General features: G+C 43.0%; 2 protein-coding genes across 2 annotated transcripts; one reads left to right on the top strand and one right to left on the bottom strand.

The window, feature by feature from the left end:
* Window positions 1-1,159: 1,159 nt before the first annotated feature.
* TTI1 (TELO2 interacting protein 1) lies at window positions 1,160-51,836 on the bottom strand. The gene is made up of 8 exons (XM_033186389.1): window positions 51,772-51,836; window positions 29,720-32,062; window positions 24,396-24,596; window positions 20,855-21,003; window positions 17,086-17,226; window positions 14,928-15,132; window positions 14,557-14,644; window positions 1,160-1,790 (listed from the first exon to the last, which is right to left on the bottom strand). The coding sequence occupies exons 2-8, from the start codon at window positions 32,019-32,021 to the stop codon at window positions 1,607-1,609; spliced, it is 3,270 nt and encodes a 1,089-aa protein (XP_033042280.1). The 5' UTR covers window positions 32,022-32,062; window positions 51,772-51,836; the 3' UTR covers window positions 1,160-1,606.
* RPRD1B (regulation of nuclear pre-mRNA domain containing 1B) lies at window positions 51,836-112,379 on the top strand. Its single transcript, XM_033186390.1, has 7 exons — window positions 51,836-52,466; window positions 60,010-60,139; window positions 67,602-67,735; window positions 77,087-77,199; window positions 78,965-79,091; window positions 86,280-86,455; window positions 109,748-112,379. Exons 1-7 carry the CDS (start codon window positions 52,316-52,318, stop codon window positions 109,895-109,897), a joined length of 981 nt encoding a protein of 326 aa, XP_033042281.1. The 5' UTR covers window positions 51,836-52,315; the 3' UTR covers window positions 109,898-112,379.
* The last annotated feature ends 31,800 nt before the right edge of the window (window positions 112,380-144,179 follow it).

Raw genomic sequence — 144,179 nt, forward strand, 5'->3', positions numbered from 1 at the left:
CCTCCCGATGGAAGTACATACCACCACCTATGTTGGAGTGCCAAAAACAAAGCTAGAAGACCCAGACCTGATCACGACTCTTACTCTGCCTCCCAACGGCCAGGAAACACAGGTGATAGGAGGGGCCCATGAAATGACCTCCATAGGGATGCAATCAATAAATCCAGATGGTGGGAAACGCTATAGGAGAAATGACCATGTTTCCCCACTTACAAGGAAAATGAGAGAGAGGTGGAGGGGGAATCTACATATTAAAAGAGATTTATTTTTTATTTTTTATTTTTGAGACGGAATTTTGCTCTTGTTGCCCAGGCTAGAGTGCAACGGCATGGTCTTGGCTCACCGCAATCTCTGCCTCCCAGGTTCAAGCGATTCTCCTGCCTCAGCCTTCCTGAGTAGCTGGGATTACAGGCATGCACCACCACGCCCGGCTAATTTTGTATTTTAAGTAGAGATGGGGTTTCTCCATGTTGGTCAGGCCGGTCTTGAACTCCCGACCTCAGTTGATCTGCCCACCTCAGCCTCCCAAAGTGCTGGGATTACAGGCGTGAGCCACTGCGCCCGGCCTAAAAGAGATTTATTAGGGAACATACTGATACCAGCAACGTACATCACTTATTTGGATCCTGATCCAAACACACTGGGGAAATTCAGACACTGACAATATCTGACAATATTAAAGGCTCATTGTTAATTTGGTTAAGTGTGATAATGGTATTGTGGTTTACATTCAAAAAGTTTCAATGTAACATCTGGGATTGGCTTCAAAAAAATATGGGGTGTGGAGAGAGGTACATGGGCGGGGCACAGAGGAAGCAAGCCTGGCCATATGCTGACTGCCAGGGAAGTCGGGTTCATGGGGACATGGGACTTCATTACACTATTACCCACAGTAAAAAGTTAAAAAAAATTAACCTCCTGCTTAAAAAGTATCCAAAACTTTCTAATGAGTGTTTGCCTTTGGAGAGAGAAACCAGACAGCTGGGAAATGGGGAGGGGAGATTTACTCTTTACTGTTTTCTGTTTTGTACTGCTTGGATTTGGATTTTATACCATGGTTCTATGTTAACCATTCAAGAATATAAACTCATTAAAAAACAAAAAACAAAAAAACCCAAACCACCCAGTTTAAATAACAAACTTCAAAGTGAGCTCTTGATCATACTTTTCATCCAAGAAGTGTCTTTATTTCCGTTTGTTTCCCAAAGAACAGGTTAGGTACAACAAAATTAGTTCCATCTCATTATTTGAAGAGAGGGAGGTGTATGCAGACGGAGGGGAACTGACCTCGTGTGTGTGTGTCTGTGTGTGCATGTTACCTGTGAGGGAGCTGGGGCTATGGAGATGGTAGGCTAAGGAGTTAAACCCTTAGAGCCACCAGACAATGTCACTTGAAAACACAAGCTATGAAATATAAATAACAGTCAGCTACTTTCCTTCAGTCCATTTCTAAGCAGTCGTGTGATTGATCAATTTATAAATCGATTGGCTGACTAATTCACCTTCTCTGCTGCCACTGCCACCGCCTATGGCCAGGGTGGGGTCAGCCCAACTTCTGGCTGGCAGGGGAGGAGAGATTGGTGGCCTCTGTAGTGGGGGAGCAGGGTCACTGCAGCTCCGTGAGCAGGTGGAGCACGTTGGCCGTGTACAGGTTTTGCTGCCCGCTGGCCCCGCGCAGTTGCACGGGGTGGAGGCTGGGGTGGGGAGGTGTGAACTGCACGGGGCAGTAAAGCTCATTCAGGAGGAACCAGGTGGAGTCTGGGTCCACCTTCATCAAGTGGAGGAAGACGCTGTGGAGAGATGGAAAGGAGTGAGTAGAGGGTACAGGCGGGGAAGGTGGGGAGTGCTATAGCCCCAATCAGGAGGCTATTGACCGGGCTATTTGAGAAGAAACCGGTAACAATATCAAGTCACTTCAAATAGTAGAAATAACCCACTTGAATTCATAAGACAGGACCAGTAGGATGGTCCCAAAGCCCAACAGAAATACAGGTAACAGTTTCATATCCACTGACATACAGAAAACCAGTAATTAGTCTAAGCAGAACAGTATTGACAGCAAACAAGCTCTTGGCAAAGAAAGAGGCTGTGTTCCAGAGTGTAAAGCAGGAGTTTTCATAAAGAAGAAAAATGACAGAGTGTACCCTTTCTTAAAGGCTTTGCTCAGCTCACAGGCCCAGCCCAGGGTCAGGGGCAGGCCCAGGGCAGGGCTCCCTGTCCTGCTCGGGGGCCCTGAGCAAGCCTCATTATTATGGTCCTCCAGCATGGTGCTGAACTTGGCAGCTGGAGCCTTTCTGGCCGAGAGCCATGGATACTTGGTGGTGCGAACAGACACTCATGGCTCTTGTGTGAGGAGCCCGTTTCCTCACAGGGATCAGATCCACAGAATATGCTGTCTTTGGCAGGCTGGCAAAGGGCTCCTTTATTCTCCTGGGGCAGGAATGGCTAAGCCCTGCTCTGTAACCTTTGGCAGAGATAGAGCACTGATGTCCTCTGACACGTGACAGGGACAGAGCTCAAGGGCCCGCGCTACTGAATGCCACACAGCCACCGAGGGTGGTTTTTGTCTTAGTCTGAACTTTGGGGTCATAACCTGTGCCTCTTAGCTGCTCAAATACTATTTCTGAAAGATCAGTCATGTGCCCAGGGCCACTGTGTTGGGCAGTCCAAGGGTAAACTTCATACGCGGTGGCAATTCAGTCTGGCTTGGCAATCCCTGGAAGAATGGGGCCCTCCCACAGTGGGTGGGGCCTCCCAGCCAGTCTGCCCATCTCAGCTCAAAATTGCCTGCTCAGAGGCTGGGCTCCCCATGCCATTTTGTCCATACTACTGTGCCCCAGTCAGGCTGCCCCTTACTTTTCTCTTTTGGGACACCTTTCCCAGCACATATTGACTATTGATCATCTCCCTTACAACATAAGCTCCCCGAGGGCAGGGACCAGCGACCACATCTGTTCTACAGGTTGCTGTATTTCCAGCACCTGGAATGGCATGTGGTCAGCATCCAGTTAAGGTTGACTGAGCAGGTTCTCATTTCTCTTTTATCTTTTTTTCCCGTGCAATATGTCCATGTAACAATGAATGAGTTCTCATTTTAATGAGGACGTGGCGAGTTACTACATTGCACATGAATGGCTTTAGACGACACCCCTCTCTAGAATACTTAAAATTCTACAAAAGGATCTGAAGGAGGGGTTAAACTCTCACCATCAAGGAAGGAACAAGGAAGATTATTAACAGAATTCAAATTATCAGAGGCATCACCAACCATGTGGCTTTGGGAAGTTATTTAACTTGCCCTGTTTCAGCCTCCCCATTTCAAAAATGGGGGATGTACTTCACTCAGGCTTTTGCTGAGGTTTAAAGCACAGATCAAGCCCTACACAGTCTAGCACACGTGACCCTTATTTACCAATGAACAGTATGTAGTATCTATTTGATAAACCACATTTTATTCTTGGCAATTATTCTAAGGAGCCTCTTGCATACTGTTCAGCATTAAATAGGAACTTCAATGCCTGGTAAGTGGGAGTAAATTCTGGGTTTTAATTTCACTGATATGAAAGACCTGCACCCTCAGGGGATTTGGGTCTTACCATGAAGCCAGTCTTGATACCATCCTTAGGTGTAATGGACACACACTAAGGAGGCCAGGGAGGCAGTGGAGGAGTGGGGAGGGCGGACAAGGGCACTGAATTTGTTTTTTTTTTTTGAGACAGAGTCTTACTCTGTTGCCCAGGCTGGAGTGCAGTGGTGCGATCTGGGCTCACTGCACCTCCACCTCCCAGGTTCAAGCCATTCTCCTGCCTCAGCCTCCCGAGTAGCTGGGATTACAGGCGTCCATCACCATGCCCAGCTAATTTTTGTATTTTCAGTAGAGACGGGGTTTCACCATGTTGGCGAGGCTGGTCTCAAACTCCTGACCTCAGGTGATCAACCCTCCTCAGCCTCCCAAAGTATAGGATTACAGGTGTGAGCACCGGGCCCAGCCTACTGAATTTTTTTCTGGCCTGTTCTGTGCCCAAACAATTTTAGTTTCCTTTGCTTAGGATAATCTTGTGTTTATAACCTCCACAGTGGTTGCCGGAGAAGTGATTAGAATATTCTAATTCATCGTTTCCACTTCACCGCAGAAAGGAGATGAGGCCTGCGTGGGAGACAATTTTTGTTTAAAAATAAAAATATCTCTGATAATTAGAGTGGCAAGGGAAATTATGAAAAAATGTACCAAAACCGGTGAGCAGATTTCTATTTACACGTGACACAGTTGACAGTTTTCCCTGGTGCCAAAGACTGTTAGAATGCAAATGGTTTCATTTGATTTTTTTTCCCCTTTCAAGAGCTGGAACAATTTCTCAAGCTACAGCATGGCGCTCTCCCAGCTTCAAGGAATATTTTTATCTGGGCAACACCCAGCAAAGTGGTGCCACGCGACCCAGTTCAGTCATAGCTGCGCTCTGACTTACACAGCATGAAAACGCTGCAATGTTCATTTTCTGAGCTCTTTTTTAACATGCTAAATATGAATGTTGTATTCATTGGCAGGAAAGGAAAAGAAAATAAGGCACTCTCTTTGCCCTGCAAGATACCCACATAAAATATTAGCAGAAAAGCAAAGGGAAAACATGTGCAAAGTTCACCTTCTTTTATTAAGCAAGAGCCAAACTCTTGGAAGGATTGTTTTGGGTCTCATTTCTTTGCTCTTAAAGGGGCAGATGCCCCAGAATGGCAGGAATGCACGTTCCTTCTCTCACCTCTGTGGCTTGGAGCAAGTTATTTTGCCTCATGAACCTGTTTCCTCTTTCTCCAAAGATGATCACACCTGGCCCACTCTCCTCACAGGTTTGTTCTGAAGCTCTGAGGAGAGGGGGTGCAGGACAACACTTTGTAGTATATAACGAAAACAGTATTCCTTCTTTCCTTCCAGAGAGAGAGACAGAGAGTCTGAGGCATAATTATCACTACCAACCTTAGCAGCATCGCCATGCCATGGATAATTTTCAGACACCCTGAAAAGGGCAAAACATTTGTCTTTGGTTTCACCCATAACTTTCTCCATACTGACTTGGTGGCAGGGCGGGGCGGGGGGTCCCAGTTCTCAGTCAATGGTGTTCTAATTTTCCCCATTATTTTCAGGAGGAAACAGATGCAATATACTCTGTCCTCTGCATGCCTGAGGTGGGGAGCAAATGCCATGCCATGCAACCAGGTGGCTGGCAGGCGTAGCTGTGCTCTCCTCCCCGAGAGGCATACGGCCTGCTGAACTCTAAATGCGACAAATTCCAAACCTGCACCCTTCTTGGCTTTAAGCCCTCGGGAGCTGAGCCTGAGGCCCAGGAGGTGTGATCTAAGTGCTTAGCACAAGGCTTTGTTCCAAACTCTGGTGCCACTTTGTCCTGGGGCCAGTTCCTGCCCAGCCTTAGCTGGAAGAGGGACCCCGAGAGAGTGAACAGCTCAAAGCCAAAGATGGTGAAAACTCCTTTTACATAAGCCAAAGACAGAAGACAAAGACAGGACCTCTGCTTTGAAGTGACTGGGGTAACGGCCTGGAAAATGTTCCCAATACATCTTACAATGCGCCGGGATGGCTGTTGAACACACCAAATGGCCAGTTCCATCTTTTTTCAAACCCAAAGAGAAACACTTTTTTAAAAATGTATGTACACCATTTAACTCCTGAACAAAAATTTCTTTTCCTCCCCCAGGCCCAAATCAGTGGCTCCAGGGAGCACAGTTATCAAGAGATTATCTGGTCCCCAGAGTATCGGGAGGCACTCAGCTGTGCCGCATGCCTCCGAGTGTCCTGAGGCGACTGATTATCTCTCAATAACCTGTAGGGCCGTGTAGCTTAAATGGTAACTTGACTTTAAAAAATTTAGAACTCGCTGTTCGGCAGTTTCTAAGCAACCTGTTTCCATGGCAAAGAAGCCTGGTGTTTATACTGATTTTTCACTTAAAATGCGGTTTTATTGAATTTCACTCCATGCAGGCAGCCATTTGCCTGCACTTCAGCCCTATCTACAACTGACGGCTATCAGTAAGTACCTAATAAACTCCAGATGCCAAACCAGAAGCGGCTCCTTCCTTCATGATCAATATGGGGGTGCTCCTAGTGAGCAAGCTGGGGGCAAGGAGGTGGGAATGGGGAGGGAGGAAACCTGCTCCTGGAATCTGGTCAGCTGGGTTTAAGTCTTATCTCTTCATGGTTCATCAAACATTTACTAGAGCCTGGTCCAGCCCAGGCACTAACTGAGGTGCCTGTGGCACAAAGACAGAGGGACAAAAAAGGCTCTGCCCTCAGGGCTCCCTGTCTGCTGGGGTAGACGAAGGGATCACAGAGGCCCATGGCGCACTATGGCAAGGGCCATTCTAGAAGTGATGTGCGGGGTGGCACCAGGCATGGCTTCCTGAAAAGGGGCACGGCAAGTTGCTTCTCTGTAAAGAGCAGGTGGACCAGATCAGTTCTAAGATCCCTGGCAGCTCCAAGAGACCACGAGAGTTTTCAATCATGGGCACTGGATCCTTATCCACCCCCACCCTCCCAATATGGCAAAACCAAAAAGAAACCCCTCTGCTCTGCTGCAGGAGCGAATATTACAGAGTATGTTCCCACCATCTCTGTCTAGACAACATCTGCTCAAAGGGAGCTCTAGAAAACCACCAGCCAATGAAGGCCCAGTGAAGCTAAATAAACTGTAACTGAAATGCGCGGCTTCCTGCACTCCTGGGTGACACGCTATTCTTCCTCTGTCAATTACTTGCTTGAGGGATCTGCTGTTCTCCGTCTCTTTCTGGATTTATAAAATGCTCTCATGAGCCGTCAGGGTAAATGCCAGTGGTAAAGAACATGTGGCTTTGTGATCTGTTTGTTTGCTTATTTATTTGGGGCTTCTAAAGAAGTTACTCAGAAATGTCTCCTTAGGAACACGATACAGGCTCTATGTGGGCACCGCTAAATGCAGTGGGAAAGTAAGCTCACTTGCGGGAAAGCAGGCATATCCACTAAGTTATTTTGGTGTTCCCGTTGTTCCTTCTCTGGCAGCACAGCCTGCACACTCTCCTTCTCTCTGGCCATCTCTTCTCCCATCACTCTGTACATGCTGATGCTGCAAATGAGGCTGTGTGTTTCCTTTCAAACAAATGGATGCTCAGGGTGTCGCTGCGTCCTAGCCAGCAAGCAGTGGGGCTGTGTTTCTATACTCAGTAATGTACTCTAATGGGTCTCGGTTCATTGGTTAACCAGTATTTCAAGCCTGTCCCTTCTTGCTATTCAATTTAGCTATCTTTCCCTGCACGGAGGTTATTTTTTGTTTCTAAATGTTGGAAATGGAGGATTATGACTTGAAGCAACGATTTACTCTTCAAATAAATACTACCAATTACCTTTGCAGCTATACGTGCTTGTTAGACTTAACTATATTTACCTGTTCAAAACCATTCATCTATCGATCTAACACCAATATGCGTACTCACACAGAGACCCATATCAAAAATATTTAAATGCAACAAGGGCAGGCTTTAAAACCATAAACACTAGTAGAAGCAAATGATGCTAACCATACCCCTAAAGTGCCACAAGATAAAGTATCATAAATGCAGAGGAATGACTCCATTGCTTTGTGCATATTTAAAAGGATATGGCACTGAGAGGCCCAATCTGTTACAGACAATTCAAAAATAAGCCAGAACCTAGGAGGGTTTAAATCCCACTGGGGCGAGATTTAAAAGCGGCCTTTTCCATCTGGCCAGTTCTCCTGCCTCCAGGAACCCTGTAAGCCTAGATCCCACGACAGTGCTGTTGGGCACAGATTTCAAAGTGGCATTCTGTGCTGAGCACTGTGAGGGCTGACTTGGACCTTTCCCCCTGCTGGCTGCACTCTCGGGCCACATTCAGTTTCCTGCACCTCCCTGGAAGGTATGTACCCTTGAAGATACAGACATCTTCATAGCAGTCCACCTATCTTGCCCCCTCCTGCCTGAACTGTTTTCTTGTAACCTGTGCTTTGGCACTAAGCCAGCAGCCTCCACTCACGGATGTCTTCAGAAACAGCTCTAGGAAATGTACTTCTGTATTTACTGCAAGGACGTTGAGGATATTAGTCACAATAGTACCCAGTGTTCTTTTAAGATGACCCATGGAGAAATTTTCAAGCCTCAGTAATAAGGAAATCCATGCTTCTTTCTGAAAAGCTTTCTTTCCTTTTCTTTTTAAAAACTCTTATTCAGGTACTTCCTGTACCATTTTCCTCTTTGCTGTCTGTCAGTATGCACAGAGCCACTCTGAAAGCTCCTCTCTAGCAAGAGTGCAGGGCTCTAACTGTATTGTCTATATTAATCTCAGCTGGGTCTCATCTTGCTTTTGCTGTTATTTTTCCATTTAAAAAATTTCTTCGCTTCCTTCCTTATTTCTTTGTTGCAAACAATTTATAAGATGTTCCAAGTCATTTTTGGAATAAGAAATTTAAACAATGATTAACAACTACTATTTAGTGACTTTTACTCTGTGGTGGTATTATGTGCTACCTGACTTTACTGCATCCTTGTCGTCGTTGTAGTAGATGAAATAAGCAAAATAATATATATGTTCTTTTCAGTCTTATGGATGAGAAAACAGAGACTTTGAGAAGTGAATTAATTTGTCCAAAGCTATCTTGCTATTGAACAACAATGTGAGGCCTTGGTAGTTACCTTTGAAAATCTTCAACTCTCAACACAGCACTTGGCTCATCATAAGAGACCTAGTAAGAATATTTTAAAATACACACATACAATAAGACAATAGAGATCATCTCCCTGGCTACTTTACTCAGTACTGAGACAACATTTACTTCCGCGCCTCCGAGGTGTTCGAGAGGGATGACAGAGCCTGCAGAGTGAGGAAATGACTACCCTGTGGTCGACCACAGCCTCTGACGACCGAAACCCACTTTGTGCGGGCAGTGCTGCGACCAGACTCGATCTGTCATCGAGAGTGTTCTGTTTCCAACCTGGCACGGCATGTGCACTGTGCATACACACCCCACGCTTGGCTTTCCTACTGGGTGGTAAGATGGTTGACCCTGGCAGGTTATCAGTGACATGACAACACCAAGGAAGTAGGGACAGAATTGGCAGCATTGAATTTAAGTAGATTTAAGTAGCCCAGAGGTCCCTGCCTTCAGTTCTGAAACCCAGCAACCCACTTGGTTTGTAATCTGCCTGCCAGATGTTTCTTATCTTTGACACCATGAAATCAGGCCTATATATGCAGAGTGAACAGCTTCAGATCTGAGTGTATTTTTAGAACAATGGGACTCAGAAAGAAAAGCAGCAATGCCTGTCAAAAGATGGATAATAGGAAAGCTAACTACTTGGGTTTGGATTTGTCAACTATTAATCAAGTGTCAAAAGGAAAAAATATTAGGTGTGCCCTCATTTCCATGCTGGGTGCAATCCAAGGGGGAACAGCTTTGCAGTCCAAGCTCAGCCAAACTGCCCACACCATTTAAGGCTATGAGCTACTAATTTCAAGCTCAGCTGAACTAATGGATCACCTCTGTGGCTCCTCATCCGTTCAAATATAATAGGCTCATGTGTGGGTAAAGAGAGGAGTTGGGGCTCTGACGGGGATGAAATGGATGAGCCTGTGCCAGTCTGTGTTCGTCCAGGGTTTGAAGGCACCAGCTGGTTCTTTGATGGGTTGGGATCCTACTGCTAGAAAGAGAGCAGGGAAGTCAGTCAGTAAATGAACCTTCAAACCTGGTCCTGACTTCTGCAAACCGTGGTGGCACAATTAACATGAAAAAGATCTTTCGAGGTGAAATCCCCAGTTCAGATTTTAGTAAAGATGAAGCAGGCTTACAACTAGAAATTCTGTGGCCAGTGTCTATGTGTCTGTGTATAACATACACAGCATGCATCACCTATTTGGGAAATTTACATACAACGTACCCCACATAGGTGTGTACACAGATGTAAATATACCTTCAGAACATAAGCAGAGGGCAGAGGCCCCTATCTTGTTCCCTCTAATTCTAGTCCCTAGAACAGTACCTGGAGACTCCCTGAACATACTAATGTGATTCATCCACAAGGACCCTATGAGAATGAGGTTTTCATCACCCCCAGTTCACAGAGGAAGAAAATGAAATGAAGCTAAATCATTTGCTCAAGGTCACATGGCCCGTCAGATCTCAACCTCGGTTTGTCCAAACCAAGGCTGCTGCTTTTTCTCTCCCACACAATGGTGAGGCAGAGGGAGCTGGAATGGCAACCTCCCCAGCGCCCCATCGGGGCTACAGCAACAACAGCATCCAGGCGTCGTGTGGCCGGAAGGTTTACCAGCTGGTCACCACCTGCTGGCACCTGCATCCCTATCTGGGCTCTGGGGTTCGCAGATGGGGGTAAGACGAGGGGTGGAGGCCAAGCATCCTAAAAGCTTTGTTCCTCTATTATGAGACTTATTGGGCACTGTCTTCATCTTTTTTTCTTTTTCTTTTTTTTGAAACAGTGTCTCACTCTGTCACCCAGGCTGGAGTGCAGTGGTGTGATCACTGCTCACTATGGCCTCGACCTTCCAAGGCTCAGGGGAACCTCCTGCCTCAGCTTCCCAAGTAGCTGGGACAACAGGTGCACACCACTGCGCCCGGCTAATTTTTATATTTTCAGTAGAGACAGGGTTTCACCATGTTGCCCAGGCTGGTCTGGAGCTCCTGAGCCCAACTGATTCTCCCACCTCGGCTTCCCAAAGTGCTGGGATTATAAGTGTGAGCCTCAGCACATGGCCTAACTTCATCTTTTCAAAAATAGGTGTTGTCTAGTTTTGTTTCCTTTTAGCCGAGGGTAAAAAGGCTCATTGGATGATGTAAAACCTCACTGCAAAAGCCAGGGAATCTCAGAGTCTAAGAGATGGGCCCAAGGAGTATGGGTTTAATAGAGTTCAACTAGGCTAAGTACATGCATGGACTTCAAGGAAAAACAAATTTAGGATGTATGCTCTCTTTTCAAACTCCTTTCATGTACAGGAGGGAAAAGCTACATGGCCAGAAAGGCACAGAACCGAGAAGGCCCAGGGCACGCCAGGAGACATCTTGGAGGCCGAGAATTTCAATCAGCAAAGTTTGCCACTGCAGTCGGCCGAGATGGGGGCGTGGCTGATCTGACCTGTTGTCTGTAATCCAATGCCTACCCTCAGGGACACTGTCTTATTTTTAGCTCCTGGTATGCTAAGCCCTCCTCCCACACCGCAAATATGATTTGCACATTTGTTATCCATTGAAGTTACTTAACTAGAGGGACTTTGGGGGAGCTGGCTTTTTTTTTTTTTTTTTTTTGGCATTGCCAGTTAACAGTGACACCTGGTGGTAACACACAGCAAGGTCACACCCTGCCCTCACCTTCCTGCCCCTCCCCCATATCTCCCCCAGTTGGAAGATTTATGCCCCCTCCATACAAGGCACACTCACTAGATAAAAGCATTAAACTGGAATGGCATCTCTGTTCTTAGCATTTACAACCTCGGTTATATCAACCACCCCCTGATCAATTTCCATTTCTAGAGTTTACAGCCTGGATGTAAAAGCCTGCCACAAAGGCTATATTTAATATGACAAATTAAAAAAGCAAACACTGGTTTGGTCATTCTTTGGAGCCAGGAAAAGCAAACAGGAGCAAGGAAAAACCCAAGCGTGATGCACATAAAGAGGAACTCTCATGGGGCTGCTAAGTCTGCCTCCACCCAAACTCGATGAAGGTGCCCCCTTAGAGGTCCTAAGCCCACCTGCCAGAGGGGCCCACAGACATGGCTGCTCTACAGGGCCAGTGCATATCCATCTCCTTCTAGAATGCATAAGGCCTTGCACCAGCCTCCTGCCCTGAGAGGTTCCCTCACCAGCCCTCTGGCAGACAGGACAGCCATTTCCAAAGCAAGCTGGTCATCTACCCAGGGTCGGAAACTCACTACCTCTGGTCTTCTCTGGCTTTTCTGAATACTAAGCCAAGGTTCCCGCTTGGGCCCTTGCAAAGAACACAGTTTTCTCTTCTCCCACAAGGGTAAGCATGTGTAAGTGCGTCATTTGGACTGCGGTATGGAGAATACCTAGAGGGGCAGGAGTGGAAGTGGGACTGGTGGTGAGGTCTGTCGTTCTGGTGGGGATGATGGTGGCCTGGCCTGACCTAGTGGCTTGGAGGTGTCATTTTGAGAGAAGTCATTTTGAAAGCAATTTTCCAAGTGAGGTAGGCAGGCTTTACTTTTGGTCATGGATGTGGGGTGTGAAGGTCAGAGAAGAATTAAGAACAAACAAGGGGATGGATGGCAGGGCCATGTGCTGAGATGAGGACTCCACCTCATGCAGGGGACTTGGTTCCTCAGTACCAGTAGGTATGACTTTTCTTTGAGATGGAGTCTCACTCTGTTGCCCAGGCTGGAGTGCAGTGGCGCGACCTTGGCTCACTGCAACGTCCGCCTCCCAGGTTCAAGTGATTCTCCTGCCTCAGTTTCCCGAGTAGCTGGAATTACAGGTGCCTGCCACTACGCCAAGCTAACTTTTTGTATTTTTAGTAGAGACAGGGTTTCACCATGTTGGCCAGGCTGGTCTCGAACTCCTGACCTCGAGATCTGCCTGCCTCGGACTCCCATAGCGCTGGGATAACAGGCATGAGCCACCCACCGCACCCGACCGCCAGGTATGACTTTTCAATACTAAGTGGCCCAACCCCCCACCCCTCTCTCCATGCAGTAATGAGGCTCACAGAGAGACCAGGCTTCCTATTGTCTCAAGCTTCTTCTCCCACTTAAAGAGCTTATTAATTTTGGATCAAGGACAAGACTGATTTTTCTTCCCCCCCATTTCAAGTTAAGTTTGCAGGTGATATGTGTGAAGCAATCCACCTAGCTCTTCCTCCCGCTCCCTGCCCGTCAGGAGGGAGGCCATCTGACTCAGCCGCTGAACAGAATGTGCTGGAGCAAACAAAGGGAGCTGCAGTCAAGTAGTGGGGCTGCGTGTTCCTCCACCTGAGGCTCCCTGAACACCAGCTCAAGATTCAGCAAGGTCCAATTCCTGGTTTAATTGCTTTCAGCGGCAAAAAAGAGAATTAGAAATGAAAAGATAATGAATTGAGAATATTAGCTTATTTGATGGTTCTAAACTTGAAAGATGGGACGGGGTGGGTGTAGGAAAAGTAGAATGGAATGGGGAATGTGAAAATCAGACCTTTGTAACTCTTGGTTGTAACAGGCATCTAAATTATGTTCTTGAGTTGCACTTTAAATTACAGCACAATCAGCTCCAGGGGCACCGCCCAGGGAGGACTATTTTCACCCTAAGTTGATTCTCTACGGAATAAAAATGCCTGGGGACACAAGCTGGTTAGGATGCGCCCCTGTGCTCACGAAACTATGACTGATTCTGGGACTAAGGGATGTGACGGGAAAGGGACAGGAAGAAAAAAGGAAATGGGAAATCAAGAGTAAAAAACAGCAAAGGACAATAAATCAATTCAAGAAGATATTACCATCACTCCCACAGAGTGCAAGGTTTATAAGGGGCAAGCTGGTTCTCCTCACTGCACAGTCAGAGCAGCCTTTCCGCCCCTCAGGGAATGAGGTGACTCCTAACTCCCACCCCACTGAAGAGGATCAGGGATGTGCCTCGAGAAGCTAGGAAGAAGCAGGGATTCTGCTGCAGGCATGAAGCTGGTGAGGCTGAAGGAGCTGCAGGGCCCAGAGCAGCACACAGTGCCAGGCCCAGCTTTCGCCCCAGCAGCAGACATCCTGGGATGGCAGTTCCAAGATGCAGGCTGCTCCCGCCTGGAAGGAAAGCTAGTGGAAGAGGGGCAGAGTAGATTTTGAGTCTCACGTCTGGGGAATGCTGTTGTGCTCAGAGAGTTTCAACTCTTAGTCCTAAAGTAACCAGCAATAGCTTCTTCTCCTAGAGGTGATACAGCTTTTCTCAAATAAGCATGGTCAAACTCTTAGAAATTGGAAGCACCTAGTTTCAGAATCAGAAAAGGCCTTTTAAGCCATTAGTCTGGCAGCTCTTAATGTTCTTTGGGTCACAGATTCCTATTAGAACCTATGAATGGTTCCTATTAGAAAAAGGCACATGTGCACCTGCCTGCACACAAACAATTTTGCATGGCACTCGTGAGGGTTCATGGCACCAATGCCCATCTAAGACCTGCCATGGAGTCGACGTATGCCATATCAGGAACCCAGCACTTTCACTTTGCTGTTGAAGGAGCCAAGGCATGAAGAAGTGCCAGGCACCGGGTCTCCAGGCCTAGAAACAGATTCCCCTCCAACCCAGGAGGGTGCTGAGTCCTCTCTAGCACACCGTCTTTCTGCTTCTTGACCCTCTGGAATTGTTACTGACTTTGCAGCAGAGGAAAAGGTTACTGGCAAAGAGAAACACATCTAGTAAAAATACCATCTCTAGTGCTGGCACAGTTAAAGAAATTATCTTAACCTGGCAAGGAGAGAGAGAAAACAGCAGAGATGCCTCAACTCTGCTTGCCATTAGCAAATCATTTGTAATTTAGAACAAACGTAAAGGGATGCGGGTGATCAGGCAGACGTACCTCCTGGCAGCCTCTTGTAATTTCACGGGCTGTTTGGCGCTGAGGTAAATCAAGCAGGCATCAGCCACTTTATTCAGGTCACCCTCACCTGCAGAAAAGACAAACAAAACAAGCGTCAGCCCTCACACTTCATTTGGGACAAGCAGTGACCAACTGTGTCTGGAGAAACTGCAACAGCTAGGCAAGATGCCCTGGGCTCTCTACTCCATCCCGCCAAAGAACACATCAAGATAAACAGACAAATAGGCCAAAATAAGACGGAAGGAGGTACACAGAGGGGAGTGGAGGGGGGCACAACTGAGCAGAGGGCATGATGGCAGGGGTGAGACAGATGCTGAGTGTGTGTTCAGGTGGAACTGCCTGGTACCCACCTAGGTCCAGTCTCTCACAGAGGGGGCCCAGGCCCTGTAAGACAGCCAGCTGCAACTTGAAGGCCAGTGTGTGCGAGTAAACTGGTCCAGCCCTGGCACTGATGGGGGCCTGGGTAACTAGGGAGCCAGCCAGCTTTGGCAGGACATCTTTGCAGAACCGGCTGCGTAGAAAGTCGCCACACTTGCTTCCGAGAGTACGTAAAACCTGCAGAAACAGCCCCCAACCTGGTGAGTGAACATCGCCAATGCAGCAAGAGAACTAAAGAACACTTGGTAATTCGATTTCATCTAGGTCTCTGCTTGGAAAAAAAATAGAATTACTGCTGTTAATTCCTTGCCCATGGTTTGTGATTCTGACAGTTATGAATTTGGAGGTCTCTGCTCCCAAGGCATTGTTGCTTCTATCCATAAATACAGATTACACGGCGAATAATTCAAAGGAATCTTGGGTTGGATGAATAATATGATTAATATCTTGATTTCCCTCCCATTTTTGTTAAAAAAAAAAAGAAAAGAGAAGAGCTTAAAGCAGTTCACATAGATCATTTCTTGAATCTTCCTAACATCCCTTGAGAAAATACATACGCTTTTAACTGTAGCTAGCTTAGCAACCACGAACACTACGGCCCAGCTGCTGCCACATGCAGGCATCAGGAGGTGAGTGACTGGGCCAAGGTCCCTGGGCTGAACAAAGGCAGGGTCCCTGAAGTTGCAGCCGACTTGGTGTTCCTTCTGTTCAGCTGTACAACCTCTTATGCACATCACCCTCATTCTATCTTTCAGAACAGCTAGTTTCTTTGCATGTCTTGTTTTACACTTTCTCTAGCAGAACATATTGAAACGTTTTGCCCTGCCGCACAAGACTGAGTATACAGGATAATAGGAATTTCTTTAAAAATTGGTAAGCAAGGCATAACCAGTACAGAGTGTCTGCTGATTTTGCAGAGAACAAGGCTCTCATTTCAGGTCCCTCAGCTGAATGGCACAGCTTCTATAGACCTCGGTGTCATCATTATGTCTGTGCATGGGGAAAGCAGCCTCAGTTATCGTGCACACATCTTTTTTTTTTTTTTCATTTTTCTTTGCTTGCTATTATTTCAGACAACCTATTCTCACCAACCCCTCCCCCCACCCCCCAGTACATCTGGATAAGATTTAGCAATACCTACCTCCCTCCCCCTTAATCTTCCTCTTTTTTTGGCACACATACATACACAAGCACACGTGTCATTTTGTGAATTTCGTTTTGGGAAAAAAACACTAATTTTTAAATATTTTAATTTGGTCTAGTATATGCTGAAGAATTTACAGAAGATCAAACTACTTTGGTCAACTGTATCTGGTGCATTACCAGTTTCATTTTGTGTCCCTACACATCTTTTCTCTCTGCTTCATCTTACGCACCTTCTTCTAATTTACGGTAGCTTGTTGTGGTATGTATCTCTGTAGGTTGCCTTAAGGGCTTTTTAGAACAAGAAAGGATATAAATAAGCTAAAATATCCATGCTAATGTAAGCTAAACTAAGCCAGGGAGAATAATATATATACATACATATAGGACTTACATATATATAGGACTGTTAGCTTTTCAAAGCATTTCACCAAACAGTCCCATTTTATCCCTGACAACACTATGAGAAAGGTGGGCTAGGTGTTCCTAAGCCCAACACGAAAATGGGTGGTCCCGGGTTTTGCCAGCGTCACTCAGCTGGGCAGAGGACACCCGCTGCTATAACCTCGACCCCTTCACCTTGACTCCTGTGCAGTGCAAAGAACATGGAGTGAACTCACTGCTCTGGGTTCCTATCACTTACTAGCTGTTTGATTGTGAGAAAATTCCTTAACTTCTCTGAGCTTCTTTCTTCCTTTGCCAAAAGTAAAGTAATATACCTACCTTGCAAAGTGGTTTTAAGGAGACAAACTCCTGTGTGGAGGAGTGCTGAGCTTACAGCCTGGCCTTTTCATCTACTAGTTCATCTGCTTCAAATTCAAAAGGAGACTGTTACCTTCTTCTTTGTGCTTTTCTTATGTTTCTATACTTTCTTCACAGTATGTGACATTGCAATCGGGTGAAGAGAACCAATCCAAAAGGCCCCAGTGAGCTCTGCACCTACTAACTCTACCCTCACAACAGACACGGGGGATGCTGGTGCAGTACCTTGAAGGCTCTAAGCACTGCCAGGGGAGCATCCCGTGTGAGTCGGTGCACGAGTGAGGGCCAGGCCCGATGAGCCAAGGGAAGCAGCTGGTTCTTGTGGGACTGCAGAACAACCACACACAGATCCAGCACATCCAAGACCTGAAAGAGACATGATTTCAGCAGATGGTACAGGCTTGAAAACAGATACCCGGGATCAAGTCACCATTTTCAAAGAATAACGTTTAGAAATGTATTAATTGGATAATTGTTTTCTGAGTGCTGACTATATGCCAAGCACTAGCTAGGTACTGAGGGGACACACAGGGACAATATACACATTTCCTTGCCTTCACAGGGTTCATGGTCAGCTGGGGAAAGACCTTAATTAGATAACGCCTAAATGATGATTAGCAACTGGGACAAGAAGGAAAGTCAAAGGTGAAATGCAAAGAAACGAGGGGAAGGATCTAAACCACAGACTGTTGGGAAGTCTTCGCTGAGGAAGGAGCTTCTAAAAGAAGACACAAAGGATGAGTAGGAGTTAGTTCTGTGAAGATTCATGCAACTGGAAACCGTGATGAGGAAGACTCAGAGGTGGAACAGAGCTTTCATTAGAAGTGAGAGAAGGGCGGCGTGGAGCGTTACAGAGAAGAGGTAAAATGGGGACCAACTACAAAGGGGTTTGTTAGGAATTTTTTTATTTTGTACTAAGTGCAGTGAGGAGCCGTCAAAGCATTTTAAGCAGGAAAGTGACATGATACAATTCATGTTTTAGAAAGGTCATTCTGGCTGCTGAGTAAAGAGACTTGAAGTGGGAGAGAGTAACAGAGAGGCCCTTTAGGATCCACATGAGAGGAGCAAAGTGATGTGGCCACATGATGGCGGCAAAGGAGAGAAGTGAAAGCACTGGAGATCTGTTTTGGAGATGACATGGCTTAAATTGTTGAAAGACTGGATACTGGGGAGGGGAAGTGAGGGTTTTAAGAGAGCTGCTTCCGTTTGAGGGGTAGCAACTGAAGAGATGCACGTGCCACTGAATGAGATGGGGAGCACGCAGGAGGAGAAAGTTGAGTGGCTGGCTAAGGGAGACCAAGTTCTGTTACCACTACATGGAGAGGCCCAGCTGGCAGTTGAGGTACAGGCTAATCTCACCAGAAAGGGTTGGGCTACCCTGCATGTAAACTGAGTATCAGTTACCTTCCTTGTTTCCTGATCTCTTACATCTCAAACTCACTGAAAAGAGACGGCCTGCATCAGTGTCGCAGGGGTCAGTACAATGGTCAGCGCAGGCTTCCCTCCCACACAGACGGCCAACCTTCACAGGGCAAGGCACTCGTTAGTCAGCAAGACAGAGCGAAGCCAGCCAACACGAAGCAGTAAACCCTACTGGGTGCCTACTATGTGCTGGTCCACACTGAAACTGGAACAGAAGGGGCCCTGCCATTGAGGGTTGAATAGTTAGGCAAGGGAGTAAGAGAAAGCTCAGCTGCACAGCAGGGAGCAGGGGAGCAGAGTGGAAATGGCTGTGGTATCACTGACAGGCTTGGAATGTGAGCTCTGTTATTATTATTTTTTTTTTGAGACGGAGTCTTGCTCTGTTGCCCAGGCTGGAGTGCAGTGGCCGGATCTCAGCTCACTGCAAGCTCCGCCTCCTGGGTTTACGCCATTCTCCTGCCTCAGCCTCCCGAGTAGCTGGGACTACAGGCGCCCGCCACCTCGCCCGGCTAGTTTTTTTGTATTTTTTAGTAGAGACGGGGTTTCACCCTGTTAGCCAGGATGGTCTTGATCTCCCGACCTTGTGATCCGCCCGTCTCGGCCTCCCAAAGTGCTGGGATTACAGGCTTGAGCCACCGCGCCCAGCCGTGAGCTCTGTTATTAATGGGACAAGTTACACGACATTTCATTCACTCAAAGATGCACGTTTCCCCTCTGCCTGGAATGTTCTCTTTGCATCTTTGCAGGGCAGGTTCCTTCTCAGCCTTGAGAAATGTTACCACCTCAGAGAGGCCTTCCCCGATGACCTAGGCTAAATTAGAAGGTAAGCTCTGTCTTAGTCAGCAGGGTTTTGCACTGAGTAGGTTCCCAACACATACCTGCTGCATGGGTGAATTACTATTTTCTATCAAACAGAACCTGCCTCCTGGGCCTCTCCATGTAGTGGTAACAGAACTCGGTCTCCCCTAGCCGTTCAACTTTCTCCTCCTGCGTGCTCCCTGACAGTCTTTCTCCAATATGTATGAATCCATGTATTGCCTCTCTCCCCACAACAGACAGGGAGTTCTGTGAAGACGGGGATCGTGTCTGCATCATCTCCTCTACCTGACCTGCACTAGTCCTCAATAAGCATTTAGTACATGAATGAGTGTATGTGTCTTTTTTAATGCTGTTTTATATTTATAATCAACAACTCTGTGAGGTAGGTACCATCATCTTCATTTTACAGATGAAGATGCTGAGGCTCAAAATGGTGAATTAAGTTACTCAAGATCACATGGCTAATAAGAGGCAGAATCAGGATTTGAACTGACTCAGGTATGTAGGTCTGACTCCAACGCTGATGTTCTTAATAACTATGGTATGTATACAGCTGCTACAAATCCTCTACAAAAGAGAAGGTCTTAAAGGATATACAGGAGTATGTTGAAGGCATCAGCCAGGCACCCACATTAAAGCTGTGCAGGAAAAAAGTTAAGTGCTTGCTGAATGGAACAACAGATGAATGCTAAGAGCTGTCTCGGGAAGACTAAACAAACTCCACAAAACACAGATCCTGAGATTTGAGATAATCTGTGATCAGGGTTTCCTAGCCCATCACCCCTGAGCAAGGCAATGTACCCTCATCACTAACAGTGAGTCACTAAGGCAGTTGTGTTTCTTTCTTTTTTTTTGTTTTTGAGATAAAGTTTCGATCTTGTTGCTCAGGCTGGAGTGCAATGGCGAGATCTTGGTTCACCACAACCTCCGCCTCCTGGGATCAAGCGATTTTCCTGCCTCAGCAACCCAAGTAGCTGGGATTACAGGCATGAGCCACCACGCCCGGCTAATTTTGTATTTTTAGTAGGGACGGGGTTGCTCCATGTTGGTCAGGCTGGTCTCGAACTCCCAACTCAGGTAATCCGCTCGCCTTGGCCTCCCAAAGTGCTGGGATCACAGGCGTGAGCCCTGCACCCGGGTGACAGTTGTGTTTCTCACTCCTGCTTGGGGGTAGGGAGGAATGTTGTTTCCCTTTGGGTGTAAGATCTTCTCCAGGGTGATTCGGAAAGCCCTGGCCCCCACTTCTACCCCACCCCACTGTCCTGTTATTGCAGTCACTACTGTATACTTTCAGCCCTTGCTGATGGGGGTGCTGCTTGGCAAACTGCCAGCAAGTCAGGCTATATTAGGAAGTGTTCAGGTTTCCCCTAGGATGAAAACAGAAAGAGAGATAAGGGCTAGTGTCAGGCTTGGAAGAATGATCTCTTTAAAGTATTAAAACCTGCATCCTACATAGCTGAGAAAATAGTATCCTTTCCAAAGCACATGGCTTTCTTTTCTTCGGAGATTCAGTGAATCCCCAAAACTTGTGGTTTTTAACGCAGGAGATTCAGCTCCCTTTGGCATCGGAGCAGACACAGAAAGATGTAAAACTGTCACCCCACAGACAAATTCCTTTCGATGCTTTCTCTTGGCCACCACACATGGACTAGGAGATAAGGGGAGCTACGTGCTCATCCGTGTAGCCACTGCCAACCAGGCCACACCTTAGTCCTGCTGCTCTGGGAATGCAGAGAAGCAGCTGCGCACTGACCTTCAGGCGGATTTGCAGATTTTTATCTGACAACAAGTGGATGCAGCGTTCCATCACGTCCATGGCTATTTGGATGTGCAACGGCAGTGGTGGCTCCACATCTGGATGGGTGTCATTCTCGTCCACTTTGGGAGAGACTGACTGTTCCTCTGGAAAAAAAGCACAACTGGGGGCAGTGTTGTATGAGTGATAAAACAGAGATACCTAAATTTCTGTTCTTTATAAATTACTCAGTCTTAGGTATTTGGTTACAGCAGCACAAATGGACTGAGACACCTCCATGCAAGGGGGAATGATGGGTACAGAAACCATGGTATAGCCATATAATGGTATTTTATGAGGTCCCTATTTTTTTTTAGAGACAAGGCCTTGCTGTGTCCATGCTGGAGTGCAGTGGTGTGAACACAGCCCCCTGCAATCTCAAACTCATGGGGTCAAGTGATCTTCCCACCTCAGCCTCCTGAATGGCTAGGACTACAGGTGCATGTTACCATGCCCGCTTAATTTTTAAATTTTTTTTATAGAAATGGGGGTCTCACTATGTTGCCCAGACTGGTCTCCAATTCCTGGGCTCAAGCAATCCCCCTGCCGCGGCCTCTCAAAGTGCTGGGATTACAGGTATGAGCCACTACACCAGGCTTAGCATGGGTTTTAACGACAAGAGAAATGCTTATAAAATAATATTGTCTTAAAAAGACAAAAAGCACAACACAAAATTGCATATGCAGCATGAACACTACTACATATGTTTTTGCATGGGAGGAAGTACAGCAAAATATTAAAAGTGACTGGGTAATGAGATAACAGATGACTTAAATTTTTTCCCTGTGCCTTTGGTCTTTTCTAAATTTCCATTAATGAATATTTAAGATAAAAACAAGATATATGGGAGGTTGAGGCAGGCGGATCACTTGAGGTCAGCAGTTCAAGACCAGCCCGACCAACATGGCAAAACCACATCTGTACTAAATTATAAAAATTAGACGGGCATAGTGGCAGGCGCCTGTAATCTCAGCTACTTGGGAGGGTGAGGCGGGAGAATCGCTTGAACCCAGGAGGCAGAGGTTGCAATAAACTGAGATCGTGCCACTGCACTCCAGCCTGGGTAACAAGAGCAAAACTCCGTCTCAAAAAAAAAAAAAAAAAATGCAAAAAGATAGCAGGGTTTTCGTGTGGAGCCTTGAAGCTGGGACGTTCCATGGCTGGCCTCTGCTCTATCCTTCACTTTTTCGTCTCCTCTTGGTTCATCCTTTGATTAAAAGGGGTGCATGTCTGTCTTCTCCACCAGGCTGTAAGAACTTCTGATGGCCAGAATCAAACCTTACTTATCTTTGTAGGTGAGGTAATAAGGGCAGCTTGGTGTAGTTCACAGGGCATGGAGTTTGGTTAGAGGAGGTTGGATCAAGTCTTGCCTCTGCAACCTATTAGCAACTTCTTTCATCCTACATTACCTCATCTGGAAAAAAAAGGGATACAGCATGTATACCTCACAAGCTACTGAGAGCACTAAATGAGATATTACCAGCCATTATCATTCTCACTGCTTAGTGTGCTGTGTTGCATGAGATAGATGTAAGTTTGTAAATGGAAACATCACAAGATTTGAGAATTGCATGAAACCCAGGCCAAAATCCCTACCCTGAAAAATTTTCCTGATCTACTTACGGCCCCAGCCTCCTTCCAACCCTGATCACCAGCTGTGTTCATTTCCACTGAGCAGAGCACTGCTCCCTTAACTTTTTCCAATTTCAGTTCCCTCTGCTGGAAAGACAGACTCTTACAGTAGAGGCTGCACCTGTCTCTAACAGATGCTGAAAAGATAAATGAAAATGCATTTGTAGAATGCTTGGATTTCTTGGAGAAAGGAACCTCAGATATACAAGGTGCTTTTATGTGCTTAAAACAAAAAACTCACGTCAAGCCAGCACTGAGGCAAACATTCCTTAGAAAGCCAAATGTGTGGTGTGTACTTGATGAATGATAAGCATAAGGATGATAGGCCTGTGCTTTTTTCCCCAGAGGGGAATTTGTTGTTTGAAATTCACCTATTGCAGAATGTTATTTGAGGGATGTGGATTTTCCTGGTATTGGAAGACGGGTTTGACTCTTTCAGTCTGCTCTAAGTGAACATCAACTAACACTAGAAGATCCTAATCATGAAGGAATGGATTCACTGACAGTGCTCACATTTTAAACAAGAATGGCAAATCTGGATTACGAGGGATCAGAATGCCTCCACCGCTTCAGCATTTCCAGGTTTGGGTGAAGGGTGCAGTTCACGAAAAGGATTGGGTTGGCTCAAGAAACAAATCTGAGAAGAAAAAGCCTGATAGATTTCTGATCAGGAAACTCTGTTCTTGGGGAGAGCAATGACTCAACTCTGCATAAATCGTTATTTGGGTCCTGTGATGCTTCTCTGCTATTTAGGAGGCATTTGTTGCAGTGAGTTGCGTCGAGCTACTATTTCATGTTATTCTGCTGGAAGTACTGGCTTCGGTTCACCAGAATCTCACAGTGGAGATCACCAAAAGGAGGAAAAAAACAAAAAAAGGAAAAGAAAAGAAAAAGAAAAAGAAATCTGTTTTATTCCAACCTAACAAACTAATTTGGGACTCAGTTCGATTTAGGATGGTTCTGAGACCACCAAGCTCATTATGACTTGGCATTTTATATTTGCAGAGGAGATTCTAATAATTTATTAATCCTTCCGTGACCTGAAGCTCCAGATTGAGCTTGTGAATAAAACAACAGGCCAGAGCTTCAACTAGCCTGAACTCCCTTCTTTATCATATAAATTGGTAAGAAAAACACTGCAATCTCCTCCCACCAATAAACAAATGGACAAAGCATATGAATAGACAATGGGCATAAGGAAAAAACCTGTTAGGAAGGAAGCTTATAGAAAGACATTCAACCTTGCTGGTAATCGAAGAAATGCAAAGTAGCTAACAAGAACCATTTTTCACCTATTAATTTAGGAAGAAGTACAACTGGAAATAGCCAATGTTGGTAAGGCTGCAGTGAAACCAGTATTCATCCTGCACTGCCGAAGGAAAAGTATAAATTGACACAAACATTTTGAAAGGCAATTTGGCAAGCATTAAATTATGTTCACATCCTTGACCCAGAAATCCTACTTTTGGGAATTTAAAGAAATATGCAAAAAAAAAAAAAAAAAAAGTCACATGCACAGAATCATCTACTGCAGCACTATTTATTAGTGTTATTATTAAGCCAGAAGCAACCTAAATGTCCTACAGCAGAATGGACACTTAGTAACAGCTATTAAAGCATTAATTATCAAAATTCAACAGCAACAGAGTTGCTTATAAACAAACACAAAAAGGGTACACAGCTGCAACAGTTTTGCAACAGAAAAGAATGGAAAAAGATTACGCAAAACAGGGGAAGAGCTATGTTAGCCTGGTAAGGTTATGAGTGACTTTTCTTATTTCTACCCTTTCTGTAATGATGTTTCACCATTTTTACATTAATCTGTTTCAGAAAGAAAAAACCAGCTAAGCCAAAATAAACAAGTTACCTTCTTCATTATCAAAATCCGAGACATTTCCATCTGCCACATCCTTCTCTTTGAGGTAGTTCAGCAAAAACTGTTCGATGTCGTCAGCTGTGGTGGTGCTCTTCTCAAGAGTTGCTGGTCTTTGGTTCAAATGACTTCCCTCCTCTCCTAAACTTTGCTCTTGGAGGTGCCCGAGATTACCTGTGTCTGGGAACCACTGGGCTGTAAATAAAGTGTTACAATGATCACCTTGGCTATTAACAGCAGGCATGAGTACTTCATACACAGAATAAGCTCTTTGCCCTGACCTGCACAGCCCCCACATGATTCAGTCCTTGCCTGGCTCTCTGGCCTCCCAGTTGACCATTAACCCATCATTTTCCAGTTCCCCCAATGCAGCAAGCATTTTCCTGTTTCAGAACTCTTGCATATGCTGTTCTGTCTGGAATTCCTCCCATCTACTTCACATCTGGTTAGCTCCAAGTCACATCTCAGAACACATAGAACTTGCCCGATAAGGCCCTCCCTTGACTTTCCTGTTTAACTTAGGTCACTTACATGATATCTCATATAGCTCTCTGCTCTTTCCCTTCATATCAGTTCATCACAATATGTGATTATACATTTGCGTATCTATTTATTTGTGTGTCCTATTCAGTGTCTGAGTCTCCCATTAGACTCTATGTTCCATTGGTCACCACTGGAAATCCAATATGCCCAGTGTGGGATCCAGCATCTCCATTCCTTCAACCAAGTCAGCTCTAACTGCAAATCATTTTTGTATGTCAGAGTTCCACAAAGGCTCTTAGGAGAGTAATTTGATACTCTCTCAAAAATTTAAACATAAACCCTTTAAACCAGCATTTTTCCAGGAATTCATCCTATTGATATGCTGAGGCATGTCCAAAATGACCTACAAAGATATTGGGTGCTCAAAGTTTATGCAAAGGAAAAAATATACAAGACTGGCACACACATCCAAGTGACAAAATTCTGAGTACAGAATATACCACTCATTAGCAGAATACAGGCTTTACAGAGCCTTAAGGATGGATGGTCTCACACTGTATTTCTGACATAAAATGCTTCAGAAAGCTGGCTGTTTTCTCTCCAAAGTCTTCCCTATTCAGTGATGCTCAAATACTTCTGATAAGTTACCACAGAATAAACTTCAAACATCACTGGGTCCTGTGGTTTTCAAACTGTGCCTTGAGGAGCCTTAGGGCTTCACAGAAATGTCTTATGGATCACAACAGGGAGGGCACCAAGAGACAGTGGGCTACGGGCATGGGTTCCAGGGTCTCTATTCCTTCAACCAACTCAGCTCGAATTTCAATCATTTTTTTGTATATCAGGTTACCCCAAAAGCTTCATTTCAAAAAAGACTCTTAATACTTAAAGAATAAAACAACAACAACAAATCCCACAGCCTGAAAATCACTGCTCCGGTCCAGTACCCTCCTTTTGCAGACAGCTGGGAAAAAGACCCTGATAACCTTTAGCACTGCTAATCTTCTTTTTATCAAAGAGCATCTGCACAGAGCAAGAGCAGCAGCAGATGGGAGATGACAGGCAACTGGGGGTATCAGAGAGCAAATGTGTGAGGTGTGAGCCGGAGGCTCCTGAACCCAGGGATCCATTATGACATTCTTCAAATCGCATCCCCAGTTGTCTATCAGGTACTTAGTGCACTCTAAGGGATTGGTTCCCAAATAGTTAAAACCCGGACCCAGCATTTACACTGCTAAGACTAGACATGCTGCAAAGATTATTTCTAGATTCAAGGCTGGTGCCAGACATTAAAATGTCTTTGCTCACAAATGGCTTTTAAACATATGAAAAGCAGCTCAATCTCACTTTTAATGCAAATTAAAACTATAATAAGGTGCTATTTTTCTCCTATTGGATTAGCAAAGATCAAAAGCTTGGTAATATACAGTGTGGGTGAGGGCGTGGCAAAACTGGCACTCTCATACATTGCTGATGGAGTTTAAATTGGTACAACCTCTTAGAGAGCAATTTGATACTCTCTCAAAAATTTAAACGTTATATCCTTAAACGAGCATTTTCAGAAATTTATCCTATTGATAGACGGAGACATGTCCAAAATGACCTACAAAGATATTCAATGCAGCATTTTTTGTGGTGGCCAAAGACTGGAAATGACCAAAACATCTACCAAGAAAGGACTGGTTAAATACACTATGGTGCAGACACATGATGGAATACTATGCAGCCATAAAAAGAATGCACCACCCATGTACGGACGGACTTGCATATTCTCCAAGTTCTGTAGTACGTGACATAAACACTTATTTTCAAAGCTACCCTTTTTTTTCTTGTTATAAATAATCAGCCAACCAGCAGTTGGTATTAGCAGTAATTAACTGATGGTTCTTGCCCTTACCGTGGCACCTAATGCTTTTTTAGTCACTGCATGTGACACACTATGTTAATTATAACTCACTTTCCTAAAACTCTTACTGGGTTCTTCTAAGGCCTTTCCAAAGTTCTCTGAGAACACATTTCCACACCCATCTTAAAAGAGTGGCTGCCAGTTACGTAATTCGATGACAAACAGAAATGACAGCAAAAGGTGCTCCTCTGATTTATGAGTGACTATAACAACTCCACCTGAACACTAATTCCTGTTCAAAAAGCAAGTGTATTCTGGGTTATTTCAAATCTTTCAGGAAAGCTAGCTCTAAGTTTGCTTCTGTTCCAAGGAAGCCCCACACTCAATTTGAACCATCCAATTTTCCTTTCTGCAAGGGAGACCCTCTCCCTCCACCTCATTTTTTTTTTTTTTAAAAGCACTACAAAGCTACACGAGTCTTGACATTCCTCCTTCAGAGATGATCGAAGACATCAGCAATCTAAGGCAATTCAATTTTGAAGGCCCAAATTCAGATACTTCTTGAGAGACATATTTCACAGGGCTTTTCTTAAACTACTTATAGAAATTTCAAATTGAAACATAGCGTAGGTCCCTAAAGCAGTACAGGTGGGATATATTTGGCCCATGGAAGCCAGTCTTAGTCTGCATAAGCAACCTGCCAGTCCTTATGACGGCCTCCACAAGGGCAGATCCAGGTGGGTCTTATTCATGGCTGACTCCCCAGTGACTAGCCCACTACACAGGCTTCCAAGTGGCTGCAAAATAAAATCCAAACTCCTTCTCTTGGTCCATAAGGCCCTACCAGGATTTGTCCTTGCCCTTCTTTCCAACTTCATCTTGCAATACTCTCTACAATGGCCTCTTTTCCATTCTCCAAAGACCCATGCCCCTTCTTCCCTCTGGGCCTTCCCACCTGAATTTTTATTTCTATTTTTTTTTAGACAGTCTTACTCTGTCACCCAGGCTGGAGTGCAGCGGTGCAATCATGGCTCACTGCAGCCCTGACCTCCCTAGGCTCAGGTGATGTTTCTGCTTTTGCCTGCCAAGCAGCTGGAATTATAGGCATGTACTGTCACTCCCAACTCATTTTTTCCCATTTTTAGTAGAGACGAGGCCTTACTAGGTTGCCCAGGCTTGTCTTGAACTCCTGGGCTCAAGCAATCCACCCACCTCAGCCTCCCAAAGTGTTGGGATTACGGGCGTGAGCCATGGCACCTGGCCTAAATGTTCTTAAAAATAAAAAAAAACAACGTGACAGCCCCGTATGTGTCGATGGGCCCTTCTCATCCTTCAGGTCTCGGCTTTAGTGTTGCTTCCTCAGAGAGGCCCTCCCTGACCACTGAACTTATAGAAGCCTGCCTGTGCCTGTTACATCGAGGTGTTCATTTCCTTCACAGTGTTTATCAGAATCTGCAGTGAGCCTGTCTAATGATTTGTTTACTTGTTTATCATCTCTTGCAGTGGCAGGGAAATTCCATGAGTTTATTCATCTTGTTCTCTGCTCTATCTTCATTACTTAGCACAGTGTCTAACATATGGCAGGCACTCTTGAATGAATGAATGAAGGAAGAAAGGAACATTTATGCTAAACGCAAATGCTCATGCATGAATAAACAAACACTGGAAATGGCATTAGCTACAGGGCAGTGCAGTGTCCCTGCCCCAGTCACCTTCCATGAGAATGCTTCTTACAAGGTCTTGGCTTTTTCAACTGACAAAATGAGGCCAGTGACCATTCCACCTGCCTCAGAGCTATTAGCAATACTGAGATAAATACTGGAAATATGCTCTTTAAATAAAAGGGACCCAGCTATACAGCTTACTATTTTCTCATTGAAAGATTGACTATCCAGTTGAAGGATTCCTTTTCTTATAATTGAAGTCCAAAATTTTGCCATTCTTTTTTTTTTTTTTTTGAGATGGAGTCTTGCTCTGTTGCCCAGGCTGGAGCGCAGTGGCGCAATCTCAGCTCACTGCAAGCTCCACCTCCCAGGTTCAAGCCATTCTCCTGCCTCAGCCTCCCAAGTAGCTGGGACTACAGACGCCCACCACCATGTCCAACTAATTTTTTTTTTGTATTTTTTAGTAGAGACGGGGTTTCACTGTGTTAGCCAGGATAGTCTCAATCTCCTGACGTCGTGATCCGCCCGCCTTGGCCTCCCAAAGTGCTGGAATTACAAGCATGAGCCACCGCGCCCAGCCAATTTTTCCATTCTAATAGTAGCTAACATCTCTGGCAAGCACCCAATAGGATCAAAAGGAAGAAGAGAAACTCAAACCAACTCATACAATTAAAAGGTTAAAAGGAAGTTTCTAGACCTGCTCTGTCCAGTATGGTAGTCGTTAGCTACATGTGGCTATTAAAATTAAGTAAAATATAGAATTCAGTTCCTCAGGTGCACGAACCACATGTGTAGAGTGGTAACTATACTGGATAGAACAGATAAAGATTATTTCTATAATCACAGAAACTTCTCTGAGACAGTACTGTGCTAGACTATATGTGGACTGAATAATTCATGTTATATCTCTTCTTCATTAGCATAGATACTGCTAACGCTATGCATCATCAGAAGCAGTTTGATATACTGGAAAGAACAAAATTGTCATAAATCCTGATTTTATCATTTATTAATTGTGTGACTCTGGCTAAGTAGGATGTCACTGACCCTTAGTTTTTCTTATTTATAAAATAGAAATAATATTTACATTTAGTCTGCAGGGTTTACATCCCTGGCATAGAGCAGGAGCTCAATAAATGGTAGAGATTACTGAAAGTATAAAAGATAAACAGTGAAACTCCACCATAACCTATGGGACTGGAGAGACAATGATTCAAACGTCCTCCATAGCATCACCGCAAACAATGCAAAAAACGAGGCTAAGCAAACTAGGAGATTGAGTCCTGTCCCCCACACATCAGCATTAAAAAGGGCTCTCAATGTACCTAATGCTGCCATCAGAGCATGCAGAACACTGACAAAGGAAGCAGCTCTCTTATCATAAAATTGGTCCAGGGTGGCCAAGACATCTTGAACCACATCTGCCACCAAAGGAAGCAGGTTAGCATCTGAGTTCCGCAGCATGACTTCCAAGACCTTTGGGGTATGAGGGTGCAGAGACAGATGACGCAGATTTAAAGAGATCCCATTCACTAAATAGTCTGAATTTTGGTTGATCAGGTGCTGCAGGGAGTTGTAGCCACAAGCATGGCAAATATTCATCATGGTGCTGGCAGCCACCTGACTAATGAGTAGGGTTTGGTCTCCAGCCTTCTCCATTACCGGATAAAGGACTGACATCAAGAGCAAACAGAAGTCTTTTCCTAGTGCATATGCAAACTGGCCAATTCCTTCCAACTGAATGCATATTTGCCAGATGTTGCTGTTCATGGAGCAAATAGTGGGACTTGGCTTTGAGAAGGCTAGAAAAGATGTAACTTGGCAGGTGTGTTCACCAGACGTGATGGCCTGGAGGCCTGGGTGTTCTATCATCAGCTCTTCTCCCATTTCCTCAGTTTCGAGACAGGTAACCAAATACCAATTTTCTTGACTTGTGTATTCTTCAAGTATAGATGTCACAATCTCTCTCAGTTCCTCTGGGTTTGTTTCAATATGTTTTTCGTGAAGATTCTCAACCTCTAGCCCAGCAGCCCCTGTAACCAGTTCATTAAGGATCATGGCAGCTTGCTTCCGGTAAACCACGGATTGACGGTAAAGTTCCATAAAGTGATCCACAAGCAAATAAAGATTCCCATAATAACCAAGTAGCTGACAAACCTGCCTCAAGAGCATGAAGATCCTCTCATCAGTGAAGAAGTGGAAATATCTCCTCTGGATGTGGTTCCAAGGCTGTGTGGCTGAGGTCTTTGGAGAGGCATTCAGATCATCAGAGTTCCAACGCCGTTCCTCAACAATCTTGATGTCAGCCACGTCTAGCTCTAGAACTTGGATGAGTGCTTTGGAAAGGCGCTGGAGATGGGCCACAGAGTTGAGGACAAAGTTTATTTTTGGACCCAAGAGTTTCAGATAACCAAGTAACAAGGAAAGTGTAGAGAATTTGCCCTGGTCATCTTGGGAGTTCATTAGGCGAGGAAGAGATGTGGCAAGGGAATGCAGGCTTTCTGACAAGATGTCAGCAAGGGCTTTGTTGCCCACCACTACTTTTTGATCTGCAAAATGTCTCAGAACTTTATTGCACTGGGCTTGGACTTCAGGACTCTCATCATTTACTAGTCCCACTAAGGCCTTCAGAAGGGGACCAGCACATTCCACCAATGATTGACTGCACTTCAAAAGAAGGTCCTCCACAAGTTCTACCAGTTCCAGCCTCACCTTCCAGTGTGGGTGAACAGAAACACACTCAATTATCTTTTTAATAAGGATAGTCAGCTTGTTGCCAGTGTTTTTTACCCAATCTGCTTCCCTGTGAACCATCAGCTCCGCTACTCTGTGCTCAACTGCAGGCTTGGCTTGGACCTTTGAGATTCTTTTGAGCTGTTCATCAGCCATAATGAAGCTCACTGTCTTGTAAAAGATCTTTAGGGAAGATATGACAATGCTGTGACCTTGTTTAAAGTCTCCCGTGATAACCCTGGTCAGTGTAGTTGAGATTCCAGGTAAAAAAGAGGCAAACAAATCCCCCAGCTGCTTTTGTTCAAGTTCATCCAACGACCTTGGATGGTCCTGACAATCACACTGCAAGAGTAGAACCTGTAAACATTTTAAGGCAGCAATTTTAATTTGCTTTGATTTCTCCTGTTCTGCAAGGCCTAACAGCAAAGATATGGCAAATCCTAAACGTGGCAGAATGGAGGGCTCATAAAAAGTCAGAATGATGTCCCCATAAGCTGAGTGCATTAATGTGCTAAGTCCCTGGATCACAGCCAATTTCAACTCCTCAGACACTGCTGCAGGTTTTTGGGAGCTGGGTGAATACAGACAAGCAGAGAGTTCTGAAAAGAGTTCCTGGAGAAGTTCTTGTTCTTTCACACATGTTGAAGAAAGGACAAATGTGAGGCATTCCACCACACTCTGGATCAAACGCTCTCTTTTGGGACCTGGGGTCTTCAGGGTAAACCGCAGAGGGAAGAGGATGTACTGCTGAAGTTCCTGAAGGGCACTGTCACTCACAGCTTGTAGTCGAGTCTGCAGATGCTCCACATTCTCCACTGTCTGGGTCTTTGTGAGCTGAACACAGACTGGACGTAAGACACCAAAGGCCTCCTCAGGAGTATCAAAAACTGCCATTGTGCAGAAGCCTTCCCCTCACTGAGGAAACATCCTGCAGGCTGGAGGAAGGAAACTGTTCAGTAAAAATGTCAAGTTCAAAACAAGTATGAAATGAACTTGCATTCATTCATTCAACAGACATTTACCAAGGGTCTATGTGCCAGCCACTGCACTGGGCACTAGGGGTACAAAGAAACTAAGCCCCCTGTCTAGTGAGGGAAGTACATGTACAGTTACAATAAAGTATCTTCAGGATTAGGACAGGCCTAGGCTTCCAGTCCTGAGTGTGGAAGTCATATCCTGAGGAAGCCCGGATGGGTCTCACAAGAAAATTATGCTCGAGGCAAGACTTGAGGGAGGAAGGAATAGGAATCTGTGGACTATTTTCAGGAGTTTGGATTTTAACCTTCAGGATTTTGGATTTAAACCTTCAGGTTTCGGCGGGGCGTGGTGGCTCACACCTGTAATCCCAGCATTTTGGGAGGACGAGGTGGGCGGATCATGAGTTCAGGAGATCAAGACCATCCTTGATCTTTCTTGATGGTGAAACTCCGTCTCTACTAAAAATACAAAAAAATTAGCCAGGCATGGTGGCGGGTGCCTGTAGTCCCAGCTACTTGGGAGGCTGAGGCAGGAGAATGGCGTGAACCCGGGAGGCGGAGCTTGCAGTGAGCTGAGATCGCACCACTGCACTCCAGCCTGGGAGACAGTGAGACAACGTCTCAAAAAAAAAAAAAAAAAAACCCTTCAGGTTTCATCTTTTTAAAACTGAGGTATATGTACAGCTCAGTGAATTTTTGTCTAGGTATAGAACAATGTAACCACTACCCAAAGTAAGATACAGAATAAATCCAACAACCTAGAAGGCTCCCTCATGTCCTTTTGCAGTCAATTCCTATTTCGCCTGCCTGGAGGTAACCACTCTTCTGACTTCTATCACTACAGACATGTTTTGTCTGTTCCTGTCATTAAGAGGTTTAAAGCAAGGGGTGATATGGTCAACTCTATGCACTGAAAAGATCTCCCAGGAGCCTGTAATACGGGAGAAGGATCAGAACTGGGTGAGACTGACAGCAACATAAAGCGAAAGGGGCTACCCAGAGAGATGGGAAAACTGGGAGCACACACTATCACAGAACACAGAGGAGAAGACAGAGTCCAACAGAATGGAAAGACGGACAGCAGGCAGGCAAGCAGGCAAAGGAGAAAGGATTATAGGAAAGCAAAGAGCAACTCAATATCTGAGAGTCTGTCTTTTTTTTTGTGAAGAGAAATTCAAAGTCATGGGCTGACAGTGAACAAGGAGGAGGATAAACAGAGGGCTTGAGGAGAGAAATAAAAGTCTCAAATATTCCCTTTGGAGAAGCAGAGCATGCTGGGAAGACATAAAGTGTGGCCCAAGGGTACTGAGGACTGAGTTGAGTTGGAGACCATAAACGTGTATAACTGTAAAATGTCGGCACTGGATGGAGGCTTAGAGATCATCTAGTCTGGTGGTCTTGTGGTCTTTCTTTTTTCTGTACTTGCTGGGGGCTTTAGTAGAGGTAAGAAAGTGCTTGTGCTGCTTCTCTCTACCCCCAGTTCCATGAATGCTCCTGAACTCAGTGGCTATAGATTGGCAGGCAAGTTGTGCCCAGCAGGCATGAGCAAGGCCTGCTCAGTCCAGAGAGAGAAATAGATGGTGCCAAACTTCCCCTTGGAGGGGACTCTGATACGCTGGAGAGTCTAGCCTACTGAGCTCCCTGGAACCCTATGAGGAAGGGCACTGTCCATCTCTGTGTGGCTTCGTGGGGCTGTATCTCATGCTCTCTGTGGCCCCAAGAAGCTAGAGAAGGGAAGAAGCTTGACTCTTCCCTATCTCAGGCTAGAAAAATGCCACGCGTGGCAGCCACAAAACTTGGCTGGGGACTAATGACATCCCATGTGCACTGGCTCATACACTGATGAACCAGAGGCTGCTCTGCCACTTCCCTGCCTGAGATGCTGGTAGTTGGATGAAGAATTAGGAAGGAAGAGAACTGCTTAATGGGATCCAGCAGTCACGGGTAGAAAAAGCATTTCAGCACTCCTTGAGGTGGTGAATCTTAGATTAACAGAACCAGAAAAAGAGGCAGATAAGAATTTAAATAATAATAATAATAATATCAAGTTCAATTATGACACCAAAGACATCTCTTAGAATTAAAAGCATAATTTTCCACATGCAAAAAAGCTCCACTGATGAAATTTTTTAAAAGATAGTTAATTGCAGAAACCCAATTAGTGACCTAGAAGATCAAGTAGACCTATCTTACCCAAAGCAGGGATGCAGAGATGCAAACCGTGAGACTTGGAGGACAGATTTGGGAGAACCACCATGTAAGGGGTAATTTGAAAGGAGAAACATTTCCCTTAGCTGCAAAAAGATTTATCTGGAGACCTAAAACCCTGAAGGATACACACCTAACCACATTCTGGTAAAATCCCTTCACTCTAAATATGAAGAGAAAAATCACATATGCTTTGAGGAGGAAAGGACAAATAACATATAAAAGAAAAACAAATGGCTGTGAACTCCTCAGTGGCAACAATGGATGCTAGAAGACAGTGGAATAGCACCTACCTACTGCAAATAAAGGATGTGGCCCCCAAATGCCTCTGAAGATGTTCTTCTGTCAAGATGGAAGAACATGCAAGAGAGGGTATCAGCCACATATCCTACCAGAAGAAGATACTTACACTGCTGAGGAATGTTTTTTCTTTTAGTATGGAGAATTTTCTTCAAATACAATGTTTAAATGGAAGCCCAGTATACCAAACAGACAAAATCAGAGGGTGTCTTGTAAAATACAGGGTGAAGGCAATGGCCTAGGGCTCTCTGATCTTATCTCACTGTAGGAGTTTCAAGAAGATAACTTGGGGTCTGCCCCCAACAGGGTGGTGGTTCCTAAACTACATTCTCAGATTACATAACAAAAACCGTAGTAGAGCTAATGAAACGGGAATACACAGTATGTCTAACATTGACCTCATTGCTTTCTGCCATATTCCCTTGGTGATTTATAGTCAAGCTGGAAACCGTAGAATCTGTTTTCTTTCACCCCCTCTTAATCCCAGCATTCCCTACATTTCATCAATTCCACCCCTTTGACACCTTTCAAATCTGTTGATGATAACTGATGTGTTTAATATTGGGTCAACTCTCACAGTTTCCTCTCTGACCCTTTGGCTTGTTTCTTGCCCTCCTCGAATTCACATCTCACAATGACACTTAAGTAATCTTTCTAAAAGAAAAATCTGATCGCAATTCTCTAGGCTTAATTCTTAAACTGTTCTCCGTCCTGCACGAAGGGCAGATACTTCTAGGTAGAAACTATACCTAAGCATTACCATGGCATACAGGGCCTTCACCATCAGGCTTCTGCCTGTCTTGCCAACCTCATTTCTCACTGTTCTACCACTTGATCTCTAACCTGCAATCATGTAAAATTTATAAAACTTGCAATTTTCTAAACAGGTGGTGCTAGTTTACATTTGTCTCCTTTTTCCTACCCCTGTACACACTTCTATGACAGTATTTGGCATGCTGTATTATTTGTGTATATGTCTGTCCTACCTACTTTAGACTAGAGGCTCTGAGAGGGCAGGGGCAATCCTATATCTAGAAGCCAGAAGAGCATCTGGCACAAGGCAAGCCCTCAAAAACATCTGTACAGATTCCGCTTCCAAGTAGGCTATAGTATGGTTTGGCAGGCTAATGCTCCTGCCAAAGACTAGAAAAAGCCAAATAAATTACAAAAGTCATTTCTTAAAGCATCCAATACTTGTGGAAGCAACAAGGACTAGATGGACTAACAGACAGAATGTTCAGAGGGAATCAACAATCAATAGCTTGTGTGTGTGTGTGTGTGTGTGTGTGTGTGTGTGTGTGTATGCATGCGTGTGTGAGCCTTTGGTGCATTTGTTGATCCTGGATGTGGGCTCAGGATTAGGGTGTGGTTATCACTGGAGAAAGAGAAACCACAATGCTTTTAATGGTCACCTGGGGCTGGAGAGACAAAACTGCAGCCTTGAGGGACCTCAAAATACCCAACTTCTGGAAGAAGGCTGCTGCTGGAGACAAGCCAGTAGAGATTTTGGTATTCTTCAAAGCTAGGGTAACAAAACTGGAGATTTGACGGACTTGAAATACTTACTTGGTTGCAGTCTTCCTCAAGACATTTAGTCAATTTTGAAATGATGTGAAGTAGTGATAGGCTAAATAACTAAGTTGAAAATCTTAGGGGCAGAAGTGAACCTCCCAAAGGCTTTCATGTCTAAGGAGACAAACAGCCTATTAGGCTTTCAACTGAAAGCCCTGGAGGATCATACTCTAATAAGGATGAACCAAACTAAGTTTGAGGCTTACCAGGATTGCAACCCAACAGTGACCCAACTCAATCCCTGAAATAGGTCAGATTAGACTGAAGTATTTAGTTAACAAAAGAAAGGGGCAAACCTTGATGGAAGATATATGCAGCCGCCATGATTCTTCTATATAATGTTTGGTATATAATACGTTTTTTAAGCATGTGTGGAGGTAAATGCACATAGCTGGTAATCAGGAGAAAAAACAGACATTAGAAGCAGACCTGTGGATGGCCCAATTATTGAAGTTTAGTAGTCAAGAACTTTGAAATAACCAAGATTAATAAAGTCAAGAAACAGAGGAAAAGATGACCAAAGTAAATGAAAGGATAAATAATTTTACCACGGAATTGGCTGAAATCTATTTAAAAAAATCAAATGGATACTTTAGAACTGAGAACTACAGTATCTATAATTAAGAATTCAATATAAGATACTAACAGTAAATTGGACTCAGCAGGAGACATGATTAATGATTTGGAAGACAGGTCAACAAAAAATATTCAAACTCAATTAGAAAAATGAATAGTAAACACAGATAAGAACATAAAAGACATGTGGAATAAAAGACGTGAATAAATGAGTCTCAGAAGACAGCATAGAGCAGAAGCAATACTAAAATGTCCAAAACAAATTAAAGAGATCAACCCACAGATTTAAAAAACTCAGCAACCCAATTATTTGGCCAATATAAAGAAAAAAACACACAGATACCACAGTCAAACTGCTGAAAAACAAAAAGAGGAAAACCTTAAAAAGCAGTGAAGCAATAAAAATGACAGCTTCCTTCTCAAAAGGAAACGACACAATCCAGGAGTCAACAGAATGCTATCTTTAATGTACTGAAAGAAAATAACGCCCAATTTTTTTTTTTTTTTTTAAATCTATGGACTAGGGAACCAACTGTGAATTGTATAACCTATAAAAACCACCTCTTTCAATAAGGTAAGGCTGGGCCTGGGTGGCTCAGGCCTATAATCCCAGCACTTTGAGAAGCTGTGGTGGGTGGATCACTTGAGCCCAGGAGTTTGAAACCAACCTGAGCAACATGGTGAAACTCCATCTCTACAAAAAATACAAAATTTAGCTAGGTGTGGTAGTGTGCACTTATAGTCCCAGCTGCTAGGGAGGCTCAGTTGGAAGAATCGATTGAGCCTGGGAGGTTGAGGCTGCAGTGAGCTGTAATTGTGCCACTGCACTCTAGCCTCAGTGACAAAGTGAGCCCATCTTAAAAAAAAAAAAAAAGAAGGTGAAATTAAGATATTTACGACAAACAAAACCTGAGGGAATTCACTGCTATCAGGCAGCACTAAAAAAAAAACAATGTAAGAAAATAAACCTAGACAGAAGCATGGAACTGTAAGAGGGAATGAAGAAAATGAAATAGGTAAATATATAAAAAATGAACTGTACAAAACAATAATTATTACGTCTTCTGTAGTTTGTGCATATATAAAACTAAAATGCAAGACAACAATTATTGAAAAAGGTGGGGGGGAAGGAGTTAAGTGTCTAAGAGTCTAGTAGTATAATGAAGTGATAAAATAATCTGTATTAGACCGTAACATGTCAAGATGTTAAATGTATGTTGAAATCTGTAGAGTAAGCTCTAAAATAATTGTAAAAGAATACCTACCTAACAAGATTACAGGGCAGTAAAAAATGGGACACTATTTTTGATTAATCAAAGGGCAAAAATGCAAAAAAACAAAACAAAACTAGTGAGCCAAATTGAAAACAAAAAGTAAGATGGCAGAGAGAAGTCTGTAGTACAACCGAAACAGCGATTACATTTGTGCAGAGTTTGTCAACAGCAGCACTACTGACATTTTGGGTAGGATAATTACTTGTTGGTGGAGGGCTGTCTTGTGCATTGCAGGGCATTTAGCAGCATCCTTGGCCTCTGTATCTTGGCCATCCATCTATCTGCTGCCAGTAGCACTAGTCCAGGTGTAACAAACAAAAATGTCTCCAGACATTGCTAGATGTCCTGTCAAGGACAAAAACTGTCCCTGGATTTGGTACCATTGGTAGAGTCAGCATAATCCTAATCAAATCCCAGCAGGATTTTTGCAGAAACATAAGTCTAAAACTGATAGAGAAATGCAAAGGACCTAAAATAGAAAAGACAATCTTCAAAAAGAAGAATGCAGTTAGAGAACTTATACTAACTGATTTCAAGTTTACTATAAAGATATAATAATTAAAGGACAGTGTATACTTGGCATAAAGAAAAATGAACAGAACAGAGTTCAGAAATAGACCACACATAGAATAGAGAGTCCAGCTATAGACCTACACACCTGACACAGGTGACAGTAAAATGAAGGGGTGAAAACAATGGCCTTTTCAATTAAAGGTGCTATGTCACTTGGCTACTCATATGAAAAATATATATATATATATGTATATGTATCTTGATTCCATCACGTCATATTTAAATGTGAAATGTAAAACAATAAAGCTTTCCAAAGGAAACAGACAAAAACATCTTTGTGATCCTGGAGTAGGCAAAGATTTCTTAACTAGGACACAAAAAGAAAAAAACTGATAAATTGGACTACCTTAAAATTTAAGAATTTCTGTTCATCAAAAGACACTATTAAAGAGTGAAAAGGCAACTCATAAAGTGATGTAAGACACTTGCTATACATCTGACAAAACACTCATATCTATAATATACAAAAAATCTTTTAAAAATCATTTTAAAAAGGAAAGATAACCTAATAGAAACACAAAAAAGGACTTGAATAGACATATCACAAAAAAGGATAGCCAAATAGCCAATAAACATATGACAAGACTTTCAATATCATTAGTCAGGAAAATGCAATTTAAAACCACAATACAATACCATTACACATCCATGAGAAGAACTAAATTGAAAAAAGGGAACATACTAGGTGCTGGCAAGGATACAAAGCAACTAAAACTCTCATTGGATGCTGGTGGGAGTATAAATCAGTGCAGCTGGTACAGAAAACTCATTGGCAGTATCTATTATTTCAAAAGTGAATATATATATGCTCTATGATCTAGCAATTCCATTCTTTGATATATACCCAAGAGAAATGTATATATAAGCTTATCAAAAGATGTATTCTGGAATTCACTACACACAATCACCCTAAAATGAAAACTACCCCAATGCCTATCTATAGCAGAATGGATAAACTGTAGTATATTCTCTCAATGAAATACTATACAGATGAAGATTTACCACAAGCAGAGATCTTCAAAAGACTGGGTTATAGGCTCAGAAATATATAAACCAGCTTTCTCTAAGGAAGACAGCATAACACATTGCTACTTTGGCATAACACACTGCTACTCTGACATGACTATAAAAGGCAATCATATAGCTTTATGGGATGGCCATGAAATCACAGTTGTGTGACAATATGTCAATTACAGAAAGAATTGTTTAGAGATTTAGAGCCTTAGGAATCCTAGATTCTATTCCTATGAAATGCACCCTGATTACTTAGAGTGGTGCTACACCAAAGTTTGATGTTTATAACCAGTAGCAACAGGGGCATTCTGGTCCAGAAAGTTATACTGGGATGAGGCATTCAGAACAAACGGATTCTCTGGGTGAGTAGACAAAACCATCCAGAGCTCAGAGAGTGACTGAATAAACATGAATAAACATAAGCATGAGTAAACAGTTCTTGACTGCTAATGGACATCTAAACCCTTTCTAGTTTAGTGGCCCTCCGCTGTGGTCCTGGAAAGTAGCTGGCAAGTAGTCACTGGGGAGGTGGGAGATGAGATCTGTGATTGGACAGCATAACTGAACTCACTGCCCCTGGCAAGCCTCTTCCCCTCCCCCCGACCTTTTCTGCCTTGTAACGGGGTGGGCTATATAAGATCCTTGGGCTATGGTGTAAAGGTGGTGAAGACAAATGGAACAATCTGTACAGGACACGGTGCTATACTTGACAGATACTTAGAGCCCAAGGTACTTATTGTATCATACAATCAAGAAGGGAAAACGGGAGGGAAAAAAGTGCAAAAGGAATTTGGAAACAGAATGAATACTAACAAGGAAGAGGGAGAAGGATCTGTGTTGGGCTAGGGCACTATACACTTTGGGCTATGTGGGAAGGCTGCTCAAGGTTAAAGTCCTGTCACAAGCAAAGGCCTGAAGGGAGAAAAGTTATAGCACCTAATAAAGGCAGAGATGAGACAGAGATGCCATTGTGGCAGGTGAGCCAGGCCTCACACAGCAATTCAGATGAAATCATTTGCTCAGGGCCTTTGCACTTGCTATCCTCTCCCCCATGTCCTCAGGGCTCGCTCCTTTACCACTTTCAGGGCTTTGTTCAAGTGAGGCCTGGTCTGATCACCCCTATTTAACACTGCTACCTATGCTTACTCCTCCTTATCTCCTTTCCTTGACTTTAAATTTTTCGTCCTTAGCACTTCACACCAGCTGTCAAACCAGATTATCTACCTGTTCGTTTACTGTTTCTCTCCCTTCACTGGAATACTAGAATCAGTGATTTTTGACTGGTTTCTTAATTGCTTTTGGCACAAAGTAGGTATTCAATAAATGCTCTTTGAATTAGTGGTCATAATGCAAGATCTGGTTCTGTCATTTGTAGAGCGCTGGTATCAGCTATTCTGAACTGGATTCTAGATGAAACCTACTATGCTCTTCTCTTGGGGTGAGTTTTTCCTACATATAGTTGATCTCGTCTACACTGGGAGGGTGCTGCTAGATTTCATTCTCATGGGGTAATCACAGTTCTAGATTTGGCTGTACTGTAGCCCGCTTTTAGGCTATTTCCAGAACTGGGACAGAGGGAACATGTATATACTCTCTCTATACATGCTTTCCCCCTTCTGAAGAATAAGTCGTAAGATGACATAGGTATTTGTTCAATAATCCATCTGGGTGCAGTGTTCAGAGTACACTGGAGGACTGATCTGGGTTCTACCCCTGACTTCACAGTACCTGGCTGTGTGATTTCCATGAATTCTAGCTTCTTCAATATAAAATAAACTTGTGGATAAGATAATCTCCAAAATTTCCACCTTTGAATAACTAGCCTATGGAAAGAACGACTGGGTTTAGAGCCCAGAGATAGTTCAGACGTAAAAATCGCCAATACAAGTTCTTGAATAAGAGGAAAACATTTTTCTTTTGTTGTTGAAAAAACCCCCATCTTACATCAGACAATGTGCTAGGTATTTAATGTATTCCTCATCCACAAGCTAAGCACCACAAGGCTCGGAGAGGTTCAGTGATGTTCACACAGCAAGCAGGTGTCACACTTGGGCTTCATCTCGAGCCTGCCTGACTCCAAAGGCTGTATATACTCTTTCCACTATGCCAGAGGTTCCCAACCTGGCTGTTTATCAGAATCAAGGAGGAACAATGTAAGTACAGATTCCTGGGCTCCATACTAGATCTACGGAATCAGAATCAATGTGGTGGGGGAGCAGGTATGATTGGGAATCCACAATTTTAAAACTTCGCAAGGTCAGCCCCATGGCCAGTGAGGTGTGGGAACCTTGCACTGTATATAGTCTCTATGTGCTTTCCCTTCTGAAGAACAAGTCGTATGATGAAATAGGTACTTGTTCAATAATCCATCTGGTTGCAATGTTCAGAGTACACTGGAGGACTACTATCTTGGGTTAAAATGATGAGTTTATTTGTCTCCCCAGCCGAATGGTATAGTGTTACAGCTTTACTTGTGGTTTCCCCAGCATCTGCTGGTGTCTGCCAAGCAGTTCCCACTCACTGTTTAATAAATAAGTAAAAGAAGCTGGATAAACATTAACCCTTCAGCATATTCTGAAGTTTCGTTGATTGCTACTCATCTTTCCCTCTATCTAGAAATGTTTCCTTCGCATATACTATTTGCCATACACTGTGCTAAATTCTTGACAAGGGAAGAGATACAATGGTAACAAGAGAGGCTAACACTGTAAGGGAAGCGTACTGCAGAACAGGAAGAACATGCGGAGGAGGGGAATCAAGGAGACTTCCCACACATATTTCCGGAAATTACTCTAGGCTCACATAATGCTTAGTTTACAGCTGTCCCTTATAGAAAATATGTGAAGCAGTGTCTTGTATTACACTAATACTATGTGCCTGTTCCCTCCACTAGACAGGATCTTTTTTGCTAGGCAGTACATTCTAAAAGAGGAATTCTTAACTTAGAAGAGAGTGTACATAGAATATATATATGAACGACCTCCTGCCCTCCCCCCATTTATGACCTGGCACTGGAAACTGGATAAGTTCTTCAGGTAACTGATGTACGTCTGCGTATTCCACTTATTTATAAATATTAATATAAACAAAAATTCTGCTCTCACATACACATGAATATAAATAGAAAACTTAAGCATCTGGGGAGATGGAGTAGGCATACATTTCCCTATTCCTTTTGTTAAATATAACTAAAACCCCTAGATATTATATATAAAGCAAATACAAGAAGAAAGCAGACTGGTTAGGGACCCCAGGACCTGGGGAGTGATACAGTGCTGAGTTCCCTGGGTTTTCTTTCTGCCTCATAGACCCAGGCCCTGGAGTTGAAGAAGCTGGCAACTGGGAAGCACCAACGGGCACAGACACAAAAACCCCAACCTGCTCTTTCTAGCCAAAGGAGTAGGAGAATGGGCACCCTCGCAAGACAAAAAACTTTTGGACAGCAAACGCTCTACTCCAGCCAAACACTACAGAAAATAAGGTAGCCTCCACCTGCCTTAAACTTCCACTCCTACTTGGCAGTAATGAGGTAGCATCAGAGGAGACCTAGTCAGGACTTTCACCACTGCCCAGTGGTAATGATGCCACCTCCATCCACTCCAATGTTAGTGGAGACCAAGTGGGGAGTTGGGACCGCCACACCCAGCCAGCAGTATACCTCCACCCGGCAGTACACCACCACTCAGCAGCACTGGGGAGACCTTTTTCTTGGGTGTCAATGGAGGCTGAATGATGAACTTAGACTTCTACCTCCACCTGGCAGTGATGAGATACAGACCCCCTTCTCCTACCAGAGTAGGAATGGTGTCAGAGAAAACCATCCTAAACATTAGACTAAACAGCCTAAACAGAAAGACTAAACAGCCTCAACAGATGTCTCAGAACATTATATAGAAATGTCCAGATCTCAATATAAAAATCACTCATCATTCCAGGAACCAGGAGGAACTCAGACAGAATGAAAAAAGACAATCAGTAGGCCGTGATGGCTCACACCTGTAACCCCAGCACTTTGGGAGGCTGTGGCTGGTGGATCACCTGAGGTCGGGAGTTCAAGACCAGCCTGGCCAACATGGTGAAACCCTAACTCTACTAAAAATACAGAAATTAGCCAGGTATGGTGGCGCACGCCTGTAATCCCAGCTACTTGGGAGGCTGAGGCAGGAGAATCACCTGAACTCGGAAGGTGGAGGTTGCAGTAAGCCGAGATTGCGGCATGGCACTCCAGCCTGGGCAACAAGAACAACACTCCATCTCAAAAAAAGAAAAAAGAAAAAAGACAATCAACACATGTCAACACCAAGATGATAGAGACAAAGATGTTAGAATTATCTAATGAAGACATTAAAGCAGCATGATTAAAATGTATCGATAAGCAATTATGAATACACTTCAAACAAATGAAAGAACAGAAAGCCTCAACAAAGAAATAGAAGATATAAATAAACAAGTGAAAATTTTAGAACTGAAAATTTCAGTCACAAAGAAAAAGCTCAGTGGATGGGCTCAACAGCAGAATGGAGGGAAGAAAAAATCTGTGAGCTGGAAGACAGAACAATAGAAATTACCCAATCTGAACAAAAGAGAAAAAACAGATTGAAAAATATATAAACAGAGCCTCAGGGAACCTGTGGGACCAAGAGGGCAGGCTGAAAAAGTACTCGAAGAAATAATGGCTGACAATGCCATAAAGTTGGCAAAGACATAAATCTATATATCAAGAAGCTGAGTGAACCCCAAAGAAATTTATCCCAAGACTCTTCATAATTTCATTTCTGAAAACTAATAACAAAAAATATTGAAAGCATCCAGAGAAAAATTATACCTTGTCTACAGGGAAGAAACAATTTTTTTTTTTTTTTTTTTTAGGGGACAGAGTCTCATTCTGTCACCCAGGCTGGAGCACAACGGCACCATATACATTCACTGTAACCTCCACCTGCCAGGTTTAAGCAATTCTCCTCCCTCAGTCTGGGTACCTGGAATTACAGGCGGGCACCAGCACTCCCAGCTAATTTTTGTATTTTTAGTAGAGATAAGGTTTCACCATGTTGGCCAGGCTGGTCTCAAACTCCTGGCCTCAAGTGATCCACCCACCTTAGCCTCCCAAAATGCTGGGATTACAATGTGAGCCACTCTGCCCAGAAGGGAGAAAACAATTCTAACGACAACAGATTTCTCATCAGAAACCATGTAGGCCAGAAAGAAATTACACAATAATTTTTGGGTGCTGAAACAAATAAACAAACATCAATGCAGAACCATATACCCAGCAAAAAATGCTCATCAGGAATGAAGTGGAAATCAAGACTTCTGAGAAGAAGGAAAACAAAGAGAATTTGTCACCAGTCAACTTACTGTAAAAGAATGGCTAAAGAAAGTTCTTTAAACAGAAAGAAAATAAGACGAAAGAAAGAAAAAAAGAAGATAAGAAAAGCAATCCTGGAACATTAAGGAGAAAGAAAGGACATGGTATACAAAAATTTGTGTAAATGCAATTTATAAGGGCTTTCCTTATCCTCTTGAGTTTTCAAAATCATGTTTAACAGTTGAAGCAAAAATTGTAATGCTGTCTGACGTGGTTCTAAATGTATGCAGAGAAAATGTTTAAGACATTTATATGATAAATGGGGAAAGTAAAGAGACATAAAAGGAAATAAAGTTTCTATACTTTGCTAGGTAAAGATAAGTTATGTACACACAATGTAACACCTAGAAGGACCACTAAAAGGGCTACATACAAAGAGATACACTCAAAAACATCACAGATAAATCACACGGAATTCTAAAAAACATTCAAGTAATCCACAGGAAGCCTAGAAAAAGAAAGCAGATAAATGAAAAAGAGAATAAACAGAAAAAAACAAAATATAGTCATCTCTCAGTATTCACCAGGGATTGGTTCCAAGACTCCCATGGATACCAAAATCAGAGGATGTTCAAGTCCCTTATAGAAAATAGTGTAGTATTTGCATATAACCATGCATATCCTCCCATATATTTTAAACCAACTCTAGATTACTTACAAAACCTAACACAATGTAAATGTTACGTGAACAGCTGTTATACTATATTGTTTTTAAATCTGTATCATTTTTATTGTTGTATTATCTTTTTTAATTTTTTTCAAATACAGTTGACCCTTGAACAATGTGGGGGTTAGGAGTGCAAACCCCCTCAAGCAGTCAAAAATCTCTATAAATTTTGAATCCCCAAAAACTTAACTATTGACAGCCTGCTGTTGACTGGAAGCCTTACTGATAACATAAACAGTTGTTTAACATAATTTTATATACTGTATGTATTATATGCTGTGTTCTTACAATAAAACAAGCTAGAGAAAAGAAAATGTTATTAAGAAAATCACAGGCTGGGCCCGGTGGCTCACGCCTGCAATCCCAGCACTTTGGGGGGCTGCAGTGTGCAGATCATGTGAGGTCAGGAGTTCAAGACCAGCCTGGCCAACATGGTGAAACCCCATCTCTACAAAAATCCAAAAATTAGCCAGGCATGATGGCAGGTGCCTGTAGTCCCAGTTACTCAGGAAGCTGAGGCGGGAGAATCACTTGAACCCAGGAGGCAGAGGTTGCAGTGAGCCAAGATCGCACCACCGCATTCTAGGCTGGGTAACAGAGCAAGGCTCCATCTCAAAAAAAAAGAAAAAAAAAAAAAAAAAAAGAAAAGAAAAGAAAAGAAGATCACAATTACTATTCATTCAGTGGAAGTACATCATTACACAGGTCTTCACCTTGAATAGGCTGAGGAGGCGGCGAGCTGGCAGAAAGGAAAGAAAATCTGGATATAAATAGACCACCACAGTTCAAATCTGTGTTGTTCAAGGGTCTACTGTGTTTACAATCCACAGTTGACTGAATCCACAGAAGCGGAACCCATGAATACAGGGGTCAACTATAATTGTATTATGTATAAAAGGTCTAAATACATGAATTAAAAGACTGAGATTGTCAGAGTGGATTTAAAAACATGATCCGACTACATGCTGTCTATAAGAAACTCACTATGCAGAAAGATAGAGGCAGGTTGAAAATCAAAGGATGGAAAAAGATATTATCATGCAAATATTAATCAAAGGAAAGTAAGATTAGCTATATTAGTACCACATAAAGTAGACTTCAGAGCAAAAGAAGAAAAAAATTACCAGAGACAGAGTACAATGAATAACAGGTATATCTACTAAGAACATATTGCAATCTTAAAATGTATATGCTGCAAAATGTGTGAAACAAAAATGGATAAAACTAAAAAGAGAAACACATAAATTCACAAGAATAGATGGTGGTGATTTCAATACTCCTCTCTCAACAATGGATAGAATAACCAGACCAAAAATCAGCAAGGATATAGAAAAACTTACCACCACCATCAACCAACAGGATCTATGACATTTATTGAACACTCTATCCTACAACAGCAGACTACACATTCTTTTGTTGTTGTTATTTGTTTTCTTAGACAGGGTCTCACTCTATTGCTCAGGCTGCAGTGCGGTGGCGCGATGATGGCTCACTGCAGCCTCAATTTCCCGAGCTCAAGCAGTCCTCCCACCCCAGCCTTTTGAGTGTCTGGGACTCCAGGTACATGCCACTGTGCCCAGCTAATTTTTGTATTTTTGTAAAGACCGAGTTTTGCCATGTTGTCCAGGCTGGTCTTGAACTCCCAGGCTCAAGGGATCCTCCTGCCTTGGCCTCCCAAATTGTTAAGATTACAGGCATGAGCTACCATGCCTGGCCTACATTCTTTTCAAGTGCTCATAGAACATATATTAAGAGAGATGATTATCCTGCCATAAAACAAACCTCAACAAATTTAAAAGAGCTGAAATCATACAGAGTGACATTCCCCAGCCACAATGAAATCAAGCTTGAAATCACTTACAGAGAGATAACAGGAAAATCTCCAAATACTTGGAAACTAAACAACACGTTTCTAAATAATCCACGGAAGGAAAATTAGAAAAAAAAGACATGGAAATGAATGAAAATGAAAATATAACACACCAAAATCTGTGGATACAGCTATAGCCATGCTGAGATGTAAATTAATAGTACTAAGTCATATATTAGAAAAGGGGAAAAGTCTCAAATAAAAAAGGTAAACTCCTACCACAAGAACCTAGACAAAGAAGAGCGAAATAAAGCAAGCAGAAGAAGGAAATAATAAAGAGCAGAAATTGACGAAACTGAAAACAGAAAATGACAATGAAATAAATAACTGGTTCTTTGAAAAGGTCAATAAAATTGACAAACTTCTAGCAAGATTGACAAGCGAGTGAGTGAGTGAGAGAGAGAGAGAGAGAGAGAGAGGAGAGAGAAGAGACACTGATATTGGAAATTACCAATATCAGTAATGAAACGCGATAGTACTACAGACCCTGCAGACATCAAAAGGGTAATATGGGAATGCTATGGTTTGAATATCTGTCCCTTCCAAAACTCATGTAGAAATTTAATTCCCAATATATTGGGAGGTGGAGTCTTTATAAGCCCTCATAAATGGATTAATGGGTTATCATGGGAACCGGCAGCTTTACAAGAGGAAGAGAGACCTGAGCTACCACACTCAGCCCCCTGGCCCTGTGATATCCCGCACTGCCTTGGGACTCTGCAGAGTCCCCTCCAGCAAGAAGGTTTTTTACCCAATGTGGTCCCTTGACCTTGGATTTCTCAGCCTCCATAACTGTAAGAAATACATCCTTTTTCTTTATAAATTACCTAGTTTCAGGTATTCTGTTACAAGCAACAGAAAACAAAGACAGGGAATACCACAAATAGCTTTACCCATATAAATTTGACATCTTTGATGAAGTGGTTAATTCCTCAAAAAACACAACCACAATATGAAAGAGATTATTTTAGCAGCTTTATAACTTTTAAAGAAACTGAATTTGGCACTTAAAAACTCCAGAAAAAAAAGACAGAAGCGAAGGAAGGGAGGGAGGGAGGAAGAAGGAGGGAGGGATGGAGGGAAGCGGGGAGTGAAGGAGGGTATCTCCAAGCCAAGATGGTTTCATTAGAGAATTCCACTAAACATTTAACGAAGAATTCACACCAATTCTGCACATACTCTTTCAGAAAAAGAAGAAACACTTTCCAATCCATTTTATGAAGCCAGTATTATCCTGATGCCAAACCAAAGGCAATACAAAAATTTAAATAATCTATAGACCAATGTCTCTCATGAATATAGATGCAAAAATCCTAAACAAAATATTAGGAAATTCAGCAGTATGTAGAATACACACACACACACACACACACACACACACCCACCCACCCCCATGATAAAGTGGGGTATATTTCAGAGATGAAAGGCTGGCTCAATCTTTGAAAATCAATTAGAGTAGTTAATATTAACAAGCTATTAACAAGCTTAAGAAAAATCACATAATCATAACATCCTCATCTTTCAGACCTCTGTATACTGAAGTGTCCTAGGACTCAGTCTCTTTTTACACCTTATTCCCTGCTACGACTCTCGCATTTTTATCTCTAGCCCAGATCTCTCTTCCTTAAATTCTAGACCCATAAACCCAACTGCCCCTTAGATATCTATACTCAGATAGGCATTTCCAAATGGACATGTCCAAACACAAACGCTTGCTCTTACTCCCCAAACCCACTCTTTTCTGTAATTCAGTAAATGGAAGCTCTATTCTTATAGTTGCTTAGGCCAAAACCCTTGGAGCTATCTGAATTCTCATATGTCTTTCACACTCCATATCCAATCTATCAGCAAATCCTGTTACCTCTTCCTCTAAAATATCCCCAGAACTGTCCCTTTCTTAGCACTTCCACGGATACAACCCTGGTTTGAGTTATCCTTTCACCGTTACTACAACAGCTGCCAGACTGGTTCTTCCTGCTTCTACCTTTGCACCCTTACTGTCTTATTTTCTACCTAATAGCCACAATGCTCCTTCTTTATGCAAAACTGCCCAATGGACTTCATTTCATTCAGAGTAACATCTAAGTCTACATTATTGCCTGCAAGTCCCCATGTGATGCAGTCCCTTTCTACTTTTCTGAGTTAATTTCCAGCCACCCTTCTGGTTCATATCACTCCAGCTTTATTGTCCTCTCTGCTGTTCCTCCAAAATGCCAAAAATGGTATAAACTTGGTTTTCCCTCTTCCTGGAACCATGGCATATGGCTTGTTCTCTCAAATGTCACCTTATCAATTAAGCCTTCTCTGAGAAGCATAAGTAAAAGACTACCCACCTACACATATACATTCCTTATCCTCCTTACCTTCTTGATTTTTATTGAAGTTACTTACCACTTTCTGATTTATTCTAAACTTGCATGTTTGTTTTTCTATCTTTCTCAGTAGAAAGTAAGTTCCTGAGGACATGGATTTTGTCTGTTAGCTTAGAAGAAGTGCTTTGGACATAGGTGGTGAAAAATTATTTGCTGAATGAATGAATAAACCATTGGTTCAGGAATCAAGAATTTGGGATCAGATATAAGATAAACCTAAGCTGACTCCTGCCTCTGCTATTTCCCAGCTATGTCCAAGTACATAGGGTACTTAACCATGCTTTTATGTTTTCTCGTCTACCAAATAGTGATTGTAATAATAATCTCAACTCCTAAGACTGATGTAAGAATTAAATTTAAAAAGTATGTAATTTGCTTAACAGACAGTGACTTGATATAAAAGTGCTCAGCATATGACACTGTTACCTAATATGGAAAGAAGACCTAAATTTCGACACAAAAGCCCTCAGTTATGACTAGATACTCACTGTAAGATTTTAGATTATTCACCTCTTTTACACTAACTCACTTGATAAATCAGGAACTGCAGCCAAAAAGATGGCTAAGTTGCAGCCCCGTCCCTCAAATCTTAGTCAAGTGGTCTTGGGTAAGTCACTTAACCTCTCTGAGCCTAATCTCTCTTAACCTCTCCTAAGCTGTCAAAAGGGGGATAATATAATACCTCACAGCTTTGTTGTGAGGATTAAATGAGTTACTGTGTGGGAACTGTGTCTAGCACATTGTAACCTCTCACTGTGTTAGCTATGATTATGATTCTAGTCTGGAGGAGGGGTAAAAGCATGTAAGCAAAGAACTGCAATACACTGCAATAAGAGCAAAAGCAGGCATCAATTAGAAGAACGTCTCCTAAACTAGAGTCTGCCCACAACTAGGAAGTTATGCCACGATCACGAAATTTTAAAACTCTCCTATGTCTATAACTTAACTCCCTACCATCAACCCCGTGGCAATAAGAAAGACATTTCTCTGCTGCTTTGATAACTGGGATTTAAACACTTAAAAAAAAAAAAAAAAGGGTCAAGGTTTAGAGTCTCAGACAGTGTTTTGTTTTGTTTCAGACAAGAGTCTTGCTTCGTTGCCCAGGCTGGAGTACAGTGGCACGACCACAGCTCACTGTAAGCTCTAACTCCTGGGGTCAAGGGATCCTCTCGCGTAGCTGGAACTACAGGTGAGCGTCACCATGCCTGGCTAATTTTCGCTATGTTACCCAGGATGGTCTTGAACTCCAGTACTAAAGCTATCCTCTCGCCTCGGCCTCCCAAAGGGTTGGGATTACAAGCAAGAGCCATTGCGCCAGGCCTCAAATAGCGTGTCTTAACATGAGGTCAGCAGACACATTGGGAAGGGTAAGTTAGTTCCCTCCACCTTTTCCCTAAAGTTAACACCTCACTTAAGTTCGAAAAAGTGAACTGGACCCCCAGAAGGCAAAAGCAGCATGTAACAACACCCTGAGAATCCACTTAAGAGCTGAGAGCCCAAATGTGTTTATGACGGCGCTGTTACAGACTAAAAGGTCAGAATCGGACATTAAAGGGTGCTCCGGAAGGCTGAGTAGGAGCTCACCAGGTGAGAAAGGGGATGTCACTTTCGGAGACAGAACGAGCGCCTGGGCCTGGAGGCGTGAAAAGGGCACGTGAGTGGCTTGGAAGAATCAAAACTAAGTGTTTTTGGGGACAGCCAGAGAGCCGAACACGTATGGAGAAAAGGTGCGGCCTGGGGCCCGCCAGATTAGAAAGGAAACCCCCCTCCCATACCCAGATCATGATCTCTCAGCCTCAATGTCCCCTCAGGATACCCCTCTACGGGGTCCCAGCTGTTGGGCTCCCTCTGGTTCCCGCCACTCTTCCCTTACCTCGTCTTCCAGCCTTTCCCTCACTCTCCCGCCTCCTCTGCCTTGCCGGAAGTGACGCGCTAAGTAGCGCGCCGTACCGCGCCAGAAAGGTTCCGAGGGAGCGGGAAAAAGGGTTCCGGCGAGATCCACTGCGCCGGCGTGCGGGCTTGAGCGGTCAAAGCCCTTTCCGGGGGCCCGGGGAACTACGTTCCTTCCCTCGCTCTGTCTCCTTCGAAGTGGTCTGTGCGAGGTTCAGACGGGCCGTCGCCTTCAAAGGGACGGTTTTCTAGAGCTCCGACGCCTCTCGGTGCCCAACTGCTCTGGCCCTTGCCCTTTGACCCCGCTCTCGCGGTAGGGTGAGAGGTCGGGTGGCCATCTTGTGGCGGCGGCGCGGGCGGCTGTTACTGCGGAGACCCATCCCCTCCCCCTCCTTGCACCCCTGGCCGTCTGTCAGTCGGTAAAAAGTCCCGCAGCCTGTCAGGTGAGGCCCCGGCCTTGTGCCGTCGCTCTTCCCGCCGCACTGGGCGGCCCAGGCCGCTCCCTGCCGGGCCTCACTGCCGCCACCATGTCCTCCTTCTCTGAGTCGGCGCTGGAGAAGAAGCTCTCGGAGCTGAGCAACTCTCAGCAGAGCGTGCAGACCCTGTCCCTTTGGCTCATCCACCACCGCAAGCACGCGGGACCCATCGTCTCCGTGTGGCACCGCGAGCTCCGCAAAGGTAAACACCAACTCCCCACCCCTTGGACGGTCGCCGGGTTGTCCTCTCGCCCACCCACACCTTAGGCCCTTCTAAGCCTCTTCATTGAGCCTTGCTTTCCAGGCCTGATCGAGCTTCTGAGATGGGAGACAAGGTTAGCCCCATTTCTCGAAGAAGGAAACTGAGGCCCGGGAAGGTTTAAGGTACTTGTCTGAGGTTCCACGGACTGGGACTCAGGTGTCCAGACTTAGAGTTCATCGAGCCATTTTCTCTTCAGTTTCCGCCTGACATTTGTGGCTGTTAATATCTCGGCTGCATTCAGCGCCGCACTGGCCCTAGCATGTCAGGCCCAGTGCTGGGGATTTGGAGTAAAAGCCAGTGGGCTCCGGAGTTAGACTCCGCAGATTGAGTGCTGGCTGGCTCAGCGACTTGCCAGCTGAATAATATTGGGAGAGTTTCTTCATCTCCCTGTGTCTCTGTTTTCTCATCTGTAAGAGGGAGGCAAGGACTGCTACCCCTTACAAAGCCTTTACTCCATACCACTCACTATCCTAAGACCTTTGTATATATATCCTCACACTCAGTCCTTGGAACAGCCCTGTGAAGTAGATCGTCTCTCATGTCTTAGGTTAAGGAGCCACCCCACCCAGACCTTATCTCTCCTCTCCTCTCATGCAGCTGTCATTGATTTCAGGGCCTGCTCAGGTTCTAACAGACATTCATTGAACTCAGTCTGTTATGTGCCAGGCACTGGCTTGGACACTTATAGCGTGTTGTCTCTGCCAGCTGCCTAGAATTTAAGTCTGACTTTGCCGCCTTACTGACCCCAGCAACTTAACCTGTCTGTCCCTTCATTTTCTTATCTACAAAATGGATAACTGATACTTACTATGTCTTTATTACATGCGAAGTGCAGTACTGATATCTTTACATACATTGCCATTAAACAAAAATTATTGAAGCCCTATGAAGTAGGAACTTTGCAGAAGAGGAAAAATTGAGACTCATCTCGTGGTGAGAAGTAAACAGGATAATCCAAGTGAACATTTAGCACGGGGTCAGGCACACTGTAGGCATTCAACAGATTATGGTGAGATGAGACTTTTGATTACTCACTGTGAGGCATGGTCTTTTTCTTCAAGTTGCTTACAGTCTGGTGGGGAAAGATGGGCACCTGCACTCCCTGATGAGTTTCATAATGGAAGACTGAAGAAATGAAGCTCAGAGCTGCTCCAGACACCCTATATGTGGTAGGCCTTTATAGCAAAGGAAGTGGCTTTACAAGTATTCTCTACTATCGGTGAGTTGAGGACACCACAGATGTCCTGCTCTACAGGCGAGGAAACTGAAGTGGCTAAGTGGTATTTTCAAGGGTTTTTTTTTGTTGTTGTTGTTGTTGAGACGGAGTCTCGCTGTGTCGCCCAGGCTGGAGTGCAGTGGCCAGATCTCAGCTCACTGCAAGCTCCGCCTCCCGGGTTTTTACGCCATTCTCCTGCCTCAGCCTCCCGAGTAGCTGGGACTACAGGCGCCCGCCACCTCGCCCGGCTAGTTTTTTTTTTTTTTGTATTTTTAGTAGAGACGGGGTTTCACCATGTTAGCCAGGATGGTCTCAATCTCCTGACCTCGTGATCCGCCCGTCTCGGCCTCCCAAAGTGCTGGGATTACAGGCTTGAGCCACCGCGCCCGGCCTTTTCAAGGGTTTTGAACTGATGAGGCTCAGACTACATCAGGCTGGCAAACACCAAAATCCGTGATTTTTTTTAGGAGACCCAGTTCTAGCCCTTTAGCAGGGACCCTCCAAATATTGTGTACTGTACTAAGATAGGGATCCCCGCAGCCTTTTGGGCAGTTGCGGGGAGAGGTAGAGCCTGGAGTTTATGGGACTTTCTTCATGTACCCCACTGTGCCATTCAGAAATTATTTGTAGAGTCTGCTGAGATGTGAATTGCCACTGTACAGAATTCTATTGGGTGGGACCTCAAAAGGCAGTTAAAGTCCATCTCAAGTGGATATACGGGGTCTCGCTCTGTTGCCCGTGCTGGAGTGCAGTGGCACAATCTCGGCTCACTGCGAGCTCCGCTTCCTGGGTTCACGCCGTTCTCCTGCCTCAGCCTTCCGAGTAGCTGGGACTACAGGCGCCCGCCACCATGCCCGGCTAATTTTTTATATTTTTAGTAGACAGGGGTTTCACCGTGTTAGCCAGGATGGTCTTCATCTCCTGACCTCGTGATCCTCCCCCCTGGGCCTCCCAAAGTGCTGGTATTACAGGCGTGAGCCACCGCGCCCAGCCAGGTGTCACTTCTTTTGTGACTCTTTCTTGATTCCTCACCTCACACTAGTTGAGTTACTGAAAAAAAGCAAATTAGAGAGTACATTTGTGTATGAAGCTCCGTTATCCCTAATCTTATATGGTAGAGCCTTATGTTGCAAGTAGGCCAGCATTATTATCCTCATTTTATAGATGAGACGATAAAGGTATAGAGAAATTAAGTGCCTTGTCCAGAGACATATAGCTAGGACATGAGCCCAGGGCTGCCTGATGCCAAAATGTCTTCTTTTTCAAGTACTCAGTGCCTCAGTGCATTTAATAAGTGAAGGTGGTCACCTGACTCCAACCAAACTGTAGTGCTTTCATTTATTAGAATTAATGAGTGCCTTCCACCCCGTCATACCAGTTTAGCATTTGATTTGTTCCTACTAGCTGTTCATTTGAACTGGTTACATCTTTGTCCTTAGATTATGTTTTGAGGAAGAAACTAGACCTTCTTGTTTATTTGTAACACCACAAGATAATAGCATGGTGCCTGTTACATAGTTTAAAAATAGGAATTAAGCCGGGCGCGGGTGGTGGCTCACGCCTGTAATCCCAGCACTTTGGGAGGCCGAGGCGGGCGGATCACAAGGTCAGGAGATCGAGACCACAGTGAAAACCCGTCTCTACTAAAAATACAAAAAATTAGCCGGGCACGGTGGTGGGCGCCTGTAGTCCCAGCTACTTGGGAGGCTGAGGCAGGAGAATGGCAGGAACCCGGGAGGCGGAGCTTGCAGTGAGCCAAGATTGTGCCGCTGCACTCCAGCCAGGGCGGCAGAGTGAGACTCCATCTCAAAAAAAATAAAAATAAGAAATAAAAATAGGAATTAAATCATGGCCTCTGATAGAATATTCATGGTTGAGTAAAGGATCTAAACAGCGCTATCCAATACAACTTTCTATGATAACAGCATAAAGGATCTAAACAGCACTATCTAATACAATCTTCTGTGATAATAGCAACGTTTTCTGTCTGTGCCATCCAACAGGTAGCCTCTTGGCATATGTGGCTATGGAGCACTTAAAATGTGTGACTAAGGAACTAAAGGTTTAAGTAGATAGAATTGAAAATTAATTTTTTTTTTTTTTTTTTTTTTGAGATGGAGTCTTAATCTGTCGCCCAGGCTGGAGTGCAGTGGCCGGATCTCAGCTCACTGCAAACGCCGCCTCCCAAGCTCACGCCATTCTCCTGCCTCAGCCTCCCGTGTAGCTGGGACTACAGGCGCCCGCCACCCCGCCCGGCTAGTTTTTTGTATTTTTTTAGTAGAGACGGGATTTCATCGTGTTAGCCAAGATGGTCTCGATCTCCTGACCTTGTGATCCGCCCGTCTTGGCCTCCCAAAGTGCTGGGATTACAGGCTTGAGCCACCGCGTCCGGCCACCAATTTTTACCGACTACAATTCAGGTGTTCCAGTAGCCACACGTGGCTAGTGGCTAACTTACTGGACAGTGCAGAGTTAAAAAAAAGATGCTCTTCCAAGCATCAAGACCTAGCTTCCAAATATCCAGGCTGCTTTCTTGAACTGAAAATGCCCCCACACTAAAGGAAAAGGATTCTGTGCCCTGATGTTTAGATTGATTCGCCCTGTAGGTTCTACTAAGGTGAAGTCATTTTTCCTAGCTGAGATGCTCACAGACTGTCTCTGAGTTGCCTTCAAAATATATGAGATTTACAAAAATTAACTTTTTTTCTTGCTTAAATACTTCTATTCCTGTTGTGTTATCTTTCCATTTTCTAGGAATAATTCTTAATTTATCCCACTTGAGCTCTGTTCTAAGTAGAATGTCTCCCCTTCTTTATGGAATAGTTTTGGTGTAAAGTGCTCCTAAATGAGTATTTTTAATGGTGTTTTGTATCTTGGCCTGAGTGTAGGTAAATGGGCTTTTATCCCAGAATTACTTTACGACTTTCTCTAGATGGCAAAACCAGCCAACAAGTAAAAAGTTTTGATTAACCAGTTGTTTAAATTTTACTCAACAACCAGTTTGACCAGTTTGGAGTGGGCATGGGTAGTGGGTGAAAGGACCTGTTTCTGTCATCTAGGAAAGACATCTGAACAAGTGAGTTGTCCCCCAGGATTGGAATGGAGGGTGTGCGTGTTGTGTGTATTGTGACTGTGTGCTCAGGAGCTCTAGGGTTTTATCATATCACTTTGACACACATGGTGCTTATGTTGACTGTTGAGGATGTTGAATATGGAGGGATACAGTTTATCCTAAATAAATCCCCATTGTTAAGTTCTAGGGTGATGAAAATTAATTGGCATTGTAAACAGTGAAAACCTTGACTCTCAAGGCCCTTAGATACCTTGTTTGTCTACTGAAAAGTGTATCAGGTCTTGAATGTCCACATTGACATTTTACAATATGGATTCTAGGTTTTTTTTTAACATAAAATGTATGGAATTTTAAAGCTCCACCTAATGAAGTTTGCTTTGTTGAAGTTGTGTGTTGCTTTTGAATCTGCTAACTTGCATGGGATTACAGGTGTGGTAGTTTCACTCACATCAGCTTTGCCGAGCATGGTTTGCTTTAGCAAAAAAGCGCGTTTTGCCGTAATCATATCATACCTTTGTAGCAACAGTAGGTATTGTAACTACTGACACTTTCGTTCTGCTTTTTAATAATAATTAGAACAGTTGAAGAAAGCGCCAGGTTCCTAGTATTCTTATCAGTTGGCCTTCTAAATTAGGCTATTACCAAAAGGTTAAAACAATTCAGGGTATCCATATTTAATTTTATGAGCATTTAAGACATCAGTTTCATCAGTTTGAACTGTAATATGCCTTTAAAATCTTGTTTTTAACTTGGGTTATTCTCCTGTAGCTACTTTTTTTTTTTTTTTTTTGAGATGGAGTCTCTTACTCTGTCACTCAGGTGTACAGTGGCGCGATCTCGGCTCACTGCAATCTCCGCCTCCCGGGTTCAAGTGATTTGTCCAGCTCAGCCTCCCGACTTGCTGGGTTTACAGGCACCTGGCACTATGCCCAGCTGATTTTTGTTTTTTTTTTTTTTTTTTGAAACGGAGTCTCACTCTGTCGTCCAGGCTGGAGTGCAGTGGCATGATCTCGGCTCACTGCAAGCTCTGCCTCCCAGGTTCACGCCATTCTCCTGCCTCAGCCTCCTGAGTAGCTGGGACTACAGGTGCTCACCACTATGCCTGGCTAATTTTTTGTATTTTTAGTCGAGACAAGGTTTCACTGTGTTAGCCAGGATGGTCTCGATCTTCTGACCTCAGGTGATCCACCTGCCTCGGCCTCCCAAAGTGTTGGAATTACAGGCGTGAGCCACCGTGCCCAGCCTCCTGTAGCTATGTTTTAAAATGTCAGATCTTATGCCTGCTATGTCAGACATATACATGATTTGTATATTTCAAAAACTGGTTTCAGAGAGAAATAGAGCAAGGACTACTCAGGTGTGTTAAGATTAATAAAGAGCTTGTGTTTTTCAGGTACTTTAGCACTGGAGAAAACTCTGTGTTTTGAAACATCTAATTATGTTCTTATTTATTTCTTTTAAAAGAAAACTGGGACCAAAAATCGTAGTGATGGAACTTTATAGTTGAGAAATTATGTGCATAGAAGCCAGGAAATTCAGTAATGTTCCCCAAAGCAACTGTAACTCAGACGTATTGCATGAGGTTTTTATGCTTTAATATATGATACATATAGAGTAATAGCGAATAACCACATTTCATATAAATAAGAGAGAATTATGGTTTTTGTGAAAGCCCTAATTTTGCATATCTAGATTTCACATGTGTGTAAATTTTCAGTAAGAATGTAGTGTTGATGTATACTTGTATTTGAGCTAATATCTATTGGTGCACCTAGAGAGTCTTCTGTATTATTGATTATGGTTATTGGAGTATCAGAGAAATTCTCAGTTTAGGAGCAAAATTACAAGAAACCTTTTTTTTTCTTTTTTTTTTTGAGATGGAGTTTCGCTCTTGTTGCCCAGGCTGGCGTGCAATGGCATGATATAGGCTCACCAAAACCTCTACCACCTGGATTCAAGCGATTCTCCTGCCTTAGCCTCCTGAGTAGCTGGGATTACAGGCATGCGCCACCATGCCAGGCAAATTTTGTATTTTTAGTAGAGACGGGGTTTCTCCATGTTGGTCAGACTGGTCTCGAACTCCTGACCTCAGGTGATCTGTCCACCTCGGCCTCCAAAAGTGCTGAGATGACAGGCATGAGCCACCATGCCCGGTGAAACCATTTTAAAATTGAAACCTAACTCAGTCTTTTTTTTTTTTTTTTTGAGACAGAGTCTTGCTCTGTCACCCACGCTGGAGTGCAGTGGTACAATCTCGGCTCACTGCAACCTCCACCTCCTGGATTCAAGCGATTCTCCTGCCTCAGCCTCCAGAGTAGCTAGGACTACAGGCGCCCACCACCACACCCAGCTAATTTTTGTATATTTAGTAGAGGTAGGGTTTCACCATATTGGCCAGGCTGGTCTCAAACTCCTGACCTCAAATGATCCACCCACCTCGTCCTCCCAAAGTGCTGAGATTACAGGCATGAGCCACCACGTCTGGCCAACTCAGTCTTTCATTCTGGAATATTTGATAATTAAAAGTGAGTTAGAAATTGCTCATTTTTGCAGTAAATAAAAGCCTTAGTTTTTTTGTTTTTTTTTTTTTTTGAGATGGAGTCTTGCTCTGTCGCCCAGGCTGGAGTGCAGTAGCCGGATCTCAGCTCACTGCAAGCTCCGCCTCCCGGGTTCACGCTATTCTCCTGCCTCAGCCTGCCAAGTAGCTGGGACTACAGACGCCCGCCACCTCGCCCAGCTAGTTTTTTTGTATTTTTTAGTAGAGACGAGGTTTCACCGTGTTAGCCAGGATGGTCTCGATCTCCTGACCTCGTGATCCGCCCGTCTCGGCCTCCCAAAGTGCTGGGATTACAGGCTTGAGCCACCGCGCCCGGCCAAAAGCCTTAGTTTTAACATTAGTATTGACTGCTTATCCTTTAGGAATTCTCTTTGGATTATCTAAATTTTTTACTATCAATTAATTACCCTGGTTTAAACAACACAGAAATGAAGATGGCCCATTGTTTTTCTTTTTCTTTTCCAAAACGGTATTCCCAAACCTATTCCTTAGGTTGTCTTTTTAAACATATCTACTTGACCCCCCCAGGTAGAAAATACTTGTCTTAAATGTTTTTTTTAGGAGCAGCCCAGCAAAAGAATTGTGAATTGAGAATTTCTTTGGTGTAAGTTAAATTCTTTTCTTTTCTTTTTTTCAGCCAAATCAAATAGAAAGCTTACTTTTCTGTATTTAGCAAATGATGTCATCCAGAACAGTAAAAGGAAAGGACCTGAATTCACTAGAGAATTTGAATCTGTCCTTGTGGATGCTTTTTCTCATGTTGCCAGGTATGTTGTCTGTTTTTGGATTTGTTTTTAAATTCGTTACCTTTTCCACTGTTTTGTTCTTTTTTTTTCTGTGATAGCCTTTGTAAATTGACAACTTCCTACTTTACAGAGAGTTGTGGAGGCCAAATTGTGGTTTTATGTTTTGTTGAGCCCTCAAGAACTATCGAGACATGTAAACACTCTGATACATTTAAGAGATTCAGTCTGGCATATCTTTTCTTCTAGATATATTCATTTTCAGTTTTTGAATTTATTTCTTGGTTATGATATTTTCCTTGGTTGAGTTGTCTCATTAGCTTATGATTAAAAAACAAAGCTAACTAGTAAGGGAACATTTTAGTAATGTAATAGTAAGTGATTAATTGCCAAATGCCTTCCTTTTTATTTCTTCTGGATTTCTAGATGTCTAGTTTACTAAAAATAGTAGTCATTACTGTAACTGCAGTAATAGTAATTATTAGTGTGGAAAGTAGGTGTTTGATCTGGCTATATTGTATTAAGCCTGATGCTATTGTGTTTTGTGGTGGAGAGGAGTGGCACACACATAACTAATACCATAGAAAGCATACATTGGATTAAAAGTCTTATAAATTACTTCATGTGAAAACAAAAGCTTTCTGTAGGCTCAAATTAGGTGCCCAGGAAAAGCAAAGAAAAACTATCATTCATTAGAATATTATGTTTATAGGTAAATATATAAAAGATATTTGCAAAAGAAATTGGGAAACATGAATGGGGAGACTAGTAGGTTAAACATAAATTGTTATTAGGTCTAAAATATAGTGAAAGTCCTTAAATGAGAAATGAAGTCCTGCTTTCATTGCAGGATTTGAAAAGTTTGAAGGAATAAAATTAGAAATCCAAGAGAAAGAAATGACACCTAGCTTTGTAGAGATGAAAAAGATGGTTTTTGTTGGTCAGCTACATAACTGGATCACCTTTTGATCAGCATGGACACTGAAGTAGCAAAATGTGTTATTAACTTGAAAAAATACTGCATCTTCATAATAGAATAAGCTTAGAACAGACTACTGGAGGAGCTATCTGAAATAGACAGATTTTCTTGCTTTGATGAGATTTAATTCACAGTTTCTTAGAAATTAATGGTAGCTCTGCCTTAGACACTATGTGAGTGGCCTGGGATGTGTTACTTAACTTTTGAACCCAAATTTCCTAACTGGCTAACGGGGGAGGATACCACTTATCTCCTAAGAGTTGTTGGGAGGGTAAAGACAGACAATATGTTTAAAAGTACGTAGTACAATGCCTTTTCCACATTCTTTGCTCATTCATTAGATCATATGTTTTTTCCTATATTCCAGGCACCTAGTAAAGTGTCTGGCACAGAGCTGCTTGGTTATGTAGCTTGAAGGAATACCATTTATATAGCCTCCACGTAAATGGAGTCCCAGGAGCTGGGCAACAGTGTGGTCTGCCCTGACACAGAGTAGGCGTTCAGTAAATATTTGTTAAATGAGTTAATTAATGTTAACTCATTATGGAAGAGGTTTGGTCTAGGGAATTGGCTGAAATGATGTCTTGTAGGGATAGTAAACATAACAATTTTATTTAGAAATTTCAGCCTGGGCAGCATAGTAAGACCCTGTGTCTACAAAAAACTTCTTAAAAATGAGCCAGGCGTGGTGGTATGCACCTGTAGTCCTAGCTACTTGGGATGCTAAGGCAGGAGGATTGCTTGAGTCCAGGAGTTCAAAGCTGTAGTGAGCTATAATTATACCACTGCACTCCAGGTTTGGTAACAGAGCAAGACCCTGTCTCTGAATTACAAACAGACAAACAATCTGTAATCTTTAGCTGTCCCGAAACCAAAAAGTAAATAGAAAGGGGTGGAAAAGGGGGTGGGCAATACCAGGGTTAAAAATTCCTTTTCACTTGGGAACACCTTAAAAACTAGCCAAGTTTTAGATGTCTTGGCAGATTCAGTGGCAGTGCAGGGAAGATAAAACTGGTCCTTCTCAATAAAATAGCCCAAATTCCTTTCTGTTTGCTTTCTTCTGGTTCTTTTAAGATCCTGCTTGGATATTATATTCAGGATACCCATGTTTCCAATCTCCTTTCTTATACCCCATTATTAGGACAGAAAGTCCAACATCTGTGCTTCAACCGTGATGCAGCTTGTCCACACTAGGAGTAGCCTAATTAACAAATACTTTCTGTATGCTTTTTTTGTGGCCAGTTGATGAACAGAGATAGTTGACCTGTTACTATTGACTAAATTGATGAGGGATATCTTTGTGATAAACGATACCTCCATCCCCAACAAACAGTAAAAGAACTCCCAAGTCCGAGAAAGCTGCCAAGTTTATAGGGTAGATTTGATTTGAATAGCAGTTTAATTAACCAGACTGCAAACTTTTTTTCATACAAGTGCCTTGTTTTCTTCCCAGTGAGGAGACAGCTGTCCATGTCATTTTTCATTCAATATGTATTGGAGTGCCTTCTATATGCCAAGTACGGATCCAGACACTGGGGGAGCAGCAATGAACAAGGCAGGCGAAGACAAGTAAATGAGCAAGATACTTTCAGAGCAGGATAGTACAGACATAATAAAATGGAATGATGTTCTAGAGTAGGATCTCTCGCTGGCAGTGTGGTTCAGGAAGTCCTCTAAGGAAATGACATTTGAGGTAATCGTGCGAAGCAGGAGCAGCTATTAAGAAAAACTTAAGGCAGAAATAATCTTGGCTTGCTAAGAGAAACAGAATGAAGGCTGGTGTGATTAGAACATAGTGTACAAAGGAAAAGTGGCATCCAGATGAGGTCTGAGAGGTGGACATGCACCAGTCATGTACACCCTGTAAGACTTGGGAGTTAGGATTTTTTTCTGATGGGATGTCACTGAAGAGTTTTAAGCAGGGGAATGATATATTCCAACATACGTTTTTAAAAGATCCCTCTTTAAAAGTGGCTTAGTGTGGAGGGATGGATTGTAAAGGCCAAGGGAGGGGCAGGGACGTGAGTTTGGAGGATATTGCTGTGGTGCAGGCTAGAGGTGGCATTGGCTAGGACCCAGAAGCAATGGGAAGATACTAATAGCTTCTATTTATTGAATGCGTCATTCGTGGGAGGATCCCCACCTCTCCAGTGTGAAACTGATAGGATTTATAGGTGTTGAGTGGGAGCTAGTAGTGAAAAGAGAAATCGAAGACGATTTCTAGCTTTTGACATAAGTGAATGACTGATGGTGCCCTTTACTGAAGTGAAGATTGGGGGAAGGATTTGGTGGAGGAAATCATGAGTTTTGTTTTGGCCAGGCCGAGTGTGAGATGGCTAGTGAATATTCCAAGGAGTGATGCCAGATAGGTAGGTGGATAAAATAGTCTGAAGCTCAGTAGAGAATTGATTTCTGGAGACATAAATTTGGGAGTTACCCACATGATGTTTATTTATTGTCGTGGGCCCCAAGACCACTCCCGGGTTTGGTGATTCCCTAGAAGATCTCACAGGACTCATCGTGTAGTCATAGTCATGGCAGTGATTCATTACAGCTAAAGGATCCAAAGCAGCAGCAGCAGCAGAGGGTGATGTGCATGCAGTGCCTGCAGCAGACTGGAGCGCTCTAGGTGTAAGCTTCTGAGTCCCCTCTCAGTGCGATTACACAAATACACTTAATTCCTCCAGCACTGAGTTGTGATGTGTATGACGTGTAACCTACCAGGAAAGCTCATTAAAGACTCCGTGCCCAGAGTTTTTGTCGGATTGGTCGTGTAGACACCCTCTGCCAAAATTCTAGGCTCCCAGAAATAAATCAGGTGTTGATTAAGGACTGTATTGTTTGCACAAACAATTAAGGCCCAGTAAACCACCCTTACCAGTTAGAAAATGGTAGGGACACTCTGAAATCCCAAGTTCCCAGACGCTAGCCAAGCACTTTCCTAAGGGTGGCAGTCTGACCTTCTGTGTTAACTCTTTTCTGAACCATCTTTACATGAGGTACTGTTGGAAGTGTAGGGAATACTTAGAATTCCTGCCCTTAGTAGGCCTAACGTAGGCCTGCTGTGCATGGGATAAGACAGAGTTGTACAAATTACTGTGGTTGTACCGAAAAAGTGCCATAGAACTGTAGAGGAAGAAAAGGCCCCCAAGGCTGGCTTAGCAGGGCCTCAGGTGTCCAGTTGACACGTCAAGCAGCATTCTGTTTGTGTGTGTCATACACATTTTTCACTCTCAAAGGTCAGTTTTGCTATCTATATTGAAAAATGAAGGGATTGAATTTGTAATTAATCAGAATTAAAATACTAAGTGTTCAATGTAATATTAAGTTGTGTATGTAATTATTTGCCATCTTCCACTTTATTCGTAGATTGATGGCAAAGATGGTTTAGTCTTTTTTTCTATTTAAAGATTTCTCAGTTTAGATTGGAGTTATTGTATACTGTATACAGTATACTGAAAATACTGCTCTTTCTGTTATAAAATGGCTTTATTACCTTGGTTGTGTCTGATTCCAGATGCCAAAGTGACTTCCATTTCACTGGAGCTACTTCCTTCAAAACCTAATCAGTGGAAAGATTTCTTGAATATTTTATTTATAACTTTGAAACTTATCTAGCAAAACCTTGATTTGCCACAATGCTCAAGGAAATATCTGTCCTGGTTAGTTACATTCACTAATTAAACTGGAACCCCCCTTTTTGGCCTTTAGTAGTAAAAGCCTTTTGAAAATGTTTTGCGGTTATGACAGGTTTGAACATCATTTTCCATTGTGCCTGAAACTGTACACAAAACCAGTCTTAGCCTGAATGGAGTCCCAAGTATCCCCAGGAATGGTGGATGGTGTGTGTGTATTGTGATACCCACCTATTTTTTAACTAAATCCTTGATAAGAATTTATTCTCATGGTAATGGTTTCTCCTTGTTTTAAGTGAATAGAGAATCTGCAGCAAACAGATTTTATGTTAAAAGTACCAGCTAGTTCGTTAACTAAGTTCTGATTAGTTGCAATTTGATTTTATTAATTATAATGACTTTATTTTTATAAGCTATACATTTGATCACATCAGGGACCTCCCATTGCCTGCAGGCCACATGCTTTAATATGGCATTGGCATTCAGGGCTTCCAGATTCTTCTGCCATTTCCCCACATTCCCCCATATACTTCAGCTACCTGAATTACTCCTTTCCCTTTGCCTTGTTCGATTTTGGCGGTTCCATTTGAAGAAGAGATAGCATGAACAAAGGCCCATGCACATGAGAGAACAAATTCTGAGTAGCAAATACATACGGGTGGCTGTTGCTGGAATGCAGAGTTCCAGGTCGGGTAGGGAAAGGAGACTAAACAGGTCTGAGGGGTTGCTGAGTCGAGCCCTAGAGGTCAGGACCCAGGCCTTCTTATTCTTTGTATTCTGTAAACCTTCATTGATGGAGCCGAGGAGTGCTTAGTTGATTTCTGACGTGACCTTGATACGGTAAGATGATTGTTGAAAGTTGAGTAACTGTATAACTTACTGAAACCCATATACATTTTTTTGAAAAAGATTACAATTTAACAGATATTTATTGTGCTTGTTCAAGGGCATATAGCAATGGGAGAGAATGACAAAATCTCCACCCCTGTGGAAATTACATTCAAATGGAAAGCATGTAAACAAAAAGTAAACTATTGAATATACAGCATACCAGAAAAGTTGTATGGAAAAAAATTGAGTAGGGGCAGGGAGTGTCATTTTCAAGGTGGAGATTAGGGAATGACATGCTGAAGGTGGTGTGACTAAACATACACCTGAAGGAGTAGAGGGATTGAATTTTGTGGCCACATGGGGAATGTGGTTCCAGGCAAAGCAAACTCTTCTAGTGCTAAGGCTCTGAGGCCGTGCTAGGGTAGCTGTTGAGGCAGGAGGTTGGAAGATGGGGGTGGGGAAGAGTGGGTAGGAGATGAGGCCAGGGAAATAACAGCTGGGTTGGGAAAGGCCTTGGAGTCTTTATAAGGACTTTTGTTCTGAGGGATACTGGGAAGAAATGTTGGCAATTTTGAACAAAGGAGTGACGTGGTCTGCCTTAGTACAGCAGCTAAAATGATGTTTTGAAAACTCGAGAGTAGGTTGTAAGAGGACAAAGGTGGAAGCGGGGAGACCAGTAATGAGGCTACTATAGTAGTCCAGGCAAGAGATGATAGTGCCTTGGGCCAGACTGATAGCAGAGGAAAAAATGAGAAGTAACTCATTTCTGGATATATTTTGAAGGTGGAATAAAAGTGTTTTATCACAAATATCAAGAAATTGGGTCATATTTTTAAGCTTTTTAAACTTAGCAGTAGAAATGTTTTCTTTTTTTTTTTTTTTTTTTTTTTTACCATACCCTCACTTCTGACTTTAAAAAGTTTAACAAAAAAAGAATTAATTGTTATGTACCCTGATTGAGTCCTTTAGTCAGTGAAATTGACCGCCTGTAATTCATAAGTAAGATGCTGTGACCGGGCGATGCTGAAACCTCCGTTTGCCTTGAGTTTGCTAAAGTGTTGTCACGGTTGGGTGTGAATAGAGTTCCCATTTCAGTTGAATTTGGCATGGTTTCTTCTTGAAGTTCCTACTAAAAGCCATTTAACTTAGATACTAAGATGTCGAGGTATCCCTTCTTGTTTAAAGTCATTCAATATAAGATCGTTGCTATTTAAACCCCGTCACAAAACAGAACAGTTCACGGTAACAGTGGGTGGTGACTGAATTCCCTTTGCTTTCAGAAAGTCTAACCCAATCTTCTGTTTGCTGTCTGACATTTTATTGTAGGCAATTGGTTCTCGGTGCTATAGTCCTTTATGTCCTGTTTCAGGAGTTAACATGTCAAGGGAAAACATTTTCTTCTAATTCATATCCTTTGATATAAATTATGAAGGACTGCATTATTAAGTGTGTCCTAAGATTATCAGATACTTTGTGTGAACCTGGACTATGGACTTAGCCCACAATTAAAATAATTATGAAGTGGTTAGAACTGGAATGAGTCTTAACATATACATGTATATGATTGTGTTTATACATGTAGAGGTGTTGGTGTGTTAGAATTGATGGGTTGCAGTGAATTTATTTCCTGTTTTAAACATCTGGTTTTTTAAAATCATTTTTCTATCTTTAAGAGTTCTGATCCACTTTTAATTTCCAGCAGAATGTCTGGCAGCACATTTTAATTAACGTCATCTTTAAAAAGCAAGCTATCACAATTGATAAGATGGAGTTTTGATAATTTTCTGTCTAAAAATTGGCCATTGACTTTTGGTCCTATTTGATTTCGATTATGGCATGATCCCTCCCACTACAGGAAGAATGTAGTTTGTGGTCAGGTTTTGGGTATCCAAGTATTAGAATATGTACCTTATTCTTATGCTTTTAAATGTGTAAATCATTTAGTCAGTTGTTGATTTCTTTTTTTTTTTTTTAAGTAGATCTGTCCTAATTAAAAACAAAATCTTAAGCTTATATATATCTTTTCATCTTTTCTGGGCAGAGAGGCAGATGAAGGCTGTAAAAAACCTTTAGAAAGATTGCTGAACATCTGGCAAGAACGAAGTGTGTATGGCGGCGAGTTCATACAGCAGCTGAAGCTGTCTATGGAGGACTCCAAGAGCCCTCCCCCCAAAGGTAGAAACATCACCACATGTTTACAGCTCTTGGTCTTTGCCTACTTTCGAATCAAATATGAAAAGCTGCAGTGGGGTTTGCTGTGAACCACCAGCGATTTTATGATTCTTCAGAGAGATGATCATGAACGATGGTGAGAATTTATGTAGTGCTCACAGCGTGTAAGCCTGGTTCTAGTATTCATGCTGTTCATCCTCTCACACCCTGACTTTTGCTCTCTGTTCTCCTTGGCTTGCTTCTGTCTTTCAGAGACTTTCCTTGCACGGTGAAAGGAACAATGAAGTTATTCAGAGTTGTAGTGAACTAGGAAGTAGCCTGGACTAAGATTTTGTCCTTGCTCTGCCATTAACTACAATAGGACCTTGGATAAGTTTCTTAGTTTTTTAAGAACTTGGTTTAATTAAATGTAGATGTGCTTTTGAAACATATCCTTATGATTGTCAGCATGGTGTCTGTCTAAAATTGATTGATTGATTGTTTTGGAGACAGAGTCTCACCCTGTCATCCAGGCTGGAGTGCAGTGGTGTGATCTTGGCTCACTGCAACATCTGCTTCCTGTGTTCAAGCCATTCTCCTGCCTCAGCCTCCCGTGTAGCTGAGATTCGGGCACCCGCCACAACACCCGGCTAGTTTTTGTATTTTTAGTAGAGTTGGGGTTTCACCATGTTTGCCAGGCTGGTCTCAAATTCCTGGCCTCAAGTGATCTGCCCGCCTCGGCCTCCCAAAGTGCTGGATTACAGGTGTGAGTCACCGCGCCCGGCTGAAAATTGATTTTGATCTTTATTGAACCCAGGATATCTTTAGGAAGTGCATCTGTGTGTGAATTTTGCAAAGCCCTTAATAGGAGCTTATATTATTTTTTCTTTTTTCTTTTTTTTGCTCTGTCGCCCAGGCTGGAGTGCAGTGGCGTGGTCTCGGCTCACTGCAGCCTCCACCTCCCGGATTCAAGCAGTTCTTTGCCTCAGCCTCCCGAGTAGCTGGGATTACAGGCACCTGCCACCATGCCCAGCTAATTTTTGTATTTTTGATAGAGACAGGCTTTCACCATCTCGGCCAGGCTGGTCTTGAACTCCTGACCTCGTGATCCATCTGCCTTGGCCTTCCAAAGTGCTGGGATTACAGGCATGAGCCACCGCACCCAGCCTGTTTTTTTCTTTGAAGAGTAAGATCACGTGTTGTTTAGTTGCTTGGCTTCTGGTTAGTTGTGGTTTAATTCTAGTTGGCATGACATGTTTCTAAGCTACAGGTCTGGTCTGCCTGCATACATACTTGTTTCCTGGAGGATCAAGTCCAAGTACTGATAGTATTGAAGATCCTTTCTATCTGAACTAGCCTGTTTTTCCAGATTCTTCTCCTACTGCTTCCTCACTTACACCATATTCTTTGGCCAAACTGAATTGTCAACAGTTTCCCCTCTGGATGCTCTGTTGGCACTGCTTCCTTTGCATCTGCTGTTACCTCTGCTTGATGTCCTTCTACTGCTTTCACTGTGTGGTGAACTCATTCTCCAGGAATGCAGCTCTCATTCTGACATCTTCCTTGGCTTGTCGGGGCTCATGTGGTCATTCCCTCCTTGTTCTCTGGTACTTTGTGCATGGATCTGCTATAGAACCTAGTCACGATTAGCATGTGTGACAGTATCCTTCACTGAGCAACCATTTTGTGTACCCTTAGTGATCCTTTCCAGGTCTGAAATTATTTGCATTTTACAGTGGGTAACTTTCCTGTGACACCAAAGGTTAGAGGCTTTCTGTGAATGACATAAGTGCTTTCAGACTGCAGGTCATTGTTGTTTTAGTTGGTGTTGTTAGAAGGTAATTTTAGGATCACTCAGGTGGTAGGTAGCTTCTGAAAAGCAAGATGTTTCCTGCTTTGGATTCTGGTGTTTGTATTGTGTCCTTTGGAGGTCTTCAGTACAGCTTTGGGGAATTACTCAGCATTCTTTACTCTGCCTTAGAGTTCATTGGTAAACAGTGATGATTTTTAAAAACACCTTTGGGCAAGTAGGAGAGCCTTGAAAGAGGATGTTTGAAGCTATTGTTGAATTTCAATTTAGTGTACATTTGCTGGACACACACTTTGAGTAAACAGCTACGCTAGATGCTATAGGAAAGAGGGAGAAAAGAGTGAGTAGTAGTTTTGCATTCTGGGAATGTGTGGGATTTGTGGCAGTGATAGTATTGGAAATAGCTTCATTGGGTTTCTGATTTTTTTTTGAGAGTCTAGACAGACATTAACAATAACAGAGGCAGATTCCTCTAGGTAGAGGATAATGCTGATCTAAAGATAATTTCTCTTTCTCTATTCTATAAAGATGAAAACACACATCAAAAGATTTCAGCATGTGTGTTAGTCCCAGCCGACTCACTCTGTCTTCACTCTCTTCTCTGGACCTGAGTTATCAGAATATTTTACCAGAGTCCTTTCAAATATTGATGAGTTCTCGAGAAGTTTATTTCCAGATTTGAGTAGTCCTTTTATATTCCAGCTTTGATTCATGGGTAATTCTTTGTCTTCAGGCAACTTCATAAAGTTTACCTCTGAAATAAAAATTTTTCTGTGGAACTTTGACAGTTCTTACAACATTGGAGAATGCATGAGCTTAGGAATTCTATTGTAGAACTGGGTATTAAGTTTATAAACCTGTCTCTCAAGGTGTTCTAAAGGTGTCTCAACGTCACACTGTACCCCATAAATATATACAATTATTGTCAGTTAAAAACAAAATTTTAAAAGTAAGAAAAGGAGAAAAGTTCTCTACTCTTGAGAATAGTCAAGGTGTTGCTTGACTGAATGGAACTTTTTTTATTTGAGCCACATGTGACTCATGTAGTATACAGTTGTAGGAGAATTTAGAGAGAGAGGGTAGATACAAAGGAACTAGCATTTATTGAACATCCGTTATGTCCCAGCCTCTGCTGGCTACTTTTCACGTTAATTTGTTTTAGATCCTTATAACTACTCTGTGAATTTGGTATTATTTTCATACTTTAGATGAGGATACTGGCTCAAAAAGGTATAGTAATTTTGTTCTGAAAGAGATAATTGATAAGTGGTGAATTCCCAGGTCTATGTGACTTTAAAGCTGATATTCTTCACACTGTCGTATTTCCTGAAAGCACATGATTTCAATATAGACTTGAATTTTGGTAGGAATTTGTGAGTAGGTTACCCAGCTTTCCTGGATCTTAATATAGTTTAGCTATTCAGGCTTCCACAGTATGAATCCTAAGCTGTCATTTCTTTTTCTTTTTCTTTTTTTTGGAGACAAATTCTCGTTTTGTCACCCAGGCTGGAGTGTAATGGTGCAACCTCGGCTCATCGCAACCTCTGCCTCCTGGGTTCAAGTGATTCTCCTGCCTCAGCCTTCCAAGTAGCTGGGATTACAGGCATGTGCCATCACGCCTGGCTAATTTTGTATTTTTAGTAGAGACGGGGTTTCTCCCATGTTGGTCAGGCTGGTCCCAAACTCCCAACCTCAGGTGATCCGCCCACCTCGACCTCCCAGAGTGCCAGGATTACAGGCGTGAGCCACCGCACCTGTCCCCTAGCTGTCATTTCTAAAGTTCTGTGACCTTGGCCATGGCATTTGATCTCTCTGAAGCTCAGATCCTCACTGTACAATATGGCTATTAATGGTAATACCTTATAGGGTTATGATGAGGATTACTTGAGATAATGCAGGTGAGATATTATCAGTGGGGTGATGATACGAGTTTTGTTTGCCCTGCCAGTGCCCTGCCAGTTCTAGTATCTAATATGCTGAGTTTCTATATATGAACTGGTAGCAAAAGTAAGAAGAGTTTTTAAATATTTTCAGTCCCCCAGACTTTGTGCGAGGCTGGAGAACATGATAGCTAAGAGTATGAGTTCTAGGCACAACTTCCCAGGGTTTATGCCTGGATTTGGCTATTCAGTTCAGTGAGATAAGGGTAGACAGCTTGTAGAACTGTGCCTCAAGTTTTAGACCTTTATTTGTTGCAGGTTCTTTTCTTTTCCAGAAGTAAAGTTTAATGTGCCTTATTAAAATGTCCTTTATTATGCGGGGATGGAGCAAAGAATGAGGGAGCTGTTGCAAACAATATTTCTTGATCCTTTTCTCATTATAAAAGTAATATAAAATATATAGGTGTGTTTTTTGTTATTGTTGCTAACTAGTCAATTGAAGCAGTGGGAGTAGAGAAGGAACAAAAAAACCTGTAACTGATTGCAGTCAATTAGTTGTAAATACCACTGCACTCAGACCAACCACAGGGTGTTTTGTTTTGTTTTTTAAATCACAGAAAATTTCAAGTGGATCCTCTAGAAGATCCAGCTTTATGGTAGGTGACTACATATTATAATGTGATTTGGGAGCCTGCAGGCCAACTTTTTGCCTTAAGATTAGTTTCACAGTCTGCTACAGTGTCTGAAATTCTCCCACAATCAGGTTGTAAGAGGCATACTCTTAAACCCTTAGGTAACGAGGATTACTTAAGATTAGCTGAGTACAAGGCCTGCTGGAGACACAGGGACAGGTTGGAGGGTAGAATAGAAGGCACCCAGTAGGAGGACAGAAGGACTTTGGCTACCCCCACAGTTTGTCCTGCCTGTAAACAGAGTGGTCAAGTGAGTAAAAAAGGGAGTGTAAATGTATACCGTGGTAGAAGCTGAATTGATAGTGGAAGGCTTACCTTAAATTCAGATGTAGAAATGGGACTGATAAATATTCTAGTTTTTAAAATAATTTTAATTTTTAAAACAATGGATAACTTTTGCAAAGGAAACCTGGAAATCCCAAGTTATTTTTAATGGCTGTCTGACTAGACTGACAATACTGGGCACCATAACTGCTGACTTCGTAGCAGCAATAGTCATTTCTGGCCTAGCACTAGCATCTTCCAAGCTCTGTGACTCCTCCCTTCAAGCGGTTTCAAACTCCGACCTGTCAGCCCTTTCCTAGGTACTGTAGGGATGTAGAGGAATAAGACACTAAGTGCTCCTGTCAGAGAAGAACGCTTGCCAGTGGCCAGAGTAGCAAGACCAGGTGCTTTAAGAGAGGCCCAAGAGCCATGGGAGTTGGAGACCATTGCCATCATTAGGCTTTGAACTTAGGAAGAATCTGTAAAATCATTAGAAACCCCTTAAGGTTTATGAATAAGGACATGATGGAGTGGGCACTCCACTTTAGGAAGATTAATTTAAAAATACAATACAGTCTTCCATATTTACAGGTTCCACATCTGCGAATGCAACCAACTACATTTTGAATTTATTTTGGGGAAAAATAATACATATTTTATTTATTTTATTTATTTTTTTTTGAGACGGAGTCTCGCTGTGTCCCCCAGGCTGGAGTACAGTGGCGCGATCTCGGCTCACTGCGAGCTTCGCCTCCCGGGTTCACGCCATTCTCCTGCCTCAGCCTCCTGAGTAGCTGGGACTACAGGTGCCCACTACCGCGCCCGGCTAATTTTTTGTATTTTTAGTAGAGACGGGGTTTCACCGTGGTCTCGATCTCCTGACCTTGTGATCCGCCCGCCTCGGCCTCCCAAAGTGCTGGGATTACAGGCGTGAGCCACCGTGCCCGGCCAATACATATTTTTAAAACGAAACAGTGTGACAATTATTTACATATCATGTACATTGTATTAGGTACTGTAATCTAGACATAAAATATATGGGAGGATGTGTACGTAAGTTATATGTAAATACTACGCCATTTTGTAATGAGATCTTCAGTATCCCTAGATTTTGGTATCCATGGCAGTCCTGGAACCAATCCCCCATGGATACTGAGGGACAACTGTATAGTCTAACTTGGGAAAGGGGCAACTAGAGGTGGGGAGACAGTGGTCTCATCCAGCTGTGACAGAGGGCAGATTGCTGGTAAGAAGCTGTGTAGGGGAAGGAAGAGAGAGAGGGAGTATGTAAGGCATCCTTCTGAGGTATGGAATCTGCTAGAAGTTGGGACCTTGGGATAGCTTCTAATGGTTTCTAAGGCCTTGTACCTGAAGACGGGACAGTGAAAGTGTTTGTAATGGAAATAGGTAGCTCAGGGAATGAGGAGCCCTGTGGGGGAAATGATTAGTAATTCATGTCCAGAAGTCTTAGGTTTGTAGCACCAGTAGGCCCTCCAAATGGAAATAGGAGGAAACTGGAAAAGTAGGATAATAATGATTAACACCTATTGTGTCCTCTGCCATCAGGATGGCAGAGGACATAAGTGGTCCTAAGATGATTTCTTATTTTAAGTCTTGTAATGCTGTTCGTGAGCAGCAATGTGAAGTGGCAAAGAGAACTCCAGATAAGGAGGCTTTGATCTGTAGCACCCAGATTTACACTAACAAACTCTCTGACTTTGGGCAAACTGCAACTTGTGGACCTAGATATTTTCATGAAAATTTGAGTTGGGGGAAACAAAGGCATAGGTCTGTCTAAGTCCTCCCAGTGCCAAAATTCAGGAATTCTAAGTGTCTTGAGGTAGTGTTTGGTTTTTATATGTAATAATTTCTGTGTGAGAGTTTGAAAAACGGAAGGATTTCAAGTTTTATAATTTTTTTCTACTTTCTTTGGTGTATCTAATAGTTACTGAGCACTCCTCTAGGTGCTTGAAAGCAAACACAACAGTATAAAAATTTTGAAGTTTGTACTTAGCTTCTAATGGCCACTCCTTCCATGTGACCGTTTTGATGTCATAGTGGCTAAATGTCTGCATGGGTCATAGCACACATTAATTAGGCAGCTGCTATGTACAAAGTACTGTTAGGTGTTTCTTATGTAAATTATATCCTAATAAGGTTTTTCATGTTAAAAATATAGCAATCTTTGCTTTGCATAGTAGTGCAGGACTATAACCATGACTGTGCAGGCTGAACCCAGGCAAAGCAATCTTTATAATCAGTGGGGAAAATTAAGATTGTTCTGTGAGTTTTACAATTTTTTTGTCAAAGAATTAAGAACTCCCTGTTGATTCCAAATGTGTAGGGAAACAAAAGAGATAGTAAACTAATAGTTATTTAATATGCTGTAACAACAAATTAGAAACATTGAGAATTAAAGTGTGTTTTCTTTGTAACAAACTTATCAAGAGTAGTTTGAACAAGGGTTGCCTTCTTCTGGTATAATTTATATACATATACAGAGCAAACATCTTTTCTGTGGCTTTGCACATTGTCATACTGTATTTTGTTTGAATCAGCTTCCAACATTTTATCTATTATGCTTTCAGTGTTGTAAAATACCTCTCAGTTTCTTTAGCATGCAGTTTTTTTTGTTAGCATCTCTTCCTCTAGGACGTTGTCATTCTTTTCATCACTCCCACTTTCTTCATTGCTAAGTTGGCCTCTACAAGTTCCTCTGGCCATGGATCTAGGCTCCCTCTGATGCTGGCAGTGGCGGCATCCTGCAACCTGCTATTTCTTCTGTATCTCCACTGATGTGCCATTGGGATTTCAGTTCCAGCATTTGCTTTTGTTTCAGTTTCTTGGTTCCACGTTCATCTTTATGATCAATACCCTCTTCTGATCATTCATTTTTATAAAATGTCGTTGGTGTTATCACTGGGAGATAAGGAGACAGCCCAGTGAAGCGCTTTGCTGTCTTTGTGTGACCTGCATGACAGGTGTGCAGTGACCAATCACTGATAGACTTGAAGAATGATGTGATTGGTCACTGATCATGATTTGGGAGCTGAAGTTAATAGCAAAATTTGTACTTCATGCATTTACTCAAGTTAATATGCCATGGTAACTGAAGTTCGAACTTGTTTTATGGAGGGACTGGTGTCATTTAACAAAGCCATGATAACAAATCTGTGTATAATAGAATGTGCAAAGTGAGGGGAGGACGTCCAGTATTGCAGATGTTGCTGTCTCATTTTTTTGTAATAGACAAAAACATTAAGAAAAAATGAAACTTGGCTAGGCGTGATGGCACACACCTGTAATCCCAGGATTTTGGGAGGCCAAGACAGGTGGGTCACTGGAGGCCAGGAGTTCGAGACCAGCCTGGCCAACATGGTGAATGAAACCCTGTCTCCACCAAAAATACAAAAATTAGCCAGGCGTGGTGGCAGGTGCCTGTAATCCCAGCTACTCGGGAGGCTGAGGTGGGAGAATTGCTGGAACCCAGGAGGCAGAAGTTGCAATGACCTGAGAACATGCCACTGCACTCCAGCCTGGGCAAGAAAGCAGAAATTCCATCTAAAAAAAATAAAATAAAAATAAAACTCATAATATTGACCTGGCTTTCACTTCAAACATAAGTTTGGTCAGTTAGTATATAATATATATATATAATGTAGAGAACAGGAGCTACATGGCTTGGTTCCAGAAGAAAATGTATAAGCAAAAAATGTGTATGTATCTGAAGCAGGTGCCTGGTGTCCCCCTGTTTTTGCTAAATGAGAGGGTACCTGAATGGTGCTAAGTAATTTGAGTGCAGCAGAAGGAGGACAGGTTTTGGAGTCATACCATAAGTGTGTCATTTAACCTCCCTGGCCTTTGTGTTCTCACCTGTCAGATGGAGATGCTGTATCTTAAAATTGTCGGGAAGATTAAAAGGAAACTTGCAATGCCGGGCACAGGCTGTGTCCAATATTTCTTTACTTTCTAAACTAGAATCTATCATTTAGATTTATTTCCCACAGTTGTTTGGCATTTATTTTGTATTGTCTAATTTGATGCAAAAAGAATGATGTTGGAATTAACACATCTATCATAACAATGTAAAAACATACGCTGCAGATAGATAATAAATAATGTAACCTGTCAGCCTCAAAAGTGGTTAAATTTAAAATGGTAACTTAAGTAATTTTTGTCAGTAGTATCAATCATATGTCTCAGTAATGGTTATTTTAATTTTAGGGTAAATTAGATTTATTTTGTTTTTAGAGGAATAGTGTAAAGAATATTTGCGTTTGGAATTTTTGACACAATTTCATTGATAAAATTTTCTCTCCTGTTTTCTGACATGATCCCTGGAAAGCATAACATATCTCGTTTTATATGCAATATGTTCTCTATGTTCTCTGTAAACCCTAGCACACGTTGGCTTGCTTCATTGTATTGTCCCATGAGTTTCTTACTCAAGTGTGATAGTTGGGTAAGTTTCACTTTAGATGCCTATTTTCCATAGTATTTTACCAGAGAATCAATCCGAGATGATGGACAAAGACCTGTTTGACTCTTTTCAGTAATGTAGGGAACTACAATCAATTTAAAATAACTAGCATAAAGGTTATTATTAAGCCATTCCAAAAATGTGCACCCCTTCAGCCCTGTTTTTACATGTGGCCCGTTGTGCATAGCATGTGACTCTTATTACTACAGGATATGTGGCTCAAATTTATCCCTTTTACCTTTCCTCTAGCAACAGAAGAGAAGAAATCTCTGAAACGAACTTTTCAGCAAATTCAAGAGGAGGAGGATGACGACTACCCTGGCAGCTACTCTCCTCAGGATCCTTCTGCAGGACCCCTCTTGGTAGGTCTTGACCCCCAGAGAGTAGGGAAGAGTGGCTTCAAGTGACCTCTAGTTGAAGACTATGGCCACAGGGTGGCGCCAGTGACCACTAGTATGGAATCTTCAGAGGGCACCTCTCAGGGGCCCCATGCATCCTTATGCCCAGAGGAGCTTGCCGGATGGTGGGTGTCACTGTTTCTTTGCGTGCCATGACTCTGGGATGGGCTTATGTTTTATAAAGTACTTGGACTTGGTTTTTTCAATCCCAGAAATTAAGAGTATTCTTTAAAAATAGATTTTGGAGAAAGGGATAGATAATATTACAAAGATATTCAAAAGTCTTCTACCATGGCCTGTCTCCAGTAGCATGGTAGTTTTATAAAGTAAATAACTCATTAATATCTAAAGACAGTCTATGTGTCAATAGCAAATTTGCTGCACTATAGCCTATTAAATATTAAAACAGGGAGTTAGTCTTTAACCATGTGTTCATGTTATTTGGCTATACAGGTTAGCTTATGAAATCTGTCTTGGTTCATTTTATCTATTTACAGTCAGAGAATTTAGGTGCAAGGTGACAGTTTAAGTAACTTGACCAGTGTCTTAATTTAAATCCAGGTGTGTCTAACTTCAGAGCCCATCCTCTTTTCAAGGGGGTCATCTCCTTACTTTGCCTAAAACAGCTTTGTTACACATGGTCATGCTTAAAGCCTATGTAAATAGGAAGCATGTCTAGTTTGCGTTATGTTACAATGTTGAATTAGACTAGGGATTAAATGACAGCAGTGTTAGGTCATATATCTTTGCATTTAAACACTTTAAAGACGACAGCCTAGATTATTACCTTTCAGGGTAATCTAACTACCGTTTACGGAGCTAGCTACTCCTTGGTCATTATGGAGTGGCCTGTTAGCATTTTTTGTTTTCTGACAGTTTAAGAAACTCCTTTTTGATGTATATAGAAAGTGCATCCTTGGTTTACTTTTCTTGTTTTTTCCCCCATTTGTTTATAAATAAGTTCGATGCATTTAATTTTGGGAGTGACATTCATTTTGTCAAGAAAATCCAAGAAAGACTTGAAGTAGGTTGATCAGTCAACATACAATTTTTTCCTTCTTCTTCTGGAGGCAGGATCTTGCTCTGTTACCCAGGCTGGCGTGCAGTAGCATGATCACAGTTCACTGCACACTCAACCTCCTGGGCTCAAGTGATACTCCTACCTCAGCCTCCCAAGAAGCTGGGACTATAGACACATGCCGCCATGCCTGGCTAATTATTTTATTTTTATTTTTTTCTAGAGACAGGGTCTCGCTATATTGTCCAGGCTGGTCTTGAACTCCTGGGCTCAAGTGATCCTCCTGCCTTGGCTTCCCAAAGTGCTAGGATTACAGGTGTGAGCCACCACACCTGGCCACAACACACAACTGTTAACATCTGATACTTATACCTTTATTCTATACTGGAAATGATGCATCATTTGAAATTAAGCAATACAAACTCCATTGTTCTGAATTGCCAAAAACATGTTCTTTTAGAATTAAAAAATAATAATAATTATTCAGAATTTCATTCATGTCCTGCCATGGACTTAGATAACTAATTTTGTAGATTTTCTTAGAATCCATGACATTGACTTGCATGTAAGCTCTGGGGCTAAGAACAGTTTTTTAAAGAAATGGCAGGAATGACTGTTTTTAGAATTTGCCTCCACCTCATTTAACTCCAACTAATTTTCTTTAAACCCCATGTCTTAATGGATAGTGTTGTTTGTGTTTTCATTTTACAGACTGAGGAACTAATCAAAGCTTTGCAGGATCTGGAAAATGCCGCATCAGGGGATGCTACTGTCCGACAGAAAATTGCTTCTCTGCCCCAGGAAGTGCAAGATGTTTCTCTATTGGAAAAAATAACAGGTGAGAAGGTAGAGTTTGGGTGAAAGGTGAGGAAAGAGTGACATAGTTAATGCAACTAACCCTAGGCCATACTTATGTCTGCGGGTATAGACTACTTTCCATGTTGTATTGGATGCTCTACCATCTTGGGATGTGCAAACATAACTCACACGGTGAACAAAGAAACTTGAAATAGAGCTTGAATAGTGATTCTAGGAATTACTGCAAAAATGCTGGTGTGCCACAACCTGTGGCTTTCTAAATAAGGTCTGTTAAAAACATAGTACAAATTGTGTGCGTGTGGGGTGGGTGGGGGGAGATTAGGTATTATTCTGTCTATTAGACTCATAACCCTCTTACTAAAAGAAAAAAAATATATGATTCAGGGCTGTGTGATTTGTACCCTGCTCTCTGACAAGCCCTGTAGATGATAGTGCCTTCAATGCCAGGAATTTCAGGTGTGTGTGAGACATGTCATTTTGCCCTAATTGTGACCTCCCTACTTAAACAGGGAGGGGCAGTTGACACGATTCCTGCTTTCTGCATGAGAAACTGAAAGAAAGGAATGAAACGTGAACTAATCTTGACAGTATGCTTTGCACCCGTACTTCTGTTCTTTGTGATAGTCTTTGGAGTTGACTGAATGTGTGTCTCCATATTGCATAGGACATTGAGGCTTTGAGAAGACAGGTATCTTGCCCAAGGTCACACGAGTAGTGGATCTTGGGATTCTAACCTAGGCTGCAAAGCCTATGTTCCTCCCCTTACAAAAACTCAGACCTTTCATTCCACTGTCTTCTGAATCCTAGGCTTTATCTCAGGCCACCATTTTCCCACTCCAGTCCCTTGACTTGGCTGCTTCTCTAACTTATTCCGTATCTATCTAAAGGAAATAAAGATCACTGATGAAATATTTCCCTCAACAAATATTTGAGGCCCACCTATATGCCCTCAAGTGAAGTGTCAAGAAGAAAAATAAAGCCTGGCGGTGGCAGAGGAGAATGATTGAGGGCGGTATTAATAGTATTTTAGAGGTGCTTGAGGAAAGCCTTTCTGATGAGATGACCTCGAGCAGAGACCCGAAAAATTAGGAAGCAAGCCATGAGGATATCTAAGGGAAGGAAGCGCCACCAGGCAGAGGAGGCAGCACAAGGAAAGACCTTAGGCAGTGGCGGTGGGTGTACTGGGTTGGAGAACACTGCTGGGAGGCCTTCTGAGTCATGCAAGAAGCATCTTAGCTCCTCACTCTGCTTCCCTACCCCGGCAATTCGCGCCACTGGGACCTGCAGTCTCTTGATCCCCCCTACCTCTTCCTGGCCCTCGAGTCCTCATTTTCTTTACTCAGATTGGAGTGGTCTTCACTTCCTCACGCACACCTTCAACCCATTTTCTTCTCTGTCTCCCTTCAGTGTAGTTTCCTGGCAAAATCCCTAAACAAGTTAAATCCCATTTTAAAAATACTTATTACTAAAAGAACCACTTCATTTATGCTTACTATCAAAATCATAATCTGCAAAAATTGCAAGCAAGTTAATGTAAAGCTAGCCATGTATGTAATTTCATTTCTCTATTTCACTGACCTAAAGGTCTCATGTAGCTTCCTTTTAAAATATTTGTTTTATTTTGATTTTTAATTGTGGTAAATTACATATAAAATAAACTACATATAAAATGGTAGGCTACAGCTACATATAACATAAAGGTGTGCAGTTTAGTTGTGCTGAGTATTCTCACATTGTTATACAACCAGTTTCCAGAATTCTTTCCATCTTGCCGAACTGAAACTCTATACCCATTAAACAATAATTCATCATTTTTCACTTCCTGTATCACCTGGCAACCGCCATTCATAAATTTAGCTTTTTGTCTCTTCCTTTTCCGTACCTGTGCAGTGGAATGTGGCTGGGAAAAACTAACATGTCTGAGTTGACTTTTCCTCCTATTTCTCTGTGTGGACATGCTGTTTTCTAAACCCGCCTCTCTGTGTTTTAGATCTGCTCCTTCTCATCTAGCCAAGGCCATTGCTCCAACAATGCTCCCCTTTTCTCCTGCATTTTCCATGTTTTACTCTTTAGTGGATCATTCTCAATAGCATAAAAACATGAAATTTTCCCCCACATGGGAAGATTTTTTTCTTGACCCCGTATCTTCCTCTAGCTAGTGCCTCATTTCTCTGTTCTTTTTAGCCAAACCACCTGAATGGATTGCCTGTGCTCTCTCTCCATTTCCCGTCCTCCCAGTTGCTGATGACTTCCTTGTTGCTAAACTCAGTGGTGGATTCTCTGCCCCCATCTTAACTTCACCCCAGTAGTATTTGGCCCAGTAGATTATTTCTTCTTCCTGAAAATACGTTCTTCACTTGGTGTAGTAGTTGGAATAATGCCTCCTGACTCCCCACCCCGCAAATGCCCGTGTTTTAATCCACAGAACCTGTGTGTATGTAATCGTATATGGCCAAGGGACTTTGCAGATGTGATTAAATATCTTGAGATGGGGAGATTACCCTGGATTATTTAAGAGGTCCCAGTGTAATCACAGGGTCCTTGTAAGAGGAAGGTGGGAGAAGGGGAGTGAGGAGGCGGTATTACCGTGGAACCAGAGGTTGGAGCAATGTGCTTTGAAGATGGAGGAAGCAGCCGTGATAAGACATAAGATAATTAATTGGTGATATTCTAAGCTACTAAATTTGTGGTAATTTGCTACAGTAGCCGTAGGAGCTAGGACCCTGCATTGTTCTAGCTTTCCTCCTCTCTGTGTCTTTTCAGCCTCCTTGCTGGTTTCTTCACTCTTCCTTGACCTCTTCATATTAGCCCCCTTCTTTTGCTGGTTTCACTGGCAGCCATTCTCACCCAATTTCATGACTATAAATAAGAGTTTTTCTGCTGATGATTTCCTAATTTACATCTCTAGCGTTGGCCCTTCCACCTTGAACTTGAGAGCCACACATCCAACCTCCTACTCAGTTTTAGTAGCTGGATATCTTGATAGGCATTTCAGGCTTGCTCTGCCCCAAACTGAGCTTCCGACCTTTCCTCTAAAACTTGTTTCACTCATGGCCTTCCCCATCTCCGTAAATGGCCCTCATCATTCCTGTTGATGGGGACCAAAACCAGCGTCTGATGCCTTGTCACCGCCTCTACCGCTGCTCTCTGGTCCAGGTCTCTGCCATGTTCAGTCGATTTATTGCAGTAGTCTCCCAGCTGGTCCTGCTGCGTCATTGTTCCTCTTGCTTAGCCATCATTCTATTCTCAACATAGTAACCAGAGTGATCCTCTTCAGTAGAAGTCAGATCATGTCTCCTGCTCCACAGAACACCCCCATGACTCCCCCCATCACCAAAGTAAAAGCCAGAGTCTTTTTTTTTTTTTTTTGAGATAGAGTCTCATTCTCTCGCCCAGGCTGGAGTGCAGCGGCCTGATCATAGCTCATTATAACCTCAAACTCCTGGGCTCAAACAATCCTCCTATCCTAGCCTCCCAAAACACTGGGTTTACAGAAATGAGCCCCCTGCCCGGCTTTAAAGCCAGTCTTTCACTGGCCTCTGTTACCACATAGACTTTTACTATTTTCCCCTCACTCACGGCTCAAGTCATGTGGGTTCCTCGCCAGTCACTCTTTCCTCTTAGGGCCTTTGTACTCGTCCCCTCTGTCTGAAACGTTCCCCGCAGATAGTTACGAAGCTGGTTCTCATTTTCTTAGGCCTTTGTTTACGTATCACCTAAGTGAAGCTTACCCTGGCCACCTTTTTGAAAATGTTGATCCCCCTCCGCTTCCAGTGCCCCACTCTTTCTCCTCTGCCTTATTTTTCTCTGTAGTTCTCTTCAGCTGATAAGTAAGCATAATATTGTATATTGATTCTCTTCCTACCTGATAATATAAACTTGAGGGCAGAGAGTTTTTGTCCTTTTTATTCTCTACTGTTTCTAAGAGCCTAGTTATAAGAACTCAAATTTGTTAAACTAATGGGAAGGTTTTGAGCAGAGGATTGGTGGGCATAAAGCCCGGTTGGGGTGGGCTCAGGAGGAGAGCAGGTGGCTACACTTCTCTGAAAAGAGTTTAGCTACAAGGGGGAGCAGGGAAGCAGGTCAGTAGTGGGATAGTGGTATGTGGGTGGCATACATGGCAGCAGGTTTGTGTGCTGGTGGTGGTCTTCAGGAGGGAGAGAGAGAATTTGCTGAGATAGAGAAGACATGGGATGGCTGCAGAAGTTGAGTCTTTGAGGAAATGAGAGGACATGGGATGAGAGGAAATGGGACGCGCATGCTGCTTGGAGGACTGGCTGAAAGAGGCACTTGCCACTCTGATGGGTGAAGAGAGCAGGGAGCATGAGGACAATGTGGGTAGGTCCCCTGAAGTGAGCATCTGGCTTCTGCATTTTCACTGCATGTTTTGTATAACTCACTAAATTATTATAAGTTACTTTTCTGGGTTGTAATTATTTGTATAAATGAATTATTTCCTTTGTAAAAGTTCTTGAGGCTGTGAATTGATTTTCTTTTTAATCTTAAAAATTGTATTTGCCGTTTTTTGCCACAGGCACCTAAACATCTTAGTGAATTAACCATTTTTTAAAAATGATCAGTCAAGCAATAGCAAAACTAAAATCAACCTAACCACCCCAGGAGCTTGCTCATGGAATGAGCCACTGAGCTATGAGAAGTTTGGCGGTCCTTTATCCTCTGTGAATGAGGTGATCTCTTTCCTTTGTGCTCCATTAGGCTTACTTCTTCCCTTTCACCAAGGACATTCTTTTGTTTCCCATCCCTGAGGAGGGTAGAGGTGCCTAATCTTTGGCATCCCACCCACTCTGGAATCCTTCAGCAATTCCTCTTGCAATATTCACATTAAAAAAGCATCTAGGCCGGGCGCGGTGGCTCAAGCCTGTAATCTCAGCACTTTGGGAGGCCGAGACAGGCGGATCACGAGGTCAGGAGATCGAGACCATCCTGGCTAACACGGTGAAACCCCATCTCTACTAAAAATACAAAAAACTAGCCGGGCGAGGTGGCGGACGCCTGTAGTCCCAGCTACTCCGGAGGCTGAGGCAGGAGAATGGCGTAAACCCGGGAGGCGGAGCTTGCAGTGAGCTGAGATCCGGCCACTGCACTCCAGCCCAGGCGACAGAGCAAGATGCCGTCTCAGAAAAAAAAAAAACATCTAAAAGCCACATGGCTGTTTGCCAGTGATACTGTGTTGGGAATTCTTAAATCCTAGTTCCCCAGCAGAATGCGAGCTCTCACTTCTGACAGCCTGTATCCATAGGGAGTGTCATGAACTGTCCCATGGTACTGCGGGAGTCTCTGGTACCCTTTGTTTCAAAGCACCAGCCTACTGCTTTGATCCATTTAGGCCTTTTAAAAATGAGGTATACATATTTAAAATTCTAATCTCACCACCACCCACACGTAATTAATTATGTCAATTCTTTGTAAATGCAGATCCTCCTTTGTTCATCACTTCTTCCCAGTAATACCCTTTCTTAATGTTATTCCATCCCCAAACCTGAGTTACAACCCATTAATTGGATATGAAATCAGTCTGGTAGCTAATGACCAACAGTTTTTTAAAAATGGAATAAAACCATCCTGGCTAACAGAGAAACCTTGTCTCTACTAAAAATACAAATAATTAGACAGGCGTGGTGGCGGGCGCCTATCGTCCCAGCTACTCGGGAGGCGAAGGCAGGAGAATGGCTTGAACCTGGGAGGTGCAGCTTGCAGTGAGCCGAGATCATGCCACTGCACTCCATCCTGGGCAACAGAGCAAGACACTGTCTCAAAAAAAAAAAGAAAAAAAAAGGAATAAAATAGAAGATAGAGCACACATAGTAAGAATGGGTATATGAGTATTTTATGAAACACTGCTTTCATTTTTCTTTGTGTTTACATAAGTGTATTTCTGCTGTGAGTCATGTTCAGAAACATTTACAAACCTCTTTCTTATCAAACTTTACATTTTGTTGAATGTAGGAAGAAATTCATCCGCAGGTCCAAGGCTTACATAGTTTAAGAGATAGAGTACTATAGATCGTTTTAGAGATCTGGCTTCGAGGCCGGGCGCGGTGGCTCAAGCCTGTAATCTCAGCACTTTGGGAGGCCGAGACGGGCGGATCACGAGGTCAGGAGATCGAGACCATCCTGGCTAACACCGTGAAACCCCGTCTCTACTAAAAAATACAAAAAACTAGCCGAGCGAGGTGGCGGGCGCCTGTAGTCCCAGCTACTCGGGAGGCTGAGGCAGGAGAATGGCGTGAACCCGGGAGGCGGAGCTTGCAGTGAGCTGAGATCCGGCCACTGCACTCCAGCCCCGGCGACAGAGTGAGACTCCGTCTCAAAAAAAAAAAAAAAAAGAGATCTGGCTTCGAGTCCCAGCATCTTAGCTCACTGCATATTGAAACCTGTCATGTAGGGGTTTTTTTTGGCGGGGAGGAGGTATTAGTTCCCACACCCAAGAAATAAAGTGCATGCTATTTTTTATTCCAGTGGAAAGTAAAAATACTACTTAATGAAATATGGTTGTCTCTCCATATCCATGGGGGTTTGGTTCCAAGACCTTCTGAGAATACCAAAATCCAAAGTTGCTCAAGGCCCTTAAATAAAATGGTGTCGGATTTGTCTATAACCAACGAACATCTTCCCATATACTTTAAATACTCTCTAGATTACGTATCATAGCTAATGCAATGTAAATGCTGTGTTAATAGTTGTTATTCTGTATTTTTAAAATTGTGGGTTTTTAATTGTTATTTTTATTGGTTTGTGGGATTTTTTGGTCTGAGTATTTTCCATTCATGGTTGGTTAATCCACAGATACAGAACCCACAGATAGAGGGGGCCAACTGTAAATAAATGAAAGCACTTGAAATTCTCAGAGGCAAGGAACGATTTTTTCACGGATGGTCTTCAGTATCTCTTTCTGCTTGTTTTGTCTGGAGAGCTTTTGCAGGAATAGGCATTTAGAAAGCCTTTGCCAGATTCCTCCCCTGTACCACTTCCTCACCTCAGGTAATTGAGTGGTGTCCTGTCTTGTTGACAGAGTGAATGCCTTTGGATTTCTTGATCAATCAACTCATTGTTTGTCCACAGGTTCTGGCTTATTCTTAGACTCTGTATATTGGGAGAGAAACTGTTAACCTCCCCCAGAAATGTTTGTAATCATACCTATGTGATTTGTATATTTTCTCTATTTTTTGATCTCATTTGTACTTAGACAAAGAGGCAGCTGAACGTCTTTCAAAAACAGTAGATGAAGCATGTCTGTTACTAGCAGAATATAACGGGCGCCTGGCGGCAGAGCTGGAGGACCGTCGCCAGCTGGCTCGGATGTTGGTGGAGTATACCCAGAATCAGAAAGATGTTTTGTCCGAGAAGGAGAAAAAGCTAGAGGTGAGTCCATTAAAACGCAATCCCAGACTGCCCACGTTTCCCTTCCTGTAGCCCACATTAGGAGGTTTTTATTATGCTTTAATTAACAACATTTTTATCATTTAAAAATTCATGATGTGAATTGTGAACATCCATCAGATACTGTAGTTATTTGGGCATAGTTAAAAATTGAAGTCATGTTCTTATATGTCCAGGACAGAACAAACTGGATTGTAGGAAACAGTGAACTCTTAATCACAGCCTTAGGATCTTAATACTGCTTTTGTTTGAACTCATGTTTAAAAAAAATGTAAATTGAGGTACAAAAACAATAGCAAATCAGTGAAAACCAAAGAGTATGTTTGGTGGTAGTTGGGAAGTGCTAAAAAACATTTCTTTTAAGTCATTTGGAAGTTTTTTTTGTTTTTGTTTTGTTTTTTGTGTTGTTTTTTTGTTTTGAGATGGAGTCTTGCTCTGTTGCCCAGGCTGGAGTGCAGTGGTACAATCTCGGCTCACTGCCAGCTCCACCTCCCGGGTTCACGCCATTCTCCTGCCTCAGCCTCCTGAGTAGCTGGGACTACAGGCATCCACCACCACGCCCGGCTAATTTTTTATATTTTTAGTAGAGACGGGATTTCACCATGTTAGCCAGGATGGTTTCGATCTCCTGACCTCGTGATTCGCCCATCTCAGCGCAGCATGCTGGGATTACAGGCTTGAGCCACCGCGCCTGGCCATTTGGAGGTTTATTTCTGACATATCCATGCTGTGGCTGAGAAGTTGTCTGCCTCCGAGGTCCATCTGTAGTCAGCTCTTAAATTTCACAGTAGTATTTATATAGCACAGTTCTCAAACTGTACAGGAAGAACTCATTTCTACCCTGGGTTGAGGACATTAGTCCGAGTGACCTTGGGGAGGGAGTTCAGAAACATTTCCTCACCATACACTTGTTTGGCTTCGTCATTAAGTACATGGTGGTTTACCGTCAGTACTTGGTCCTATGGGATAACAGAGCCAGCAGTGTGAATGTTTGGGAACTTTTGCTGCCCCGGGCTGCTGCACTTCCTTTTCAAGAATGTCTGCTCTTCTTTTTTCAAGAGATATGGAAAAGAGTTGCAGCCAGTGGTTTTGTGAAGGAGGACACTTCTGAGTTAGAGAGCCGGTCATGTTGTATTTCAAGAAATACTTCTTAAATCCCTCTCAGAGTAGACAAGGGACAGGGAGAGCCATGCTCTGGCACAGAAGGAGAGAACATTGAGCTAGCTCTGAGGCTGCGATCATTATAGTTGCCTTTCAGCACGGTCATCTGACTTGAGGGGAAATGAGTGCAGGCACTTTTTCCCGTATCCTTCCCTGCAGTGATTCTGGGAACCGTGTTGCTTAGTGGTAGCAGGAACTTCACATTTGTAGCCTCCTTGAATGTGGAAGATGCGAAAGGGCTGTCAACATCCTACGGCTTAGATTTAGACATCGGCACTGACCAGAGATCCTAAAGGGAGTTTCACAGGCAGTACCAGACGGTCATTTATCTGAAATACTCATCTTTCACTGAGGAAGCATTTTCAGCACCGTGCCCCGGGACTAATAAGAGAGTGTAATTAATGATTCTGGTTGTAAGTCACCATGCCATCTGTTGAACTGCCCCTTGGCGACACATTAAGGGCTTTCTCTGATCTGTCAGACATTGATTATCATGAGCAGCTGTTGTTGGGTGGAACGTGGCAAGCAACCATAGAGGGCAGAGTCTTTGAGGAGATCGGGTTGGTAGAGCTGGTTAACTCTTTGTTCTGTTTTCCCTCCCCACAGTTGCACTTTCCTCTGTGTATTGTTGGGGAATCATTCTGGTTTTTCTAGAACTAGTGGTTTGCTGGACACCACGAGAGGGCATTAAGGTGGAGAAACAGATTAGAGCTTTGGATGCGTCCTGTAACTTTCTAGTCTGCGTTGCTCGGCCTGGTTCATTCAGTGGAATGGTGTTGGCATTCCATTGCCGAAAAAGCGGAACAGGAAGGCCCCACCACTGGAACCAAAGTACAGAGTCTGAACTGAAGGTTCTTATCTCAAACCATGTCTCCCAGGCACATGAGCAGAACCATTTATTGTAAAAATAGAGCCGATTTGCTGCATTAAAGAAAGCAAATGACTAGATACAATATAAGGTTTTTTTCTGAGATGGAGTCTCACTCTGTCACTTAGGTTGGAGTGCAGTGACGTGATCTCAGCCCACTGCAACCTCCACCTCCCAGTCTCAACCAATCCCCCGTCTCAGCCTCCTGGGTAGCTGGGATTGTAGGCGTGTACTACTACGCCCGGCTAATTTTTTTTTTTATTTTTAGGAGAGACAGAGAGTCACCATATTGGCCAGGCTGGTCTCGAACTCCTGACCTCAAGTGGTCAGCCCACCTCACAATATAAGATTTGAGAGATGGTTTTAGTTCTTTTCTTTATCCACGTTTGCTAAAAATGTAGGCAGTCTGCTCTCCTGAACCTAAGATTGTTCTCACATTCTGTAATAGACTGGTCCTGCTCCATCACATCCCTGTGGTGGTGGCCCAACTTGATAAATGTATGCCACTTGAAAGATGCATGAATACTGTGAATTCCTTCAAATTGTCCAAAAGTCTGTCTGTGTGATGGGGCAAGTACATAAAGTATACCCACTTTTTTAGCATTCATTTTTGGAACACAGCCAGTCCATTTTAAAACTGCCAAATCAGAATGCTAATTAAATATTTTAGTTTTTAATCGTTTCATTGCCTTCAACGTATACATACATGAAATTCTCAGAACTCTTTGGAGAAGTGGTTATTTGCTTGGGAGTCTGTTTTCTTCCCAAAGCTCTAATATACTTAGGTTTCTTTGTGCTTTCCTTTTTAACTTTGTATCTTACTTTATGTAATAAGCATCTTTTTCTCTTTCACTTGGGAATTTTACGTCAGTGGTTCCTACATGTCAGGATAGGGCGTGTGATGATTCAGAGCCTAGGAAGTAAAAGGGAATTACGACTCAAAGTAGGAGATTGTGTTTCTTCCCTCCAGGAAATCATATTCTGGCATGAACAGCACAGGTGAACATAAAACCAAACCACTTGATTATACATAATGTAGATTAAGGAGGCAGTTGGTGGTTCTGTTTGTGGTTTAAGGTAGGTCCAAACTTCCCGTCAAGCAATAAAACCTTTTTGTAAAAGGAACTAGCCTTTGAAGAAGAGAAGCGTGTTTATAAATGGGGAGCAGTTAGACTGGACCAGACGGTATCTGAAGAAGGACAAAGGCAGATGTGGGAAGGAGGTGCTGGAGACCACCAGGGGGAGATTAAGGTCTGTACTATTTAGGAAGCTACGTATTCATTCAGGGAGTCAGCAAAGTCTGTGCCAACCAGATTTACAAAGATGAGCAAGATACACTTCTCCCCTCAAGGGGCTTATGCTCGAGTCAGGGGGAAACAGCAGCAAACAAGGGGTTAAGGTAGAATTCAAGAAAGGTTGTCAGTAAGGAAAATATTCTCACTTGTGTCTACACTGAAGTAGACCAAGAAAAAAATGAAGATGTGAATAATAATTTGATCAGATGCTTATTAAAAATGTGAAACTTACCAAATCATGGACAGTTTCTGAAACTATAATGCCTTCAGCAGACCTCCCCAGGTTTGCTAGACTATGTGCTCTTTGAGTGCTCTCACAGTGCCAGGAACATATTTATTCCCCAATAAATATTTGTTCTTTGACTGAAATCCATCACTTGATGCAACCTTTTTCTATAGAGAAAAGGGTTTTTTTTTTAGTTGGCATTAAAAGTGACTTAACAAATCTGATTTAATGATTGGTTGTAAAGAATATGTTAGTTCGGAAAGGTAACCATTTTTAGAAATTTCTGTAGGTTTTCTCCTTTGTGCTACTTTTCTTTTTTCCTTTAAGTAGAATTATGCTTTGTTTTGAGATAATCATCTTTTTTTGTTTGTTTGTTTTTGACTTTTGCTTCTGGGCGTCATGATTGATTTTGGCCTGTGATATTGGCCCTTAAACACCAGGCAAGGGTAGAAGGAATGCTGCTGAAAATCTGTTGCTAATGTTTTTGTCATGAACCTAAGAAATCCTGGAAATGGAAAAGAAGGCATATGGAAGGAAGCACAAATAGCAGCCCAAAGAGGAGGTTAGAGAATGTGGAGGGTATAGAAGAAAGCCCATTCAAAAAGGCAGAGGCCAAAGGTACTAGAAAAGCCTTCCAGCTTCACTTCCAGAGCAAAAAAATGCCTTGTTTGTGGTTCACAGAGGTGACTGCATTACTCCCAGATGTCTGCTCAAAGCTCATAAGACATAGTCTGAGTGGGTTGGATAGGGTTCCTCTCTTGTCAGTGTGAATAAAGCATAATACGGACATGTTCCATTAGCATGATCAATGCATGGGGAAGAGTGTCTGTGTGTGTGAGAAAGAAACCTATTTGTACAAGTATTAAGGAAAGAAAAGGCCGGGCACGGTGGCTCAAGCCTGTAATCCCAGCACTTTGGGAGGCTGAGACGGGCGGATCACGAGGTCAGGACATCGAGACCATCCTGGTCTACACGGTGAAACCCCGTCTCTACTAAAAAATACAAAAAACTAGCCGGGCGAGATGGCGGGCGCCTGTAGTCCCAGCTACTCGGGAGGCTGAGGCAGGAGAATGGCGTGAACCCGGGAGGTGGAGCTTGCAGTGAGCCGAGATTGCGCCACTGCACTCCAGCCTGGGCGACAGAGCGAGACTCCGTCTCAAAAAAAAAAAAAAAAAGGAAAGAAAAAAGGTCAGGAACCTGCAGTTTTACCTTCTTAACTGTGATTTTTGTTTGTTTGTTTGTTTTTTTTGTTTTCTGTTTTTGAGACAGACTCTTGCTCTGTTGTCCAGGGCTAGAGTGCAGTAGAGCAATCGCAGCACACTGCCTCCCAGGTTCAGGCGATTCTTGTGCCTCAGCCTCCCTAGTAGCTGGGACTACAGTCGCACGCCACCACACCCAGCTAGTTTTTGTATTTTCAGTAGAGATGGGGTTTTGCCATGTTGGCCAGGCTGGTCTCAAACTCCTGGTCTCAGGCGATCCACCTGCCTTGGCCTTCCAAAGTGTTGGAATTACAGGCATGCGCACCTCCGTGCCTGGCCTTAACTGCGATTTTTATTCAGATTGTGGTGTGTGACTGTCAGTGATCTAGAACTGAAAGGAGGTAGTCCTGTGTTGACACACGTGCCACATGGTGCACACACAAAGATGATATGCCACACAGGGAAGAGCTCTTGAGAAATTTGTTACAAGGTGCAGATTTGTTTTAGTTAAGGTGAAATTCGTATAACATAAATTAACCATACACTTCAAAGTGCACAGATTTTTGTTGGCATTTAGTACATTCACAGTATTGTATCAAGTTCCACAACTTAATTGTGTCTGGCTTCTTTCACTTAGCATGATGTTTTCAAGATTCATCCCATGTTGTAGCATGTATTAGTACTTCATCTCTTTTATGGTAGAACACTAATCTATTGTATGGATGTGACACAGTTTATAACCTGTCTATGGACATTTGAGTTGTTTCTACCTTTTGGCTCTTATGAATAGTGTTGCTATAAACAGTCATGTGGAGGTTTTTTTGTGGCCATATCTTTTCGTTTCTCTTGGATATGTATAGATCTAGGAGTGGAATTACTGGGTCATATGGTAATTCTATGTTTAACATTTTGAGGAACCATCAGACTGTTTTCCACAGCAGCTACACCATTTTACATCCCCACCAGCAATGTGCATGGGTTCCAGTTTCTCCACATCCTCATCAACATTTGTTGTTGTCTGTCTTTTTATTCTAGACGACTTAAATGTTCAGGTTTATCTCATTGTGGTTTTGATTTGCATTTTGCTAATTACTAAGGATACTGATCATCTTTCAGTATGCTTGTCAGCTGTTTATGTATTTTTGGAGAAATGTGTATTCAATTCCTTTGCCCATTTTCAAATTAGGTTGTTTGCTTTTTTTGAGTTGTAAGAGTTCTTTATTCTGGATAATATACCTTGATCACATATATGTATGTATATATTTTCTCCTATAAGTTGTCTTTTCACTTTCTAGATAATATCCTTTGATGTGCAAAAGTTTTTTATTTTTATGAGTTCCAATTCATCTATTTTCGTTCTTGTTGTTGCTCATGCTGTTGGTGTCACATCTAATAATCTGTTGACAATCCCAGGTCATGATAATTTTTTTCTGCATTTTCTTCTAGGAGTTTTATAATTTTATCTCTTAAATTTAGGTTCTTAATCTGTCTGTAGTTAGTTTTTGTGTGTGGTGTGATGTAGAGGGGGACCACCTTCATTCTTTTGCCTATAGATATCCATTTGTCCCAGCACCATTTGTTGAAAAGACTACTCTTTCCTCCACTTGAATGCCTGGTACCCTTGTCAAAAATCAATTGGCCATAGATGTATTGATTTATTTCTGGATTCTCAATTCTCTTCCATTAATGTATATGTCTATCCTATGCTGATCCCACACTATCTCCATCACTGTAGTTTTGTAGTAAATTTTAAAATCAGGAAGTACGAGTTCTCAGAGTCCTTTTTCAGTATTGTTTTGGCTATTTAGGATCGCTTGCAATTCCCTGTGAATTTAACGATCACCTTTTCCATTTCTGCAAAAAGGGTAATTGAAGTTTTACTAGGGAATGCATTGAGTCTGCAGGTCACTTTGGGCAGTATTACCATTTTAGCAGTGTCTCAACTCATGAATAGGGGATGTCTTCACATTTATTTAAGTCTTTAATTTCTGCTGCAGAATTTTAAAAAGCACTCTTGGAGAGTGTCATTTACTGATGCATTGGATATTATAAAGGCCCTGTCTAGGTATCAGGACCACAGATGGGGGGCAGTGGTATCACCTTTCAATAGTGTTAACCCCCACCTCTAGAAGATACGAGTATTTTGTGTATGGACTCAACAAAGTCACCAGGGCACAGTCACAACAGCAGCTTTACAAAGTAAAGTGACACATAGAGACCTGGATATCTAGATGAAGTGATTAGCAGCATTATTGAGCTGGACGGAACCTTAGAGATCGTATAATCAGACTTCTGAATTGGTGAAGAAACAGAGAGAGAGTTAGCTGCAGACCAGGATAGAGTCCAAGGCAGACATCTGGTAACTTCATCAGATTTGTACTTTTGTTTTTGATTTCAGAATTTTGATTCTGCAACATCAACAGCAGGAAGACATCTTACACAGAATAGTAGCCAAAGTTTAATCATTTAAACAATTTCCAAGATTCTTGTTGTAGAGAAATGACATTTTATATGGGGTCATAAAGTGAAAACATTCTAAGTGTGAAGGAACCTACTCTGCCACCAAGGTTCTAAGTACCTCCCTTGCTGTACCCATGCTCATGCTCTTGCTCTGATAGGAGGGGAGAAATTGGCTCATGAACTTAAAACTGCTGCTGTTTCTCCTCACTTGGCACCTCCCCCTTGGCTATAATGACTACTCAGGAGTAGAGCCTCTAACTTCAGGCAACACAGCTGGGAAGGGGGAAATGGTTCAGACTCCAACATTGCCTTATGACTCTTCATATTTCTGTTTGATTGTGGTTATAACAACTTGAGAAATTCTTTGGCTACAGTTGAGTGGGTGCTAAACCAAAACGATGGCAGATTGTTGTTTTTGGCAGCACCTCCCCGCAGGGTGCAGATGGTTAGAAGCTTTTGTTTCAATATTAGGCCAGGCAGTAGGGGAAATAGCTCCTTTTTTGTGAACTTTGGAGTAAATTCATCTTCCCTGTGATGATCAAAGCCAGTAACTCAGTGTCCTGTTACGGTAAGGACAGATGGGAGCAGGTGATCTAATCGTCATTTTAGGTAAGAGCCCTTGGGTTTATATGAGCAATTCAGGGTCACAGAGGAAGCCAGTGAGGACCAGGATCTTCTGACTCCTAACTACAGTGATCATCCACTGTGTTCCCCTGGGATCTGAGAGGCCCTGTCTAGTGCTGGCCCCCTCCTGTCAGTCCTCTAAACTCACTGCCCTTCCATAGTATTCAGCTCTGTCCTCTCTAGGCTGGCAGCTCTGTCAGCACCCAGGTTGTTAAAATAGTTGTTGAAACAGGTCAGTCTGCCGCCAAGTGATTACGGGGCCTTGCACTCAGTCCCTTCCCACGAAGCGGGCCGTAGTGTGCTCACTGCTTTCCCTTGCCTTTTCATCCCCTACTTTGATATGGGAGCCTTTTTTTTCAGATGATGCGTGGGCTTCTGTGAGCGATTTGGAGTTCCTTGGATTTCTTTTATTCATTTTAGTCTGCTGACCCTATTGCTCAGGCCCAATTTACAGCTGGAGCTTTTATCTCTTGGGGGGGTGTGTGTTTCTTTATTACAGCGTGAAACCTATGATTTTTTCACCCCAGGAAAGTAATGCTGCATTATAATGTACTTCACATACTTAGTGACCTAAGAACATGATTTGCTAACATTTGAGACTTTGAGACTTTACCTTGAAAAAGTGACACGGTTTTAAAGCTTTCCCAGCAAGAATTCATGCTTTTAGCCATAGTACCATTTTCATATTTGTAGCCCAACTTTTGTAGGCAGTATAACCCCTGCTTGATGGAACAGCGCCACTGAGTTTCAGCTGGTGTATGTAGCACTTATTTTTCGTATTTATGAAATGCTTATAGATATGAAGTTAAAACAGCACCTGGGGCTCTTATTACTCCTGCCTGCCAGAACATTCACTTGCATTCAACTAGTACTCAGGGTTTTTTTTTTTTTTTTTTTTTTAACTGTAAAAATAATACATCAGAGGAAACTTAGCAAATAAGTATAAAGAATAAAATTAGTCTCATTACCCAGAGATAACTATTTTTAATTTTTGCATATTTCCTTTTCCTCTTAGTTTAAAATTAAACTGAATGATAACGTGCAGATAGTTTTCTGTCATGCTTTTTTCTTAACATGATTATTTTCCCTTGTAAATAAAAACTTTGTAAACATTATAAATGATTGCTTGAATACCTGTGGTTGGATAGTCAATGATTATTTGTATTAGCCCTTGTATGTTTCTCTCTCTGTCTCTTAGCTTTAGGCTAACTTTCAGTATTTGGATTATTTTCTTCCTGTAGATGTCTAGAAGTGGTTCTATGTATATGTGCAGATGTCTGCTTGTCTTTTAAGTATACTGAAGGTCATATACATTTCACGGTCTCTGCCACCAGAATGCGTTCCTGCTGTAGGAGTTCCTGTCTTTTCCAAAGCAACTTAACCAATCTAGGACTTCATTGAGCTTATTTTGTATAAACCTGTATACAAGTTAAGGATTAGTCTTTTGTTTTATGAAGGAGTAAACATGGAATAGTTTAATTAGACTAATAGAGCTCTCTTCTGGCTTTTAAATGATCTTGTTTACATTTGAGACAGCTGTGTGAAAATAGCACAGACTTCTAAAACATTGACTTAAGTGAGCATAATTTTGGGAGCAAGTTTCAGATTGCAGAAATTTGAGCTGCCTATTTGACCTAGTGGACGCATGTTATTTTGAGCAACATTCTATTTTAGTCTTTGTAAGTGTTCCTACTACTGTTAAGATGGGCTTTCTACTGCCACTTAAAATTGGGATTTTGAAGAAAGTTAAAATTGGATTGTGGCATACTTTGCAATCTTGGAAGTGAATCTCTGACTTTTTCTGTGTCTAAAATGTTAGACTTGAAATAGATCAGAAAGAGTCATTTTCTGAGATCAGACAAAGTATTCTGGTTATAATCAGGAGTCAAGTGAAGCCTTTGCAGATGAAAACCATGAGCCCCAGAGATATGGCATGCTTTATGTGAAGAGGATGGTACTAGCCAGCTGTCATGATGGCTGTGCAAGCCTTCTTATTTGTTTTTTTCCTTATTCAGGTCCTTTATCTTTAAACATCTGTAGGAAGAAGTATGGTCAGCTCTCTTTGCTTAATTCAGCCAGTAGCTACTTTGAGAATTCCAAGCACAATAACTTAGCAAACTTCAACCCAACGAAAATTTACCAGCAGCCTTTCTGAGAATTCTTGGGGTTAGGACAGTAATTATGAATGGACACATCCCACTTTTACTCATGATGTTCTTTTCCCAGTCCTTTCCTTTTGCTCACAGTATGTCTGTTCTGCGGGGCACAGACTCAGTAGGAAGTGTTCCCTTTAAGATACCATTACTCCAATTATGGTATAGTGATGATGATCTGCTTTGCATATTCCAGGTTCTTTCTGGCTTTTTCTGTTGAAGCCGGTTGTACTCCCAGCCTTTTTTCTTTGATGTGGCTTTCATTGATAAAGTAACAATTTACCTTCCTGGGACAACAGATTCCAACACCTTAACTAATCTGAAGTTGTTAGCTTCTGCCTTCCCTTGTCACTTTAGGGCCAATTTATTTTCCTGTCCCATGAGAAGTCTCCAGTAAACGAGCCGAAGGTCCTCAGCATGTAGCATGCTTTGTCTCTCCAGTGTTTAAAAGAAATCATCACATTCACATGAGCATACCTTCTGCACCACCCTCCCTTTATAACTGCCACCATGTCCACTTCCCTTGCTGCCTCTGCTTCTCAGCCTGTTGCAGCTTGGCATGCGTGTCTACATTCCACCCAAGTGGCTGTCTTCAGAATTTCCCTCTCTTCCCCCCCCCCCCCCCCCCCGTTGGTCTAATCTCAAAACCCAAAAAGTACTTCTTAGTCTCTGCCTCTTGGCTCCCTTTCTCTTTTTGGCCCTCTCTGCAGTATTTAATACTACTGTATTACAATGTGTTGGCCTTTTCTGGTTTCTGTGTACCACCCTCTGCTGGTTCTTCTGCTTTTTCATCTTTCAATAAGCTTTTCTCCATGTCTATATTGTAAATGTTGCCATTCCTTTAGCCTTTTCTCATTCTGGACCTTTTTTTTTCTTTTTTTTTGAGATGGAGTCTTGCTTTTTTTGAGATGGAGTCTGTTGCCCAGACTGGAGTGTAGTGGCGCGATCTCGGCTCACTGCAACCTCCACCTTCTGAGTTCAACCAGTTCTCCTGCCTTGGCCTCCTGAGTAGCTGGGATTATGGGTGCACGCTACCACCCCCGGCTAATTTTTGTATTTTTAGTAGAGACAGGGTTTCACCATGTTGACCAGACTAGTCTTGAACTCCTGACTGAGGAAATACTGTTTGACGTGAGATACAAATGGTGAATAGGAATTAACTAGGTAAGGATAACTGATGGAAAGTAAACAAGGGGAAGTGTGTCCTGGGCAGAGAGTGGCAACAGCATATGTAAAGCCTGAGATCAAAGGCCGAGTGAAGACAAAATGCCATGGGACACAGCAAGAGATGTGGCTGTGGAGGTCAGCAGGGGCCAAGTCATGGGACCCAGGAAGGGGCCAGGCCACCAGCTGGGCCCATAGTCTTTTTTTTGTTTTTTTTGAGACAGCCTGCACTCTGTCGCCCAGGCTGAAGTGCAGTGGCGCGATCAAGGCTCATTGCAGCCTTGGCCTCCTGGGCTCAAGTGATCCTCCTGCCTCAGCCTCCCCAGTAGCTGGGCATGAACCACCATGCCCAGCTAATTTTTAAATTTTTGATAGAGACAGGGTTTTGCCATGTCACTCGGGATGGTCTCAAACTCCTGAACTCAAGCAATCTGCCTGCCTCAGCCTCCCAAAGTGCTGGGATTACAGGCGTGAGCGACTGCACCTGGCCACTGGGCCCATATTCCAAGAACTAGGAATAATGAGAAACTATTTAAATGTTTAAACAGGGGAATGACATGCTCAGAGCTGCATTTTGAACACATCACAGGGCTGCCATGTGAAGAATGGATTATAGGGCGTAAGAGCAGATGTAGATGATCAGTAATGAGGCTACTGCAAGAATCCAGGGGAGAGACGATGGCACAGTGGACTAAGGTGATGGAATTGGAGACAAAGACGCAGAGAAGGGAGGCAGATTCACGAAAAATTGAGAGGGAGCAAAAACCACACTGGCATGGCGCCTGCTCAGCTATGGAAGATGGTGGTGGGAGGTCAACCTGGCAGAGGCATAGCAGAGGAACTGAAGGAGAGGCTGTGACAGGGAGGCCAAAGCAACAGATCTGAGCACTGAAAAAATCAGGATAAACACTAGATGAGGCCTAGTGTCTGATTTTGATGGATGGCACTGCCACTCTCCAAGCCAAGGAAAGAGAAGGAAAGGAGAGGTGACCAAGTTTAAAAATTCTGTGATTTTTTTTTTTTTCCAGTATTCCAGGTAGACCTTTAAGGAAAAAGAGGTGCCCTTGGTCAAAGACCCTTTGCTTTTCTCAAGGCAGCTTCTAGTAAATATGCTAAATTTTTAAGGATATAGTCAAATGGTTTCTGGGAGAAAGGATCTTGCATCCCATTAATTCTTTTTCTTCAACTTTGCATGTCTTTTCTTATTATAAATCAGGAAGATTAAGTATTGCTCATAAAATAATAGAATATGGGAGGGGTGAGAATTCCAAGCACAATAACTTAGCAAACTTCAACCCAACGAAAATTTACCAGCAGCCTTTCTGAGAATTCTTGGGGTTGGGACAGTAATTATGAATGGACACATCCCACTTTTACTCATGACGTTCTTTTCCCAGTCCTTTCCTTTTGCTCACAGTATGTCTGTTCTGCGGGACACAGACTCAGTAGGAAGTGTTCCCTTTAAGATACCATTACCCCAATTATGGTATAGTGATGATGATCTGCTTTCTCCCATCAGATCTGTTGATTTAAATGGAACAGTTTAGCAAGTGCCTGTTCTCACCCAAGCTTCCCCCATGCCATAGGCATTGTTTTCATTCCCATCTCATATATAGGAGCCCAGTGAGTTTGTCACATGTTATATCCTAGGCACATGTAAGTGTAGGATACGCACTTGGATTTTCTCTTTTTTTTCTTTCCAACTTTTATTTATTTCGTTTATTCAAGGGGTACATGTTCAGGTTTGTTACATGGGTAAACTGTGTGTCACAGGTATTTGGTGTACAGATAATTTTGTCATCCAGGTAATTGGCGTTGTACCTGATAGGTAGTTTTTCAGTCCTCGCCCTCCTGCCATCCTCCACCCTCAAGTAGTCCCGGGTGTCTTATTTTTCCCTTCTTTGTGTTCATGTGTACTCAGTGTTTAGCTCCCAACTTGTAAGTGAGAACATGCGATATTTGGTTTGCTTCATCCATGTTGCTGCAGAGGACATGATCTCATTCTTTTTTATGGCTGCATAGTATTCCATAGTATATATGTACCACATTTTCTTTATCCAGTCTACTGTGGATGGGCATCTAGGTTGATTCCATGTCTTTGCTATTGTGAATAGTGCTGTGTTGGAACATAGGCATGCGTGTGTCTTTATGGTAGAATAATTTATATTCCCTTGGTTGTATACCCAGTATTGGGATTGCTGGGTTGAATGGTTGTTCTGTTTTAAGTTCTTTGAGAAATCTCCAGACTGCTTTCCACGGTAGCTGAAGTAATTTACATTCTCACTAGTCCTTTATAAGTGTTCCTTTTTCCTCACAACCTCCCCAGCATCTGTTATTTCTTGACTTTTTAATGGCCATTCTAATTGGTATGAGATGGTATCTCATTGTGGTTTTGATTTGCATTTATCTAATTATTAGTGATATTGAGCTTTTTAAATATGCTTGTTGGCTGCGTGTAGTCTTCTTTTGAAAAGTGTCAGTTCATGTCCTTTGCCTATTTTTAATGGAGTTTTTTGTTACTTCTTGACTTGTTTAAGTTCCTCATAGATTGTGAATATTAGGCCTTTGATGGTGGCATAGTTTGCAAATATTTTCTCCCATTCTGTAAGTTACCTTTTGCTCTGTTAATAGTTTCTTTTGCTGTGCAGAAGCTCTTTAGTTTAATTAGATTCTACTTGTCAATTTGTTTTTGTTGCAGTTACTTTGGGAGTCTGCCAGGGCCAATGTCCAGCATGGTATTTCCCAGACTAGGGTCTTTGTAGTTGGAGGTTTTACGTTAAGTCTTTAATCCACTTTGAGTTGGTTTTTATATATGGTAAAAGGAATGGGTCCAGTTTTAATCTTCTGCATATTCTGTATATGGATAGCCAGCTATCCCAGTACCATTTATTGAATAGGGAATACTTTCCCCATTGCTTGTTATCATCAGCTTTGTCAAAGATCAGATGCTTGTAGGTGTACAGCTTTGTTTCTTTTTTTTTTTTCTTTTTTCTTTTTGGAGACTTTAGTCTCGCTTTGTCCGCCGGGCTGGAGTGCAGTGGAGTGATCTCGGCTCGCTGCAACCTCTGCCTCCCAGGTTTGAGCAGTTCCCCTGCCTCAGCCTCCTGGGTAGCTGGGATTACAGGCAGACGTCACCACACCCGGCTTATTTTGTATTTTTAGTAGAGATGGGGTTTCTTCCGTGTTGACCAGGCTGGTCTCAAACTCCTGACCTCAGGTGCTCTGCCTGCCTCGGCCTCCCAAAGTGCTGGGATTACAGGCATGAGCCACTGTGCCCGGCTGGTGTACAGCTTTATTTCTGAGTTCTCTACCTTGTTCCATTTGTCTTTGAATCTGTTTTTGTACCATTTCCATGCTGTTTTAGTTACTGTAACCTTACAGTATAGTTTGAAGTTGGGTGATATGATGTCCTGGGCTTTGTTCTTTTTGCTTAGGATTGCTTTGGCTATTTGGGCTTTTTATTGGGTCAAGGTCAGATTTGGAATATTGTTTTCTCTTTGTTTTGTTTTTATTTTTGTTAGTAGATGCTGTACATGCAAGAATTTTTTTTTTTTCCCTAATTCTGCGAAGAATGTCATTGGTAGTTTGATAGGAATAGCATTGAATCTGTACATTGCTTTGGGTAGTATGGCCATTTTAACCATTTTTCTTATCCATGAGCATAGAATGTTTTTCAATTTGTTTATGTTGTCTCTGACTTCTTTGAGCAGTGTTTTGTAATTTCTTGTTGTAGAGATTTTACACCTCCCTGATTCGTTGTATTTTATTCTTTTTGTGGCTGTTGTGAATGAAATTGTGTTCTTGATTGGGCTGTCAGCTTGGACATTGTTGGTGTGTAGAAATGCTACTGGTTTTTGTATATTGATTTTGTATCCTGAAGCTTTGCTGACGTTATCAGAACTAGGAGCCTTTGGGTAGATATTATGGGGTTTTCTAGCTATGGAATCATAATATAGCCTGCAATGAGAGATAGTTTGACCTCCTCTCTTCCTATTTGAATGCCTTTTATTTTTTCTCTTGCTTGATTGCTCTGGCTAGGACTTCTAGTACTAGTTGAACGGAAGTGGCAAGAGTGGGCATCCTTGTCTTATTCTGGTTCTCAAGGGAAATGCTTCCAGCTTTTGCCTGTTGAGTATGGTGTTTGCTGTGAGTTTATCATAGATGGCTCTTATTATTTTGAGGTATGATCGTTCGAAGCCTGGTTTGTTGAGGGCTGTTAACGTGAAGGGATGTTGAATTGTATCGAAAGCCTTTTTTGCGTCTATTGAAATTTGAAGTGATGATGCAGTTTTTGTTTTTAGTTCTGTTTATGTGATGGATCACATTTGTTGATTTGCATATGCAGAACCAACCTTGATTCAAGGAATAAAGCCTACTTGATCATGGTGGATTAGCTTTTTGATGTGCTGATGGATTTGGTTTGCTAGTATTTCATTTATTTTTACATCTGTGTTCATCGGGGATATTGGCCTGAAGTTTTCTTTCTTCATTGTGTCTTTGCCAGGTTTTGGTATCAGAATGATGCTGGCTTCATAGAATGAGTTAGGGAGGACTCCCTCCTTGATTTTTTGGGAATACTTTTAGTAGTACTATTGGTACCAGCTCTTCTTTATATGTCTGGTGGATTTTGGCTGTGAATCCATCTGGTCCAGGGCCTTTCTTGGTTGGTAGGTTTTTAAATTACTGATTCAATTTTGGAACTCGTTATAGGTCTGTCCAGGGTTTCCATTTTTTTCCTGGTTCAATCTCGGGAGATTCTGTGTTTCTAGGAATTTATCCATGACTTCTAGGTTTTCTAGTTTGTGTGCGTAGAGGTTGAACTTGTGTTTTCTGACTTCTGCCACAGCCATCTCCCTCCAGAAGAAAAGATGTGACATACTCCCAGTCATTTGGAGGTGCTAGGAAACATAACCGTCTTGTTTTTTTGCTAGTGGAAAGGAATTGAGTTTTGTTGTTGTTGTTGCTTCTAGAGAGAGCTGTATTCCAATGTAGTACAGTAACCTACAGACTGTCTTACCCTGGGCAGACCTGCCAGCACTTAACATTACAATAAACATTGCTTAAAAGAATTTTATGTGATACAACCAAATATACAAGTACAAAAAAAAAGTTGTGTGGTTGTCTTTTTCCTTTCTACCCTTTGTTTCTCAGCTGTCCTTCAGGAATGCTTGACTCTACCAGTATTTGGCTTAAAATGAGAAACCTTTGTCTATACCTTTGATGTTTGTCTGCACAAAAATCAATAACCTGGCTTTCCATTAAAATAGTCCTTAAAGAAGCTAGTTTGTGAAGTCTTTGTTACTTGTGTAAAGCATATATTTTTGATCGTTTACTTTTAAAAGAACTAAATCGTTTCTCTTATACTTTAGTATTTTGGTTTTACTGGTTTTATGTAATGAGGGACCCCATTCCATAAATGTAAGGATTTGTGAAGGATCTAGATCCATTTATTAATCCGTATCTTTTTGAAGCATTTTATGAGCATCTGTTAAATTGAAAATATTGAGCTTTATGATTATATTAAGGCTTGAAAATTGTCCAGTCCTAAAATGTATTTTCCTTTTTTAGTTTTTTTTTTTTAATTAGTGTAGACACTGACTTTTCATTCTCCCCTTGCTGCTGTATGTCCCGTGTGATTGGGGTTTTGTGGGGGCAGTAGAAGTTCCCTTATCACCTTTTGTGTGGAGGAGCCTCTGGGGAGAAAGCAGCGCCCTGAAAATGCTTTCTGGTACAATTTCAGGTTTAAGAAGCTTGCTCCCATTTGGCTTTTCCTGTGGATGGCTGGACTGCTCCAAGAACATTCCTCCAGTTATAGCCATTTTGTCATTTTTCCTTTTGGGAAATACTTTGTGTATACCTTTATTATGGGTTTTGATGGTGGAGCTGGGAGGCCCCAAGTTTTGGGATTGGAGCCACAGTTTCTTCTCTTCCTTGTATCTTCCCCAGTGTCTTACTCAGCAGCTCCTGCTATGCTGTGACACCCTAGAATGTATCATTTCGAAATGTCACAGCTGCCACTAGGTCATATGGGAACGTGGAGCTGGCTCGGGGAGAGGTGCAGGTCAGTGGTGGTTTTTTGTTCCCGCACTGGATCTTTGAAGAAAATGTAAAAGCGGCACTCTTATTTTCAATCCAAATATTCATATATTGTGTTTTCCAAAAGCATAATGAGGGATTGAAATTGTGGTTTAAGAGGCTGTGCTTTTCAAGTGTAGGTCTTGTGGCCTTAGTAGCAAGAGGTAAGCCTCCTGGCAGGATGAGGGGGCTTGGCAGGTGTGTTAAATATTGGTGGGGTGTGGGTCAGCTTCCCTCTCTCAACCTCCGTACTATGAAATAGTCCTTTGACTTAAATTCAGTGTAGTAGGTCACCTTTAAAACTGGGGCCTTTGTAAACTGTTTCAATAACCCTTTATGACTCTTAATTGGGGTAGCCAAGCAGTGGGTAATTTTGATATACCATATGTCCTGTAGCACAACGGGGCAAGATGATGAAGATTTCCAGGAGTCCTCTACTGGAAATCTTGTCTTACCAAGTCGAGCCCCTGCCCATGGCGTTATTTCTTACATATTTTTTTCTTATATAAGTACTTCTTAGCAAGAAAGAATATAGGTTTAACAATGTTTACATTTTGATCATTGTTTCTTACACGTGTTGCCAGAGGAAACGCTTATAGTTTTGCTTTTGAAAATGAAATTCCTGTGGAAAGGTCATTACAATGCCAGCCCCTGTCATTTCTAGCCCTCTTATCCCCAAGCTCATCTGCAGTGTGTCAGGTCTGGCTTCTCTAACCAAAAAAGGCAAAGAATGTGTAAGCCCTGCTCCCTTCAGCAGATTGTCTGGGTGCTCCATGATGGGTGGAGTTCATGGTGTCAGCTGGATCCACAGGAAGCAGGGAAATGTTATAGACACATTTTCTCCTGCAAGTTTAGAGAGTCTGCGCAGCAAGATTCCAAAGCTTTGCCAGGAGCATAAATCCTAGGCTTTATCTCAGAACTACACACTGGGCCTTACCCTCTGCATTGTAAACATTTGTTGACAGTCAGATAAACTCAGGCAGTTTCTCGAAGGTTCCTGCCACCTCCTCCACCTCCCTTTCTTGAGAATCCAGACACAGGTTTGCTGCAGCAAGTCAGATATGATTCTTCCCTATTCAGGGCCCCCCACCACCCCACGGCTCTTCTGGGCTGGAGCAGGGTTGCCGCAGTAGATACTTGCCGCTGAATGGAAGGCCCACCTCAGTCCCCTACCTCTCAGTATAAATAATGCATGCACTGGAGAGGAATAGCAACCAGACTGCTTGGGCTTGCCTTGTCTTCTCTTGCATAAGATTGGTCGTGGAGGAAAGGCACCCTCTGAAACTGAGAGTACTGGAGAAAGCCTTGTGCACTGTGGTTGAGAAGAGTGCGCTGGTGGGGAGAGGAGACTGATGGGCAAGAACGCTACAGTAGGATCATCCTGCAGCTGTGAATGGCACAGGACTGGAGCTCTTGAATTCCAGTTCTAGGCAAGGAGCGTGGGTGTTGGATGAAAGGCTTAGTCCTGTGTTACATACAAGAATAAAGTATCTGAAACAAGAAGCATGTGACCACCTGGGCACATCATTTTTCTACCTGAGCGGTACTTGGTGTACTAAAAAGATTATGGGATGCAGCACACTTAGACGAGGTGAAGAGTCTGAGTGGGTTTCATCACGTTGGAGTTGGTTTTTGTGGGATGTGGAAAAGAGGCCTGGATTTCTTCTGAGAGCAGGAGTAGCTGAGGAGCCCTCTGGCAGCAGAGCTCGTGAACTGCACTTGTGTGAGAAGGCAAGCTGGTAAGTTGAGACACGAGATTCTTGGATTTTCCTGAGACCTTTCTCCTTCATCTCTCCAGACCTGAAAAGGCAGCTAGTAAGGATCTGCAAGACCCAACTGAGAAAGCTTAAGAACCGGAGAATTCAGAGGCAGGTGAAGGCTGGAGTTGTATTTGGGGGAGTTTTGTTTGGAATCACTCCTTTGGCTCACTGCAGTCTCCGCCTCCCGGACTCAAGCAATCTTCCCACCTTGGCCTCCTGAGTAGCTGGAACTTATAGGCGGGTGCCACCACGCTTGGCTAATTTAGCATTTTTTGTAGAGATGGGATTTTGCAATGTTACCCAGACAGGTCTTGGACTCCTGGGCACAAGTGATCCACCTGCCTCAGCCTCCCAAAGTGTTGGGATTACAGGCGTGAACCACCTTGTCTAGCCCGGAGTCACTGTTAATTTCTTTTGTTGGTCCATGGCAAGGTTTGCAGGTGACTTTGTTTGGAAAGCCTGAATCTGTTTTTAAAAGCAGGGGTAGGGAGTGGGAAATCACAGTGCTACTACTTGAGTCTGTTTAGTGGACTATAAAAATTACTATAGCCTTAGTTTAACCTAATGAGAGCTTGCCATGAATTTTAGCCTGCTTGCCTCTCTTCAGGATATTAATCTGGGTCATTTGACTGTCCCAGTTAAACAGGTACATGTTTTAACAGTTTTAAAGGCAATTGCTACCTGTATTTGGTTATTCCGAGTATATACCCAGTTGTCCTTGCCGATACACTTAAACCTCTTAGCCTACAGATCTTTTCTTTTTACCAGTCTCAGTGTTTTGTGTTTTTTATTTTTTTGTGGAGAAAGGGTCTCACTGTATTTCCCAGGCTGGTCTCGAACTCCTGGCCTCAAGCAGTCCTTCTGCCTCAGCCTCTAAAAGCACTGGGATTAAAGGCATGAGCCACCGTGCCCAGGCCAGCCTTAATGTTTATTAATCCTTTTCAGTGACAGTCTCACTCTCACTCTTGCTTTTCTCTAGTGATTCCTTCCTCCTACGCCTGCTCTTACGATAGGCGTCCCTGCGAGAAGAGTCACCCAGTGGCATGTAGAGCTCTGGGCAGGATCTGTCCACTTCCAGAGCGGCCTGAAGACTGGAACACATTTCTTTTTAGTTAAATGAGTTTCTTCGGTAATGTCCAGAATATAATATCAGCCTAAGCATGAGGGAATCCCCTGTACCCCACCCTATACCCCCTTCCAAACAGAAAAGTTTTTTTGTTTTTTTTTTTTGAGTCAGAGTCTCGTTCTGTCGCCCAGGCTGGAGTGCAGTGGCCGGATCTGGGCTCACTGCAAGCTCCACCTCCCGGGTTTACGCCATTCTCCTGCCTCAGCCTCCCAAGTAGCTGGACTACAGGCGCCCACCACCTCGCCCGGCTAATTTTTTGTATTTTTTAGTAGAGACGGGGTTTCACGGTGTTAGCCAGGATGATCTTGATCTCCTGACCTTGTGATCCGCCCGCCTCGGCCTCCCAAAGTGCTGGGATTACAGGCTTGAGCCACCACGACCGGCCGGGTTGTTTTGTTTTTTGTTTTTTTTTTTTGACACGGAGTCTCACTGTTGCCCAGGCTGGAGTGCAGTGGCGCAATCTCAGCTCACTGCAACCTCTGCCTCCCAGGTTCAAGCAATTTCTCCTGCCTCAGCCTCCTGAGTAGCTGGGATTAACAGGCACCCGCCACCCCACCCAGCTAACTTTTGTAGTTTTTAGTAGAGACGGAGTTTCGCCATATTGGCCAAGCTGGTCTTGAACTCCTGACCTCAGGGGATCTTGCCCGCCTCGGCCTCCCAAAGTGTTGGGATTACAGGTGTGAGCCACCGCGTCTGGCCACAACTGGGGTTTTTAAGAAATTCCCTAGGAGAGAGTTAGTTGAACTTAAGGTGGTGTCTAATTAGATCAAAGTGCCTTCCATTTTAGCTTCAGTGAACTTGGCAGGTTGGTCTGAGGATAACTCAAGAGTAAGGAGTCTTGGATTCTGATCCCAGCTCAGCTTCTAGAGACTCGGTGGTTTTCAAACTGTTCTTGAGGGACTCCTTCAACTGAAGGGCTCCCTAGTTGCCAAGAGTGGTTGGCTCTGAGTCGAGGTGGCTTTGATTTGTCAGCTTGGGTCAGAGAATTCAGGTGGGGGCAGGAAGTCCCTGTTGTGTAGTTGTTTTGCCGTTTTACCCTTTTTGTACCTTCAATTCAGGAGAAGTTTATTAGATGAATCCATGTCCAGAAATAGAGAATTAGTCGCCTTCATCCTATATATTAATTTCCCTTGAAGTATACACAGCCAAAGAAGAAAAGTACTTGTGGGAGAAAGGGGGTTCAGATCCTCAAATCTGAAAATAGTTTTCAACTTCAAGAGCGTGAAAGGTGACTGTTAACCGAAGTCTTAGTCTCAGGAGTTACTCATGTGGCATGCTTATACCTGATGTTATGTTTTAGATACGGCTCATTCATTTGGCACATGTGCTGGGTGCCTACTGTTTGCTGGACACTGCAGAGCCTGGTGGATGCTGGGGGAAGCAGATGAGTCTCGTCCTGGCCTCCAGGAACTTACTAGTTAAGTGTGGGAGTCATTGCTAATCATTTACATAAGTCATTGTTTAATTTTAGTTGTAGTAAGTTTACAAAGGAAAGAAATGGGCTGCTAGGAGAGCTCACTCTCTACCCTTTTCTGTTCCTTTGTGGACTGCCTGAGGAGCTCTCATTGTGAATGGGAGACCGATTGCCTACAGTAATGGGGAGAGGATATGCCTGCTTCCCTCCTCTCACTCCTTGCTTGGACTTTTATCTTTACAATTTGAACTAAGTATTCTTCATTTGACCTTTTTTTTGTCTCATTATTCTTCCCAGACATTCTTTAGCTTCTACTTTCTGCCTCTTCAGGTGTGCATCAGGGATCTGGTATCAAGGAATTTAGAAGCTGAAAAGAAGTATTATGGTTCAGTTCCCTCACTTTCAGATATGGAAAAAGGGAACACATCCACGGTCACACAGCAGGTTAGAGGTAGAACCAGGACTACGTCTAGGTCTCTGCCTCTCAGCCCAGTGCTTCTTGTTACATTCCTGCAGGAAGACTTTCTAAGTCAGCAAGGGCCCAGCCTCAGGGACCTATTGACCCTTGCAGAGACACCAAGAGGACAAAAAATAAGCCCAAGGGGGCCAACAGCCCCAGACTTCACATGGCCAGGTGTTGTTTTCTGTATATCTTGGCAGATGTATCAAGAGTACCTTTTTCTGGGAGCTGAGGAAAGCAAAAAAAAATGCCCCATTCCTATCATTAGGAGATTCATATTCTAGAGAAACAGAGAAGTCTCACATGTCTGGGGAGAGCATAGAGCAGCTTGCTAGGAGCTCAGGTACATACCGTGTGTGAGGGGAGCTCTGGAGCAGGAGGAGATGGGGAGTCGTTTCCTGGATGCAGAGCAAGGATTTTCCTAGAGAGGTGGAGTCCAGATAGTCTGAGGAGCAGAGGAGTGGAGGCCAGGCTTTCCTAGGGCTAGGAGAAGACAGAGACCCCCTCTAGGCTCACAGGGAATCCTGAAAAGATGGTCCACACAGAGAGTTAGGAGGTTGTGAGAAACACCTTGGCAGGGGCTGATTTTGCAAGACCTTGAGCTCTGCTCTGAAGGACCAGATCATGGAGCTAGTGGGTGCCGTGCCTCACTTTCTCAAGGGAGTGGTTTCATGAAAGCTGGGCTTTCGGGAGAGAAGTCTGATGGCATTTTAGGAGCCCTAGGGGTCAGGAGGCCTCACCAGGGATTTACTGCAGTGACTCAGTCGTGAAATGAGGAGGTGCTGGTCACAGGGAGTAGCAGTGGGATATTTTGAGCTTCTATAGTGTTTGTTTGCAAAACATGATAAATTTAGGTTAATCTCCAACCTTTGACATAGAAAGTATAACTTCACTGTGTTTTTTCTAGCCGTGTCTAGGTGGAGTCCACAAAGAAATTGTGAAGCTCAGGTGTCTGTATTTTATTGTATGAGGCATTTTGAAACTTGAGAACGGACAAAAAGAGAATGCAAATACCAAGTGTCACTTCTTTTTACTTCCAAATCTCAACCCTAAGTTGAATACCATTTAATTCACTGTTGCCAATATTGTACTCTACGTTCCTTTTTTGATAGAAAATTTTGCCTTTTGAGCATTTGAAGCCCTAGCTTTGTGATATAGCTGAACAGGGTGAGCAGGCTGGTTGGGACAAGGAAGAACACGAGGATGAGAGTAACTGCCCTGGCTCCAGCAGCACCCAGGCCCTCGGCACGCACAGACTTAACGGTATTGTCTTCTCTTTATCTCCTTAGGAATACAAGCAGAAGCTTGCGCGAGTAACCCAGGTCCGCAAGGAACTGAAATCCCATATTCAGAGCTTGCCAGACCTCTCACTGCTGCCCAACGTCACAGGGGGCTTAGCCCCCCTGCCCTCTGCTGGGGACCTGTTTTCAACTGACTAGGATGGGTGTCATGTCCCAGATTTCTGTTTGTACCAGCAGAAAGAAGAGGTCAAGTCACGGTTGGAAATAACCTTCTAGCCCCTGGTTCTATCCCTTCTTCCGCCCAGCCCCCCAGCCTCAAGAAAGAACCTCAGACTCTGATTCTCCTCTTCAGCCTCTCATCTGGAGCACAGTTCAGAACAGTGGCGACTGGAATCTGGTTTATATTCATATTTGCAAAGACTACAGACTTTTTCTCCCACTTCGTATTTTCATGCACCCCTGTTGGTTTTCCATTCTTAACTCTCTCCTTGTACCTAAGAAGTTATGAAGATCATGTGTACTTCTGGAGGCTTTCAAAAGAATCTTGTCCCTCATGACAGCATTTTGTCATGAAAGCAGCTTCTCCTTTCTGAGCTGGGCTTGTTCAGGTTCGGTGTGGGCTTCCACTGAGGCACTTGTCCTGGAGATGTTGGCTCTCCCAGCTACATCTGCCCCAAAAGGTTGGAGGCGTAGCTGTCGTAGCATTGCCATAAAGAGTTTGCCAAATCTCTGATCCTCCCTTTCCATTACTTCTGCTAGTGATGCACAAAGATTAGGTGCATTTATTTTGTAAACAGATTGGAGAATCTAGCAATAAGATTCAAAGCTAATCTGGAGCATAAGGCACAATTCAGAGACAGAGTAACAGGGAACACAAGCATGAATTAAAAGTAATTTATTTGCTTCAAGTTCCTAGATACAACCTTCCCACACTGCACTGCGCCACTGTCGGAGCACATTCTGAAAACCAGGATGCCTTGATCCCTGGTGGGTGCGAAGGCAGTTGTTAGGGGTGGCAGGCATTGGTGGGCTCCAAAAGATGAAGGCCCCACACACAGGTGTGCTGCATTTGGGCTCTGTGTGGGTGTTACTTGGACCCTTTCTTCTGGGAGTAGGGTACACACTAACGTTTAATCCACTGTCTGGGTGCATGTCCACAGTATGGTGACTAAACTCGAGCATCACTGTAAATAGGACACTGAGCAGGTCTGTCTGTCAGGTCACACCACTGCACAGGTCCTTGTCCCCACACGATGGGGAGTACTTGTATCAGATGTTATTGAATAGCTCGTCTTGGGCAGGGGAAGCGGGGAGTTGGGGATATTAATTGGGGGTTTTAATTCTATTATCATGTCAGCTGACATTATGACTATATAATGTAGTTAGAGACGATTTTTATCTTGCTTATAGTAAAGGTTCAGTCTGCCAATTGTAAATCATTCTAATTTGGCAGGCTTATTTTTGACATTGGAAAGGGCAAAAAGCGATTTGCCCCAGTAGTGTAATAGGAGTTATAGACCAGAGGCTGAAACCCAAACTATATAAAAAGGAATTCCGTGGAGGGGGCTTTGTAATCTCCATTAATTTGTGTTGCTGTCTCCAGGATCACCAAAAATTACATGTAATTATACATGTTAAACACATTGAAACATAATCTATGTTTATAAAGCGTAATGGGCTTCCCTTCCAGAAGCTCTCATGCTTGTCATGAAGTGAGAACAATGAAAAGTCGTAGCAGATACTCAGTTTAACTCTGTGTAGAACCTAGTAGTGTTTGAGCTGTTATTCCAATTTGAATTCAGACTGTGTATTGTTTGCTTATTGACACTGCCGTTGTTCTGTCACTGTTAAATTAATGAGTCTATAAGGTTTTTCTTCCAGAGGCCATAGGTGACATCACTAAAATTGCAAGATCAATTGTAATCTTTGCTGCTGCTGCACTCCCCAACCTCTCCCCCGCCCCCTGTGGTGTGCTGCTTTCTAGATGAGCGTGTTTTGGAGCAGGCCCATCTTGGACACTCTGTGCTTCCACCAAGGAAGTGAGATCTGACCAGCCACAATCCAGCTGAAAGAAGATCATCGATACTTGCTCTGATCAGCTAGATGAAAATGTAACAGAATGGATTTAGCCCACTGCTCTGTTTTATCCAACTGAGTCTGACCAGCAATTGGTGCATAATTATTACAGCAAAAGTAAGAAATGAAACTAGCAATTATGTAAATGAATGTGTTGGCCTCTTAATACCTGTTACTAGTGAACTTCCTGTGAGGAAGTTAGTTTTTTGTTTTGATGAAATGCTTTTGTTTTTTAAATCTTAATTCTGCTGTCCACATCCTCCCAAAGTGTGCTTACTTCATTTGTTTAATTTAAATGAACCTTCCTCCTTGTATGTATGAGGTGACTTGGTGGGTGGGGTGGGTGGTTTTTGTTTTTGTGTTTTTTCTTTCTTAGGGCATCTGTAGGCCTCAAAGGACCTTTCCTTTAGGTCATATTCCTCAGAAAGTCTTCAATCTTCCCTTGTTTTTGTTTGTTTGTTTTTCTTAAAGAATATTTTCAAAGCTTAAATTTGTATATTAATTTAGGACTATTTAGAAGTATAGGCTGTCATTGGCGGCAGCAGTATATTCTGAAATGTCTCATAGATATATATTTTTGAATAAAGATGGTGTTGTTGAACAACATTGTGTGATTTTTTTTAACCTACCCTGTTACTGAAAACAGTGCCTTTCTTTGTAAGCAGTGTGTGATTAGTAATCACCAATAGAGAATGTGCTGTCTGCACAGAATATTGTCCCTTGGGAGTTTTTGTGTCTGTTAGTGGCACGTAAATACTCAGCACTTACATAGTATTTTCTGGTTCTTTCCAGGGGCTTAATTAGCTTTAATTAGGCAATCCACACAGTACCCATGAGAGGTGTCGCCATAGTTTTACCCTCATTGTACAGAAGTGGGAACTGGTGGGGAGAGGTTCAATGACTCTTCCCCCGTACTTCACAGCCAATCTCTGACAGATTAAAACTTGGAAGTTCTTTGATTTTCGCGCCTTTGTTCACACCAGTAGGCCTCCTGAGAGCGATTTGATTTTGGCAGTGCAGGGAAAGCCACTCTGAACAGTAAAAAGACGAAAAATGAGATAATTGCGAACCCAAGTGGTGTGTCTCCTAAAAACAGTCATAGCTCTCCTTTGTCCTTTTCACTGGTACATGGAGTGAAAGCATATTGACTGTGTATTGCTGGTTAAAGCTCTCAAAATAACAAAAAATGGTTTGAATTAGGTCCTTTTGAAGCAAGCGATATGTCTGGAAGGATCATAAACCTGTCCACTGGGTAATGGCAGCATCTGCCAGAAGAAATGGATTTATCTGTTTGTCTTATGGTGCAAAAACCTTTGTAGTAGGTGTCATTCAAGACTACAACCCAAATAAGTCCAGTATTAGGAAAATTGAGACTGCATTACCCAAGTTCTGTCTTAAAATATGAAAGTTGGATGTTACATGTGAACCTCAAGAGACAAGATCTCCTTCTGTGTCCCCAGGTTTCATGGCCTAATTTCTTCACTTCTGGCTATAAATAGTAAGTCCATGATTCTTCTGGTTTAATTAGCACTTCAGGCTACAAAATGACTTTGAGGTCCTCAGAGCTGAAGACAGAGCTACCCGAGAGTCCATGAATCTGTCAAAATGCTTATCCTTTGTGATTAGTGCCATTAACTCTGTGACCTTCCTGGGCAAGGTATTTTCCTCTCCGTTTTCTTTTCTTTTCTTTTCTTTTCTTTTTGAGACAGGATCTAACTCTTGCCCATGGTGGTGCAACCTTAACTCACTGCAGCCTCAATCTGCTCGGCTCAAGCTATCCTCCTACCTCAGTCTCTCAAGTAGCTAGGATTACAGGCATCTATCACCACGCCTGGCCAATTGTTTTCTTTTCTTGACTTTTCTTTTTTAGAGATAAGGTCTCGCTATGTTGTCTAGGCTTGTCTCGAATTCTTGGGCTCAAGCAATCCTCCCGCCTTGACCTCCCTAAGTGCTGGGATTACAGGCATGAGCCACCACAGCCAGCCTCAGCTTTCTTACCTGTGAAACGTAGTATTGGACTAAATTATTTCTAGGCTTGCTGCGAGCCCTAAAAGCATAAGATTGTTGTGCTGCATAAGAAGCATACGGGACCGAAGCCTCTGAGAACTCTGGATGGCATATCCTGGGCACGCAGTACTATTTGTTAAAGAAATGAATAGTATCACCATTGTGCTGCGTATACATAGGAAACCCTGGAGACCATAGTCTGTAAAGATCAGGACACAGGAGACAGTGCCACGACCGGGAAGATGGGAGTAAACACAGTAGTTCACTGCACAAAATTTGTGTTTGGTTTATTTGGGATCTTTAAGAAAAAGCCATTTGCTAGCATGGTTTCCTCTTTTACTTTCTCCTGGAATAATTCATCTGGCTAAAGCTCATCTCTCACTGCTACCTCTGTAGGATTTTCCATTTAAAAATCATGCTTCCGCTCTGAGGCACAGATTCAATTAAGAATCCATTATTCTCCTGTACAGTAGGTTGGGATTCATACAGCTTTATGTAGTGTTGAAAGCCCAGTGTGTTCCATTTGTTTAGACTCTGAAATAGTTATTTTGCATTAAAAATTCATTTCCACCATTGGTTTGATAAATATGAAAATTAGCAGCAGGAACCCATTTATCTAGTATTTTTTGTGAATAAGAGGCAGCTGTGGTGAGTGATAACTCGTATCTTCTCATCTCCTCTCACTGTGACGACCTTGGGCAAGTCACTCAGCCCTTGGGGACCTCAGCTGCTGCTTACAGGAAATGAGTAGGGTTGATGACATAACCTCTGAAGTCCTTTCCAGATCTGAAGTCCTGTGACTAGGTTTTCAGAATATTTCTTCCCACTGAGAATCTTAAACTCAGTACCTGAATAATGTACTCCATAGATTTTAAAATACTGTCTATACAAATTCTTAGTTATGAAATAGATAAAGTAGTTATGAACATACTTGTTAATAACTGAAATGTTTGTAAAAAGGGCCTAGTGCTTTGCTACAAATTAGGGACTCAGTGGTGGCTGTTACTATGTTAAATAATGAATGCAGGTATTTATAAACACATGTAACAAGATTAAAATAGATGTTTGCTGGAAGGAGTAATAGAGACCACATGGCTAGACCATCTGCAGCTTTACAACAGAGCGGTCAAAAACCTGTCATTCTCAACACCCCCACCCACATTAAGGGTGTGAAGAGTCAGGAGTTAAGATAAAGGAAGAGGATTTGGGGTGAGAATTATTTGAAAAGAGCCATTGGCATGTTTGTCGTCTCCCTAGTGGGAGCAGTGGGTGCCACCTACACTTCATCTCAAGGCTAGGGAAAAGGGCCTCCGCGGAGCTTAGTATGTATCCCTGATCTGATGGATTAAACAGACCCCTGCCTGGAAAAGTCTAAAGGATGAGAAGCCAGTGCTGGCTAAGTTTGATGACGAAGCAAGGGAGAGTCTGGGTGCAGTCTCCACTCCTAGAGTTTGTCAGGGCAGAGCACGCATGTAGAACTGGCCTGCATCCTGGGGCGATGGAGCCTGGGCAAGAGGCTAGGGGTTTCAAGGAGACGAACTTCAGACTCGCAGTGCTGAGGAAGGAGTAGAGAGCAAAGAGCCAGGGAGAAAGCCTCACCCCAAGAGACCCCAGGTGATGGGACATGAGGGTGGGAGACTGGGGGAAGGGAGGAGAGGGACCACTCCAAGGAGCATCTGAGGAGCCTGTGGGGGAAGGAAGCTGTTAAACTTTTGCCCAGCAGCGCCCAGTCACCACCACCACACCTTAAGTAAGGACTGTCTCTTGCTACTTCTTCACTCCCACTGCTCTGTCCTTAAACAAGGGAGGCCTCGCTTCCTGGATGCTGGCCTCCCGCCCCCAGTACACCCAGAGGAGTCACCTTCACATGATAGGCTGTTTTGATTATAACGGGATTGCACATTTGCATCTCTGAAATGAGACTGTTTGCGTTTGCACTTTAAGTGTGACTACAGAAATTTTTTTAAAAATTACCAGAGAAGTTATGGAGGCCTGGGTTTTACTTTGAGAATTAGACGATACATGAGCACAACGAATTGGATTTCAAGGGACATTAGGAGACAAAGTTGCTTTGCGATTGCAGTTCCTAATCCTGCTTGTGTACCGTGCTGGTTACACACATATGATTCATTTTAAGACTTTAATTCTTGGTTCACCTTTCCATTTTTGTTAGTTAAAAAGTTCATTTCCACAACCTCAGTTTGTTTATTAAATTGTGAATTCATAATCCTATGTATACGTGAACATATTTTTCAAAACTGTGGTAAAATACATATAACAAATTTACTATTTTAGCTGGGCCCGATAACTCATGCCTGTAATCCCAGCACTTTGGGAGGCCAAGGAAGGTGGATCACCTGAGGTCAGGAGTTCAAGACCAGCCTGGCCAACATGGTGAAACCCTGTCTCTGATGAAAAAATACAAAACTTAGCCAGATGTGGTGGCGCGCGCCTATAATCCCAGCTACTCGGGAGGCTGAGGCAGGAGAATCACTTGAACCTGGGAGATGGAGGTTGCAGTGACCCAAGATTGTGCCACTGCACTCCAGCCTGGGTGACAAGAGTGGAACTCCGTCTCAAAAAAAAAAAAAATTACTATTTTAAAGTGTACAATTCAGTGGCATTTAGCACATCTGTGATGTTGTGCAGCCGTCACCCCGATCTAGTTCCAGAACATTCTCATCCCCCCAATAGGAAACCCTGTACACATTAAGCTTACTCCTATTATCCCCTACTCCCAGGGCCTGGCAACTACTAACCTGCTTTCTATCCCTATGAAATTGCCTATTTGGATATTTAATATAAATGGAATCACAGAATATATGACCTTTTGTGCCTGGCTGCTTTCATTTAGCATAATGTTTTTAAGCTTGGTTCATCTATGTTGTAGCATATATCAGAATTTCATTCCTTGTTACGGTTGAGTAATATTCTATTGTATGGATATGCCACGTTTTATTTATCCATTAGTTGGTGCACAATTGGGTTGTTTCTACATCTTCACAACAGCCAACCGGGCTGCTGAAAACATTCACTTACAAGTCTTGGGTTGAACACCTGTTTTCAGTTCTGTTGGGTATATACCTAAGAGTGCCATTGCTGGGTCACATGGTAATTCTATGTTTAGCTTACTGAGGAACCACCAAATGGTTTTCCAGAGCGACTGCACCATTTTCCATTTCCACCAATGATGTATGAGCCTTCCAGTTTCTCCACATCCTCACTGTGTTAGTCAGGGTTCTCTAGAAAAACATACATCAAGAAAGGGAAAAAATTATTTTAAGGAATTAGCTCACACAATTGTGGAGGTTTGGCAAATCCCAAATCTGTTGGGGTAGTCTGGCAGCTGGAGACCTAGGGAAGAGTTGCAGTTCAAAGGAAATCTGCTGGCAAAATTCCTTCTTGCTTAGGGGGAGGTCAGTCTTTGCTCTATTAAAGCCTTCAGCTAATTGGCCGAGGCCCACTCAGGTTAGGGAAGATAATTTGCTTTACTCTAGATCCAACAAGTTAAATGTTAATCTCATCCCAAAAACATCTTCACAGAAACATCCAGAATAACATTTGACCAAATGTCTGAGCTCCATGGCCCAGCCAAGTTGACAAGTAAAATTTAAAAACAAACAAAACAAACAAACAAAAAGACACTATTCTTGCCAAAACTTGTTATTTTTCATTTAAAAATTATAGCTGTATTAGTGTCTGAGGGCTCCATAAAAAAAAAAACCACCAACTGGGTAGTTTAAAACAACAGAAGTTTATTGTCTCATGGTTCTGGAAACTAGAAATCCAGAATCAAGGTATTTTCAGGGCCATGCTTCCCCTGAAGCCTCTAGAAGAGGATTTTTTTTTTTTTTTTTTTTTTTTTTGGCCTTCTTCAGTTCCTGGTAGCTCCAAGCATTTCTTGGCTTGTGGCAACATAACTATAACCTCTGCCGTGTCTCCCTAAATGGCCATCTTCCCTAGTTTCTGTGTCCAAATTTCCCTTCTTTTAAGGACACCAGTCATTGGATTAAGGCCTACCTTAATAACCTCATCTTGATTAAATCTGCGAAGACCCTATTTCCAAATAAGGTCACATTTACAGGTGCTGGGGGTTAGGACTCCAATATATTTTTTGCCAGGTTGTTGAGGGGGTGGACTGGGGGAGGGAAACACAATTGAAGCCGTAACAATAGCCATGCTAATAGACATGAAGTGGTGTGAAGTGGTTTTGATTTGCATTTTTCTAATGACATTGAGCATCTTGTCATGTGGGCCATAACAACATGGCCAAATGGCTTGTTGGCCATTTGTATATCTTCTTTGGAGAAATGTCTATTCAAGTCCTCTGCCCATTGTTAAGCTGAGTTACCTTTTCTGTTGTTGAGTTGTAAACATTCTTTAAATATTCTGGATACTAGACCCTTAATCAGATACATGATTTTCAAATATTTTCTCCCACTCTGTGTGTTGTCTTTTTACTCTCTTGATAGTGTCCTTTGATACACATAAGGTTTTAATTCTGATGAATTCCAATTTATTTTTTCTTTTGCCTGTTCTGGGGTCATATCTAAGTAAACACTGCCAAATCCAAGATCATGAAGATTTAGTCCTAGGTTTAGCTCCTACATTTAGGTCTTTGATCCATTATGAGTTAATTTGTATAATTCCACTACTCATCAGCATGGGAGTCCCGACCTGCTCCATTTCTGACCTGGGCTGGTTTACCCCTCCGTAGTCAACCTGATGGTCCCCCAGTCCCAAGAGTTTGCCATATTGAAGCCAAACTTATTGCAGGTATCAAAACAGCATAGCCCAGAATACCTGGGCTCAAGTGATCCTCCCACCTCAGCCTCCAGAGTAGGTGGGACTACAAGTATGCACCACCATGTCCAGCCAGACACAGTTTTCTTAGAAGTCTCTGCCAATCTTTAATAAAGTCATCATCTATTAGTTAAATGATGCACCACCATGTCCAGCCAAACACAGTTTTCTTAGAAGTCTCTGCCAATCTTTAATAAAGTCATCATCTATTAGTTAAATGATATTTTGAAGTACAAATCAATAATGAAAACAACTAAGTTAGAGACTTTCATTCCTACCTATGAAGGATTAAATTCTGTGGGAATTGCCCTCTACTATAAACAACTATAAAAGCAGACAAAATATATAAAACAAGTGTTTCAGGTATTGGACAATAGATTTACAGAACTGTAAATCCCTGAGAGAAGGAAAACAGATAGAAGGCTATGATTGCCTACCTTACTTATTCAGGGCACTTCCAGTGTCCAGCACAAAGATAGGGAACCAGAGATCCACCGTATCACTGAATTGAGGAGACAGAAATTAGAGTTCAGGAAGGCTAAGGTGGCTTGAACTTGCAGGGAAAAATAACAGGAAGTATCTGAACAGAAACAGAGATCAGGAACTCTGTAGATGGTCCCCTGACCCTTAAGTGAGTCAGGAAGGCTGCGGTGGCTGAAACTTGCAGGGAAAAATAATAGGAAGTATCTGAACAGAGACAGAGCTCAGGAGCTCTGCAGAGGGTCCTCTGACCCTTAAGAGAGTTCCAATCAGTACATGTGTGGGATGAAACACCAGGAGATCAAACAGAAAGAACAAACAGAAAGCAATAGACCAGATAATTCCCAGAACTCAAAAAAGTCTGGGAATAGTTGAGGTTTACACTAATTAGAATGGGGAGAGACCTTGTAATACAGACAGCATTGGTAGAATCCTCAAAAAGATTATGCTTTTGTAGTAGGGCTAAATTATCCCTAGAGTAAAAGCTGCTCACAGCTTGCCATAAAAGAATAGCTTAATAGTAGACCTTAAATAGATCCACAGGTAACTTAACTGCATGGCAGGACAAAGCCTAACCCTATTTAAAGAAATACAACAGAACCTAGCACTCAGCAATGTAAAATTCACTGTGTTTATTGTCCAAAAAAAAGTCACCAGGCATGCAGAAAAGTAGAAAATTATGGCCCAGAGCTAGGAGAAAAATAAATTAGTAGACCCAGAATGACACAGATTATTGAATTAGCTGACAAAAGCCTTAAGATAGCTATTAATGTTGCAAGTACTCAAGGAGATAAAGGAAAACATGAACATAATGAGGAAAGACATGGGATGTATATGACTTAAATCCAAAGCAAATTCTTAGAGATGAAGAATGTTTGAAATTAATCGCAATGGGATTAACAGCAGATTGGACATTGCAAAAGAAAAGATTAGTATAACATTAAAGACATATAAATAGAAATTATTCAAAATAAAGCACGGAGAGAAAAGTCTGGACAAAGACTAACTGGAGGAACCTGTGAGACAGTACCGAGAATCAAAAATACATACTGAAAAGAGAGGAAAGAGGCAAAGAGACAGAAAACACTTTTGAAGAAATGTCAAAGAAATTTGGTGAAAATTATAAAGCCATAGATCCAAGAAGCTCAGTAAACCTCAAAAAGAATAAACATGAGAAAACTACACACATTAAAACACATCATAGTTGAATTGCTGAACCAGTGGTAATTGGGTAAAAAGAAGCATTATATACAGAAGAACAAAGATAAGAATGACATAAGACTTCTTAGAAACTATGTAAGCCAGAAAAAATACCATGACATCTTTAAAGTGCTGAAAGAAACAAAGCAAAACAAAACAAAACAACATTGGTCTACAATTCTATACTTAGCAAAAATTTCTTTCAAAAATGAAAGTGAAATAAAGGCTATCACAGCAACAAAAACTGAAAGAATTCATCACCGCTAGTATTGAACAATAAGAAATGTCTTTTCAGACAGAAGAAAAGTCATACCAGATGGAAATCTGGATCTACACAAAGGAATAAAGTGCACTGAAAATGATAACTACATAGGAAAGTATATAATATTTACCTGATTTAAATCTCTTTAAAAGACAATTGACTAAGCAAAAATAATAATACATTTGGGAAAAATAGTGAAATGTGTGACAACAACAATATAAAGGTCAGAAGGGGATAAATGGAATTATACTCTTGTGAAGTTCTTATAGTATTTGTGAAGCGTTATATCACTTGAAAGTACAATGTGATAAGGTAACAAGTACACTAAAAGTCTAAAACAACCACTAAAATAACAAAACTAAGAGCTGTAACTAAGAAATCAACAAAGGAGATACAATGAAATTGTAAAAATTATTCCGTTATTCCAAAAGATGATAGAAAAAGGAAAATGAACAGAAAACAGATGAGACAAATAGAAAATAAATAGCAAGATGATAGACTAAAGCCTAATCATACCCAGTAATCACATTAAATGTAAATGGTCTAAACATCTCAACGAAAAGGCAGAGCTAGATTGGATTTTTTTTTTTTTTTTTTTTTTTTTGAGACGGAGTCTAGCTCTGTCACCCAGGCTGGAGTGCAGTGGCCGGATCTCAGCTCACTGCAAACTCTGCCTCCCGGGTTTATGCCATTCTCCTGCCTCAGCCTCCCGAGTAGCTGGGACTACAGGCGCCCGCCACCTCGCCCGGCTAGTTTTTTATTTTCTTTTTTAGTAGAGACGGGGTTTCACTGTGTTAGCCAGGATGGTCTCAATCTCCTGACCTCGTGATCCGCCCATCTCGGCCTCCCAAAGTGCTGGGATTACAGGCTTGAGCCACCGCGCCCAGCCTTTTTTTTTTTTTTTTTTTAATACGGAGTCTTGCCTTGTCGCCCAGGCTCCACTGCAGTGGCATGATCTCGGCTCACTGCAACCTCTGCCTCCCAGGTTCAAGCAATTTTCCTGCCTCAGCCTCCTGAGTAGCTGGGACCACAGGCATGTACCACCACATCCAGCTAATTTTTTGTATTTTTAGTAGAGATGGGGTTTCACCTTGTTGGCCAGGATGATCTCGATTTCCTGACCTCGTGATCCGCCTGCCTTGGCCTCCCAAAGTGCTGGGATTACAGGCGTGAGCCACTGTGCCCAGCCAATAGATTGGATTTTTTAAAAAGGCAAGACCAAGTATATGCTGCCTACAAGAAGCAAACTTTAAATATAAAGACACAAATAGTTTAAATGGATGAAGAGATATATCATACCTACATCAGACAAAAAAAATCTAAGTAATATCAGGCAAACTAGATTTCAGAGAAAAGAATACTATCAGGGATAGATGAGGTCATTTTGCAATAATAAAGGGGTCAATTAAGAGGACATGATAATTTTAAACACTTAAGCATTTAATAACAGAGTTTTAAAATATATAATGGAAAAACCGATGGAACTGCAAAGAAAATAGACAAATCACAATTATAGTGGATATTTCAATAACCTTATCTTAATAATTGATAGAATAATGCTGTGGACTAAATGTTTGTGTCCTCCCTTCTCTCCAAAAATTATATGTTGAAACTTGAATCCTCAATATGGTGGTATTTGGAGATGGGGTCTTTGGGAGAAAATTAGGTAATGAGAGTGAAGCCCTCTTCTGCCCTTAGAAGAAGAAACACAGAGAATTTGCTTCCTCTCTCTCTGTCCTCATCCTGTGAGGACACAGAAAGGTGGCTTGTCTACAAGTCATGAAATGGGTTCTCACCATAACCCAACTAGGCTAACACTCTGTTCTCAGAATTCCAGCCTCCATAACTGTGAAAAATAAATGCTTATTATTTATGCCATCCTGTCTATGGTATTTGTTACAGCAACCTGAGCAGACTAAGACCAATAAGTAGGCAGAAAGTCAGGATTATAGTACACTCATACAACATCATTAACCTTGACCTGATTGACGTTTCTAGAGTACTCTACCCAACAACAGCAAAATACAAATTCTTCTCAAGTGTCCAAGTAAGATTTACCAATATAGGCCACATTCTAGGCCATAAAACAATAAATTCAAAAGTTCTCTAGCAAGCTGACTAAATTTTTATTTAAAAAAAAATTTTAAGGGATTCAAGTCATAGAAAGAAAGTACATTCTCTGACCACAGTGAAAATTAAAATCGAGGCCGGGTGCAGTGACTCACACCTGTAATCTAAGCACTTTGGGAGGCCAAGGCAGACAAATCACCTGAGGTCAGGAGTTGGAGACCAGCCTGGCCAACATGGTGAAACCCTGTCTAATAAAAATACAAAACTTAGCCGGGCATGATTGTGGGTGCCTGTAATCCCAGCTACTCGGGAGGCTGAGGCAGGAGAATCGCTTGAACCTGAAAGGCGGAGGCTGCAGTGAGCCGAGATTGCACCACTGCACTCCAGCCTGGGCGACAGAGCAAGACTCCATCTCAAAAAAAAAAAAAAAAAATTTAAATCAATACTGAAAAGATCCCCGGAAAATCCCCAAATATTTGGAAATTAAGTAACATGCTTCCAAACAAAATATGGGTAAAAAATAAATCAAAAGGGAAATCAGAATGTATTTTGAACTGAATGAAAATTAAAACCCAACATATTAGAATTTGTGGAGACAACAAACTAGGAATAGAAGACAATTGCTCCAACCTGATAAATAGTTTCTATGGAGTACTCATAGCTAACAACATACTTAATGATGAAAAACTACAAAATTTCCTCTAAGACCAGGCACAGTGGCTGATACCTATAATCCCAGTGCTTTGGGGGCTGAGGTGGGAGGATTGCTTGAGGTCTAGAGTTTGAGACCAGCCTGGGCAGCATAAGTAAGACCCTGTCTCCTAAAAACTAAAAAAAGAAAAAATCAGGAACAGTCCAGGCACGGTGGCTCACACCTGTAATCCCAGCACTTTAGGAGGCAGAGGTGGGCAGATCACGAGGTCAGGACATCGAGACCATCCTGGCTAACACGGTGAAACCCCGTCTCTACTAAAAATGCGAGAAAAAAAAAATAGCCAAATGTGATGGTGGGCACCTGTAGTCCCAGCTACTCAGGAGGCTGAGGCGCAAGACTGGCATGAACCCAGGAGACAGAGCTTGCAGTGAGCTGAGATCATGCCACTGCACTCCAGTCTGAGAGGGAGATTCAGTCTCAAAAAAAAAAAAAAAAAAATTAGGAAAAAGACAAAGATGCTTTTCTCCATTTCTATTCAACATCGTACTGAATGTTCTGGTGAGGGCAATCGGCAAGAAAATGAAATAAAAGACATTCAGACTGGAAAGGAAGAAGTAAAACTATTGATATTTTATTGATATTTACAGGTGACATGATCTTGTATACAGCAAATCCTAAATAATCCACTAAAAAATTTCTAGAACTAATAAGCAAGTTCAGCAAGGTGGCAGGATAAAAGACCAATATACAAAAAAGAAAATTAATTGTATTTCTATTTTTTTTTTTTTGAGACGGAGTCTTGCTCTGCCACCCAGGCTGGAGTGCAGTGGCCGGATCTCAGCTCACTGCAAGCTCCGCCTCCTGGGTTTACGCCATTCTCCTGCCTCAGCCTCCCGAGTAGCTGGGACTACAGGCGCCCACCTCGTCGCCTGGCTAGTTTTTTGTATTTTTAAGTAGAGACAGGGTTTCACCGTATTAGCCAGGATGGTCTCGATCTCCTGACCTCGTGATCCGCCCGTCTCGGCCTCCCAAAGTGCTGGGATTACAGGCTTGAGCCACCGCGCCCGGCCAATTAATTGTATTTCTAAACACTAGCAATGAACAATCCAAAAACAGAAAAAGGAAAAAATAGAAAAAATAGAATTAAGAAAATGTTTCAAGAGCATCCTAAACAATAAAATAATTATGAATAAATTCAACAATAGAAGTGCAAAAGTCATACTCTGAAAATAACAAATATTGTTGAAAGAAAAGAAGGCCTAAATAAAGAGAAAGACATCCCATGTTTGTGGATTGGAAAACAGTATTATTAGGATGCCAATACGGCCGGGCACAGTGGCTCACGCCTGTAATTCCAGCACTTTGGGAGGCTGAGGTGGGCAGATCACCTGAGGTCAGGAGTTCAAAATCAGCATGGCCAACATGGCGAAACCTTGTCTCTACTAAAAATACAAAGATTAGCTGGGCATGGTGGTGGGTGCCTGTAATCCCAGCTACTCGGGAGGCTGAGGCAGGAGAATCGTTTGAACATGGGAGGCAGAGGTTGCAATGAGCCGAGATTGTGTCATTGTACTCCAGCCTGGGAGACAGAATGAGACTCCATCTCAAAAAAAGAAAAAAAAAAAAAAATATATATATATACAAACACACACACACACACACAAATACTTCCCAAAATGATCTACCTATTCAATGCAATTCCTATCAAGATTCCAGCAGGCCTTTTTTTGTAGACATTGACAAGCTGATGTTAAAATTCATATGGAAATTGTCAATCTTGAGAAAGAAGAGCAAAGTTGGAGGACTCACTCTGTGAACCCCAATTTCAGAACTTACTACAGAGCTACAACAATCAAGACTGTGTAGTACTATCGCAAAGACAGACATAACTGAATGGAATTTAGCGTCTAGACACTAATCCTCACATTATGGCCAGTTGATTTTCAACAGTGCCAGTACTCTTCGATGGGGAAAGAATCGCCTCTTCAACAAATAGTGCTGGAACGACTGAACATTCACATGTAAAGTAATGAAGTTTGACATCTTCTTCACACCATACATAAAAATCAATTCAGAGTGGATCATAGACCTAGAAGTAAGAAGTAAAACTATAAACCTCTTCGAAGAAAATATGAGTAGATCTTCATGACCCTGGTTTCAGCAAAGCCTTCTTAAATATAACACCAAAAGCACAAACAATAAAAAAGTACATAAATTGGACTTTCTCAAAATTAAGAACTGGAAAGTCTTCATTTGGACCCTATAAAAAAGGAAAGACAGCCCCGCCCCGCCGAATATTTGCAAATCATGCTGCGAGGTTCTGAAGTGAGTAGTGGACTACCTATGAAGTGATGAGCCAGTTATTGGGCTATAACTGTAAACTCCTCCCCCCTCCCCACCATTTATTAACCACAATAATCCTGTGTCTTCACAATATCCCCACTTTACAGATGAGGAAACAGAGGCTCAGGGATGTTGTGACTTGCCCAAGAGTGTGATGCTGGTATAGATTGAATGAGGATTCAGCCCCAAGTCCCTCTTGTCTCCAGCTCTTTTTCCATGACCCTGTATTGCTTATTGGAGAATGCCAGATGTAGAAGATCTGCAGCCTTGTTTTACACCAGGGGAAACTGAGGTCCAAGAAAGGAAATACTTCTCCAAGTTTCTGCTGCTGCCTCCTGCCTCCTGAATTGTTGCTGTTTGTTACCGCAAACTACAGGGAACCTACGCGATAAAATCTCACTCATCTGGGCTTATCTAATACAAAGTTACATGAACGATATTCTATTTTAAAAGAAGTAATTTGATTACTCTTAAAGTTGTGAGGGAAGGAATGTTGGGCAGTAGAAAGGACAGTCAAGTTTATAACCTGATAGATGTGAATTTGAGAACTGACTTGTACTTTATTAATTCTGGAATCTAGGATATATGACTATGCTGTGCCTCAGTGTCCTCATCTGTCACATGAGAGGGTTGTGCTTTACCCACCTCTCCCAGTGTTGTGGGGGCTTAGGCAAGATGAGCAATGCCACTGGGCCTCAAAGACGATGGAGCTGGCACAAGTGTAGTAATTGTTTTATGTCAAAAGGACTAGGGCTAAAATTGCTGAGAAGTAGAGCTCTTTTTGCTTCTCTCTCTCTCTCTCTTTCTCTCTATATAAATATTACTGTTTTTATTTATTGAGATGGCGGACATGGTGGCTCACACCTGTAATCCCAGCACTTTGGGAGGCTGAGGCGGATGGATCACTTGAGGTCAGGAGTTTGAGACCAGCCTGGCCAACGGGATGAAACCCCATCTCTACTAAAAATACAAAAATTAGCCGGGCGTGGTGGTGGGCGCCTGTAATCTCAGCTACTCAGAGGCTGAGGCAGGAGAATCACTTGAACCTGGGAGGTGGAGGCTGCCGTGAGCCAAGATCGCACCACTGCACTCCAGCCTGGGCAGCAAGGGTGAAACTCCGTCTCAAGACATAATTAATTAATTTAGTGAGTCACTAAGGATTGCTTATCCATTGTGGGCAAAAGGGTACTGCTTAAGAGTTTGAAAATTTCTTTTATTTTGTATTTCTTTGAGACAGGATCTCACTCTGCCAGCCAGGCTGGAGTGCAGTGGCAAAATCATAGCTCACAGCAGTCTTGAACTCGTAGGCTCAAGCCACCACACCTGGCTGATTTTTAAAATTTTTTGTAGAGATGGGATTTTGCTATGTTGCGCAGGCTGGTCTTGAACTCCTAGCCTCAAGCAACCCTCCCTCTGCCTCCCAAAGTGCTGGGATTACAAGTGTGAGCCACCGCACCTGGCCTGACAAGTTCTTATAAGTAGGTTTGGCAGTCTGTGAGAGCCTGGCTTGTTTATGGTGATGTGCCTTTCCCATAGCTAGTGCACGAGTCAGCAAACTTCCCTTGGCCTGTTCTTGTAAATAAAGTTTGACTAGAACACAGTCCCACCTGTTTGTTTAGGTGTTGTTTGTGGCGGCTTTTGCCATAAAACGGCAGAGTTGAGTAGTTGAGACGAAGGCTGTATGGTGGCCCACAATGTCTAAAATATTTTGAGCACGTGACACGTGTTACAACCTCCAGAGGAAGTAGCCCCACTGCACAGAGGATAGCAAAGCATTCTAATGCCTGCCACTAGGAGCGGCAGTCCAAGAATGCCAACCCACTGCATGGTTTGCAGGTGCTGGGGTTGCCAAGAAAGCCACTTGCACAGGCCTTGGATGGCACAATGCTTTATCCACCTAGAGAAGAGACAGAGCAAGATCAGCCTCCATAGTGAGCATCAGTCCCCCATGGCCAGCAGGTCTCACTCGGGAACCAAGGCTCACTGTTGCACTCTTGCAGCCCCCTTTCGTGCTGCAGGTGAGGGACTCTGTTCCCTCTCTGCCAGGAACACACATAGCAGTGGGCTGGCCAGGTGTCACATGGCACCCGTGTCTAAGCAGACTAAAGAAGTACACATCAGCCAGGCATGGTGGCTCACGCCTGTAATCCCAGCACTGTGGGAGGCCAAGGAGGGTGGATCACCTGAGGTCAGGAGTTCGAGATCAGCCTGACTGACATGGTGAAACCCCATCTCTACTAAAAAAATTAAAAAATACAAAAATTAGCCAGGTATGGTGGCAGGTGCCTGTAATCAATCCCAGCTACTTGGGAGGCTGAGGCAGGAGAATCGCTTGAACCTGGGAGGCGGAGGTTGCAGTGAGCCGATATCACGCCATCGCACTCCAGCCTGGGTGACAGAGCGAGACTCTGTCTCAAAAAAACAAAACAAAACAAAACAAAAACAAAAGTACACATCAAGCCCAGAACAGGAAAAGACATTTCCAAGAGAGGTGATATACCCAGCACAGGCTTTGAGGGTTCTTTACTTTCCTGTGTGGAAATGTTCCAGGCCAGAGGCAGGCTCTTACGCAACCATGCAAGGGCCAGCAGGCTGTGTCTGCCTTTCCCAACATCTTTACTATCTGGCCCCTTACAAGAAAGAGTTTGCCGATCTCCAGATTAATGCGAGACGTACCTCATCCCACAGAGATCGTGATGGCTTCTGAGTTATTGGGCTCTGAATTAATGAGGTTTCTGTGTATTTCCTAACACGTGCTCTTTCAAACTCTCAGATACTTAGATTGGGCAGTTCTCTCCTCTCCTTGGCCCAGGGGCCCACTGTGTCATTGTGGCCTGTCAGATCTGCATCTGGGCTCAAAGCCAGGTTACACGCATTCTGCTTCCCTGGATAGTATCTCTGTGACATTGCTATCCTGGAGGGTTTGTTTCCATTTCAATTAAATCAGATTAGTCCACCCACGTGCTCTTGTCTTGGGCAAAGAGCCTTGAATTTGGAACCCAGTTGAAGTCTCAACTCCATCACTGCAGAACCGGGTGACTTGGGACAAATCAGTTCTTGACAAGGGGCTGATGTATCAGGAAGGCTTCAATATTTCCAGATCTCCCTGGAAGCCTCGTCCCCATGTTTAACATGAACAACTGCAATGAGAGACAGTACTGGGGTGCTGACAGGCAGCAGCTCCAGGCTCCAATGATCTGAGTTGAAGTCTGGAACTTATTACCTAACCTGCTCTTTGGCCAAGTGACTTCACTTCCCTGTGTCTTGGTTTCATCATCTGTACACTGGAAACGATAATAATAGGCTCTATCTCATAAGGTTGTGGGGACTTCATGAATTGCTATTGCTCAAGTAACAAGCTACATATCTGCCAAATCAAGTTGTTTGCTGATACAGAACAATATGTGCAAACTCAGAGAGTGAGAGCCTGAGATGGGGCACAGCTGGACCCAATCAGGAGGTCACGGAGTATGAACTATGTCCCCTTAAGGTCACAGCTGTTGTAAGAAGATGCTGGAGAAGGACCCTGGCCAAGTGCAGGAGGGTGGCCAGGCCTCAAAACCAAGTTCTCCCAGGAAGGAGTGGATAACAGGGAATAGTTTAGCCTATAAGTGAAGAAAAAGCAAGGACAGTGGGGTTCAATGGCTGTGGATGAAGCTGGAGCATAAAAATGGTTCTTGCCTTGAGGATAAAACTGGGGCAAGAGATGGATGTTCCAGTGGGGAGGGCTTCTGTCCCATGACCAGGAAGACATGTTGCCCCACCGAGGCTGGCTGACCCTTCTCGGCTCGGGTGCTATGCAGAGCTTCTTGGTTAAGGTGCAGAATGGGATGAGATGAAGCATAGAAGGCCCCTCCCAGATCCAATAGTCCAGACTAATGTTTCTGTTGGCTTTGAGATTGGACTGCTGATAAGTGTGGTAGGAACAAAGCCATTGCTATTTTAACATTCCAAACTTTGAAGCTTGCCAAGAACTAAAGAGTGTCTGCTCAGATTTCCCAGGCCGCCTCCTGAGGAAGGGCTCAGTGGCTTGACATTGCTATGAGACCCTCCCCGCTTCCTCACATGTATTATGACACAGGGATGGTGGTGACAGCCCCTGGCAAGGTCAGGAGTCAGCTCAGCCTGGCGTGTCATGGGAAAGCAATTTATATGAGAGCTGTCTTTGCTTAAGAACCCAAAGTGGGTAGGACCTCCAAACTCTCTTTTGATATTTGCCATGGTTGCCTTTGAAATCTCAAAAAGACCATCCAGACCTGGCCCCTAGTTTACCCGGAATGCAGCAGTGTCTGGACTTTATTTGAATGGCCTGCAAGTCTGTAAAGTCATTCCTAGTGGTAGATTTCTTATCTCCTCAGCCAAAACAAGGACGGAGAGTTCTGGTTATAAGGCAATAAAGTTTATTAGGCTCTGGGATTGCATTATAGTATGACCTGTTACACACTGTTTCAGATACGCTGTGGTTCCAGTCAAGCTCTCGCCACCGCCATCTATCTGACCAACAATGGAACAGGCTGGTAGTGAACTCCTGGTCCCTGGAGGCAGCAAAAGAAGCCACTTACCGGGGAAGTACGTTACAGAGGGTATCCTGCAGACTCCAATAGAAGAGAGGCTGCAAACTCCAATGCCTATAAAGGCTGAGAAGGCAGTGAGGAGGAGGGAATTTGGACCACTCGGAAAGGAGAGACAGACGGTGTGCCTGCCTCTGCAGACAGTCACTGCTCAGGTCAACCAGGTGCTGGCATGCAGGATTGCATCGCCAGATTGTCCGATTTTTCTAAGAGGAAGCTGAAAACCTAGGTTTGTATGTAAGAATCTCTCGATTTTAAATGTTGGAAACTAATTTGGATCTTTTTGGAACACTAGTTTGCCACTTTTGCAAGTAGAATTACTCTCTGATGAGTATCTAGGGCAGGAGTCTGCGTAGCTGACTGCGGTCTCAGTAAGAACCCCTTGTTCTAAGAAGAAGCTGCTAGTCTCGAATCAGAGTCTATAGCTTTCTTCAAGTTAATCGTGGCCCACCACCTGCAGCCTTGTGTGGAGACATTGGCCTGAGGGTGAAGGGGCCTTGGTTCTGGTCCCAGCCCCGACACTGATGACCTGTGTGACCTCAGGAAAGTCTCTGTTCCTCTCTGGCCTCAGTTACCCCTTCTGGAATTAGCCTAGAGGGTTTCTGGCCCCTGCCAGTTCAACCAGTCTAGGCCTCCATCTGGGAGAAACCCACAGTGGAGAGTTTTCCAAAGCAGAGCTGGTTCTTGATTTGGGGTAAATGATTGTTTTTTTTTTTTCTTTCCTTACTTTTTTTTTTTTTTTTAATTTAAGAGACAGAGTCTCACTCTGTTGCCCAGGCTAGAGTGCAGTGGTGTGATCATAGCCCACTGTAACCACAAACTCCTGGGCTCAAGCAATCCTCGGGCCTTGGTCTCCTGAGTAGCTGGGAGTACAGGCATGCACCACCATGCCCAGCTAATTTTCACATTTTTTGTAGAGATAGGGTCTTCACAGATTGCCCAGACTGGTCTCAAACTCTTGCCCTCCAGCAATTCTCCTGCCTCGGCCTCTCAAAGTGTTGCGATTATAGGCTGGAGCCACGGCACCTGGCCTATTTTCTAGACTGATTGTGCATCTTTAGGTATTTCCAAAACTGAGAAAATAATTTACCAGAAAGAAGGCTTCCCAGTGACTTCCAGCCTTTCTGCCGATGGCTGATGGAGTGACCTGTGAGCATTTGTCAAATGCCAGTGGTGAAGATTCGGTGGTGACAGAAGGCAGATGGGGCTTGTGACTGATGGAAAACATCAGGTGAGGGGTCACCCCAGAGGCCTGGCTTCTCATCTCTGTCCTTGTGACTGCAGCCTGGGTAGTCCTTCCTGTCTCTGGGCCTCAGTTTTCTCTTCTGAAAATGAGAAAACAGTTTGGCTGGATGGTTTCTGAGTCCCCTTTGAGCCCTGGAGTTCTGTGATTCCAATGAATTTATGCTTGAAAGTTGTAGTTTTATCAGCTGCACAAGGACTTAAATCTTTTTTTCCATTCAACGGATGTTTTCCCTTCCTTCTTCCCTCCCTCCCTCCCTCCCCCCCTTCCTTCCTTCCTTCCTTTCTTCCTTCCTCTGCCTTTCTTTCCCCCTCCCCTCCCCTCCGCTCTCCTCTCCTCTCCCCTCTCCTCTCCTCTTCCCTTCTTTCTTCTTACTCTGTCATCCAGGCTGCAGCGGTACGATCATAGATTCACTGTAACCTTGAACTCATACAGATGATCTTGGAGATAGATCTTCTGAGGCCTGCCAACAGGTAGTAAATGAGTTTGGAATTGGACCCTCCACCAGCTGAGCCTGAAGATGACCGCCACCAAGGCCGACATCTTGTGAAAACCCTTGAGTCAGAACCACCCAGTGGAGCCACGAAACAGAGAAACTACTATTAGTTCCAGCTGCTATGTTTTTGGGTCATTAGTTCGGCAGCAATGGGTAATCAATGGAGCCCTTCTGCCACGAGCTGAGCTCTTGGGGCTGGGGCTGGGGCTGGGAAGGAAAGGGTTAACCCCAGAGCCGAGACTTCCAGGTGGGCAGCAAGGTTAATGCCTCCAGTTTGGGGGACGGTTCATTACAGAGTTACCCAGTGGTTCAGCCAATGTTTGGGTCTGCTGCCAGCTGGGCCTCAGCCCTCCTGTGGCGCCTGTCAGGGCAGGGGCATTCTGTTGGGGTGGGGCGGGAGGGACATTCTGGTAAACCGACAGATTCATTAGCAGCTTCTCCTCCCTGTATCTGCCTGCAATGCACCAGCTGCGAGTAGAGCCGGCACAGCTGATCGGCCTGTGTCCCTGGCAGGGGTCAGGGCTGCCTCAACTCCTCAGCTCCCGGCCCTGGGCCTACGGTTTTTTTGTTTGTTTGTTTGTTTTTTATTATACTTTAAGTTCTAGGGTACATGTGCATAACGTGCAGGTTTGTTACATATGTATACTTGTGCCATGTTGGTGTGCTGCACCCATCAACTCATCAGCAGCCATCAACTCATCATTTACATCAGGTATAACTCTCAATTCAATCCCTCCCCGCCCCCACCGTGATAGGCCCCGGTGTGTGATGTTCCCCTTCCCGATGGTTTTGAGTTCAGAGGGAGGTGTTGAGGAGCTCCCCTGAAGCCCAGAGACTGCTGATAAACCAGGCCCACATGCAAGGCGCACCTCCTGGGTGATAAGGCCCTGCCATCCCCATCTCGTTTAATCCTCATAGTAACCCTCCCACAGTAGGCATGTCCATCAGCCCGATGCTGCAGGAGGAAACCGAGGCCCAGGTTTGCACAGCTGGAAAGCACAGGACTCTCTGACTCCAGAGTTTGCCTGATCATCCGCTCTGCTTCCTTGGCCCCACCATGGGGAGCATGATGGATGTGGTGCCTCAGTGGTTTGGGGGGGCTGCTTCAAGGAAGAAGGTGGGAGAGTTGAGGAGGCAGGGCTCCTGACCCCCCTACTCCCCACTCCACCAAAAGCAGCTCTACTACTCTGTGCTGTGCCATTAGGGGATCAGGTACAATATGGTTTGGAAGACAGAGTTACAAAAACAAACCAAAACCAGGTCACACAGTGTTTCACAATTGTGTAGTCTGAACAGAGAATGTTCCAGCCCCAAGTCCCCATACCATGTGACCTGAGGAGCCAGTAATAGCTCCTCTCTCCTGAGGAATTATGGAGAATTCCGTGAGGTCAAACAGGCAAAGCCCAGAACACAGTGCCAGGCACAGAGTGAGTGCTCAGTGTGGTGCTGGTGGTGGTGGTTTCAAGGAAGGATTTGCTTTAATCGAAGGGGCCTGGAGTATGGAGAAAACATTCCTCTAGGCAATAGGGTGCCTTTGGAGGCTTCTAACAGAGTGACCTCCCTCAAGTTTGTGTGTGGAGAGGCCTCCAGCTCAATGTCCACCACACAGGGAGCTGTGTTCTCTGCCAGAAAACTTGAAATAGGAAGATAAGCCTGGTGGGGCGGGGTTACGGGAAAGGGAGGAGAAATAACCGTTGTGGGTTTTCTCTGAAAGCAGAGCCTAGGGGAGGTTGAACGGATAGTGACAGTATTAGGGATTGAGGTGGAGCCATAAATCCCGGCTCATTATCCCCAGAGTACCAGAGGGATTAGGTTGACTTTAAGAGGAGCCAAAGGAAAGAAGAGAGGCTGGCTCCCAAGGTGAGAAGAGCTGAGGTCCAGCATGGGGAAGGACCAGCCTCTCGCTCTGAGTCCAAGTTCTTTCTCTGGCACTCCTGGAGGCAGCCCATTCTGTCCCTGCACGAACCCTGCTGGTAACAGGGAACTCAATGACCTGTGCAGTAGCCTGTTCTCACAAGGTTCATCTCTGGATGTTCAAAAGAGCTTCCTGCCTGCCGAGTGCAAACCTTTCCTGGAAGCTTCATTCAATAATTCAGTAAGTCTCTGGACACCTACCATGTGCCCTGCCCTCATGAGGAGGGAGCGACGTAGCATTGAGCAAGACAAAGTCCCAACTCTCAAGGAGCTTAGGTTCAGCTGTAGGAAGGCAAATATTATACAATGATATCACATAATGCCGGGTAATAATAAGTGCTATGACAAAAATTAAAATAGAGTGACATGACATAGTGACTACCCTTGATAGGGTGGACAGGGAAAGGCCTGAAACATTTAAGGGCAGGCATGAATGATAAGAAGAGACTAGCGACGGCAGACTGCATTTTCCAAAGATGGCTTCAACAATAGCTTCCATCACCCCCGCTTTTATGCAGTGTGACTCACCACTCCTTCAGCAAGAGATGGAGTCTATTTTTCCAGGCTTGATTCTGGGTGGGACCTGTGATGGCTTCGACCAATGGAATAAGGCAGGAGTGATGCTGTCTTATTTCTGGATGTAACCTTTAACTACTCCAGTAGCTTTTGCTTCTGGGTTTTTGGGACTCTTGTTTCTTAGGCCACTTCCTCTTGGAATCCAGCTGCCATGATGGGAGAATTCTAAGCCACATGGAGTGGCCAACCATGTAACTGGGCTCTCAGCCAACAGCAAGAATCAACTGCCCACCATGTGAATGTGCTGTCTTCAACATTCAGCCCTCGAGCCTCAGATGACTGCAGCCCTATCCCCCACCTGACTGCAACTGCAGAAAGAAACACTCAACTGGACACAGTCAACCCCAGAAGCATAATAAATTACTATTTTGTTTTTGTGTTTGTTTTTGTTTTTGAGATGGAGTCTCTATCACCCAGGCTGGAGTGCAGTGGTGTGATCTCGGCTCACTGCAACCTCCACCTCCCAGGTTCAAGCAATTCTCCTGCCTCAGCCTCCCGAGTAGCTGGGACTACAGGCGCCCGCCACCACACCTGTCTAATTTTTGTATTTTTAGTGGAGACAGGGTTTCACCACGTTGGTCAGGCTGGTCTTGAACTCCCAACCTCAGGTGATCTGCCTGCCTTGGCCTCCCAAAGTGCTGGGATTACAGGTGTGAGCCACCATGCCCAGCAATAAATTACTGTGTTATGTCTCTAACTCTTAGGGTATAAGAAATAAGTAGAACACCACTATCCTAAACAAAACAGCTTTGTGCAAAGGTCCTAAAGAGGGAAAGAGTTTGGCATATTTTGAGAAATCAAAAAAGTCCAGTTTGGTTAGAGTAGAATGGGTGACTGGGGAACTGACAGAGAGAGGCAGGCGTGCACCAGACCATGCAGCTCATGGTAAGGACAACAGGGAGACATTCAATGGCTAGGCAAGGGCATGCATGATTGGATTTATGTTTGAGAAACTCCCTCTGGCTGCAGAGAGGAGAATGGATTCTAGGGGGTTGTGGTATTTTTTAATAATGTTGAATTTTGGAGGCTGATATTTATTTTTTATTTATTCATTTTTTTTAGAGACAGGATCTCATTCTCTGTCACTCAAACTGGAGTGCAGTGGCTTGATCATAGCTCACTGCAGTCTTGAACTCTTGGGCTCAAGGGATACCCCCACCTCAGCCTCCTAAGTAGTTCAGCCTCATAAAATGAATTGGAGTTTATTCACTCTTTTTCTGTTCTCTGGAAGAGATTATCAAAGATGAATGTTAGATAGAACTTACCAGTGAAGCCATCTGAGGTTGAAGTTTTCTTATGGGAAGGGTTTTAACAACTGATTCAATTTCTTTAATTGTTAGAGGACTATCTAGGGTTTTTTATTTTGTCTTAAATCAAAATTGGAATGTTATACCTTCTAGTATGTTGCTCATTTCACTTAAAATTTCAAATTTATTGGATCAAAATTTTTCAAAATAGCCTCTTTTTTCTTTAATATTAGCAGCATCTATAGTGATGTCCAATTTTTTATTCCTAATATTTTTGTGCCATTTCTCTTTAATTAATCTTCATGAATCTTCATCTTTTAACTGGTGCATTTGGTCTTTTGATATTTAATATAATTTATCAATGTATATGGGTGCTAACCCGCTAGCTTATTTTGTGATTTCTTCCCTCCCCTCCTCTCCTTCTCTTCCTCCCTCCTTCACTCTCTTTCTTCCTTCCTTCCTTCCTTCCTTCCTTCCTTCCTTCCTCCTTCCTTCCTTCCTTCCTTCCTTCTTTCCTTCCTTCCCTCCTTCCTCCCTCTCTCTCTCCCTCCCTCCCTCCTTCGTTTCTTCCTCCTTCACCCACTCCCTTTCTCCCTTCCTTCCTTCCCATTTTGGATTGATTACTTTTTCATTCTATTTCCCCTCTCCACTAGTTTGGGGATTATGCACTGTTATCATTGAAATTACAACATGAATATTTAACTTACTGAAGTCTAAATATAATCAGTACCATTGCTCTTCTTCCAGGCCTTAGAACACTGCTACTCTAATTTGACATACACATCATAGTTTTGGTGTATTCTAACTATTCTTTTAAAAAGATAAACTCTACAAGACATTAATGTTATTGTTTTATGTAGTCAATGCTCAACTAGACTGGAAGATGGATTGATTGGTTTCTTTGTTCTTCACTTCTCCTTTCATGTCAAGCCTTCAGTCAGGGTTCATATTCCTTCTACATGAAGTATATACACTTTAACAAGTTTCTACAAGCAGATAGTGCTCTATTCTTTTTTGTCTGAGCATGTCTTTATTTAACCCTTCTTCTTGAAGTACATATTGATGAGCATGGAATTTTAGCTGGGTAATTAGTTTCTTTCAGCACATTGAAAGTATCATGTTACTATCACCTGGCTCCGTTGTTGCTGTTTAGAAGCCTTCTTCACTCTGTCATTTCTTTCAAGGTTATTTTTCTTATTTTCTGGTTGCTCATTAGATTTTTCTCTTTGTAATGTTTTTATGCTTTACTATGATGTCTAGACATGGATTTATTCTTATCACTTTACTTAAGATTTGTTGGGATTTTTGAATTTGTGGATTAGTGCCTCTCATCAGTTTTGGAAAGTTCTCCGTCATTATTTCTTCAGTTAGTGTGTCTGCCCCATTTTCTCTCTTTTAGTTTTCTGAAACTGCTATTAAATAGATGTCAGATATTTTCAGCCTCTCTTCCATGTCTCTCAACTTCTCTTTTATGTTTTACACCTATCTACTTCTCTGTACTATATTCTGGATCATTTATCTTCTGCCTCACTCATTTTTTTCTTTAGCTCTGTTTAATCTTCTATCAAACCCGACCATTGACTTCTATGTTTCAGTTATTGTATTTTTCATTTCTAGAAGTTCTATTTGGGTTTCTCTATTTTTTCAATTATTAAAATTGTTGTAAAATATATGCAACATAAAGCTTACCATCTTAACCATTTTTAAGTTTACAGTTCAGTGGTACTAAATACATACATAATGTGCAACCATCACTATTTGGTTCTCTTTTAATTCTGCTAGTACTTTTCATGGTTTCTGTTCCCAGTAGATATTTGTAAGGTAACATGCCTTCCTTCCTGCAGTTCCCCATCTAGATTACTAATCCGCACTTATCTGTACCCATCCTCCCAAATCTGGAGGTAAGTCTCATCTCCTTTTAAAACCTTTGGCTGGACAGTCATGGTAGAAACTAAAGCCATCATCATTTGATCATTTTGTGTGTACTCAAAAAACAAAGAAGCAAACACACTTCTATTAAGTGCTAGGCTATTCTCTAGGGCGTGCAACAATGAATCAGGCCCAGAACCTTCCATGGAGGACCTGTTTCCCGGGGGGAGGCTGATGTGAGAAAAAGGACATTTAGAATGAATTCCACATAACTTCTTTGAATGCCAACTGTGTGCTGGTCACATTGCTTGGTTCTGAGTATGCAGGAGGTAAGATACAATCTTCTCTCTCAAAGTTTGTAGTAGAGTAGCAGAGATGAAATGGGCCCTTAAGTAATCATGTAAAATGTCAAAAATGCCAGGCACATGATAGGTGCCTTTTAAATAATCTCTGAGTGAATGATGGTGAATTGGCGTGGGAGTTCAGAGGAGAGAAAAATTGCTTCTGATTGGAACGTATTAAGGAAATCTGTAATGGCATTTGAGTCAGGCCTTAGAAATCTGTCACTTTTGGACATCCAAAGGCAAAGGAGAAGGTAGGGACAATTCAAGTAGGAAAACAGCATGAATAAAGACATGGAGTATCTTTTTATTTTAAACTGCTCTATTGAGATATAATTCACATATCGTGAAGTCCCCCTGTTTAAAGTGTACAATTCAATGGTTTTAAGTATATTTAAGAGTTGTGTGGCCGGGCGCGGTGGCTCAAGCCTGTAATCCCAGCATTTTGGGAGGCCAAGACGGGCGGATCACGAGGTCAGGAGATTGAGACCATCCTGGCTAACACGGTGAAACCCCGTCTCTACTAAAAAAAATACAAAAAAATAGCTGGGCGAGGTGGTGGGCGCCTGTAGTCCCAGCTACTCGGGAGGCTGAGGCAGGAGAATGGCATAAACCCGGGAGGCGGAGCTTGCAGTGAGCTGAGATCCGGCCACTGCACTCCAGCCTGGACAACAGAGCAAGACTCCGTCTCAAAAAAAAAAAAAAAAAAAAAGTTGTGTGACCATCACCATAATTTAATTTTAGAACATTTTCATCATCCTAAAAGAAAACTACTCATTAAATCATTCCTTATCCTCCTGCTCCTCCAACCACAACAGCCATAAGCAACCACTAACCTATCTTCTATCTGTTTATTTATTCTGAACATTTCATATAAATGAAATTGTACAATATGTGGTCTTTTGTGAGTGGCATTTTTCATTTACAATAACGTGTTCATGTTTCATCCATGTTGTAGCATGTATCAGTACTTTATTCCTTTTTATTGCAGAATAATATTCCATTGCATGAATATACTGTGTTTGTTTACTCCTTTATTCACTCCATTCAAAGAATGGATGTCACTATCATGCATTTATAGATACTTGGGTTGTTTCTACTTTTTGGCTCCTGTGAATATTTGTGTACAACTTTTATGTGGGCATATGTTTTTTATTCTGTAATTCCACCAAGAATGAGATTGGTAGGTAAAATGGTGACTCTATGTTTAACCTTTGAAGAACTGCTGAACTGTTTGCCAAAACAGCTGCACCATTTGATGTTTCCAGAAGCAGTGTATGAAGGTTTTAATTTTTCCACCACCTCGCTCACACTTGTTATCTGTCTTATGGATCATAGCATTCTTCTGGGGGTGAAGTGGCATCTCTTTGTGGTTTTGATTTTCTTCTCTTAGTGGCTAATGATGTTGAATATGAGCACCTTTTCAGGTACTTATTAGCCATTTGTATGGCTTTTATGGAGAAATGCCTATTCAAATCCCTTGCCCATTTTTTGGGGGGGAGGGGGACAAGGTCCCCCTAGAGTGCAGTGGTGCCGTCATAGTTCACTACAGCCTCAAACTCCTGGGCTCAAGGGATCCTCCTGCCTCAGCCTCCAAAGTAGCTGGGACTATTATGTGCCACCAGGTCCAGCTAACTTATTTTCTTTTTTTTAAGAAATGGAGTCTTGCTATGTTGCCCAGCCTGGTCTTGAACTCCTGGCCTCAAGGCATCCTCCTGCCTCAGCCTCCTAAAGCACTGAGATAACAGGCATGAGCCACTGCACCCAAACTATATTTACCTTCCTATTGTTGAATTGTAAGGGTTCTTTATATATTCTGGATGCTAGACTCAGGTATATACTTTGCAAATATTTCCCCCATCCCATGGCTTGTCTTTTCACTTTATGATATTCTATGAGATGGAAAAGTGTTAAATTTTTATGAAGTCCAGTTTATGAGTCTTCTCTTTTATTACCAGTGCTTTTGGTATTATATCTTATGTTCTGTTTTGTAATGTGGGGTGAGTCCCATGGGCGGGTTCAGTTTGTGGAAACTCATCAGGCTGTTATAATTTGTGTACTTTTCTGTGCCTGTAAGACTTCAAAAGTCAGTTGTAAAGAACAGGACTGATAATAATTGCAGCTTCCTTTACTGGGTCATCGTGAGGACTAGATGGGGAAACGTACTCACAGTGCTTAGCACAGAGCCAGCCACTGCTTAGTGCTGACACGTAGGAGTGCAGTTGTTACTGTAGTTATTGTTTTTTTTTTTGGTTTTTGTTTTTGTTTTTGAGATGGAGTCTCACTCTGTCACCCGTTGGAGTTTAGTGGTGTGATCTTGGCTTACTGCAACCTCTGTATGCCGGATTCAAGCAATTCTCCTGCCTCAGGCTCCCAAGTAGCTGGGACTACAGGTGTGCACCACCATGCCTGGCTAATTTTTTGCATTTTTAGTAGAGACAGGGTTTCACCATACTGGCCAGGCTGGTCTCGAGCTCTTGACCTCGTGATCCACCCGCCTTGGCCTCCCTAAGTGTTAGGATTACAGGCGTGAGCCACTGTACCCGGCCTGTAGTTATTGTTAAAATCTAGCTCTGTCACTTGTCGGGTGGTGATCTTGGCCCTAAGTCACTTTACCTTGTTGGCCTTCACTCCCCTCATCTGTAAAATAGGTTAGCACCATCCACTTCGCCAGGGCCACCAGGGCCCCCAGTGAAACAAGATGCGACATCATCAAGTTTGAAGTCTGCCTCCAAAAGGGCCTCACAAAAGCTTGGATTCATGAAACAGGGAAGAGGAAAAAGAAAAATCAGACTGATGATTGAAGAGGGAAAATTGTCAGTGCAGTGATGAGTGTTTGGGTGGCTGCCACGACCTGGGTGTGGGGCAGCCTTTCAGAGTTTCCACAAGCAGGGTTGGCCAGGCCTGGGAAGGAATGAAGGGGGAGTTGGCCAAAAAAGAGTTATCTTCCAGGGGTAATGGGGTCTGGTGGTGCCAGGGCACTCAGCTTGGGCAGGGCTGGTGTACAAATCTTGGCTTTAGGCCTGGCTGGGCAAAAGTTGACTGATTCTCCGTGTAGAATAATCAGAAACCAAACCTCCCTCTAGCCCCGACCCCAAGCCCCTACTGGTCGCCCCTATGTGATTCCAGTCTTCCTGTCTTCGCCCAAACAATCCCACCCCACCTCCCCTATTTCTTGTTCTTGAGGTCTCACTCCCTGACTCCTTCACCAGGTCAGGTTTTAAGAGGCCTAAACCTTATACCATCGAAGGAGAGAGTTTCATTAAAGTAGATCATGTATACAGAGAAGGCGCAAATCATGTCTACAGCTTGATGAATTTTACCAAACTCAACATGCTCATGTAAACTGACATTCAAGCCAAGAATCAGGCCAGGCGTGGTGGCTCACGCTTCAGCACTTTGGGAGGCCACGGCGGGCGAATCACCTGAGGTCAGGAGTTTGAGACTAGCCAGGCCAACATGGTGAAACCCTGTCTCTACTAAAAATACAAAAATTAGCTGAGCATGGTGGTGCACACCTGTAGTCCCAGCTACTCGTGAGGCTGAGGCAGGAGAATCACTTGAACCTGGGAAGCGGAGGTTGCAGTGAGCCAAGATTGTGCCATTGCACTCCAGCACGGGCAACAGAGAGAGACTCTGTCTCAAAAAAAAAAAAAAGAATTGGAGTATTATTCCCAGCACCCCAGAAAACTCTCAGTACCCCTCTCTTGTTATCCACCCCTTAAACATAACCAGCCTCCTGACTTCTGACATCATAGATGAGTTTTGCCTGATTTTGAACTCTGTATGTTTGAAATCATCCAGTGCATGCCCTGGTGTCTAACATTTTTTATTTTTTATTTTTTTTTTGAGGTGGAGTCTCACTCTGTCACCCAGCCTGGAGTGCAATGGCCTGATCTTGGCTCACTGCAACCTCCGCCTCCCAGGTTCAAGTGATTCTCCTGCCTCAGCCTCCCAAGTAACTGGGACTACAGTTGTGCGCCAACACACCCAGCTAATTTTTGTATTTTAGTAGAGACGAGTTTTCACCATGTTGGCCAGGCTGGCCTCAAACTCCTGACCTCAACGGATTCGCCCGCTTCGGCCTCCCCAAAGTCCTGGGGTTACAGGCGTGAGCCACTGCGCCCAGAAAGAGTCTGGCATCTTTTACTGAACATGTTAGCAAGATTCAACCATGTTGCTGCATACAGCTGTGCTTTGTTTCCTCTCATTCCTCTAGCGGCCCTTGGAATGATAATACCACAGCTTCTATGTCCATTCAGCAAGTGTTGCATTTTGGGCTTGTTTTCAGCTTTGGGATATTTGGGGGAAAAGCTGCTATGAATATTCTTGCATGTGTCTTTCGGGGGGACATGCAGGCTCATTTCTGTTGAGTCATCCGTGAGGGAGTTGCTGCCTCACAAGGAGAGATGAATGTTCTGCTTTAGAAGATTCAGGGACTGCAAATTGTGTTCCAGAGTGGCCGCACCAGCTTCCTCTCTCCTCCCAGCTGTGGAGGAAAGTCTTGCTGTTCCACATCTTCACTGACACCTTGTGTGTGTGTGTGTGTGTGTGTGTGTGTGTGTGGTAGGACCTAGTTCATGCGTGCAGTGCACACAGTGTATGTGTGCGTATATACTGTGTGTGCAGATATGTATACACACATACGGTGTGTGTGTGTGTGTATGTATCCCCATTATTCTGAGCCCTAGTCCTTCCCTGTTGGCACCTCTCACTTCATACTGGTGGTCTGTCTGAATGCTCTGTGGGACAAGCCTGTCCTCAGGGCCTAAATCAGCACCTGGCCCTGGCCCATATTAGGGGCTATATAGATGTGTGTGAGTGTATATATATATATATATATATATACACACACACACACACACATACCAATAGGTAGATACACACACACATATATGTGCGTATCTGTATTTTGCTTTTTCATTTTTAGTCATTCTCATGAGGAAGCTATGATATCACATCATGGTTTTAAGTTTGAGGGAACGTCTTTAAGAAAAAGAAGCCAGGCATTGTGGCTCACGCCTATAATCCTAGCACTTTGGGAGGCCGAGGCAGGTGGATTACCTGAGGTCAAGAGTTCAAGACCAACCTGGCCAATATGGTGAAACCTTGTCTCTGCTAAAAGTACAAAAGGTAACCAGGTGTGGTGGCATGTACCTGTAATCCCAGCTACTCAGGAGACTGAGGCAGGAGAATCGCTTGAACCCGGGAGGCAGAGGTTGCAGTGAGCTGAGATTGCACAATTGCATTCCAGCCTGGGCGACAGAGCAAGACTCTGTCTCAAAAAAAAAAAAAAAAAAAGAAGAAGAAGAAGATAGAAGAAAATGATAAATTGAGTACAAAAAAAGATAAAAGTAAAAGAAAATGATAAATTGAGTACAAAAGTAAATATTTATAAAGAATGTGAGAAGAAATCACAACAAACTGCGGGAGACTTTCAAGTTTCGATTCCTTTCTTCTAAGCGTTTCTGAGCCTGTTTCCCAGAATTGTGCGCATTCAGATGTTTCCTGATAATGACCTGGGTCCCTGCCCTGTGTGAACACTGCCGGGCTTCCTGGGATTCCTGGTAGGGGGCCCCTGCAGATGAATCTCCCTGAGGCTTAAATGTCATCAGCTCCCAGGAAGTCGCCTCTGCCTGGTGCTCACCTCTGGCCCCTGCCTAACTCCCCAGCCCCAGCTCACAAACTTCCCACCTACCCCTCCTCCTTTCTGGGCTCACAAACTCTCTCTCTCTCTCTCTCTCTCTCTCTCTCTCTCTCTCTCACTTTGTCTCCCAGGCTGGAGTGCAGCAGTGCAATCTTGGTTCACTACAACTTCCACCTCCCAGGCTCAAGCAATCCTCCAGCCTCAGCCCCCTGAGTAGCTGGGACTACAGGAATGCGTCACCATGCCTGGCTAATTTTTTTGTATTTTTTGTAGAGATGGGGTTTCGCCATGTTGCCCAGGTTGGTCTCAAACTCCTGAACTCAAGTGATCCTCCCACCTCAGCCTCCCAAAGTGCTGAGATTACAGGTGTGAACCACTGCACCTGGCCTTACAGTCTTATTTTCACATATACAGCATCTTGTTTAAGGCTCACAATATCCCCAGGAGGTGTACCCTATTGGAACCCCTATCTCCCAGAAAAAGGTATGGAGGGGACTCAGGACTTGAGGTACCTGACCTCAAGCCTGCCCTCAAAAATGCCCTGTGCTCCCCGAGAAGTCCCCGCATAGTGCCTGGTGCAGAGCATGACTCAAAAACACTGATTCTTTTTTCTCCATCCCTTTGAACTTTTAGAACCCTTGAGTACTGTATTTTTTAAAAAACTCACATTGAAGTATATC

This window comes from Trachypithecus francoisi, unplaced genomic scaffold, assembly GCF_009764315.1.
Source record: "Trachypithecus francoisi isolate TF-2019V2 unplaced genomic scaffold, Tfra_2.0 Lachesis_group21, whole genome shotgun sequence".
NCBI classification, from domain to species: domain Eukaryota; kingdom Metazoa; phylum Chordata; class Mammalia; order Primates; family Cercopithecidae; genus Trachypithecus; species Trachypithecus francoisi.

Excerpts from the sequence above, each read along its gene's own strand:
- TTI1 (XM_033186389.1), bottom strand. The coding sequence starts at position 32,021 with ATGGCAGTTTTTGATACTCCTGAGGAGGCCTTTGGTGTCTTACGTCCA. Across the intron at positions 24,597-29,719 it reads TGCTCTGATGGCAGCATTAG|CCCAGTGGTTCCCAGACACA; the intron begins GTACATTGAGAG and ends CTTTATTTACAG. Across the intron at positions 1,791-14,556 it reads TTACAAGAGGCTGCCAGGAG|CGTCTTCCTCCACTTGATGA; the intron begins GTACGTCTGCCT and ends ATCTCTCCACAG.
- RPRD1B (XM_033186390.1), top strand. The coding sequence starts at position 52,316 with ATGTCCTCCTTCTCTGAGTCGGCGCTGGAGAAGAAGCTCTCGGAGCTG. Across the intron at positions 67,736-77,086 it reads CAAGAGCCCTCCCCCCAAAG|CAACAGAAGAGAAGAAATCT; the intron begins GTAGAAACATCA and ends CCTTTCCTCTAG. Across the intron at positions 79,092-86,279 it reads TCTATTGGAAAAAATAACAG|ACAAAGAGGCAGCTGAACGT; the intron begins GTGAGAAGGTAG and ends ATTTGTACTTAG.